Consider the following 144,179-nt stretch of genomic DNA (forward strand, 5'->3'; position numbering starts at 1 on the left):
TTTTTATTAGTTTCAATTATAACTAATATAACGTAAAACCTACATTTAGTTCTGATATAAATATGATTATGTTACAATATAATTGTATAAAATAATACAAATACATTTAAAAAAATTATAGCAGTTAATTTAAATAAATTATGTAAATATTTATAATTAATTATGAAATATGATTTGAATCATTATAATAATAAATACGATTATATGTTCAAAAATATTTATAGTATTACTCGTAGTAATCAATCAAATTTACGGTACATGAGTAACTACGATAAATATAAAATTGTATGTGTATTATACAGGGTTAATGGCAGTATTGTGAAATAACAACAAATAACATTTGATATTGGTCAAACATTTTTTAACTTTAATTATTTATCTATTGTTTAATGAACTACCATTTACCAATAAATTTTATTTTAAAATTATTGTCAAAAGTTAACTACAAATTTAATTTAAACTATTGAATATGAACTTAAATAATATATTATACAAACTTTAGAAGTTTTGATAAAAATTATTTAAATTGTTTTAAAAAATAATTTATACTGATTTCTTTTAATTTCGGACATTCATAAAAACTTCAATCATAATAAAAGTGATTTTTTTCTGATTAATATTTTTAAATAATGCCATAAAACATATTACTAGTAAAAAGTAGTTTAATATACTAAGTATATATTCTATAGTAGTACCTACTCATCAAGGTAAAATTTGGTGATTGTTATGTTAAATAGGTAATTGTATTGTGGATACATTTTAAAATTTTGATTGAGTTTTACTAGTAAAATATTTTATTATCTTGGCCAGAATTCAAGTATTATGAAAACTTGTTAAGTACGTATTGAGTATTAAAATTCTATTTTAAGGATTACACTTTAAACCATGATTTAAACATATTATGTTTCACAACAAATACCTTGACATGTGTTAGTACAGCATAAATATTATTAATACAATTTTCATAAGAAAAGTATAATTTTTTTATTGATAGTAGCAGAATACTTTTGGGATATAATTTTTTAAAGTTATATGTATAATTGTGATTATTAGTATGTATTATTGTAATATTCTCGATACTTTGTTATAATATATTTTATAATAATGTGACAAACTAGATAGCCAGATAGGTATATACATTTTTAAAAAAACTAAAATAAAATAAAAGTAGTTAACTCCAATAGATTTGGTTCAATGATCCTGAATGGAGGCCTGTCATCTTGAGAATATTTTATATTATATCCAATTGATGAAATATATTTGTTACCTATGTCCTATAAATGTTGTTTCATGAAACAAAAAGATTAATAATTAATTATACTATATTGTTAGTTATTATAATATATACATAATAAGTATGTTAAATAATAATAATATAAACATTAATAAAAAGATTCCCTAGGAAAGTAGGAACAATATTTTTGAGTTACAACAAAATAGTTTATTATAACTAAAATCACTAAAAGATATTTAAAATTCTAATTTTTGTATATTTGAACTTTAAATAGGTATCTATAAAAAATATGTTGATTCCAATATGAACTATATAATATTTATGATTATTCTTGTTTTAAATAATTGTCAAGTCATACTTAGGAAAGTTGAACATTTTATACATGATTACCTACCTACTATTAATTACAAAATAATTTGTAAACTTTCTTTAAAATTCTAGAAATGTTTTTAATCGAATAATTGCCTTGTGAAAAATTTTCTATAATATTTACTCATTTCCAAATAATTATTCAATGTCACTATAACATTCTGACAGAATTGTGGACACAAAAATAGTGTTATTTCATATTGGAATTTAGTAGGTAGTTAACGTACCTAATAAGAGAACTGATAAAAGTGTTAAGAAGAATTTATCATTAGTTGTAGTTGTTAAAAGTGGTAGTGTATGTTACTCCCTCGAACAAAATGTTGATGTCAGTTAACACCTTTATCCATTGACCCATTCAATGTTCTTGTAACATTACTTTTTAATTTTTATAATTTCCGACTTCCGTAAAATAAAGCTTATAAATTCTAATAATAAAATAAATTAGGTACTTTTTGACTCACAAATTTGTCAATCGACTTTATCATATTTTTTAGTGACTGGTTTCTAGATTCTAGATATCCAATAGGCAATAACCACTGCCCACTGCCCAGGTATTGATTTGTACTGGTTGAAGACTGATAGCTATTAGCAAGCTAGGCACTCTGTAATTACCGTTTTCGGTATGCAATCAGTCTTTTTTAATTCAAAAAGTACCGGGCAAGCGTCAAAACAAACTTTTACATCGAATGATAGGTAACTGTTAACTGATAAGTCATAGAAAAACGTATAGGATTAAGGACTTCTAGGAATTCGCATGTTTTTCAATAATCATGAAGAACTTAGAACATAGCTAAGTAAAATATATAAATTTGTTTCATAGCCATACTAGTAAATATTTAAAATTTATAATTGCTTATTTTGCAAAATTGAAATTTTACCATTTTTAATTTATTAGTACATATTTGACAATTATTTATAAAAATATATAATTTTATGAAAAAAAAACTTAAATTTAAATAGATTTTCTGGAGCTGAGATATTATTGTGATGATATTATTGACAAAATAAATATTTTAAAATTAGTGTTTGTGTTTTTCTCGCCGATCACTTGTATTTATCGATACACCGCAAGCGTGATTCAAAGAAAACAAATAGGAAAACAAAAATAATATCTAATAAACAATTTATAATTTTGACCATTTTGTTAATATTATCTAGATATTAAAATAAAAAAATTTTATTCAATACTATGATTTTTTTTTTTTTTTTTTTAATGCGTATTTTAATAATATTACATCGTTAGAGCATAAATGCATGCATATTATAAGGTTTTTTAGGGCATGAAGTCCCTAGCGCTGCTTGTAACTCACAAACCGATGAAATACGATTGCGTACGATTTGTATATGCAACTTTGAAGCAATTAAACTCATTGAAGCACTGTTGCCATTTGATTTGAACTAATAAAACGTACAGTTTAAAATTAATCCGAAAGTTTTCATCGAAGTTATAACGCTCAATTTCTAGCTCCTCCCATTTTTCTGGAAACATGTACGAAAATGCAATCAGTATTTAAAAGTTGGATTAAACAATGGAAAATACTGATTTAATTCGTATAAAAGAAACCATGAAAGAATATAATAAGTACAAAATTCATAAAAATATTATAACATTTGTCAAAAATTAGTTATTTAAGCGTTACCAATAAGGTATACAATTTTAAATCGAATATACTTTTACAATTCATTATTTTAACCTTCGATTATTTTTAAATACTTTGACTTATGTATTTGACTTAAGTGATTTTTTAAAATTTGAATTTTACTGATCACAATTAAAAACTTAAATGTGGCAACAGTGCACAGCAAATCATACGCAAACGTGTTACCAAAAAGGTGCACCGTACGCAATCGTGAGTACCCTCACAAACATGGTATTCGACTTTATTACATTTTTTAATGACCGATTTCTAGACAACCGATTACCATTCACTATCGAATTTCCGGTGAAACGATTTTCGCTCGACCACCTTGAAGGCGGCTTCGGGTTTCTATACACCGAAATCGAGTACACGCCACACGGGCAGCTATTATTATTAACAATAAATAATAATACATTAAAATATAATAGCTAGTTAAATAACATAACAAAAACGTTTGTACTTTGTTCACATAAAACACAATTTTCAGTAGCTATCTCTATCTTAATATAAGTATACTCTGTTTTAATAATCGTATAGTCGCGTTACAGAGTGATTCTTTATAAATACTGAAGAAAACATATCGCAAACAATATGCAAATTAGTTTTTACCTATGGAAGAATGATTTTGAAAAAATATTTTTGGTAGGTGTAAGAAATATTTCAATTTGAATTGATTACAAGTTACAACATAACATTTCTTGGATTATAATCAATTATAAATTTTAAAGTACGATAATTTATTGAGCACCAGACTTTAATTATTCAAGAAAAAACGTGATACATGCACGAATAGAAAAAAAACAGTTTTGATAATGCATATTAATACTAATCACGCATGATTTGAAAATCACATTGCATACTATTGTAAATAGATGGCGGAGGAAGAGGGTAACATATTAAGAAAAATAAATATTATTTATACTTAAATATTTTTTATTATAACCACTAATAGTGCTATCAAAATTGAGATAGCAGTTCTTAAAAAATACACTTATTTTAAAGCTATTATTTACTTATTTTATTTTATTATTTTTAGTCCGATAATATCAAAATAAATAAAATATTACATATACATAATATTTATTTATTAATTTGACAAGGATATTTCGATTTGTACGTGGATTAAAAAAAGACAAAGTGACGTGCGAATTCCGGGTCTAGTCGTGCAAATTCATGCTAATGACGTGCTAAATATTGGTACAGGAATTAGTTTGGTTTGCCTTTAATTATGTTTGGTGGGCTGGTAAAATATTTCTCCAGCTCTCCATGGATATTTTGCGCATATTCTAAAACCGTGCAAGTTACAAAAATAATCATGCAAATTTATGCTAATAGCATGCTAAATATAATTATATAAAAAAATTGTAATATTTTTTAACTGGGGGTGGAGAGAGGGCTAGGGAAACGTACGTTGTCGGATATCACTGACGGGCACACTTGGTGATGAAATTGTTCATAGTATAATATTTCTAGGGCAGGATATTATTTTGATTTTTCACGGTTAGGTATTACTTATTACTTATTAGTTATTACTTATTAGTAATTATATTAGTAAAACAACATTTATACCTATCAATATATTTATTGTATTTTCCTTAATAAAATATAACAAAATTTAAAATAAATAAAAAATTTACCTTTAATAGTTATACAATTAAAGACGTGACCCGCAATTGGTAGCATATCCATTACTCAGAAACAAACTGTGTTAAAAATAATAGTAAATAATAAATAATTATATCGATGTATATTGTATATTATTAATCATGAAGTAATGTTTGATCAGAAAAAAAAACCAACAAAAATAGTTATTTATAAATGGATTGCCTAACCTAATTGGTGTCGAGATTTCATGAATCCTGACTCATATTAATTTTAAAAAAAAATTTCTCCTCCCCAAGTCTGAGAATTTCCACACCGGTCGGTCACCCTCCTCACGTAGTTATATCAAGTTGTTATTAAGTTAAACGCTACCAAATTTACTTATTGCATGTAATAATATTACAGATTGTAAATATAACTTTGCTAATAATAATCAAAAAAAAAGAATCACTAGTAAAATATACTAACTACACACAAGTAAATACTATTGATACTTGTTGGGCTACATTCTATTGCGGTCATCCTATTCGTATACCAGCTATTATATTATTATAAGTACCCATATTAGTTTTTAATAAATTAAGTTGAACTTAAACATTTACAATTTTTAAATTAATTTTATATGATATATAGAATAAATAATAATAAAATAGGTATAAGACATAATATATATAAAAAAGACAATAGAATAAATTCAACAAAATTATTTGTTTTTTTGATTTTGCGAATAAAACCACCACACACGGTTGACGTAGATGATCGACGGTCATATAGATCATAGCTAGAGCATTAGATACAGTAAACGTATGCGTATCATATTTTAAGACTAAATTTATATTTTTACAAACAAATTTATTTTAATTAATAAAATAATTTAATATAAATAAATATAATATCTACCAATTTTATTCCGTCATTCAAGTTAGTGTTTGATCAAACTAACGTATGACAGTAGTCAGAATCCTATGAAAATGGACGCGGTTTCACGGACAAAATATAATCGACGAAACGATGCGTTTTATCATTGAAACCTTTAAATACCGGACACTTTCGGTCGACGAAAGTTTGTCTGCTATTTGTAGATGTTTGCTATTTAGTCCCCATCTAAAGGAAGATAATTGAAAAAGTGAACAATTTCAAATATTTTAGAACATAATACACGCATGTATTATATATATTTATAAATTATATAAAGCTATATGGAGATACTTATATATATTATTATTTAAAACAAAATCAGTTATAGAACGATATGGCCATTTCTTATAGGCTATGAAGGATATTAAGATCATCTATAATAGTATAATAATGTTTAAAATAAACTGTATAATACGAGCAACATTATCCTTAAATAATAGGTAATTACGATAAATTATCAAAATCTAGTTATAAAAGTGTCCGTTATTTAAAATGTCCTGTATTTAGAGGTTTTCCTTTAGATAAGCAATGCTAATGTTCCTGTTCCTGAAAAAATGTCCACTATTTTGAGGTGTCAGTTAAGGGAGGTTTAACTGTATTATTTTATTTATATTTATTTTGCTGTCGAAAATAAACATTCTAGAATTTATCAGTCTACGGACAGGGGTTTGCGATTGCTATTCGCCCCCCTTTAGATCCAAACCTGATCTTTAAATATAAAATAATGTACAAATATTCATAATTTTTTAAACTATTGTCAAACATTGAAATTTTAACGCTTATAAAAAAATGTGTCTTTGTATTTATTTTTAGATATTTATCAATTGTTACTTAAGAACATTTTATGAGGAACATTTAGCTATATTTTAAAACTTTTTTTTATCAAACGTAAACTTATTTTTATGAAACAAATTTATTATGAACATTTTAAAAATGTTTAAACTGACTAAAATTAGTTCAAATATTTTGATTATGTTTTATGATTAGAAAAATATAATTGTTCAATGGAAGTTTCTATGATAATATTTTTTTGAATTATATTAAAATAAACTATTTTGTTTTAGAATATGACATTAAAAACTTTATTTTGAAGAAAATTTAAAAATTTAAAAAGTGTAACGATACAGATAGTAGAAAATATAAATAAATATACATAAATATTATTTTACAGTGACTTCATATTGTTCAGAAAACAATATTTTTGAAAATATATATATACTTACGAGAATTCGAGATAATGCGTGTGTGTGTAGTATTTTTTTTTTAATTATTGGTGACTAATTATTACTAAATATAAGTAGGTTGTAGGTAGATATAGTGCGTATTGAACACAATATAACAATGTACATAATAATAGTTCATTCACAAAATTGAAATATTATCATAATTATTGTCATGACTATTAATAATAAATAATAATTACAGAGTTCCTGCAAGAATGTTTACGTATAGTATAAGGTCAGATATACTGATAATGCTATTACAAATTGCAATTAATATTTTATCGAGTAATTTATTGAATTAACCCTTTTGGTTACTGTTAAATTCTGGTTTATAACATATTATTACAAAAGTGAAACTTTCATAAAGGTTTGAGTAGTTTATGGATACTTTACTATAAACCGCTATTAAAATCTAGGTTTTAGTAATTTCACATTTAAATTTTATGAGTGATCAAAGATGTTTTCAATTAACTATATTTAATCTAACGTGTAGATCTTACGTGTATTTACATTGTATAAAACCGTATTTTATATTTTGTTTTTAGGTATAATTTTAATTAAGTTAGATGAATATTATGATTTATTATTATTATAATTGAAATAACTGAACAATTTATAAAGAAATTAAAGTATGATATTATAAAAAGTTTAACGTTTATACATTTATAATATATATTATATTATGAGCGTAGGACGAATAGTATACGCTGCAGATTTTCGCAAAATAACTTCGTTTTCATAGATTTTTTTTATTTTTGAATGATTAACTAGATATTTTAATATATAAAAGAAAAAAGAAAATCGTTTTATTTTTGTATAGCTTAAAGTAGTTTAATACTCACAGTTGCAAGATTTTAATCTGCGTAAATCTACTGACATATTGTAAAAATGTGCTATAAATAATAAATACAATGAGTGATAAAATATTATATAATTATATTTAAAAAAAAAAGTATGAGAGAAGAAAGAGAACCATTTGTTCACTTTACTCGATGAATACTTATTTATTTATTTTTTCTTGGGATGGAGAACGAATTTATTTTAAAATATCTCAATACTATTGATGTTTTAGACGTCTATTTAATACATTAAGATTGTTTTGAGATGAGAGAGCTATAACTAATGGCTTTGAGTGCGGGAGGGATTTTGCGTGGTATTTTAAGTATGCGTGTTCACTAGTTTCTTTAAATGTTTGTATTTTAAGATCACTATGCATTTGAGACTTAAAATGGAACTTTATGTAAAATATTTAGATAATTTTATATGCAAAAAAAGTTTGGTTTAATTTGGTTCAGTTTGTATAGTTTGTAATTGAACCTACTCAATATTAAATGAATTCCGTTGTTCAATGGTTATTTAAAGAAAAATTAAAGGAGTTATATCTTGGATTAATAAAACATACAATAATAAATAAATTTACAATATAATATAATAGGTACTCGATAATCGTGTATGATCGGTGTACCGTCTGAAAGAGCACTTGTTGTATCAATATGTAAATCTTATCGGTAAGCGATAAATTTAATCACAACAAAATCCATCTATTAAAATTATTTTTTTGAATATTATACAAATTTTCTTAAAAACCTAAAATTTGAGAAAAATGCCCCCACATTGTACAAAAACTACAAAAAATGACCAAAAATATGAAAAAATGAATAATAAATAATATACTTGTTAAAATATTTGATATACTTTATGTTTTTTATGTTTTACTTTTAAAGTAATTTTCCTAAAATTATATTTTGTTGAATAATATTTAAGGTTAGTTTAGGTTTATATTTAAAAATCTGTTGTAAATTACCTATGTTCGAAGTGATAAATGTATTTCTATTAAAGTTATGTTTTTTGTGTTTGTCATCACCATATGCCATTTGGAATTTTAAAACATGCTTGGATTTTGAACAATAAGGGCCGTTTCTGGTGAAACATTGTTTTTATTTTTTTTTCGGTGGGACAGGGGGAGACCGTTTTTTTTACTATTTTCGATCAGTTGACTGTGACGAAAACTTCAAAGAAAAATACGGTGATTTCGTGATGTGTTATAATTAATATCATAAATATTTTAACGAAATATTGTATATAAATATATACTATTTGGACGATTAAGTTATTTTTTTAGAAATATTATATTACTTCGTAATATACTATGAGTTATACGTGTGACAGTTCGAGTTATGATGGAGAACAATAATTACGCTCAGGTCGAGCGTGAAAAGTTGGCGATAATTTTCGCTGTAATATAGAAATGTTATAAATATTAATTTGTAATGTAAATTAATTTTATTTACTGATCGTTTGCCATTAAAGTCAATTTTTCATTTGTAAAAAATATATGTCATTATATCATCTAGATTACAAAGATGGACGGTTATATTGTCTAGTTATCAGTAAGAGATTCGAGATAAAAATGTAGTGGATATAGGTAACACAGATGCATTATCAAGACTTAAAAAATGTTACGAAACTAATGAAAATTGTAGTTAGATATATTCTGTCATTTGAAAATTTACCAGTAAAATACACAGAAGTTAGTAAAAAGACACGTTTAGATGAAATGTGATTAAAGATAAATCAGTAAGCAAAATGTGGTTGGTCGGAAAATCTATTAAATTTGGAAATTAAACAATACTACGAGAGATCTGAAGAATTATGGTAGCTAGGTTAAGGTTAATGATTGTTTGGTTTAAGTCGTTTCAGGTAATCGCATGGCAATTCCAGTGATTACGAAAGGATGTATCTAATATTCTAACCTAACCCAGTGTTGTTACATAACAATTAACAATCATGTAAATATTGTTAGTTCAAAAGTGCTTGAAAAGTCGTAAATATGGTGGCCAAATATTAGTGGAGACATAGAACAGTTTATTAAGACCTGTATAGAATGTCAATGTAATCAAAATTATAATAATAAGAATATAAAAGAAAGATTATATAACATACATATATTATATATATAATTGAAAAATGCATTAGATTCTTGAAAAAGAATATGTATGGATTTTTTTGTTGATAAAATAAGTTAAAGTATTAATAACTACTATTTACCATTTTAGTAAATGAATTGAATATTCTACAATGGGAAGTACAACAGTGACAAAGGCATCAATATTTTTGACGACTGATTTAGCTGTTTTGGTGCTCCAGAGACTATCGCAATTGATAATGGGTAGACCATAGGAGAAAATAAATTTGAATAATTTTGTGGAAAAATTAGTATACCTAAAATTTACGTGAAAAATAACATTGGTAAATTTACCAAAAAGTGGTAAACGTGGTAAAATAGCTAAATCGTAGAGCTATCGTTTTGTTAGTAATTATGAATTTTATTTCTATTTTTGAATACTTGTCAAATTTAGTTCTTTCTTATAATAACAGTAAAGAACTAAAAGTTATTCTGTATTAGTACAAATAGCACATATTTTCAAAATTAACACAACATTTTTTTTATTTTTTTTTTTATTAAAATAACAAATGATAACAATAAGTCAATAACAGCCATATAAATTATAGCAAGTATAAGACAAATAATAATATTACAATAAGTTTTTTTTGCGGTTTACCTACAATTAATAGAAAATATGATTAGTACAACAGTCAACAGTTATTGTATTTTTATTATTTTTATTAGTTGATAAAAAATATATTTCTTTACAAATTCGGAAAACTGTTTTTGATTGAATTTGATTAGAGGTATCACAAAACTTATTTTTTTGTAAAAATTAATTTACCAGTAAAAAGAAATTTACGATACATTTTTTACCGATAAAAAGTTACCTGATAAATTTACAGCACTCACATCTCTAAATTAGAATTAATGCAAATAAAATATAATCTGGAGTAAAACGAGTAAGCAGATCGTGATATGGTCAACAAAATTAGTTATAAAGAAATTGTGTGTTGAAAGAGATGTGAAAAAGATTAAATTAAAAATAAATAATATTTTGTAATCATATCGAAATACACCTGCAACAGTTAGTACAGATTATAGACTATAGTCTGTCTAAATAAAAATAACCAAAAAACTATTTGTCCGTATTAAAATCACCAAGTATTGGAGAAATCGTTAAGTTCGAGAAAAATAACCAGTAACATCATTAATTACGAAATCATTGATAAGGCCGGTGTTCAAACTTCAAAATAATTCAAAAGGGCAAATATGGTTTGCTAGTCATATTATTAAAAAAAAAAAAAGGAACATGTATAATTACTTGGTTCAAGTTGATGTAAAATTATGTTTATGCACACGAATAAAATCTCAAAATAATAAAATAATAGCACAACATAGTTATTATCGAATTGGTGTGTTTTAAATGTTATGTGTAGTAACTATGGAATATTTTAAAACTATTTAAATTAAATTACATTGTGAATAATTTCGTTATGTACCTATGCCAAAAAAATATCGTAGTAGGAAAAGATGTAATTTATTAATGTGTTATCGGTTGTTCTGTAATATTTATCAGTAGTTGTTAGGTCGGTTATCTGTGTTGTGTGTATATATATATATATATATGCACACATACACACACACACATATATATTATATTATGATATTATGCTGCTCACCGCCGTCGTACTTTATTAAATAAATGAACCAGTTGTTTATCGTCTGTGCTTGTGAGTGTACACTCTCTCTTCACAGTCGAAGATTTAACAGTGACCACGTTGTTATGCGAAAATCATTTACTTGTTCGTCGTGCACATAAAAAAATACAATCATCAGACGTTGTTGAATCCAATAATAATAATAATAATAATAAGGTCTAACCGTTTTTTTTTTTTATTCAACAGAACCCGATAAGACACTCGCGAAGACGGAGACGTATAAAACCGTAAGCGCGTATAATAACATCACTAAAATGGACCATTCAGCTACCAGTCAAACTGAGAGTGTGAGCGAAAAAAATTATCAGTGCACCGTGTGCGTTAAGTCTTTTTCCAAAAGTAGAAGTCTGTCGGCACACGGACGTGTGCACACCGTTCAGAAACGCTACCAGTGCGACTTGTGCAAGAGGTTGTTCGGCGACAGGTGGCATTTGATGATACACTGTCGTGCGCACTTGACCAAAAAGCAGCACCAATGCGACAAGTGCGACAAATCGTACTCTCAAAACAACGCACTGATTGCACACCAGCGGACGCACACCGGCGAGAGACCGTACCACTGTAGTGCGTGCGGCAAGTCGTTCAACCAGATCAGCACGCTGGCCGTACACCGGCGGATACACACCGGCGAGAAACCGTACCAGTGTGACCGGTGCTACAGGTCGTTTTCTCAGAGCAGCGCGCTGGCGACACACCAGCGGACGCACACGGGTGAGAAACCGTATCAGTGCGACGTGTGCTTCAAGTCGTTCAACCAAAGCGGCTCACTGATGTCACACCAGCGGACGCACACGGGCGAGAGACCGTACCAATGCGACGCGTGCTACAAGTCGTTCAGTCAAATCGGCGCGTTGATGACGCACCAGAGGACGCACACGGGCGAGAGACCGTACCAATGCGACGCGTGCTACAAGTCGTTCAATCAAAACGGTTCACTGATGGCTCACCGGCGGACGCACGCGGGCCGGATATGAGATCTTACGGATCTACGAGTGGGAAATAGTTAAATTTAGCCTATCGCAATACACGATATAATATCGCTGTTCGCGTGATCGTTTTGAGTAGCATTTAGATTTTTTAATGGAAAATTGTAATTAAACGTCTCTGAAGAAAACACCGTGTCTTTGTTTTTTATTTTCCATTTAAACTATTGAATAAAGGGTACTTATAACACTACGCATTTTAAAAATATTGTCAAAATGTCTAGAAACAAGTCATGCGACGGTGTCGTTCGAAATCATTTTAACAAAATATTCATTTGATGACTCGTGTCATCGATGAACATGTTATGTTATTTTGGATTATTGTATTCAGGAGTTTTCATTCTATTTAATTACATTTTACCTGCACCGGTATTCCTATGCATTATAAACAAATAATTTAATGATATGTATAGGACATAGGTTATATACAGGGCTCGGAAGTTCTAGCAAATGCATATTTTTCTTGGTTCGTCCTAGAACATCCAAAGTAAGATACAAATATGTTTGACACTTCTCTGATGTCATACACGAAATTTTATTTTGCTATTTTTTGCATATTTACGGTTTTTACAGCTATTTTGCTAATTTAAGGTTTTTAGTGCTATTTTTGGGTATATTTTCACATAAATACATATTATAGGAACTATATTGCTAATTTAGAGTTGTAAATGCTGTTTATGGGCATATTTAAAAAAAACTAAATTTAGTTAACCTACCAAACAGCCGCCTACAAGTATGTGAACGAAAAATTTTTATCGTCGATTAAATCGGACAATTCCGTTCGTTTCTGATAACGATAACCTAACCTTAACCTATCGATACCTACCATCATTTTCTATGAAAAACATTAAAAATCTGTAAAATTAAATATATCTTAAATATCATGTTTAAAAAAATTTGTTGAAAATTTTATTTTGCATATTTTCCAATTTTTAGTGCTATTTATAGCGCTGATATTAATGTTTTTATGTGCATATTTAAGCGCTAAAAATTAATTTAAAAATGTATATAGAAATGTGTGGGTAAAACTTATTAAACTTCAATGATCTTAATTATAATTTTATTTGTATAAGGTATACATGTAAAAATATTATTTTAGTTGTGGAATTTGATAACTTCATCATAGATACATATTATTGGAAATCTCTCATACATAATGTATACTTACAGTAAAAAAAATACTTATACAATTATCTACCCTAAACTTTTTTTTAACTACGCAAATATTTCATATTATTATATATTATAATTTATTATTTATAAATTGACAATTATCATAATTATAAAACTGTTTAGTTATTTTTATTTATTGATAAGTGATAATTGTTAACTCTACCATTCGTATAGCTGTTAACTAAGAGGTGACCAACTTCATAATTTTATGATAACTATAAAATAGTTTTAATCGCTATAATGTTATTTATTTTAATCAGAAACTCAATAAATGAATAACTTTAGTAACTTCAGTTAAAATTAGTACAGTAAAGCGTATTTATAGTGGACAAGATAAGAAAATTAAAATATATCCGTTAATAAGGTGTAGCCACTATTAAGATGATTATTTTTCCTCTTATATTATTTATGCCGGGAAATTCTGAACTGCCCCCTATTTAAGGGATGTTTAAAAAAGTTAAGATTATATATTTTTTTAAATTTTTATGTTGCTTCAATCCAATATTATAAATATAACTGGGTATTTATTAACAAATTTAATTTATATATTTTTATAATTATATCTTATGTATTCTAAATTAATAATATAGTATAGGTAAAGTAGCTGCTATTATTTTTATTGTTTAAAATTGGGAATATAAAATTATATTTATAAATTATGTATACATAGTTTTTACAAAAAAATTGATTTATAATATGGTAAATTTAATTAATTCTATGAAATATAGTTGATGTAAGCATTAAAATATTATAAAGTTCACTATGTAAGTAACTTTTGATAGAATTTATAAAATAATTGTTGGTTATCAAAAATATTTAAATAAATAAAGTAACAATACTCTGTTAATCATTATTTTTATTTTAACAATAATTCCTAAATTAATATTTTAAAGCTATTACCGTTTTAAAGTTAAGTAAAATTTCTTTTCTCCTCATTATAATCTAAAATACAATTTTTAATATTGTAAATATTTTCGTAAATAATATTGTGTTTAAATTGAACATATTTTGTATATATCGAGCCATCGAGGTAATAAAATATACGATTAGGTAGGTAGTATTGACGGTAATTAAAATTAGAATTTTTTACATTCATAATAAATTTTTGCTATAGATACTTTACCTAATTAAATTAAATATTATTTAAAAATAAGATCTCATAAAATAATTGAAAAAAAAATTTAGGCTAAAAACTAAAATGTATAAGAAATTAAGAATACATTTTCAAAAATATTGTTTCATTAACTTTGTATATTATTATTTAATTTATATGAATGTATTAATGTAGTAAAACTTAAAAGGATACCCAATTCAATATCTATACATTGAATCTTTAAATTTTTAAAGTTATCATTACCTGTTTATTATACATAATTATATGCATTGCTAATACTTATTTAAGTAAAACTTATCTAATATATAATATATAATATAAAGATTAAAAATAGATTATATATTATAGTAGGTACATCAATATATACAGACTATAGAATTATTATTAAATTATTTGACCAGTTGTGTGCAGTGGTTTATGTAAATTGAAGTTTTGACAGTAAAAAGGTTGTACATTATTGTAAAGTTATTGCCAATTGTTATTGGTAATTTAATAGGAACGTGAATATAGCATATAATAATATATATGTATATATAATATGCATATAGGTATAACATATTATGTAGTCATATACTAACAGCATATATTTAACTATTATTATTTTTTAAATTGTTTGTGAGTTTATTAAGAGAAAATAGAAATCATCTTTCTATTTTATGAGGCTGCTAATAACATTTGTTTTCTCTGTCTATCTTCCACATACATAGGAACAAAGAGATTCCATATTTCCACGATTATAGCTGTCTGGTTTAGTTTACGGCAAAGGTACCTGTTATATATTTTATAAAGAAGAATAAACCCTGTGCTGTGCATAGACCGGATTGATTTTTAATATTTAAATTTTTGAATAAGTTATTAGTGGCTAAAAAATGATTAAAATTATTTAAAATTAAAAAATATTTATATAAATATTAAAAATCTATCCAGTGATAATATCTGTTTAAAATATAAGATAATAAGATACCATAGCTTCAAAAAGATTTAATAATTTATTATAATAACAAATAGCTATTTTAGAAACTACGCTTCTATACCTTTAAGAGATAACCATAGTCCGTAGGGCGTAAACTTAATGCTCATCTGCAGGTACTTGAGCTTTGAGGCATTCATTACATAGTTTTGATGTATCGTCGATCATTGTCACGTGCAGCTGTGAGCAGATGACTGGTATATTATATCTATGTACTTAATATGAAATTTATTTATTATTTTTTTTTTGAATTGCATAACGAAAATTTAAAGTTATTTTTACAACCTGCTTTTAGTAAACTTAGCTCTCAGTTTAAAAAAAATTATTTTTATTGAAATATATATTAGTATTATAGGTACTCGAAAAGCTATGCAGGTAGTATGTAATAACTTAAGCGTTGAGCTTTTTTAGTTGATATTTGACAATTAATAAGTTAAATTCATGTTAATAATATACCTTTAACGATAATAGTTAAGACTAATTAATTGATTATTTTTTGTAAATTTAAATAAAAATAACAAATTAATTGATTTTCTTAATTTTTATTTACTAAAAACTCTGTATTTTATTGCTTATAAATTTACAATACTCTACAACTAGTGTGTATTAAAAAAAAAATAGGTAGTTAATAGGTTGAATTTTTAATTAATTGTTTAGTTATTTAAAAAAATGGCTATATCACTATTTATGATAGTAACAATAAGTATAAGTTGTATTTAGAGCATGGCCAATTATTATCTTCCTAATTTTTAATTTTTCGAAACGTCTCTAAATCCTATATTAAATTTATAACTATAGTTATTAAATATAGTTTAAATTTCTAGCCTTTATACTTATGTTAGGCTTACATGTCATTATTATAATATTCTGTACTGTATTATACACGTCCTTGATTTTTCGTATAGATTACAGTTCACTGTATGAAATTTTTGATGCAAAAATATGATAATATGGTGAATAAAAGTCACTTGGAAAAAGACTTTAATTATTAATAATAATAAAATGCATAAAGAGATTTTATATTACGACCTAATTATTTGAGCTATACAGTTTGAAATGTCTGTTACTAAAAAATGTCAGTAAAACGTTGGGATTCTATATTTTTAAACTTGAATTTTTGTAATGTCTTGTTTTTATTTCTTATACTCAAGTTCTTTAACATTACCGGATGTCATGTCAATATATTTGTATAATTTAAAATGAGCAATTAGTATTCACAAAATTAAATATTTTGTCAATGATTTGAAAAAATTATTTCAAAATGTTTTTCATAATAATATTATATACTAAGATTAGTGTAAAATCACATACTGAGTAGTGAGATTTTATCTTTACTTTTATTTAATATTGGAAGGTACTTCTGCAGCTATTAGTAAATATTAATTCACACAGTACTAATAATATAATAGATAAATATTAAATATAAATTATATTAGATACTGTACAAAACGGTTAATGTATTGATTTTACGAGTATTATGATGTATTTTTTTTTTAAACATTTTTAATATTCATAGGTATACTTATAAAGTTTTGAAAATGTAACTCGTGATTTTATATAATTTTTTTTTTATAATAATAATAGAAAACTAGTTCCACAAATATTTTTTATTTGAGTCTGAAGTTTAAATGTTGACTAAATTGTATATTTTTTAAGTATTTGTAAAATAACAATTCAAACTATTTTAAGATTTTCGTTAAGTATAATACATAAAATATTAACTATAAAAACTTGAAACATTTAATTGTTATATAATTAGGGCTGGGATTTTTATGTAAATATATATTTTTACTAAAACATGATACATTAAGTATTGAAAATGATAAATTCATTTCACGTGATTTACTTTATAATAAAACATATTTTAACATTATTTGTAAAATGTCTGCATTGTTTTTATATATTTCATAAATTTTGACCATTTCGGTGGTTTAGTAGTATTTTACATTTATACTTCGATAATAGTACTCGTAAAAATTGAAAGTGTATAATGTATATAGAAAATAAGTGTATGAAAATATTAGTTAAATTTAATAACTAGATTATAGCTAGTTTATCTTATTTGTTTCTGTTCGATAACTATACATTAATGATCTTAGATTAAACTTTATATTCAACAATTATTAGACAAAATATATTTACGAATTTTCAACAGTGTCAGTACTTGGGTTCGCGTGGTTGTGAAAATATCTTTATATTTTATAATTTTTAAATTAAATTGATTAGAAATTATATATATATATTTATAACTAATTTTATACTTTTATGCAGTGTCGGATTATTTAAAGTAATTGTTTCATATTTAAATTTTTTGGTGGGTAGGTGGCTGGGTCCGGGTTGATGTCTAATCGTAAAACCTCACCACAAATATTAAAGTTAATAATCTAATATTCTACCAAGTTACTATTTTCACATTCGTGCGTGGTCGTAGTTATTTTAGTTCTGTTTTATCTTATAATTACCTATATTATATTCAGAGGTTTGTAATTTGCGGGAGGGGGGTGTGGAAGTAAAACTCTTTGCTGCTAATTTATTTTGGTTCAATGAAGAGGTGGTGGTAAAAATATTTAAAATTTACAATATGCTTCAAAGACTTAAGAAGTTCACGCCGCCACTGCTTTTATGGGAGATACCCGTGGGATGGTTTGTGATGTTAATATTTAAAAATCTTTAATTTTTACTGACTTTTATCCGGGTATTTTTATATTAAAACTTTTAATATGCCAAAATCCAATAGTTTCATAATTAGTTTGTGTTTTTATATAATATGTAACATAAATAAAAAAGTTATGAAAATGCTGGTACCTATCTATAGAAAGTAGGGTATATACTAATGTTACTAATATTTCAGAAGAATAAGTTAACACGTAGGTATGGATCTAATTCAACGTCGTTATCAAATAAGTTGTAAGTTTGAATTAAAAATTAGACGTGACGTGCGTGATTGACCTTTTTGACCCGAAGAGGGGGATATGGCGGTCATCGATGGGCGATGATCCATCGTGCGCTTCCTTCCCAACGAGTTACTTGACAGACACGTTTTTACGTATACGCGTATTATTTCGTCTGGGATTCTGTATGTCATGTTGTACCTACTTATGTCGTACAACTCGTACCTATATATAACCCATATAGTACAGTACAAATCAAAATAACTTCATAATGGTACGGCTGTACACGTTGAAAATAAATTCATATGTGTTGGAAATGTGAGCTTTAATTACGTATTTTATTTATCAAGCAAAAATGTTTGTTCTTATATTTTATCAACAACAAAATCTAAAACAGATTGCCCGTACATTTGTTCATCGCATAGGAAAGTACTAGAGTGGTATTTGTAAATTACATCAAACTATAATATTATAATATATTATAAGTGTACACTTTTTAATGTATAATAGTCTGCCGTATAACTGATTCTTTTTATATTTTAATATTATAATAAAATTAATGTATTATATAATAATGGAATCATATATCTATATAATATAATATTATATTCTTATATTATATACATTATACATATGCATTATATAATATTATATAATATGTATAATATTGTTATATATGTATACTGCTGTACATACAATAATTAAATGAAATATAACAACAAATTCCTGTCGTATAAAACAACATATAAATAGGCAGTGTAGCGCATTGTGCATATAATCGACGAACCAACCAAATCACTGTATACATATACCTATTGTTTCACAAGTATAATGTATAGTGAATTTATGAGCTGGATAATTAGAAGTACATACATTAAACATTTCGTTTATGCCTATCACTTAATACTATACACAGTGCCGCAGCCAAGAGGAGGCTAAAACAGGCTTAAGCCCACCTCTCCCCCTAATGGCAGAGGACCATTAACTTTTTCAAATAGTGAATTGAATAAACATTTTTTTTCTGGCCATTGAATATTGAAGCCCTTTTCAAAAAAAAAAATCTTGGTCACGGAACTATGTACAATATGTATATAACCACTGCTATAACTATTAACAATTATATTTAAATAACTTAATAATATTTTAAAACAAAGTTCGCTAAACAATTATTACCTTAGTCTTTAGATTATAATAATTTAATTTAACGTTAGGTACAACATTTTTTTTTCAACAAAATTATATAATATATAATAGTATTAAACATTAGGTATACAATATTAGCAAAATCTAATCTATTTTATATTTATATTCACTGTAATCATTATAAAAATTATAATCCTAAAACTGACTAAATAAAATTAATTTATTGGTAACTGCGATGATAACAAGTTTAAAGTAAATTTAGACCTTTCTGTAATAATAGTTACATTGCTCAAAGAGATATTGTTCAAACTTAGATCACGTATAAGTAATTACAAACCTCTTGCTTGTAAATTCCATTGAAAATGTTGTAAATGACATATGAACTTGGAAATTTTTGCTCAAACCAAAAATATAAGATTCTACAGTTTTTTCTTTTTTAATATCGATACAATTTGAATATTGTAGACTATTCGTCGATATTAAAACATATTTTGATGTTTATATTTTTCGTATTTATCCGTTTACCATCTTTATATTTATATTATAATAGATTATTGTTGATATATTTTTACACAATTATTGTTCGTATATCTACATAAAATCCATTTACTGTTTTTGTTAGTAGGTATGTTTGACATATAATGCTTGTGACCGTCACGCCAATGGCGTTGTTATGTTTCATAGCATGTTTAATGTGTATAGAATATAACTGAAGTTGACTAAAGCCTCGAGTTAATTACTCAAATTTTCCAAAAAGAAGTGGCGTCAGAATTGAGGTCTACCCATATACAGACTACCTATTAATTAAATTCAACATTATGACAGGTTTTCGATAAAATGTGTTTAAGAACAAGTTGTAGAATACGTTCGTGACAAATTATGTTATTAAAGGATAAGAAAATAAATATTGAAATCTTCAAGATAAAATTTTATGATTGCAATAAAAAATAAGATTAAAAGTTTAAAATTAAATGGAAAGAAAATCACTGGATTATTAAGATTGGGGGTAGACATATAAAATTAATTAATTTTTTAAACTGTAGAGGCGGTAATGACATTTTTATACACGTATGAAAGATATGAGTGAAGAGGTACAATAATTAAAATGACTATTTTATAATCATACATCCCGAATTACGATATACTTGATATACTACGATATAGTTGTATAATTATAAAGCAAGGCTAATTATTGTAATCAAACACTACCGATTTTTAAAAACAAATAACAGTTATTAGTAAAAATGATTAAGTAACTTATTTTTAAGTACACATAGTTAATGCTGTGTAATTTCCAAAGAAAGTACAATGCTTATGAATTCAGTTGAATTATTGCTTGTGTATTTTAAATTATTTACATTGATTGCTTTTGAATAGAAAATGGAATGAAAATTATTATAGTACTATCAGTGCCGGATTTACGTATAAGCTACACAAGCTATAGCTTGAGACCCCAAAACAATTGCTTAAATGAGCATTTGTCATATTCTATATGACATATTATATAATCGTTAAATATGGGGCCCCGGAAAACACCAAAAAAAAAAAAAAAATTATTGACACTAAATGGATAAACACGGAGAAATTTTCGTGAATTGAATATTATTATTTTAATGTAGTAACTATTTTTTAGTTTGTTATAAATAAAAATAATATTAAGTTAAAGATTTATTATTTCAATTATCTATATACTTCTTAACAGTATTTAAGTTTATTCCTCTGTATTATCCCCGAAAATCATATTTGGCACCGACATATAGGTGGAGTTAAAATACAATTTTTTTTTTTGGGGGGTGGGGGGCTAAAATATTAATTTGTTTGATTTAGCCTCCCTAATGGTATAAATCGTATACAATGTATAAAAAAATCTAGGAGGGCTCTGAATGATTTTTTTGTTTGGAGGGGGAGCCCTCCCCAAAGACCGCCTATTTCCGTCTATGCATATAATATCTGTACTTATAAAGGGCCCCATATCTCAAATAGTTTAGTCCGCTTAGGGCTTTATTAAGTCTAAATCCGGCCTCAGTACTATAGTATTAGAATTTGGTAACTTAGTAAAATTACTCTAACAAGGATCTTAATTTTTAAAATTGTTCATCACATTTTCAGTTTAAAATCAATTATTTATGGTATATTCGTATATTTAATAATAAAAAAAAAATAAAAATAAAAATCAATTCGAACTTATAATAATTTGGCATTAGTGTGGGACAATTTAAAAGTGTTAAAAAGGACATTATATAACTATTAAATGTATCTATAAAATATCTATGTATTGACAATAATATTTTATACACGTGTTAATAGGTATCCTTTTGGGCTCAACATACTAAAATATAGTATGTAGTTATAGAGTTTTAATATGGTAAGTACCTACTTAGGTCTAGGTGGTACCTCGAAAAACAATATTAAACTGCTTGATTATAACCATTTTTCCCAATTTATATCTTAGCTATAACAGATTATAATATGTAGGTATATATGAATATTACTGTAGTTCCTAGTTTGATAAAGTAGATATTATAATACAAGGCAAATGAGAACCATCTTGATTATGGTAATATTACTTGGAATGAAAAATAGTTTTGTTTGAGCCATGGCATTATTTAGGTCTTCTTGATTATTCTGCACAGAATAATGCATAATCTATAACGCAATATCATTATATAATTTATAATGGACGTTGTTCAAAGCCATAAATGTACGCTAGAAGAGTGTATCTTCGAGCAAATTTATACAGTTCACCAATCCGTATAGATAACTGCCCACGAATGTCAAATTACCTAATTATTAGTTCAGGAAGACATCGGTATCACTGTCAAAAAATAACGTGCTATTTTTCAATGAAATAACATGTTTGAATTGAGCATGGATCTCAATTTGTTTTTCCATTTAAAATTGTTTCATTAAACTATATGAGGATAACTATAAGATTACATTGTATACTATTTAAATTTAAATTGTGATTTGAGCGGAAGGATTGCATGTTAAAATTATTTCCCTACAATGTATTCTATAAATATAATAAATTACTTAATATTTTTAACTGTTATTATTTTTTTCGTATGAGTAGACAAAAATAGTTGACATATTTGAGTCATAAGAAACAATATTTTTAAATTTAGTATAACAAAGTATGGTAAAATTAGATTTTACATAAAGTATTTAATATTATTTAAAATCTATTGTGCATATGGGAACAATGATCATAAACGAATAAATGAGAATTTTAAAGAGTTTAACATTTAGACAAAATAATGAAACCCAAAACAGCGAAATAAATTAGTGAAAAACAAAACAATAGTGATTTTTATTAAAAAATAATATATTCCTATTTATTTTACAGTTGTACATACCATTCATAACTGACGTTCGTTGGTAAATTTATAAATAACTAGTACATAAATAACATTTTTTACTCTCTCAAATATTTTCAAGAAATAAATTTAATTTTTTTTTTTAAGGGAGAATTTTAAGCATGATGTGAATTTATCATAGAAAATATAGAGACCGTAATGCAAATATTCTGAACAATTGTAAATATAGAGCATTAATACAGAAGTGTACACAACTAATGAATTACACACAGATTCTTCTGACAAACATTCCAATGTACCCGAGATAACAAATTTCGAATAAAAAGAATGAATTGAACAAACGAAACAGTAAGTTCACAAGATAATCCAGTTAAAATTATATAAAATCCAACAATTACGTTGAATGGTATGTTTGCTTCTATTTTATAAATTCTTTAGATATTTTTGTCCATCTACTATTATATTTTGACATCTTAAAAAATAAAAATAAATAAAATACAATTTTAAATATCGTTCTTAAGTAAAACGTAGCTTTAAGTAAACACATCACTTACCTCATATTTTAGCCTATAGAAACAATATCATGACTCATGACTATGACTTACGAAAGTAATAATAATTATTATTTAATACAAATCGCGATTATTTACGTATTTTATATATTATAGTTTATTCATCTATTTTGGTTTCACTATTTTGGTATTCCTATTTTCATCTTGTCATTTTATCGTTTATCAATTAAAAATACTTTTAGGAATCAAAATTATATTCTGCATCTTCCCAGACAAAATCACCATTTAAAAATGAAAAACAAACCTGAGACACAGGGTGTTTTTGACATTAAAAATAATCTTTCTAATTTCATGGTACTAAAATTGCAAATTGGTTATTGAACACAATGATCTAATTTTTATCACTTTTGTTACGTGAAATTTGGAAAACTGCATAGCCTTTTTTTTGAAAGGATACAAAATAACAAACAGTATACAACTTCTGTTTTCAAAAATAAGGCTTCTGTACAGATCGCAGCAATAACAATTATATTATATTGTAATATATTGTATTTAATATTAATAATAATAATAATAATAATAATCCTTAATAGTAATAATAATAATTATCATAAAAATAATACATACTAATAATAAAAAAAATACTTATCATCATAATAATAATATAAACAATAATATTAATAATAATAATAATAATGGTATACGCATTAACGACGTTTAGTTCGTTCGTAAATGTCGGAAAAGATAATTTTTTATATAAAATGCGAAGTACGCAATATGGGAATACTTCTATATAATGTTTCATCTAAACAAATGAAAAACCCTAAGCTGAACTGTCTTTTAAAAAGGACACTGACAGCCTGTATGTCGGTATCGAAAATAGTACCTCGGGTTAGACGTTTAGCCAAACGTTTTTATTCTTGTTTTTTTCCTAACAAATAAAACTTATATGACTTGGTAAATGTGTAATGTATAATATATAATATGTGTGTATGTGTATTATTTTTATGTGTATACGTATAATAATATGTATGTTGGCAGTCACGATGGCGGTTAGTAATAAAAAAAAAAAACATATTACCGGATACACATGAAACGAAACCGCGACATCGCGTGTCTAAGGTATGGTGCGGTGGCGAACCGACTCGCGACAAGTAACACGAAAATTTTGTTTGAAGCTCAACAGGCACAATATTATAAAATAATAATAATATTATACACCATTTAGGCACACATAACATTATTATCATCATCACGTAGCATTATGGATTATCGTAGTACCTATTTATGGCCGGTTCGGCGACGGGAGTATTACGAATAATAACAATTATAATAATAATAATAATAATAATAATAATAATAATAACAATATAATAAATATTAATAATAGTCAAACGTCGATTGGAACTATAAAAAAACAAATAATAATTTTTTGTTACAATATTTTTCCCGTGGTTTTCAAAACATTAACCTCGTGGAGGTCAAACAAACAACAACCGTGAATGTACTACGCACATACTAGGTATACACCGTGTGTGTGTGTGTGTGTGTGTGTGTGTGTGCGTGTGTGTATGTGTGTGTGTTGTGTGTGTGTGCATAGACGACATGCATGAGTAGGCATGTGAGGGTTCAATAATAGCCCCTAAAAATGAGAAACGATACCTTTGCCCCTGTCACCACCAGAAAAACAAGAGTTGAGGTACTGAGGTCACAAAAGAAAAATTCACTATGTCTGTTAGTATACATTTTTACCATTTCAATGCAATTTATTCTTATCGATGGCAGTTTGATTAATTTAAATTCTTATATTTAAAATATATTTTGATTTCTGCACCTGTTATAGTTTGTATTGGTTATCAAGTGCCGCCTATGTGTGTGTGTGTGTGTGTGGTGTGTGTGTGTGTGTGTGTGTGTGTGTGTGTGTGTGTGTGTGTGTGCGTGTAACAACGTGTGCTTATATTATAATAAAGTATTTAAATGTTAACCTCTTCGTCGGCGCGACGTCTGTGCAGGCGGTCTTCTCTACCGGCTCCACTGCCACCTGCCGCCGCAGCAGACGCGCCTCCGCCGTCCTCGTCCTCGTCCAGCGCTTCCTCGTCGTCCTCGTTGGGCAGCTCCTCGTCGTTCTGCCGGTACCCCGGATGTTCGGATATGCCGTAATAGTTGCCGTTGTATATGATGCCGTACTCCTGAAGAACGTCGCCCCTGATGGTCGCCTTGATGGTCCAGTTGTAGCAGTCGGTTGCCTCGTAGTCGCGGTCCAACCGCTCGACGTCCACGATTTTCGAGTTGAGCCGCTCCAGTATGATGCCGATGTCCTTGACGGTCAGGTGCCTGTCCTGCTTGTCGACCAGTTGGTCGATGAGCAACAGAAACTTCTCGCTGGTCATAGAGTCGTCCTCGATGACGGTGGTCTCGGTCTCGGAATCGGAGCTGTCGGACCGGTGTTGCAGCTGGGGCGGCGGCGGCTGAGGCTGAGGCTGGGCCGGTTGCTGGCGACGCGCTGGCGACGCGGGCGGCGACGGCGGCAGTAGCGGTGGCGGAGGCAGCGGCGGCGACCCGGCCGCGTCCAGGAATCGGACGTGGCCCTTGGGCGACGCGCGGCGCGTGCCGTCCGACAGCGACGACGAAGCGGGCTGGCCAACGGACGACGGCGTTTGCTGCACCGGCTGCTGTAGCGGCGGCGGCGGCGCGTGGTGGCACTCCTGTATCGGCGACGTGGCCACCGACTTGTGCACGGCAATCCGGCGGCCCTCCTCGTGCAGCGCGCAACAGTGAAAGTCGCACTCGAACCCGTGATGGTCGGCGGCGGACGACTGCTGCTGCATCGGTATGCTGTGCAGCGGCGGCGGCGGCATCATCCGGTCGGCGGTTGACGGTCCGCGAGACGGACTGTTTGACCGCGACGAGCCGACGCCACCGCCGTTGCCGGTCGAGTGGTGCGACGGCGGCGGCGGTATGAAGTGCGCGCACTCGGACGTGTGGACGTGTATGGCCGCCGCGTCCATGGAACTGCTGCCCTGCTTGGACAGCCGGCGCCCCTGCGGCTGCTGCAGCTGCTGATAGTGCTGACCTGTTAGACACGTGACAAAGTGACGGGTGCGTTATTTTTTTCCTCGTCATAATACTGTCGCAGTTAGTGAGAATAATAATCTTTTACACGGGGAGGAGATACGTTTAGGAGAACGTTGCACTAGTACGACATACACAAAACGCGTTTACGCAATCTGAGGTATAATTCGCTCAATTTTGATAACAGAGTAAAACATATACTTATTAAAAAATTAAAAGATGAAAAATTTAATATTATTTTGGAGGGCAAAACGATGAGTTTTTTTGAAAAATTTAAAATTTTGAAAAATTAAAGGTTATTTAAAAATTTAAAAATGTTTGCTATTTCTAAGCGATATATAAATAAATGTTATATTGGGAATAATGGAAAAACTCATCGTTTGGCCCTCCAAAATATCGTCATGTTTTAATTTTATAATAGGTATATATTTTACTCTTGAACTGAAATTGAGCGAGTTCTACTCAGACTGCGTAAACGGGTTTGTCCATGTTGTATGTGTGTAAGATGGAAACAAATCATGCGGGTGCGACGTCCTCTTAACGTACGGTACTCGTTGTTTCAGAAGACGTCAGTGACGTTTATGATGTTAAGTTTTTTTACTTCGATTTAAGTCATTATAAAAAAGTAATTCAGAAAAATAACGATATTTTTTTTTATATTTTATTGTTATAATTTTTTAAGTTATAGACATTTTAAATTTATTATTTCGAAACACTATATTATTAGGAGTACCTATTTAAATCCATAAAAATAAATTTTGATCAATTAGTTTATAACATACTTATTACATTTAACTTATAATGCATAAGTATTTAAAATTTAAATGAGTCTAGTAATAGTGGACCAATATTTTAAGGGGTGTATAAATGTATATCATTCCACTTAACTCATCTAAACTTGAAATACTTATAACTCATTAATTATAATATCCGTCCAAAATTTTTATAATGTATCGAAGTATTTCAAATAATATTCTTTATGATTAAGAAATTAAATATGCATTAAAATAAAAAACAATAACAGTAAAAACGATAAAAACATCTTTTTTTTAAAAATATTTTTTTTATTTTAGAAAAAAATTGTTTTCAAATAAATTGAAATTATTTAAACAAGTATTTTTTAAACCGTTAATATATATTTTTTTATATAATAAGTATTTTACGTTTAATAGAAAACTTCTACCTCTTATTATAATATTATTTTAAAATGTACCTCTGTAACCTGTGTAGTGTTCGAATTGGAATAATTAAAAAATGGATCACTATTAGACTTGCAGGAAAATAATTAGCATCCTCAATTCACATTGGAATGAATAAATTTAATCTGACTTATGACGGTAAAACCTCTTAGCTCCCCCTGATTTTCAACTAAAAATTAATTATGAGTGATTTAAACAGAATACATTTTTATAACAATAGTCATATTAAAAAAAATATTAAATGTACCTATTAATTTATATATATATTTTTAAATTACATCATTTCACATATTCCACAGCTATAATGCATTTTAATAATAATTTTAAGTATTTATAGTATAGGTGTTTATCAAATCGAATTCGAATATCTTATTAAATACAATTTTTTAGAAATTACAAAAGTTATGAATGTTAAAAAAAAATGTTTGAAAACAGAACTGTATATATAATTATGATCCCTGAGATCGTGTTAGATTTTATAGTGATGTAATACTTCGAAAGTCATAAATATAAGATTGAAAAAATCTATTTATAAAAATGTATTTTAATCATGCTGCTTTATACCGAATACTGGTTAGTAATATATAATTACGCTGAATATAGATTTATGAATAATAATATTTCATATTTTCGTGTTTTTTCGACTGGTAATATTGTGACAGCTGCAAAACTAATTTTAAAACTATTTAATCGGGTTGAATCATTTTTTGAGAATAAATTCTGAAAACTAAATTAGGAAACAGTTAACTTGAAAATTAAATTGTCAAATGTACATTTTCATTTTTTTTGCCGTCAAAATATTGAACTCAAAATAATAATTGGCTGCAGAAATATTAGACTTATCCGTGAAATATTGGTAAAGTAGACTGTATTAAACATGTATTTATATATTTACATATTATACAGTAGTAAATACCTACTTTATTACTTCTACTTATTATAATTATAGTTTAAATATTAAATTTACTGTCTAAGATTTTTATTCTTTGTATTATAAAAAAAATAGTAATTTTATTAAAACTATTGTGTTGAAGGTATTCCTTTGACAAAATAGTTTCTATGCTAGAAAAATTAAAAGCATATTATTCACAAAATGAAACATTTTCTAGTTCAAAAGGAATCGCGTTGCAATCACTGAGTTCACGCAAGTAGTATGTAAATAAAACTTTGTTTGAATACTGGTTATAAACTAAATATGGGTAAAAAATAAAACATAACCTAACCCTCTTCGTTTGGTCTATGAATTAACTTGAAACAATGAATATACAAAAAATCTATTTCATTTTACCACCACAAAAAATTCGTAGGGGTCCACATAAGATAATGTAATAGATATATTTTCGTGTCTTTATAATATTATACTCTTATACATTTTATGAACATAAATAGTGATAATTAGAGTAATTTATTGGATTTATAATTTCAGTTTTATATTTAGTAATAAAAAAAACTATTGAACACCACTGCTAATAACTTAACGTAAACCAATTATTTTAATTGGGATCATAAATTAGTTTACTGAATTTTTAAAGATTATGGTAATTTATTAAGTAATGAATCTAAATCTATGATTCAATCGCCATAATTATTTGAAAAACCAAAATGACCAACGGGCCAACATTATCAATAAATAGCCGTTAGCATTTAAAAAAGATAGTTTAAACACTTTAAACGTGAATAAAATGGGCCTTTGTGAATAGTGAATATAATATGAAATTTTAAAGGCCGACAACCATAGAATTATCTGATTTATGGTATCATGTTGATCAAAATTATAATACAGTATTTTAAATTTTCAAGTAATTTTTTTATATACACACCAATGCCATAGAACTAGTATTTGTAAATTAAAAATTAAAAATGTTTGTAGTTTCTTTATTTATTTATTTTTATAATTTTAATAAAATAATTTATTTTTAAATTTAATTGTATAAAACGACTGTTTTTACGTATTTGAACATAATGTTATGTGCTATTACCACTGCTACCTGCTACCAGCGTATACTACAACACTATTTATTAAATGTCAGAAAAGAAGTGTTTCTTTTAACTTTCAACTTCCAATACACTTTAAACCCCGAGAGCTATTTTAGATTATTTTACTGATATTTCGAAGGCAAAATAATAATTATTATTTCGATGGTAAAAACTTCTAAGTTAGTAATATTATTTTATTTCATTATTTTTTGAAGGTAACAACTTATGGCTAAGTTAATAATCTTTTATTTCTTTATATTTTTGAATTAATATTAGTTAAAGAATAACTCATTTTAATATATATATAAAAAAAAAATGTTAGTCTATTATAGCTAAAAAAAGAATCAATCGTTTGAGTAGAAAATAAGATCTAGTTGGTACTTTGGTGAGTAAAAAGTGAAACATATTTATTGCTTAGTAATTTTCAAAATAATCTACGGAAAAAATATGATGAAACCGAAATATTTATACAACTTTAATTTATGACAAAATTGATTTTATAGTAATTTGATTTTGCTTAAATATTCATTGTTTATTAATGATAACATTGATGACGTTTTTTTTTGTAAGTTAAAATGCTATACAAAATTTTCTTACATTTTTTAGTATTTTGTTTTCATAATGAGATTTTTAATTCTAAATAAAAGTCAAAATTTGATATTATATGTAAACAAAAATAACAATTTTTCTTTTATAACTAGTTATAATATTTTTATAATTTATTCCAAAAATATTTATCATTGATACTTCACCATAACGTAAATAATTGATTTTTATACATCCATGAATTTAAAATATTGAGACTAATTTCAAGTTATTTTTATCATGAACCTATTCCATTGTACTTATTGACTTGAAAGTGAATTACTTTCGTATTATTTTGTATTAAAATAATTGTTATATAATAAATCCGATTCTTCGGTAAAATTTAGTTCAATTTATTAGTATAATAATATAAAATAAATAAATTATAGCATATTATTAGTGGTTGATGCCGAGCGAGATTTCTATAAAATGATTTATCATTGAGTTCAAATTTATTTCACACATTACAGTGATGTACTCATTGACACATTCTAAACAACAGAGTGACGTTGCCAATATTTAAATGAGAATTTAATCATTTTATATTTAAATTTTTATTTTGTGCAATAAATTTCCTTAGATTTTAGAAAAAGAAAAATTTATCAAATATAAAATAAATATTTTTTTTTATTTTTCATTGTAAATTTTCAAAAAAAAAAAAATACTTGTTAATTTTTAGTGCATTTAATAAAAAAACGAATTGAAGTACTAATAAACACTAAATAATTTTAGTAAATTCAGTTAATTGGAATAATGTATTTGAAATCTTTACTAAAAACTTCATTAGATATGCGTTTATTTTTGTATATACGAATTCTTCTATTAACCTCAGGACTTGGGGTCTGATGTTTAAACCTGTAAGTATACTCAACACTGTGAATGTGTCTGGATTATAATGTATGAATTAAACATTATTTAACTTTGATTAAATTAAAATTTTGATTTAGTGGTATACTTATCAAAATAATTATGTATAAAATAAATTGACACGAATAAGTACCTATAATAGATCATGATTAGGGTAAGAGGTTACATAATTTTTATTAATTGTTTATTATATTATGCATATTATATAAAATATGTATACATTTTTCCACTCATAAAATTCATGTTCTATTTTATATTTATACATTTTTATGGAAGTTTTGTAGTTAATAGTTGGTTCAACAATCGACAGTATCTATTTTTAAATGAATAATTTTTTTATCCGTCATATTTAGTATTTTAACTACTTATACCTACATACTACGATAAAGTATTAAGTAATTAGATGCGGTAATTGGTGTATTAAATTTTATTTTAATGATAAACAATTAAATTAAGCTTTCAATTCAGTCCATCGTCCATCTGCCTATTTTTCTAAGAATATTTTAGAATAAATTAATATTGCTACTATAACTGATTCCTTTATTAGAAATATGGTAGGTTGAACTAACTTTTGCATAAAATACATCTCTTTTATTAAATAATACTTAAATATTAAAATATTATTTCTTATTTCATACAATAGCACTAGTCATAATCAACTTTTAAGTCAATACTAATGTACCGTTAGTCTATAGAGAACAGTATGAATAGGTTCGTAGTATAAATTGCTTTCCTTTAAATGAATATAGATGTTTAAAAAATTACATCTTGTGCTATAAATAATAATACGTATAGACAATGGCGAAAACTTTCGAGTTCCATCGAATAATATACTTTTAACTACAGCAAAATAACTAAAATATAGGTATTTAGCTATATTTAAATATTCTAATTTCATCAAAATTTTCATCATTGAATTATCCACGAAAAAAAGAAATGTTGCTTGTATATTTATCATGTTTTTAAGTTGTTATAAAATAAACTTAAAAGAAATTTTTTTATATTTTCATGTGTGAATTTTTAAAATTTAATATTTAATTGAATTGCAAGTAAAAAATATTTTGTACATTTTAATAGTTTTTGAAACAATTGTCGAATTTTAAAACTAGAACATTTATAAAAAAAAAGTTGTGCTAATGCATTTTATTTTATTGAAAATTGTTATAAAAATAATTAATATAGGATATTGTATAACATTTAATACTTTGTAGCCAATTAGTAATATTTTGAAAATTTTATGAACAATTATAATAGTGTCTACATTTAATATTTTTGGAATAACAAGAAAAAAATCAAAATTGTCTCGATAAATCGTTGTTATATTATTATGTGTGAGAAATTCAATATTATTACAGAAAATCAATAAAAATGTTTTGGCTTTACGTAAACAAATTTGTTTTAAATTTCATTAAAAAAAGATTTTAAAAACCTTTGCATTAAATTTTAAGTATTTTCACTAATATTAACTGAAAAAACTAAAATAAAATCTAAAAATTTTGAATGCTTAAAAATAGCTAGAATATAGTCAAGACACTTTAAAAATGATTGCATGTTTAAATAATTTTAATACCTATAAATATTTGTCGAATATTTCAAGTATCCACGGTAATTCATTTTTGAATTACAATAAAATAACAGAATTGAGTATGACAAAAACTGATTTTGTATACAAATTTCCGTTTTCCCCGATTTTTTTTTGTTTTTCTAAATTATTAAGATATGTACTGAAATTATTTTACTTTTGATCCTTTAAAGTAGCTAGATTTTTTGTTACCGAAAAATAAACTAACGTTGAAGATTAAAGCTTTTTTAACGCTTTGAAAGGTGACGACAGATACAAAAAAATAAAAATAATAAAAACACATTTATTCTGAAACTAATAGAAATACCACTCAGAATTAAAATTATTATTGTTTATGGAACATTTTTTTGATTTAACAATTTTTTAATTCTTTAAGTATAATTTAAAAATTATTTCCAATAATTTGATAAGATCTATTATTTTACTTTACTTTGAAACTTTTGTAAAATTTATTTAAATGAACGCACATCTCCACATGAATATATACTAAATTTATATTTATTTCATTTTATTGATCTATCATTCATCAAAAAAATTTCTTTAAATATATAAATTATTAGTATATATACTTTAAAATACAATTGTATTAAATTAACACAATTAGTAATGAATTTTATTGATTTTTGGTTAAATTATTTAATGTCTTTTTTTAGTCAACAGCTAAGAATAATATCAATTTATAAAATATATTAATAAGCGTTAATACATAAACGTTTATATATATATTTTTAGCGTGTCTTTGTCTTTAAATAATATGGAAAAAAAATCAATTCTTATAAAGGTAGGTAGATAAATTAATAATATTTAATTAAACAGATTTGTTTAAACTATTATACACCAGTTATTATGTTTTAAAGTAATAAAATTAGTAAAATTATCTATTGCTTAATTATGTATTCTTATACTGTTGTTTATAAAAGATGTTCTAAAACTTCGTTAGAAATGATAATAACTTCGGCTTTCGTGATCAAAGAATAACTTTTTAATCAAAAGAGATGTTAATATTTTTGTAAAATGATAAAAAGTAATTATAAAGGAAAGAAAATGTCAAATATGCGTACAACAGTGAAAATTCCAAGAAAATTATTTCGGATTTCTAGAATTCTTCATGTTCCTAAACAAATTAATTCCAAGATATTATTAAACAGCAGCAAGTTTTGTAATTTATAATAACTAGGTAATGAAAAACCACGCACATGACTTAAAAATATTATTAGAACGAAACGCTATAATTTAGCCAAGTCATAAACGCCATTTAAACGTATATATGTATACGTCCTAAGTGTAGATATAATAATAATCATAATAGGCAGGTAATAATGAAATAATATTATAACACTACTCTTATATTATTATTATTACATTTTAAAGATTTCAAATAAATTATCATAAATTAAATTATATAATATTATATTTACTCGAACCATCGTGCATTGATGGCGGTATGGCATCGTGGTGGATAACCGTGATCTGAGGCGTGGTACCGTGTCGATAAATGGTCGGCACGGAATGTTGCTGTTGTTGGAACGCTTGGACAGGTTCCCTCTTTAGCGGACCGTTGTTGTTCTCCATCAGCAGACCACCGACGCCGTTTTGTTGGTGCGCCATCGTCTTCTTGGACGGCGACGTGTCCATGCCACCGCTGTTACCGCTAGTACCGCGATAGGTTTGATTGCGATGGTCCCAGTGCAACACAACGGTGACTCGACCTTTGTTGTCCATTATTTTCCACGATGGTGTCTCGTCTTGCAATTCCAGTGCATGAATCGTTTCGCAGACGATTTTTGGGATTGCGGCAATCGCTGTAACATTTTTGTTCGTCCGGTTTACTAATATATAGGTAACTAAATACGATAAGGTTAATCACAAAGCATTTTGTTCGAATCCAGATTTTCAAAATTTTCAACTAAACGGTTTAAGGACAATATAATTTACAAATGTATAGATTTGTATACCATTTAAGCCTCGTTATGTGACTATAATATACAAGTTAAATTTATTCAAACGTATCAATTTTTTTTTTTAACTGTAAATTGACAAGTAGACGTTTTTAAGAGGTAGTTTCTGAGCTCAGAGTTACTAAAATTTACCAAGGATTTTACAAAATATTATAAAATAGGTTTAATATTGGATGTAGTAATAAACATTCTCGTAAAATGTTTAAAATTAATGAAATATTAAAAGATTGATATCAATTACTACAGTTTTTAAATCTTTATTATAAAATTCTATGTAAGTAATTGTTTGAATTTTGATTTATGTATATCAACATTTTGAAAAGTTATCTAACTAACAATTTATAGGAAAATAATAAGTTATAGGTAAATTTAAATGATTGAAACTATGGTTTTCAGGTAAACTTGTAAATTTAAAAAATCAGAATTTGAATAAATCCATTATCAAAATAAAAACGTGCATGCTTGGGGAATCATCCAGTATGACAGTCATGTGTGTCGCAATATTGGCGCGCCCGTTAAACCACGAAGAATGAGTTTTTTTTATCTGAATATTATCTGTGCGCGTGTTTTGGGCGGTGGTACATTTATTTTATTTCACTGTAACATGCGAACGTGCGAATGTATAGAAATGATGGCGTGAAACATTTATAACTTAAAAAAATATATACATCAGAGTTTGGAACGTTTAGAAACCCCTTTGAAACTGTCTACGTAATCATTTACGCACCAAAAACTGCTGTACGGTAGCTACAAAGGGTTTCAAATTTGATTTGACAGACGAATTTCCTGGTCTCTCTCTATATATCTTAAGCGATTATAACGGTGGTATCAACACAAAAGTTGTTTATATAAATATAAATAGTTTATTATAGTTGCGTTTTCCATTTATATGTGTAAAGTGTATAATGTATTTCAAAATCAGTATTTAGAATATATACCTAATATACCTAATGTCAATTTTAGTTTCCGAGCACAGCAATAAATGTATTATTGTTTACATTGATAGATTTTATGTTTTAATCATTTTAAGTTTTATTTGCAATTTTTTTTTTTGTTGTTAACAGAAGGGGTCTAAGTAGTTTTATTTTAAACAGCGTTTGAATATATCTAGTCGTTTTTGTTTTCAGAACGCAGTTAAATAAACTAAAAAAAGAACTGGTGATTAAAATAATCGATTTTTCGGTTACTTTGCTGCGTTATTTAAGAAAAAAACAAATTCTATAAATTTAAAAATTCCCCTGTGATTTATTATTAAGCTATATTGACTGCAGTAAATTATTTTTTAAGATAAATATAAAACATAGTATCCAACGTATCTTTAAAATCTTGATTTATACATTATTTTTAATGTATAGTGGCTGTTTACGTTCTGAAATAATTATTAGAGACTAAGCTGAGTTCATAATCGTTTTTGAATGCGATGATTAATTATTATTTTTAAATTAAAAATAATAATACTCCGTGTATAATAATATATACGCTAGTCCCGCGTGAAGGGTTTTAAATAAATATTATATAATGTCTATGATAACATAATATGTTGGACCTCCGACCTACGTGTTGCCAGTATAATACACTAATTACCTATTTATATTGATTTGTTTAGTGATTTCGATTATTACACATCGTAATTAATTTATTACAAATCAAAATAAGTTTATTTTTCAATAACCCGATAATCCACTACTTTATACAAGTTATACGTTTTTTTCGCAAAGGAAATGATTAGTAATATTTTCGAAAACGAAATTCTTTGGGCTTAGAACTCAACTATTGTACATCCTAGTACCTAGGTACAAAATATAATGCTAAATATTATTTATACATAGTCTTTATAAATAATGCATTCACGTTTAAATTTTTCGAATAACAATAAGTGAACGCCAACGAAAATGTTCATACTTTACTTTTATTTTTATACTTAATCGGTTTATAGTTATATTTAAATGAAATTCATTTTTAATATTATTATTTACTTATGATTTTATTGTATCAACATTTCATTTATATAGTTGTAGTATTTGCAAATTCATATTATATTTATAATATTGAATATTGTTTTTAAAATGTTTATAATTTTGTACTCGCAATTCAATATGGAAGAATGATTATAAAATTGTTGATTAAAAACTCTGGTTTTATTTATTAAAAAATATAAATAAAAAGTGATATTATATTTATCAATTAGTATTTTTAATTTTCTATTAGTTAGATCTTATAGATAGATCGAACAATATTTTAAGACTCTGGCACATACTTTTTCGGATGGGGCCCTAGTAGTTTGGCTATGTGAATAGGTGAAAAATTCTGATCGAATAATATCACCATAACCTCCAGTAACCTCGGGATAAAATTGAATAGAATTTATATCAATGTTTGGTATAAGGTTCGGTAGGTTATCTGTGACCCGTTCAGCCGTTTAGGTTATCGGTGTGATTGCAGCCGGTTTGCCGGTTTTTAACGATTGTTTTCGTAGCCATACAATATTAAAAGATAATATATTACTATATTAGTTATTGTAGTTAAATTGTTATAAACTGTCCTTGTGTGTATCATTCGGTCCAGTTCATACCTACTTTGCCTAATTCCAATTATAAGACATTCCAGTTTGTTGTTAAGTAGTTATATTAGTTTTTAAAATTTTTAAAACATTCCAATTTTCCAACATCCTAATATTTCGACATCTTATTTACAGAAACATCTTTCCCTCAGTTTTAATATAAATTTTTAAATCGTTATAATTCTTTAACTACAGGTTAAAATAAACTGATCATGATAATGATATCATTAATGTTGAGCTCAATGACGTGTTTATAATTTTTTAGGTTTTATTTCGTTTTTCAAATTTCAAAATTTTTAGTTTTTAAAAGAATGAGTTAATTAAACTAATTAATTCGTTTTAGTTAGAAAAATATTAATCAATAAAACTTGAATTATTTTTTCATTTTTAAAGTAATATTTTTTCTATTACATTGATATTTTCAAAAATTAAGACTAAATTTCATCTATATAAAAGGTATTATTCAAAATTATCTATTTTTAGTATTTTTTTGTTTTATAATAATAATAATAATAAAAATTGTTTTGCTGTTAAAAAATTTAAAAATGTAATACACGATTCCCCATAAACTGAACTGACCTATAAAAATTGAAAAATATTATACATGTTAGAAGCTTTTGACCATTACTTATATTATTATATTTTATTTATTATATAATTGTTTTAAAAATATTTAGACGAATTGGAATCTACTTTTAGGGAGTTATTTGAAAATTGTTTCATGGTTCAAGGTTAGCCAATTTGACACAATGTTTTTCATAAGTTGTTTTTACAGTAATTTAAAAATATTGAAAATATATGTCATCAGTGTTACACGTATATGATATTATGATAAGCGTTTGTAGTTAGATAGTCCCTTCATTAGGAATCATTTTTTCGCATTAATTTATTATTGATATGGCATACCTACTATACAACAGAAAAATCGCTTTCTTAAATTAATATGGGTTTAGACGAGCCAAATGAATCATTTCATTTAATTTAAAATAATATAATTTATCCACAAAACATTTAGCCCACACATTATGATTTATGAATGGTCATTATTGATTTAAATATAAATCTAAGATATTTATCTAATAAATGGTCTGGAAATTAGAAATACTCTTTTGTTAAATACATTAATTTTCATTAATTTAAAATATTTATTAAAAAATCTCTTACTTAGCTCATTGACTAATGCTAAAAATGATATAACAAAAATGTATTTTAAAACTGCTGAATTTTAGATTTCAGATTTATTTTTTTTTTTTTGTAAGCAACTAATATAGTTGTAATATTGTTAAAACAAATGCGTGGGATGAGAGCATAGACTTAGGTTCTGAGTTCAGTTATATATTTTTTTTTTTATTAAATGTATGTTTTTCGTAAAAAATAGGCATTATTTAGAAATATAATTATAATGTTATTATTTTTAGGGCAAGGAAAAAACTTGTCATACCATGGTATGTAAAAAAATGTAAGTACATGTATTTATTTGTGCTATAAAACTCGGGCACACACTTTGATGGTTCGGGTCTTAGTAATTTAGTTGCGTGAATCGGTCATAAATTGTATTTAAACCGTAACCCGAGTAACCTCAGTTGGAGAATGGGTTATCTGCGCGACTGCAGCCGGTCCACATGTTTTAATGATTTTATTCATAGACTTATGATATAATATTAAAATTATATGGATTAATTCTAAAAAAATACTGTGAAAATACATGTATAATTAGCAGGAATAATCACTCAACCCGGAAAATCGTATACCATCATTAACAAAAAATATATATATCTATACATACACATAACACATAAATATATTGGATATTAGTTTTTCATTAAAATAAAAATGACTAAAAAAAATTGAAAATTTTAAATAGCCATACATAGATCAAAATGTTAAGATATTTTTAAAAATTATACCATGACCAGAAAATTGTATTATAAATATTTATAACAATTTCAAACATCATTTTTTTTTAATTAGTATTTTAATTACAATAAAATAACAAAATTTGTTTTGTTAAAAATAAGTGTGTACCTACATTTTTCTATTTTTCCATATTTTTTTCGGTTTATCTTGATTTTAAGCAACATACGTAAATTTTTTACTTTTAAACCTCTAAAAGTGGAAAATTGAAGTAAGTTTTTTTACAATAATATATATATATTATATATATACATGATGAGTGATATATATATATATACTCATAATTTTAAAACCAATGTATTAAGCTTAATTTAAAATCTAATAGTTAGTAGTTACTATATATACAAATACCACAGACTATTTATAGTACGAGTATAATTTTTATTTCAATTAATAATAATTGATAAAAAAAAATGTATTAACATGCTCCAAGAGTACTTTAATTATAACAACAATTGTGGCTTTAGAAAAAAAAATCCCCATACTTTTCATGATTATATATTTTTTTTAAATTCACTCAGTTCGTAAAAGTTATTTTATTATTACAATTGCTTATTTTAAAGAATAAATACCTGTATTCATAATAACATTAAAATTTAAAAAATAACACAGTTACACAATTATTTAGATTCATACAATACTGGTTAAAATCCACTTATTTAATTGTGTTGAATGTAATTTGTTCATAATTTAAATAATTTAATATAATAATTATACTTATTTACATCTACGAGTGGCAGTTTTATTATGGAACTTAAAAACGTATAAATGCAATAAATAATAATTTTGTATAAAGAAGATCTTTTGGAATTGGATTTGTTCATTTAATCTTTGCACTTTTATTGATGCTATTCATTTAATATAAATTATAGTTTTGAACTTAAACTTCAGTCTTAAATGTATTGTTTGTATTTTTTTTATTTTATTATTATTTATTTTATTATGTATTTGTATGAGAAAATATTATACTACATTGTTTATTAGTCATCGCACATACAAACAAATAAAGCATCGTAGTTTCATCTTTTGCATTATTCAGGCTATTCAGATAATATGCGAGTGCGCCATGGGAGAACTGAGTTAAAGTTTATTAAACTGATTTGTAGACCGTATAATTTATCCCGTGTACCGGTAAATTCCATTTTAGACGAATATTACTTATACGATGTATTTTCTTGATTAGTATAACTTAATATTACACTCGGCTGTATCAGATTTAATTTAAGTTTTTATACTCTAGAGTCAATGGAGCTCTGTTAATTTTTTTTTTTCAAATGAAAAATTGATTTTTATTATTTTCATAATGATTACAAATAAATATAATACAACACTTTCTTTGTGACGTGGTGGTCGAAAGGTCCATGCACTATATCCTGAAGTCTCTACGCACATATTGTACTTAATTGGTTGTAATAATGGTGTTTATATTGGTTGAGTCATTTGAGTTTGGATTATGCGATTTTCAATAGTTATGCAAATTATTGACGAATAGTAATAATGATTATATAAGTTATAAAATTCATAATTACCTGTTTTAATGGCATCAACTTCAGCTGGGTACCAGTACTCGTCATTCCTGAGCAATAACACAGTAGTATTGTTTGGCAGTGTTTTGAAGTATTCGGGATCTTCGATTTGTGTACCGTCAGTTTCGAGTACCAATCTAACGGACTCGTTCGGCGCGATATTCAGTTTCTCTTTGCCTATCAAAATATACACCGTTATTGAAAGATTTTAAAAAAGTGAATAAAAATTATTAACTTGTGTCAAACTATCTATAATATGATATATTTTCATAAGTCATAACTATTGCGTGTGAAGATTATTATATTATTATATTATATTATATTAATAATAATATAATATGCATAATTTATAATGTAAAATGTATTAATACGCTACTAAATGATAAAAATATATTTTTAAAATTCAAGAAAACTTAAATTAGTACTTTTTAACAGAACACTTATGTTTGCAATTAGATTTCGATATTAAGTGAATTGCGTTGAAAATAATACAATCAATTGGATGTTAATATTATAATGGATTATTATACTCATATGTATAATAATTATGGCGATATTTAAATTTAAATATTACATTTGTCACTTAAACAAAACTTGTATTCAATAGATAGACACTTGAGTTTAAAGAAACACTATTTTAAGTAGGTAAAAATATTTTTTTATTAGTAAGTACAGTACGATAATAGAGATGTTTTACAAAGTAAATGTTAGTGAGTGCATTTATGGTGGATTGGTAGGTATATGTAAATGTTTGTTAAAAATTCAAGTAAATTTACGACATTTACGTAATCTTTATTTTCTAAAATATACTGACCAAATTTATTATAAAATACCAATCATGTTAAAATATTCACTGTATACTTTATGTTTTATAAAATGAATTTTAGTTTAAATAATATACATTAATTATATTCCATTTTATGATTGATTATTTTAAGGTAAATATGAAAAGAATCTCAAATATATTCACGATAAAAGTATTCAGGAATAAAATATACGTCAACAAAATAACTTGTTGCAAATGAAATGTGTAAGCCAATTTTGTAACCTTAATTTAATTCAAATTATTTTAAAATGTTTAAATGAAATATTCTTGTTCAAATCGTAGTTATAAGTAGGTATGTGTAATTTTCGTATTAATTTTAAATTACTTCTTCATAAGGAATTATATATATATATATATATATATATATAAGATAATAAATTATGTATACTATTTATATATATCTAAAAATAATAATTATTTGAATTCTCTTTGATTTTTTTTAAATATTAAAACACTTTGACATTTTATTTTTATAATTTTTTTCTTAGAGTCGATAATAGTCCAATGCCGTCATTGCTAATATAAAAACACCAGTATCGTAAAAGAAGAAAATAAAATCTCTACCAACCTGTCATCATACTTATTATATTTCTTGTTAACTTTGAAATGATCAATGTTTTATTTTTTCCAACGAATTTTGAATTACAGAGGGTTGACTATATTACATACAGCATTTGGCAGAGATGTATTTTACAGAGGCTTATAATTTTTATTTTTTTATCGAAATTTTCAATTCCATCAAACGATCGAAATTGTTATTTTCAGGAGAGTACTTTCGTTTAAAACTATTCCCAAGAATTTTTTTTTCTGTTTATTTTATTTAAAATATATACACCATAACACAGACAAATAGTAATACAACCTCTAGTCTAGTTACTATAATATATTATGTAATACTGCAGTGTATAATATGAGTAATTTATTTAATATAATATATCTATTCTGTTCTATTTTTCATTGTTTTTTTCTTACATCAGATTGTTTACTGCAATGAATTTCTTTAAAAACTGTAACTAAAACTACTGTACAATATGATCTTTGATCTGGTTTAGTGTGAATTAGTGAATAATTTAAAAGTTTATGTCACTTCTGCGATTGAAACGTCTTCTTTTTTAAGATTTTTAATCAATTGCCATCTCATATCAATATGTAAAAATTAAATATTTATATTTTATAATAGTTGGTTAATAATGTAAGCCAGATACAATTGTAAGTAGTAAGCGTATTGATCTACGCATAAGAAACTTTAATTTGGTCTTATTGTTAGTATTAAAATAAGAAATTCATATTTGTGATCAACATTTTTAATTTTGGCTTTGAACAAAAAATTACATTTTTCATTTACATTCAATTAATTTTTTTGATTTTCTTTATTCTTTAGATATAGAATAATGTTTTGAAAACTATATAACATGTACATAGTTATAAAATGTAGGAATTAGTTTATTATTGATCGGCATTAAATTAGAAGTTAAGAGAAGTGTGTATATTGTTAAATGTTTATTAATATTCAATTGTATAACCTTCCTATTATCTTAACCTATCAAACTTTTCTAATTGTTTAGCAATCGAAATTTAAATATTTGTCTCTGTAAATAAATTAAAAATAAAAATAATAGTATAGTTTTACAATTAGATAAATACTAAAAAATATCATTATAATATAGTGTCGTAACTTTAAATTATTTTGAATTCCAAAAGGATAATGAAAAATATTATAATTATTACAAAAATATATTTTTCAATATGATATTATCTTAAAGGTTCCTCTGAAATATACAATTTTAATTTTCAGCACTGACCATGCTTTAAAAACTATTTTTTTCAAATTCTATTTGATTTAAGTTTTTTCCATAATAATTATTTTAGATAATATAATGATAATTTTTAAATATTTTAAATACAAGTGAAAAATGCTAATCGAAAATAATTTATACGAGAAAATGATGATATATATATAGTCTTAAAAGGAATTTGAATACAGCTTAGTGGAAGAATTTAAGTAATTCTATTTTTGATTTCGAGTGAAGCGAGAAATGTATATTTGTTTGATAATTTTATATTTTATTTGTCTATTATTTTTCTGATATTTTGTTAAAAACCTTTAAAATTAAGCACTAAAATGTAATCGTTTTATTAAATATTATACATTTTGAACCATGTAACTAATTTTTAATAAAAACTCATGAAAGTTGTTATTCTATGATTTTAAAATAATAATATAAAATACATTAATATTATATCAAATTATTTAATTAGATAAGTATTATTTTATACAAGGGAATTAAATTATTGAATAACTTATTGAACAATATTTAGAAATTAAAAAAAAATAATAATTAATAAATAAATGGATAATAATATAATAAACCAGTATCAGTAAAGAATTAATTTAAATGTGATGAATCAATTTTCGTTGGTTGAACATTTATAATAATAGTATTATTTTTGCATTCTATTTGGGAGTATTTTCGTAACTAAATTTGTTGCCCGGCGCATTGTATAGGCAAAATAGGTACATTATTGCATTGAATGACATAATATTATTATTATCTATTATGATTTATAATAATATTATTATTTATTATAAAAACGTATAAAACGTAATATTTTCCAATTTTCCTTGAACTATGTTACATTTTTGTGATATATGTATCGTGAAATTACATAAAAATTTTAAATCTTTGAAAAATAGATGCATTGTTTTTTTTTTTTAGTGTGATGTATTGATATTATGATTTAATAACTAATATAATTTAAACACAAAATTTAATTTGACCATATTTAAAAAGTTCCTAATTAAACACTTTTTTTTAAAGTCTATGTTATGTTTATAACTTATTGAATATCATTAAATGTTTATATGATTTTTTTTGTATTACATTTTATATTGTTGCTAATAGATTTTAATAATATGTTATTTAAAAATATTTCAAATTAGTTAAATTGTTTATGTTAGTAGACTATTTATATTCTAAGTTTCAAAATATATAAATACATTTAGGAATTTTAGCTATTATTTTCATTATTATTACAATACATATTATATTTATATTTATAATATAGTTTTGAGCACCAAAATCCAAAATTTACAAATCATAGGTCATTTTGATTACAGGTTTTTTTTATTTAGTGTACATTGTGTACGGTATTTTAAATATGAAACATCCTATTATGTTCGCATAATGGCATAAACAGGTATTTTAATTAAATAATCTGAATATTGTAAATATATATAATTAATTGAACATTTAAATTTTGTTCAAAGAAGAACATTTAAGTATACCTATTTAGTTTATTGATAAAAACCACGTATATATGTTATTACAAATATAATGCAGATGTATATATAAATGTGACACTAAATTATATGGGTAGAACAGTTGAAATACTCTAAATATTTAATGTTTCTGAATTGCAACTTTTGCAAAAATATTCATCTTTAAACATAACTATTATTTATTAATATAAAATATCTATTGAATACCTTGTTTCAATTTATTTTATATACATATTATAACTATTTATTTGTTATTATATCACAAAAACCTGAAAATATTTAATTTACATTCAAATAATGCTTATAATAGTTAAACGAAAAATGATCACAATTTTATGAATATTTTGTGCTATAATTTTAAAAATAGCTTTATAGCGGTATTTTATTCCCAGAAATAATCTTTGAAAAAGTAAAAGTTCCTCAAAATTTGTTTATAACCATCTAGTTAATGGATCATAATATTGTATACTTGAATAATAAAAAAAAAATAGTTCAACATGTTTGTTAAGTTATTGAGAATTTTTAATTTAAGAACATAATATTCTCTTGTAATTCTAAGGTAACTCATATAGATGCATGCTGCTGATGTAAATTAATAATTTATATTAATACTTACCACGTATTTCTAAGTCTTTTAAGCTGGAGGCCAACAAGCTTTTCCTTATGTTTCTAAAACCATCCCATATTTTAAATGGCCTTTTTCCTCGAGATTCCTAAAAAATATAAATTTCATATACTTTAATATTGGTTAATTTTTTATTTATTATTATTATTATTGTATAAAAAAATTATTAAAACAACTTTTTTCTATAAAATTCTGTTTTGGATAGAGATTTGATAATTATTCCTAAACAAAATCTGAATAGAAAAATTTCTTAAATTTAAAGAATTTATATAATTTATATACTTTTATACTTATTACAATACTAAAATACAATGTACGTATTAACTTATATTATAGTATGAATACAAGGACTATTTATATCTTAAAAAACAAGTGTTATTTTTAAATTTAGTCTATAAATGATAATATGTATATACATTATACGTATATACAATTTTATTAATGCATTTAAATGTTTCATATTGGTATTTAAAATTCTGGATTTTTTTTTACGATGGTTTCAATTATAAATTGATTTTTTCATTACCTTGGATATATCTTTAAGTTATTTATATCATAATATATTACACAAAAATATAAATTTAATAAAGTTTGAAAATATTTAATTACAAACAACTTGATAACTAATACACATATTTTCAAAACGTCTTATAAACATTTGTAAACCAAGCTCAAATCAAAATTATTATCCAAAATCTTTGTTCTTTTATTCCTTTAAAATTTAATATTAAAGAACACCATTATCTTAGTCCCAGGTGAGCGAAACAAGACGAATCTTATAATACCCTTGTATTCTATCCTGTTTGGCTTTTTAATAAGTGATGATATTTTTGAGAGATATATGGATAAAAAAATAATGTGGATTTTTTTATTATTCCACCCAAATTGATAGAACAAAAGCAATAAGTGCGTTTTTATGTTAATATTACAAAACCAGATTGTTCTAAGTACGATCTAAAGTTTTTCAATTTCACATAGCTCAATCGATAATTTCATTCTTTTGAACTTTTGTTGAAAAAATGTTAAAAACAACACTCTTTATAATAATTTCAAAGTGATGGTGAATTGCTAGTATATATACGTGTTTAAATTCAACCGTCTATGAAATTTTTTTTACGTAAAAGTTAATTTTCTATTTTTTCCCATTTGGTTTGACCTAATTATTTTTATTTTCTTCTTATTTTCTTCCGGTTTTGGTTGTAGATATAATAATTTGAATAGTAAGAAAACTTTTAATATTTTTTCTACAGTCGTTCATTCAATTTTTAAGGTCTCCGGATTAGAGTATTGTTATATAAGGTTTGATTTATGTTTCTTTTCGCCAGTCTTAAGTTTTATCAAATTTAAATAAATAAAGCATTTTTAAAAACAATATGCTATGAATATTATAATTAAATATGACAATGTCCTATCTATTTATTATATTATTTTTTAATTACACTGATGTTTTTTTTTTTTGGAAAATTATGTTTACTTAAGCTGCTGTTTTACTTTAATTTTTTTTCATATTAGTTAATTAAATACGATATTTAAATTTATAATAAATTGATAAAATATACATTATTTTAATTCATTTTTATTATTATTTATTCTTAAATTTACTTATTAATGTTTGGAAACTTCTAATATTATTTGATTTAATTATACTGTAATCGAATAATAGTTATTTATTTAAAAACAAAATGTAAAATGATATTCAAAATAATAGTTCTATTTCTTATCTCCATTAGAACTTATTGTTTTGTGTGGATACTAGTATGTGTAAGATATTATATTGAAATTCACTTTCCAGTTTAATTTTTACCACTTTAAATTACTTATATTAATTTACTTTATGAAACTTTTTATTAAAACTTAAAAAAATATAATATGATTAAAAAAGTACAAACGATCTAATTATAATTATATTGAAAAATGAATTGGTGTATAATATTTTATAATGTTAAATATAAATATTAAATATTGAATTTTTTTAAGTCTACGTAATTCAGATTTTTTTTTTTATGAAAAATACTGTGAAAATTATAAATTCAAAATAATGTACCCACATAATGAATTCATTGTAATTCTAATGTTATCTCATTGTTTCTAATTTTCTACTAAAATACGTCGATTATGTATTCTTTTTTTAAATTCAAAAACAGTATAATTTGCCTTATTAAGGGTGATTTTTGGCAAAATGAACATTGAACTCGATGTATCACAAATTTTTATACGATGTCATTATAATTTAAATCAGTTTTTTGAGAAGTGAAAAACATAAAAGATAAACCCTCGCACCACATCGATGATAGACACAGCTATTAAGTACGTTATTTAATGTGTATTATAATTAAATTATCAGTTATCGATAAATTGTATATAAATTAAATGTTTTCCAGAAAAAAAAAACGAATTTTAAGTTAACATTTAAACTGTATAATATAACTGATGAGCAATTGGTCAAGTTTTTAATATATCCTTGATCTATTTGGACGAAATATCCCGAATTAGAATATTTGTTCAAAAAATATTCTATTTAACCTTTTTTACGATTTTAAAAGTTTACTTGTATTACAATAATCATTTGTTTTCATTATGTGTTAGTATTTTCTAATTGATTTATCTGATCGTAAAAGTATAAAATATTCGTGTAGAATAATGTATTGCTTTTTCAAACATTATTTAACGGGAGAATATTGCTTTCGCAGATACATTTTCGTTATCAGTAAATGGCATTTATACATTTTAAAGATAAACTTTGTGATATCACTTATTATTCTCAATATAGTTAAACAACAATAACCGTGTTATTTTTTAATACATTTTTTAATTTTAAAAGTAATAAGTATATAAATTAATATTAATATTTTGAAAAAAATAAATAAATATGATTTAATTTTGTTTTTCTGAGGATAGCAAAAGTATATCATATTTGATTAAAACGTTTAAACTTAATACCTAATTTATAATAATTATAAAAATGTAGAATCTTGAGCTGTATACAGCACTATTGGTAATTTTCAAGCCCGATAAACCAAAGTGACATTTTTGCTCATTTCCGATCGAGTGACATAATAATACTGTTATAATATCGCTATGACACTTTTATCACTTTTATAATGTATATATATTATATATATATATAATATTAAATCTACTTTGTTCAACACTCAATCAATTTAAGAATATTTTCCATTTAATCGATCAATATTATACAGATTTTATAAAAAAATAAATATAAAAACCGGTGACCCATATAGCCATATTATCAAATCCTATTTATATTTATACAAAATAAATATAAACACAGTTCCATTATTGTTGTTTGTATACTTTTTACTCGGTCAGATTACTACAGTGGCGGGTGGGCAATGAGTATCGATTTGCTAGCAGTTTATTTAGTTTTAAATTTTATGGTTCGTAATAATAATTAATATAATATACCTAAAATATGTACAGACGTATATTATTAACATTTTCTAATAACATGTGCGGCATATTTAATTTTATAGAAATTCATAAGCATCCTTATTCTTTTGAATAGGTACAGCAAGACTCTGAGTAGGTATCGTTTTCATATTCACTTTTGTGTACAAGTTGTCAAACAAGTTTTAAGCATATCGTGCCACAAAGCGTAAGTCTCCGTTTACCTCGAAGGCAAACAAACTGTTAAAATGTGTCTGGGTACGATCTTCGTCAGATAAGATCACTATACGAGATTGTTATTTTGTTTATTCATTGATTTTCCTTTTAACGTTTATATATTGGTTACGTGTTCTCGGAAAATGTTTTACATAAGTGTTTAAATATAGAATATATTTTAATTCATGTATTTCAAATTCCAACAGAAATATTATGTTATTTGTTGTTTGTACTATACGATGATATTATTATAAATTATTCTGTTAGGTATGACTGATTATACAATATAAGCTGGATATAGGCACATGTCATGGATATGGATGTGGGTACAGAAAATGAAAACAAATATTATTCATGGCTTAAAATTAGGGTAATATGAAAAAAAAGTTAAGTTTAAAATAATCTTTTCAAAACTTAAGACATTAAAAAGACACATTTAAAAATCTTAAAACTATCGATGTCACTCTAATTGGACAATATTTTTATTTAATAACTTGTTTTGAATAATTTTTACTTATTTTGTAAATATATTTTTTATAAAACTAAAAAAAAATTATTCTTACACTTATCGCGTTATCAATAATCACTTATCTATATTGTCAAATGTATGATTATAATATATTAAAACTATTAATTTGTCGAAAACTCATTTAGATTAATTTAAATTCAATAAATTGGAGAAATGTTTGTTCATCGATTAAAATTAATAATGAATTACGAATCTGAGTAAAAAGGATGGTATTTGTTTTACAGTGTGTATTTTATATAAAAAAAATATATATATTTATTCCAATAAACAGATTTTGAATATAATTTAGTAGGTATGCATAATACTATAGTTATAGTAAAAAAATCATATGTGACTTTGATAATACAATTTCAATTTCTGTATTTGTGTATTTGATTGAAGCCTAAATTACATTTTTATTTTATTATTATTATTGATTTCAAAATTGATTTGTAGAATTCATTGCTTATTTAAACTACATATAATGCTAAAGATAGTTTTAAACTCCCATTTAAAATATAAGAAAAAATATTATTTGTTGACAAAAATATATTTTATATATATTATTCCTATGAACTATGTTTTTTTTATATAGGTATATTATGTTATATAGGTACTGTTTACAATAATGTGAGTTTTTTTTGCGTGTCTAGTTCTTATATCTCATATTATGACTAATTTTTTGGGTAAAAATAGGGCTCGAAAGTTTCATATACTTAACGGGTTATTGAATAAAAATTCGATTAAGATAGCGCTTTAAATGTGTTATTTTCAGTAGTTTTATCAACTATAAGAAAAAACTATCCAACAATTGCAAACTAGTGAAATTTAACGGTGTAGAAATCCTTATCAAAATTGACTTTAGTTATTAAGTTGTCATTTTTCAAATCTAATGACTTGAAATATTCACCAATCGCTTTGTTTATTTGAGAAATAATATTTTGCTTTTACCATGATAACTTTAATTTCATTATTTTATAAACCATCTAAACATCTGCTGAAAATATTTTATTATTTTTTTTTACAAAACAATATATTTTACCATTTTATTTCATCTAAGATACAATAAGATTATATTTAATATCTAGTAAAATATCAGTACTTATAACAAATTTTTAAACTAAATCAAAAATTAGTTTGTGGTGAGTAAATGGCCCAGTCAACTATTTAGTCACTGTTTGTTCTGTTTACAATAAAAAGTTGAACTGAAATTGTAAAATTGCTATGAGTTTATTATTTAACGTAATTTAAATTGAATTATATTATATGGAAACACAATGTCAATACGCAATACCATTCTTGTCATCTTCTTTTATTATATTTTCAATTGGAAAAAAATATGTCAAACTAAAGCATCTTTAAGAATAAATGTTTGAAATTCTATGATTAGCATACTATTTAAATATTATTTAATAACATAACAAAATGTATAGGTCGGTATAACAATTCTTATAATGCAAAAATAATGTGTATTGTGTACCCGGTGTATGGGATGTTCAGATTTTATATAATATTTAACATTATTTGAATGTTATTATAATTTTATGAAAGGGAACAAATATAAATAGTACATTATACATAATATATGCTTAGTTGTTATACCTTTAAGTTATTAAACTGTGTTTATACATTTATTTACATAATATTGTATACAATGAACATTTATAGTTTCATTGAATAAACCAACCGACAAAAATGCACGTTTATTATAATTAGTTAATAATATTATAAAAAGTACAACTTCAACGATGTATAATAAAGTTATATCTATTAAATTAGTATTTTAATTCTTAGAAATGAGTTCGTAATCTCTTGTTAAATTATTAAATCAAGTTAAATATTATTCTCTTAAGCCATCAATATAGTACCCATGATAAAAATAATATTTATTAAATATTTACAATTATAACGAAAGAAAATTCACATGAGAAAATTTAATCGTGTATACATTTTAGTAAAAAACGTGTTACTTTTTACTCTTTATATTTTTTAATTAAAAACACTAATATAACTTTCAAAACTTCGATTTTATAAATTATCAAAGGAAAATTACAGACATAATTAAAAGGGATAAATAGTTTTTGAAAACTATAGTCTTACAAAAAGCCACATACTTCATAATTTAAATATTTTAATCCATCGTATTAATTAAAATATGAATTTTCAATTTTATTTGTTAACTTACTATATTTTTTATTTATACGAACTTGATACTTTTGTAATCTTTGTAATGTATTAACTTTAATAAAAAATATAATATTTACTATAAAAATTAATGTATATAAATTATTATAGTTGTAGTTTAAAAAAAACTTATGGATGTTTCATACTTTTATCCTAGTATACTTGGAAGTCATTTTAATTTTGTATTTTCTTTCATGATACGTACCCGGAAATATAATAAAGAGGGAGGAGTGTCCAATTCTCAATAATTACTTCTTTTTTATTTTTGATCGGCACATACAATATGCATACCTATAGTTTATGTCTTTTATGCTATAAAACACATGCTTGAGTAAGTAGACAACAAACAAGCAAATGCATGTGATATATTCCAACATGATAATGTGAGAGAAATATTATCTATTACCATACTAATATTTCATAATCTTTACTAGGAGCTAGATGATAGATTTAAAAATATAATTATATTTATTTATAAATAGAATATAATACCCGCATGTGTAAGTTATCGTTGTCTCATCACCGCATGACATAGCAAAGTGTACGTTTAGAATGATCCATTTTACTCTGTAATTTTAAATTATTACAGATATAAAGGCAAATTTAACTTGTTATTATCAAGTGTAAAGATAAAACAAAAAGAATCTACCTAGGAGTCCCCCTCCTTTTTAATATTTTAATTCAATCAAGTTATGATCATTCTAAATTTGTTAACTTTTGTTATTAAAATATTTTATACATAAAACTTTTATTTATTAGAAAAAATTGCAATGGTATTAAAAAATGCTTTTAAGTTGAAATTTAAATTAAGGTAGGAGGGAGGATGGTGTACACCCGAACTCTCTTGGTACTCGTGCATTATTTAAAATAACGTGTGCAGTTATATTGTAGTTTGCGTCAAGATTGCGTATGTCATGGCTTTATATATTGTATCAAATCGTTATGAATTTAAATTTTCACAAATAATAATTAAAGTAAACTTAATATGTATAATAATATAAAAACATAATATAATGGTTGAATTGCGTAATGAACAATCATATAATAATCATTTTACTACTTAGTATTTTTTACTGTTTATGTACAGCATCATATTGCTGAAATTTAAAATTGCTCTTTTACTAAATAGATGTATTTAATAATATGACTTATTTTAAATAGTTCCTATAATAAACATTTTTATTTAAACAATGAAATAAAAATTGAACTTTAAACATTTCTGATTCATAATATTTAATAGAATAATCTTGACATTATTTTTACTGACAAAAAAAAAAAAATCTTTATTCATTAATCATATTATCATAACCATAATAATATAGTAACCTGTGGCAGGTATTTAATGATATATATTGTTTTATGAACATTTCTAAACTATATTTCAGATGATTTATGTAGAAATATGTCATGTTATTACATTTAATTCCAATATCTTCATGGAGGGTTGGTTTTAAATAACTTTTAATTTTCATAAATATAAAACTATTTTAAACTCCGTAAGAAATACATTTTATACTATCTATTCTATACCAAACGTTAGGTTTATAAAATATACATCTTATTCTCCTAATATTATTCAAAATTAATTTTTAAGCATATAGTTTTAATTAGAAGTAGTCTTCTGTGTATGACATGTATGTAATTGGTTATGGGTGGTTTTGTGTCGTCATTTGAATGATTTATTCGGAATATGCATATGCAATATATACAAAATATATAGCACGTTTAGTCGACAGCCTGTCAAACAACCACATAGATCAAAAACTTAATTATCATATTGGTAGTTGAATATTACTCATAGTGAAATAGTATACGAATTTTTTTGTCACATCAAGAACCACCCAGTTTAAAATAACTTTGAAGACCCTTTTTTCACAAAAAATTTAAATTTCAATCAATTAAACTTTGTATTAAATTCTCTACGTATAAATTTATACACAAAACTCTGGTCTAAAATACGACCATTAGGAAGTTTAAAAAGCAAATCTGAGACATAGTTATTTCTGAGTATTCTGCGAATTCATCAAGTTATTTCAGAAGATAGGTGTCTAAAGTTTCGATTTTCAGAAGAAAATCTTAAGTGCAAATTATTTCGTAGAAACTTTTGAAAACTTTGTTTTCCATTTATATACTAGTAGTTAACCTGAAGCATACATCAACTTGACTCTGACAGAGTTTTAAAAATTCATTATAGTAATTTTTAAATTATGGATGATGGGTGCTCGCATTTGAACGCTCGTTAGTTATTTTCACAATATTTGTTTACCTTTGTAGAGCATACATTTATACAGACATATTAAATAAATTTCAACATTTTAATTACCAATGGTTATTATTAAGGATATTTTATATGTATATGCGTTTAAGTTTAAAATTAACTACACTTTTAATGAATAAGTCATGGCCAATTATTTTTTTCCAAGACGCGCGTGTGATTTAAGTTGACACATTAAAAGAGCAATCTGTGTGGTTTGCGACTGGACGTCAAGCACATAGCGTCGTCCATCTCATCAAGTTTGAGACGACCTGTTTGAAATAGGAAATAGTCACTATATTCAACGGCGAACGAGATAAGTATGAGTATAGATAATTATATACGTACGAGAAAATATAGTATATTATATAGAAACAGAGGCAGAGCCGTGGAAAAAGTGAGCAGCGGGTAAGAAAAATAAATACACGCGCCCACATATATATACACACAAACATACAAACATACATACATACATATATACAAACATACAAACATACATGCATACATACATACATACATACATACATACATACATACATACATACATACATACATACATACATACATACATACATACATACATACATACATACATACATACATACATATATTTATATATATGAACAAAAATAAAAAAGGGAAATTATCGATTAACCGATGGAATACATTTGCAGTTTGGAGTGTTTGCGAACGAGACGAGAAGAGCGGCGTGTCGGCGAGTCATAGGATACTTATAAGTAGAAAGACAGAGTACCCGAGGTGTAGCGTGTAACGTATTATTACCATTATTATTGGACACGTTGAAGCAAACGGGCAAAACTTTATGGGACAGATTTGGTAGATAAAGCGTGGTCGGCGGGATCGAGAGGATCCTAGCGCGGCGGTGTGTGGCTGAGGGGGTGGGTGGAAGATGGCAAACCAAACCGTGTCAGTTGGGATAAACATCGAGACTAAAGGTGCTTGGGATGATAGCACGGGGTGAGGCAGCGGGGAAGAAGATGAGAACTATTGAGGTTAGGGTGGTCTCTACCAATGCATTCCCAGTTTGTATAGTGCGTGCGCGCGCAGAACCGCTGCGCTCGTGTGTGTGTGTGAGAGAGAGTGATGCTGTGGTGTGCGTTCGAAAGGGTGAGTGGGTGAGTGGAGGAAGCGAAGGGGACGCCTTGTCCTTTTGACCTACATTAAAACGGCTCCCACCCACTACTACCCCTTACCCGACCCAGCGTTGACTACCCTTTCTCGTCCGCCACCATTCCTTGACACCAATCCGACCAGTCGTCTCCTCCACATGTACCATTGCTGCTGCTGCTGCTACTGCTACTGCTACTGCTGCAGCTCTCCAGAACCGCCCCCCACCCCCAACCCCACCACTACAGCAGTCATCATCCCCGTCCTCCGCACTTCCGTGCGAAATTATGTTACTGGATCACACACCATTCCACAATCGCGGGACCGCACAAATCGTTCGACGCTTGCGACTTTGGCGGGCCCCATGCCATGCCACCGTTGACATCACAAGCGGCGTAACGCTCCTCATTTTTCCCATATTATCCGACATCAAAGAGACGACGAATGGCCATTATTTTATATTTATAAACACATTAGTAGCGGGGCCCACCCGTCACAAAATATACGCACGTCGTGAACTAATAAACGTGTTTCGCAATATTTCGTTTGCGAAAAGAAAAACAAACACTCGGAACTATACAAATAATAACGTTTTGCCGTTTTCTTTCATTTTTAAGTAAATATTTAGCTTGTAATCACGAAACGTTGTACTAACCGCGATGTGTTGATTCAAATAACGCTGAAATATTCTTGTCGAATAGAAAATGCATGTATTGTGGGACGTATAATAATATGTAATCTACGTAAACGTGTAGTATTTTATTACATTTACTCGTTCGCCGAACCTATAAAAATTAATCGTTTCACGAGTTGTTTGAATTAAATTTCAGTGTTGTTTCAATAATTTATTTTTATAGAACACATTTCATACTCGATGCCATTCGATACTTCGCACAGTAACATTTTTTAAATGTTAGTGTAACATATAGGAACGTATTTATTTCGTTGTTCTGTGGATAATGTTATATATAAAACATAAATTGTAGTTTAAAAAAAATTAACTATGAGTTGATCGTTTCATGAAGATTTATTAATTTACATTTGGGAAACAACTAATGGAAATAATTTTCACCAGCACATCAATTTAAATAAGTAAATACTTTTAGGTCACTATAATATGTGTCTGGGTATATTATTTTTAATTCTAAAATATATTTATTCATTACATAGGCAACACTGGAAACCCATTTAACTAACTTTTAACAACATAATATATAATATGATACACCTAATGTGTTTATAAAACCAATTTCAAATTATTCTTATATGTTCTATAGGTATACTTTTTATATAATTATTAGAGCTATGGACTTCTAGGAATTTCCATGGTTTTCAATAATTATTAAAAACATACCTAAGTAAAATTTAAAATTATGTATGTGTATATTTTGCATATTTGACAACTTTTAATATGAAGATGTAAGTTTTAAAATTGTATAAAGAAACACTTAATTTTAAACAGATTTTATAGACCTGAGATATTTTTATGATGGTTTTATTCATATAAAATAATTATTTTAAAATTAATGCTTGTGTTTTTCTCGTCAATCACTATTGGATTGTTACTGCAAGCGTGATTCAAAGATAATACATTGGAAAAGAAAAATATTAATAAACAATTTATAATTTTGTCTATTTTGCAAATATTATTTAGATAATAAAATAAAAAGATTTTATTCAATACTATAATTTTTTTGTTTTTTTTTTAATGCATATTTTAATAGCATATATTTTAGTAGTTCTTTAGGGCATAAATGAATGCATATTTTAAGGTTTCTTAGGGCATGAAGTCCGTATCCCTAATAATTATTATACATTGTAAGCCTCTATATAAATGTTTATATTGTTTTTTTTGTTCAAAGTTTACTCTTACTTTGGTTCAGAGCAGTTCTATATTATTTTTATTTTAAGATTTTTAAAGATGAGTCTCTATAGCCAAACAAAATATTACTGAAATTCTACATTATAAATGACATAATTTAAATTTGTTTTGTTAAATAAATATTTAAATATAATAACTATTTATTGATTATATCGTTATATTAGAGGTATTATCAATCAATTCGCTGAACATTTCAGTGTAAAATACATCATTATTATCTGATAACTGCAAAACATTTCTGGACCACAAAAGCAAATAGAAAACAATACATTTAACTGAATTTTTTTTATATTCATAAAAACTGTTTCGTAAAATGACTAAAGATATTATTAAGAATAAAAATTGTAAATAGTAATTTCATTTTTAAATTTGTAACATCCCGTGTACATAATAATATTAAAATAGTATTAAATATTTTAAAAAATCAATGAAGAAAAAATAAGTTTTCAAAATCACATGTACAAAACAATAAATGACAATAATGGTTAAGAATGTTTAATATATGATATAATATAAAATATATAAGATGTAATATAAGATGTGATAAGAATATTTTTTGAATTGGAGCAGTGCAGTGTATACCATAAATTCTATCATTTAATATTGCTATAACTGACACACAAATTATTAACGTTTACCGCATTCAATATTTATTCAGCCTCATCTTATCACCACTTATTTTAAGCTCCCTCTAACTATTTTATTTATATTTTACATCTCAAAAAACACAAGAAATACGCAATGTTTGTGGTAGCAGGAATCATATTTTATAATTATTCTAGAATAATTAATTAGTCGAAACAACCAAAAATTATAAAAAAAATATATATATAATTATAGAACACTTAAACGCTTTCATTTCTACCGTCATCCCTTTTATTAAACATGCGAACCTCACTTTTCTCATCCCACGATTTTCCACTCAACGGTTGTTCAATATTGTAGCTCCACTCAGAATCTAAGAGCAGGTATATTTAATTTTAAAAACAATATTTTTTGGCTGTCTTATTGACATTATATAATTGTATGCGCCCATACCATAAAATTCGACATTTTTGATATTTATATTTTCTTATTGATGTAAGAGAAGTTAATATTATCAATAAAATCTAGTGAAAATGGATTGAATTAAACTATATATCATATATCCGTTGTAATAAGAACAATGTCGTATGATAAACTGGTGATTTCGAGTTACACTTTGATCTCATCACCTAGCCTATTTAATTTGTTGTCGTTTATGTAGTTTAATCGTTAAACTTTAATGGGATACACGTAGTTTATGACAATATAACAGTAGGTACGTACTTTAATTTAATAGTTTAGATTACAATACATATCATTATTTAAAAATAAATACGCACATTTTGCTTAAATTCAATTATATCATTATTAACTCGTGAATTTCTTAAACTGTACTTAAATCGTTTAACGTATATGGATATATTATTTTGATAAGAAATATATAGTAAATGTCATCTTGTACTGACCCAGTTTTGTATACTTTTGCCATATCCCTAGATTTTTTAAAGGAAGTATTTAGAAAATAATCTTTAAAAATGTAGGTCAAATATGCAGTTTGAAATTTTTATGCATCAAAATTCTATTAGTTTTATAATGATTACTTATGATTATATATTATTTTTAATAAAGTAACATAATACTCCGTATTAGATAAATAGATTTTTTTTATTATTATTAAGAATTTCACTTGATTGTTTATATTTATTTCTTTTTTAAGGATTTTAATTCCAATTGTTATTTTAATAATATATTAAATTGTATATTATCGTGCCCAAGGGCACAGATGTATATTTTTTATTAAAAAAAAAAAATAATAAAATTTATATAAATAATATTTTTTTTTATTCTAGTTTGTACATCCTACATATATTATATAATTTGTGATTAATCAAGCATGCTAATTTCATTTTTTTTTTTTTGTTTATTAACTAATACTAATTTATTCAATACTAGTTTTGAAATTTTCAAGTTTATTTAAGGACAATATTTTAAATTATTTAAATTTTTATACCATTTTAGAAGTGTGGTGATACAAACTTCTATTTTTCAAATTAGAACCAATTTTGTTTATTGTAAATTTTGAAGCAGACAAATTATTTTTTTTTTAATTGTTTTTAAATCATTATTTTTACGAGTAGTCTCTAAGTTATTAGAATAATATATGTATGTAGTTATTAAAATAGTCTTTAAAATGGTTTTACGAAAATATAAAATATATTGTGTAATATCGAATCTAGTATTTATTATACTTAGAAAATGTTGAGAGATATTAATACCTACATACTAACAATTCAATTCATCATTCTCCCTTATATCCTCCAAATTAATTTTAATGAACCTATATTATTCGTAAATAAAATTAAATAACTCAAAAACTGTTGTTTGAATTTTGATTTAGATACCCACATCAACATTTTCAAAAAAAGTGACCCAATTAACAGTTAAAACAAAAAAATACATTAGTATCGTCACAGCTAGAAAACTTCTTAAGTAGCATAACATTTCTAATTATTTGGAAATATATTATGGCTCTTGAGTATATTATAAAGTTTTGAAACAATTCATTTTTAAAGTAAAAAGGGGAAGAGCATGCTTGATGAACCGTGTATTCCTACTAAATACGTAAACATATATTATCACAAATATTATAAAACTTTAATCAAGGTTATCGTAATAACGCATACGATTAAAATAAACACAGTTAAAGTTTATTATTTATATTTGCGTTAGTATATAGTTATTAAATTATTGTTACATCGTTTTTAGAAAGGTTATTTGAAAATAATAAAAATGAAATAAAAATTTATCTAAAAATAAATAGATTGACAGTAAAAATAAGATATATAAAATATCCCTTAAAAATAAATTATAACAAATATTATTTATCTCATAATTTATTAAATCAACTATATAATATTATAATATCTATATTTTTACATCAATATTGAAATAGGGAATAAGAATATATATATACAAAAAATAGATGACAACGTATTCGATTTGTTTACCTGATTTCAGGATGTGGTTGAATAATTATTTGTATCTTAATGATAAATAAATATATTTAAAAATTAATTCATAAAGAATTTACTTGAACTAATGTGTTTTGTAACTTAGAAATAAAATGGTCTTAAAAATGTTCAATATAATAAAAAGCTTATATACTATATTGGATTCAAATATATAATGATTAGCAATCTATTCAAATTTTAAAGTATAAATAATACACATTGAATAAATGTTTAAAATATTTTAAAAATATCATCACAGCATAATATTTCATCAGAGTTAAAACTATAATAATATGTATTTGATTTAATAATATGAGAATTATAAAACAATGATCACAATTTAACATTAAATTTAGTTTCATAAGATTATTTTCTTCGTAAATAATAAACATGCATTTTAATAAATATGAATATTTATAAATACAATTATATTTAAGTAATTCTTCATATTATTTAACTGTTTATTAAAATATTATGCTAAATATTTTGAAAATCATTTTTGACGTTCTTTATAATAGTTATTTTAAATTTTAATGTATATACAGAATATTTATTGAATATTTTAGAATTTTCTATTAAAAAAAAGAACTGAGGAAAGTGAAAAACAATATAATATGTCCATTTTAAATTCTAACCGGAGTTTTACAATTAGTTTTTTTAAGTGTGTGTGTGTGTGTGTGTGTGTATTAGAAGATATTTATAAACCAGAAAAATATTTCAACTTTTAATATAGTTCAGAGGTTGGTTTATGGTAGTGAATTGGATTTAATTTGTACAATATCCGGTCAAAAGTAAAATAATTCTAGTAATCATTAGGAAAAAAATTAAACAAAATTACGAAAATCTTTAAAATATTTATTAGTTGGAAATTTATTGATACTTTAATTTCATATCTTTAACATTCGTCTTCAAGCAGTTTTATTACTTTTCAAAAAATGTTAATCATAGAAACTTGAAACTCTAAAATATTACTTTTGCTATAATATCCTATAGACAATACAATTTTGAAAACACTGATTAATTTTAAGCAATTTACAGGAATTGGAAATGTTCTGATTTATTTTAGTTTCTTTTCCTTGAAAAAAAAAAAATGTTTTACTCTATAAAAAAAAAAGCTTGAAAATGTATATCAAAGTACCCCATAAAATGTACTGATTGATATTCAAAAATACATTATAGGCATTTATTTTGTTTTTTATAGACATTTAAAGTCTTAATATTTACGATTTTAATTATATTGTTATTCAAAATATATAAATCATAGAAAATTTTGAATTATTTAGATTCATTTTAAGGTATAAAATAAATAATAATACATTAAACATAATATTCAGTCGTCAGGTCTATGCTGTTTAGTATTGACGTTTAGTTAATAGAAAATATATGATTTTTAGAATTTTTAAATTTACTTAAAATACTATCTTCTTAAATAGGTATTTGGTAATAAACTAAAACGATAAAATTGGAATGATTAGCTTTTGAATTATTTAACTTTTTTTTTAATAAGGACAGCAATAATGAGTTTGGAAAATTTTATTATTTTTAGGTACACCTTTTTTTATATTTTTGTACAATCATTCTTAAAAAATATTGACCTTTGATATACATTTTAATAATTAAAAACTACTTGTTTAAATTTTGGTTTGTATAGATACTTACACCAAAATTCTTAATAAAATTATATCTGCTCAGAAATTTACAATACAAATTATAACTAGTTATTTTTCAGAACCATATTCGTTTATAAAAAGATTTATCATTGAATTCAAATTTATAACTTTTTCATTACAATAAACAACTCAATGATGAGTTAAACTTGAAACATACTTATTTTAAATTATTGAGACTTATCTCTATTTTTTTTTAATTGTTATGAAATAATCTATATAAATACTTGAAATACTTTCAGTATCTCTAATAAACAAGAAACCTATACACATCATATTATTAACCCAGAAATTAAATATTTTTTATTATTTATTCATATTTGTTATCAAAATAATAATTTAAATATTGAAAAAAATAAATTTAAAATTTGAATTATTTATTATTAAATAAAATAAACACAATTTATTCAAAAAAGGTTTCTTATTTTCATTGTGCCTTTATTCTTATATTTGTATATACTTGCTTTTAAGAAATTATTCAAAATGGTTGAATATTTTTTTGTACACATTAAATTATTCTATTTATTTATTTATTTCATTGGTGTTTTAAACAAAATAATACATTGATAGTTGTTTTTGTTATTAACTATATTATTGAAAGGTGCGTTCAAAATAATGAAAATATTTAAACTGAAATGGTAAACACAATTATTGCCAATTTCATGAATGTACATTAAAATTGGTTGTTTATAGAAAAAAAATATGTATTAATTTATTATCATTGTATAGGTATGATATTAATAGAATTTAATGTTGACCAAGATAGTCATCTCGTCAATATTACTTCAGCGAGTAATTAATATTTTTTTGTGACTCAATTCAAAAGGCTTACGTGTGAACTTGAAAATATATTTAAGGTAAAATTAATTTATTTTGAAAGTTGAACAAAATTATTTAACATCGAAATGTTTGTGACACAGGCATAGTTCCATAACCACTCTCCTCCATTCGTTTTTGTGCCATTGTTGCAATTACTGTCACTCATTTTAATATTTAGCAGTGTATAATACTTCATATTAACGTGACATCTACTAGTATAAATACACTGTAGACGAAATGTCAACACTCAACACAATTATGAACTACTCTTCAAAGGTAAAATATATGTGTGTTTAACACTGACATAAAGCATAATAATATAAACAATATCAGTATAGGTACTGGTAAATATAAGGTATAAATGATTAACTGATGGAACTCGGATTATTATCAACTTGACAATTCGCTTTATGATTATTGCATTTTCCCACGTATACAATTTTGACGTTTGAACATAATACTATTATAAAATAATAATTTTAGCATAATTAGCATAAATTAAATGTATTTCGAGACCTACATTTTTAAATACGAATAAACAGACAATTTTCTGTAGACGATACAATATTTAAATTTAACTATAAACATAATACATTTTAGGATAGTTAATGAATGTCAAACTTTTTCAAGATATAGGAAATGTGTGAATACCGAAACATTGAAATATTTATTTTAATTTTGACAACTGAAATTTATACAATTATTTTTTGGAATTTTGTAGTATTTATTTGAGAAAATTGTAAACGAAATTGAAATATACAAATATCTGTTTCGATTTTAATTACAAAATTTAATTTACAAGGAGTCCATTAGCGCAATTATTAAGTAGTACTTACTGGTGTTTATTACCGATAAATTAATAAATTAATAACCAACAACAGAAAAATGAATTGCTAATAATAGAATATATTATAAAAACAAATATAAATTAGAAAAAAATTACATTTAAAAAATATATTATCATGAAATAAACATTGATTTTATTAAATTATATAAATATATACTTTATTTAATTTAAATAAGGCGTTGTCATTATTTATTTTATAAAAGCTCGACAATTATTCCAAGTTTATAACAATTGTATGCAAATGTACATTAAATTATTTATTTATTTTGTTTTATTATTTGTGATCGTGAGCGATGTACCTATAAAAATACAGCTGGATGTTAAAAAAAAAATAATAGATTTGTTTAGTTATAACAGTAGATGGATTTATTTTGAATAAATTATTAATAATACAATAATAACTTAAGCTTCGTTTTTATTGAATATTTGTTTTATAATATTATCGATAAAATAAAATGTAAAGAGTCTTAACAACTACCCCCGCATTTTATTCTACTCTTTAGATATTTTAATTATACTGCCCTCTGGTCAGGAATCTTATAAAACAATCCCTTATTAATAATGAATTATTATTTTAAAATGTTACTTATTAAATTGTTATAAATTATAATTATGTACAAGCTAAAACTCTATATTAATTTCATAACTTATTTTTGAATTGTTGATGATTTATAATTTGTCATGTTATGTGAGCAGAGATGTTTTATTATGTATCTATAAACATTTTGTGTTAATTTGTGGTATTATATCCATAGTACTCTGATATTATTAATACGAATTGATTTTAAGATTTAATACAATAAAATTATACAATTATAGGTACAACAAATATTGATATGCTTACCAAATACCAACTACCTATATTTTAAATGTATTTAATGAATTTAAAAACAAATCATTACTCACATTTTTTTTTTAGAACATTTCCAATTTTGAAAACGACGTGAACACTATTGTAAACAGAGTTTTCTACAAAATTGCTTTTCGAAAACGAAGATTTATCATTTCTCTTAAATTAAAAATAATACTATAACACTGTCTTACGTTAAGGTGAAAGAATAGAACTTCCCCTCGCTCTTTGTATTCTACACGCGTTTTTTAGTTTTCACGTGTGAAAAGTGTTATTGTGACGCTTAATACAAGACACATAAAACAAACAATTTTGTTTTAATACTATAATAAAATAATACGTATCTATATAATACTAAGTATTATATACTAAGAATGCATTTCATTTACAAAGTGATTCTTTTAACAAGGAAAAGTGAACACATCGGAAATTATTCATTTTTTTCTATAGTTTATTCATAAAACAATGTTAAATACACAACAATTCTTATTCGTAAGCACCTTTATGTATGTCGCGAAACCACATTTATTTTTGTTTTTTTAAACGGTTGTAAACTTTTTTAATATCAAAATATATGAAACTGAATATTTTTTTTTAATGTTTATGCAAAAATACTGAATATTGAACAAATAGTTTTTTTTATTATTATTAATTAAATTCTAAAAGCATTTTGAAATGCAGTTTAGAATAAATAATACATATTACCATACCATGCTTAGCAATCTTGCAACCTGTGTACGACATTTATAAATACGATTAAATTTAATTCAAATTTACATAAAATATATTTTAAATCATTTTTACTTTTAATGTAGGTGTTTATTATCTAATAAATATAACCAACAAAATAAATTGCTAACTCTTATATAAATGTATATATATATACATTATAATACAATAAATAAATAAATATATATACTACTGCAAATTCCAATTTACATAAAAATACAGAAAAAATACGACTACTATACACAATTATCTAATAATTTATTTAAATTAAAATATTCCAAAATTTAACAAGTATATAATATTTAATAATGAGTAATTGTGTTTAAATTTATATAAATTGTACGTTTATAATACATTTAATATAAAATGATTACCTCTATTAAATTGAATTATAAATCTTGCTTAATAAATATTTATATTAAATTATTAGTTAATAAATTTAATTTCAATAGTGACCCATTTTTTTTCAAAATATATTTTATATATATACAGTGTATTATGGATAGGTATATGATAATTTTAAATTAAAATTACATTTGAATGTATCAGATCATTGTAATACACCCTGACATTTATATGAATATAACAAAAAAAAAATATATATTTGTGAACAATTTTGTAATAAAAGTAAAAATAGTTATTTACGGAGTATACAATTATGAAAGAAAAAGCTGATTTTCAAATACTAATTATAGTTACGTATAAAAAATATATCAGTTTATCAAATACTAATATAATTATTAATTTAAATTGTATACATTTTATATATTTTTAATATTATTATTTGAACACAGGTTAAAACTACATTTCATAATATAATGTACAAGTGCAAATTAATATATATATAATGCATTATAGGTGTATAAAACAATTTTAGTTCGTTCTACTATCGATTATCAATCAAATTATATGCTATATAAATGTTTTGTAGTACATTAATCTCTTCAAAGTATTAATTACAATTTCAAAGTTTAACTATTTTGTGTAATATATATCAAAAATATCATTATTTCTATAGGTTTTCGAATTTTTTCAAGAACTACAGGAAATCGACTGGCTTATTGAATTGTCTACAGTACAAGCTGTGTTCACTTTCGAATCAATCAAGGGGTTGTATAAAAACTTTTAGAGCACTTAAACTACTCCAAAAAGTATTTTTGAAACAAAAAAAAAACAAACAAAACATGTTTGTAAAATCAATATTTTCCATATTAACCTATACTCTTCAAAAATAACGTTTTTATTTATATTGTGATATACGAACTCGATATGTAAAACAGTATTATGTTAATTAAATTAGTTGAAAGTTATAGGTTATAGGTGTATATAATTCAATCAATCAACTGTTCAATCATATAATTAATTTAACGTGTATTTGATTGGGTTCGTGTAGAATGATACTGCAAAAGTTATTATCATTTATAATAACTTTTGTAGTTATAATCGTGTCATCTTAGAAAAAAAACCATCTTTGTCCAATTTGAATTTTTGTTTATTGAATATTACAAAACACATATTATAACAGATGATAAATGTATGTGATCTGATTAATATTGATTAAAATATAATTTTTAGACCTCAAAAATGTTATGGTTTTAGTTTGTAGTTTTTCCATGTTTTTATTTTTAACATTTTCTTTTCTCTTCTACACAAATACAACTTTTATAATTAAAATAGCGGCCGTATTTTTTTTTGTCTATATCAAAAACTAATCCAATACGACAGTTTTGAATTATTGCAATGTAAGAGCTGGTAACACGCTTTCATAAGACTAATGATTAAAGAAAGTTATTTTTATGAAAACTGTTGAAGTAAGTATTCAACTTTGATTCTGCTATTCTTAGGATATATTAATAAAATACTATTATATAAATATATATATATATCTGCGAAGAGTAATCATTGTACCTACTGTATTATACGTTTATTTCAAAATACAATACTTCTTTTTTTTTTACTTCTAAACTTTGACTCAGACACAAAAAAATGTCTGGAATTGTAAATAGGTATTATGTTTGTATATCAAAAATACGTATTCCAGAATATTACGTACACTCATTATATTAATATTTATTTTGTATTTACAAAATGAAATACGTATAACTAATAAATCGCAGACTGTCAACATTGTTTGCATTAAAAATAATTCATATATAAATCTAAATCTAAAAATAAAAACTATTTTAGTAGTTTCAAATTTTAGAGAAACATATTAAATAAATATACGTATATAATATATAATATGTATTTAAGTATATTAATATCCACACATCAATATGGACATAATCTTTTATTAAAATGTATATTTAAATATTTCTGTCGAAATTCTTTACAGTAAGAATCACTACTAATTATATAGTAAAACAATTAATATTTAAATTCTTCCATCTCATAATAAATAATTATTTAATTAAATACATTTATTAATACGTTAATTTGGTAATTTTTCCTATCAATGTATCATATTTAAAACTAGTAGGAACATATTTGTACAATGCAAAGACATTTAAAAAAAAATCAATACGGTTTTCCAGCCAACGCAAAAGGACCAGGTCAGTATTTAATAAAAATTATTTTCTTTACGCTGCATTCGTTCAGTTTTTAAATAGATTGTGTTAATGGTTAAATAAAATTGAATATGCAGATACTACTTTTTTTTTTATATGCATAATACAATTTTATATCAATATGAAATTATTAATTAGTTTAGCGTAATGCGATATCATAATATAATATTTAGAAATATACCGAGGATATTGACATAAGAATTGTTCCAACCAAGATTCACGGTTTAATTTAAAAGTACTTAATACTATATTATTATAAACTATAAATTGTGTATTCTTTAATGCTTACGAATTTAAAATCGACCATTAAAATCTAAACTGTATAATATGTGTAAAAGGGGTGTTACATTTTTTTAAATCAATATCGTATTATATTTATTCAAAATGTTTTCAGAGCTAAATTTTTTTCTTAAAATTCTGATTTATTATTTTTTGGAATTTTAAAAATAGCAGATGAATTACATAATTTTAAGTTATTTCACCATCAATATAATATATTCAGCTTGTATAAATTTTTAATTATTATTAAATGTGATATACAATATTTAAAAAAAATGATTAGGTATTGACTATCGACACCTACGTTAATATATTCTAAATTGTGATCTGTACTGAAATTTCAAAAAAAAAAAATTGAAAATGCATACTATGTAATTACGTATAATAATTGTATTAATTATTAATTATACTATTTTATTATTTATATAATTTAAAACCGTATTCTATGAGGTTTTTATCTATTTGTTTAAAAAATATTTTTGTTATGTTTTATTTACAGAACTTCTACTATGGTATAATTTGTGATAAAATTAATGAAAAAATCAATAATACTTTATTCTTAGCCATATTATAATTTACTAATCGACATTATTCTAAAAAAACAATAAGAAATATTTATGAACACTAAATGTTCACTTAACTAAACATCTTTTGATTAAAAAGTAAAAATATATTATGAAAAATATTTACGTATTACTAAAATTGTAATACATTTTTACAAAAAAAATAATATTTTATAATAATTTATTTCTGAACTTGATTATTTTAAGCTTTTCATGAAAAATGTATTTTAAATTTTGATTATTATAACGATCTAAATATTATGGATATCATCATATTTCATCGATTAATAATAATAATAATTTTTGAATTTATAATGTATTATATTACTATTATTATATTACTCAACAATGAATTACGTTTTAACTGTAATTATCTTATTATTTAATGATTAATGCGAACAGTTTTCAGACAATATATAATATATTAATTGGTCAAAAAATAACATGACAACCGCAGGGTCAAATTTTGAGAAACGTAAAAATCTATCGAATGTTCAATAATACTATTATCTATACTAGATAGCCACATACTAAATAAACAGTTTGTGAACTTGTTTTTAATAAACACGATTCTATTTATTTGAAATAATGAAATTCAGAAAATCCTATCAAAAAAAAAGTAATTTAAAACGATGTTAAGCGAATTCCAGTTTCCGGAGTCCTACCATACGTCTTAATGGAATTGCATGTATGGCGAATCGATTATCCTCGGGTATTTGTTTGCAACCTTCATATGCAAAACCAAAACCAATACCAACAAACTAAGACATTTCACAAATAACAGCTGTATTGTAATATACGTGAATAACATTTTCAGGAACAACTATTGCTCACTTTGAACCATTTATGTTTAATCAATATTAATATATATATGTATATCGTTATACCGTCTATTACTTACTTAACATAGTTTACAGTTCAATATACTGTTTATATTGCTTATATATGTATATTTATAATACCTGTGTTTATATTTCAATTGATATCTACATTTGCAATCAGTTAATTAGTATTAAAGTGTTGTTACGTAAAATAGTATTAACATTAAAATATTGCACTTTTATTGTAGGTATAGACACTAACGAAATGCACCATTCTTACACGTTCCCTTACCACAGTATTATTGTCCCGATTAATTTAGGTAAATAATAACATATATACATATATTACGATAGATGTATTATCCTTTGGAGTTAATTTTTTTAAGTGTCGTTGTTGCTAATATTATACTGTCAAAATCAAATTCCCTACATCTCACGTAGTGGATATAATTAAGTTATCTGTCAGAAAAAATGAATAATTATTGGACATTTCAACCCCTCTATCTTGGGCAATTTGCTATAGTTCCTCTTATAGAAGTTTCACTGTACCAAACAGGACCTCATTAAAAATCATAAAATTCTTTTATATTTTAGAGTGAATTTATTTACAAAAAAAAAAAATGTATTAAAAAATACGACAACTCGTGATTGTTGTCAAGTGAATAACATAAATTGAACATATTTATTAAAAAAATGATTACAAAATATTCAGCGAATACAAATGAATGTTATGTAGATATTAAATATATTGCAGTTATTACTGTATTAAATAATTCAGCACTATTGTATAGTTATCAAATTAATTTATTTTTAAATAAAGTTTTTTTTTTTTTTTTTAAAAAAAGACATAAAGTCACTAAATTTTCGTAGAAATATATTCAGATCAATAATTTCCATTAATTTTATATTGTTGTGGACATTGATATTTGTATAACCTATTTTAGATATAATATTGTTATTTTTCTTTTGTATCTGTTATTATTTAATTATATATATACCCCTAATAGGAACTATGCGAGTATTTTATAATTTACATGTATGTTCTTTAATAACGAATACTTAAGAATATAGGTTAGGTAATTTTACTCTGTCTAACCTAGCTATCTATTACTTATTTTATTAATTTGTTTTCATCTTAAATTGTAATGGGATGAAAATATAAATTACAATTTATAAACCCATGCCGTCAATTACAAATAAATTAATGTAATAAACATTACGATTAAGTAAAGTAGTTAACATTATTTTTCCATTATTAACCATACACTTTTTATATTGAAACAGTATATATAAATTAAATAAAGGGATCGAAAACGGTGGTTTGTTGTATTTTTCTATATCACACGTGCGTTATAGCGACTTAGACAATTCATTATATTATATCTAGGGTTTTAAAATTTCATGAAATTTATTTTCTTGAAATATTTCACGAAATATTTCATGACATTTTCATGAAAAATGCAATGAAAAATAAAATATAAATTATTTTATCTTAAACTTTATAATCACGTTAACTTGCAAGTGAACATTTTCAAAAGTTGGTTTATTGTGTGAAATAAAAAAAAATTGTATAATAAATAATAATAATAATAACCAATAAGGACCCAATTAATAATACAAGTCGTAAATATCAAAAATTTATAGTGCATATTTTTGCATATTTACTATCAATATTTTCTGTATATAATCAATATATTATTTCTAATCAATTATAACCGAATACATTTAAAAATAGAAAAAATATTTTTCAATTGTATTTCATTGAAATATTTCAAATTTAGAACTCTAATTATATCCAACGCGTCAATAGGTCTATCAATTATTTATATTATATTGCCATGAAATCTACTTGAGATTAAATTATCAGATTACCACATAAAATTGCCTTATTTTTTTTTATCTTAATTCAAGCTCTGATAAAAATAAAATAATACTTTACGTGGTTATTATTTTCAAATGATACCTATTTTATATATATAATTTGATCAGTATTTCGAAATATACCAAATTAAAATGATATAGAACAATAAACATAAATAAGCAAAATTAGTATATTTCACATGTATTTGAATTTGTATTGAATTTTATTAAATGAAAAAAATATTATAAGGAAACAGACTTGACTTATTTTGAAATTAGTTTTATAGATAGATTGCATGAAAAATAACCTTATTTAATTAGAATTCATAATAATATTATATACATAGCGAATTATACTATTATAAACAAATAAGAGTGTTCATGTTTGTAATCATTTTCTCTTACCCAAACAGTTTTTACAGTAAAATCGATTTTTATTTTTAGAGTCCAAAGATTGTACCTTATTAAATACTTTAAAAAGAATAAAAGTCATAAACTTATAATCGAAAGTGGTTTTTTTCATCTCAAATGGTGTATAGTCTTCGGGATCACATGGCATTATAATATTAAACGTATGCGTTATAAATTGATTCACTTATTTTACTTTAAAATAAATATATTAAGGACTGGAGAACACTCATAGCTATAGTTAAAAAAGTTCTCTCATTCCATTTTGGCAGGACAATAAATGAATGTACTTTACTTTAGTCACAAGCACATCACTGTTGTGGTAGTGGTGTAGAAAAAATGGAACAATATTTATTTTTTCATACTACCCATCGGAGTGACGGAATCAGAAATGGTGTCATAATAACGTAGTCCTATATTATATCATATATCTCATCCTCCCTTAGGTATCCACATGAAGGTTAATATATTTATATATATGTATAATACAGCACTATAACAGGTGTGTATATGTACAGACAATAAAGAAGAAAAGACAAAATCCGCAACAGTTTTATTTTTTCAAAACATTTGTTGAATGATTGTTGTAAATAAATATTCGTGAGGCCTTGAAACGAATATTCGTATCGAGCTTAGTTAAAAATCGGGTACGCGGAAAAAAAACTTTCAAATCCCATAAGACTTCCATACGCTTCAAGTGCTGATCCAAGTGCCGAGCCCCATAGTTATCAAGTTATCATATTGAACTTAAGTCCGATTATTATAAGATTCTGTTAATAGTTTAAATTTCAGAAAAAACATTGTTGAACTTCCTCAATTATTTTTTTTTAAACGTGTAAAAATGTAAAATGGATACGTAATATGCCTAATCAATTTAATTTAAAATCTGTATAAAATATTTTTATTTTATTTTAATTAAAAAATCGCAATAATAATAAACTCTATAAAGCAACAAAGTTATGAATTTATTAATGATAATTTGCACTGAAATGCTAAATATTATAAAATGTTTAGTCATTTTTAGTTTTCGTAAAAAAAATATAATCAACCGAAATGGATAAAATTCTAAATCCTCCAACACTATCTTTTTAATAATTTCCAATTAAATATACAATAAAATATTTTACGTTTACATTTTGTATATTTTAAATATAAATGTGAGACAAAATATACAACAAATATATGTTATAATTTAGGTAGGTGATACAAAATATTTGATTTCAGTATAATTTTGTCCATATATGAATTCACATAGTACCAACTTATCATTAGAAAAGGACTCAGAGCATTTTATTATTTATATTTAATCAGAAAAAAACAAAAAAGATATTTAATTCTGTATCTAAAAACGTTTAGAAATCTACATATTTTAAAAAACAATGGCATTCTAGAATATATAAAAATAAATTGAATAATTCGGAGATTTTTAAAATAAAACTATTATTTTGGAATATGTAGTTATGTATACTGTATAGGTATATACATTAAAGTTACAATAACATTATGGCGTTTTAAAGGAAAATTTGATTTTTTTGTATCGTTAAATTTGCTCAACACATTTATAAAAATTAAATTATTTTTTTTTCATATTTATAATATTATTGATATTTGAACTCCAAAATAGTGAGTCTTGATTATCTATAGTCCTACTTCTTTCATTAAAATATGATCTTATAAATGTGAATAAAATGTAAATTATAAAAAAAATATATATATAATATTTACAATAGATAAAATGTGAACAAACTTTTTTTTTATAATAGTATAATATAAAATAATTTTCAATTAAAATTAAAATCTCATTTATTGTTGACCATTTTAATGCAAGCAAATTCACGAATAAAAACCAGACAAGATAAATCCCTTTTGAAGTTTGTGGGTGAAATGGAATAGAAAAACTAAATAAGGCCTTATCCTGGGATAATCCTTTTTGAACGAGACGCATGGTCTAGCTCAGTTTTAATGTAGGTAGTAAAAAAAAAAGTAAAAAGATTATAATTTTTAATGAATTTATTCATTTTGATTATGAATAATAAATAATAGAGACAAAATGTGTATCATTTTATTTAGTTGAATAATTTATTTGCTTATAACTTATAACTTATAAACAAGGTTAAATAATTTATCTAATATATACGTTTCCCTTTGTAGTTTGTAATAGTTATGATACCTTAATACGTTTTATAATTTTAAAGTATTTATTATGTTAATTAAATTGTTGTAATTTATAAACAATGTTTTATAATAATAAGTTCAGTTTAAACCGCCTTAAATAAGGAAAAAGATTGTATTAATTTAACTTTTTGACATCTAAATTCAAAATATAACAAGAAATCTACAAATATCAAAACCTATAAAATTTAACTTAATTCTTAATAATAGATTTTTTATTTTTGAATAATTCAATTTAATTTAAGAGTCAATTTTAATCATATTCAAAAATAAATGTTTTATTATACTCGAATATAAACCATTCCAAAACAGTAAATAATTATTAGTAATTTTAGAACTAGTAAATATTTTATAAGTACCTATATATAAATAAAATTTTAATGGTAGTGGTAGGTATTTTAATTTTTATAAAAATATAAAAAGATATAGGTTTTTATAGACGACCAAAGAAAATAAGTTTGAAATTTGTTTTCGATCGAGTATTACATACCTACATCGAATTGTCGTTTATGTTATTGTATCATACATATTTATATTATTGGCGTTAAAACTATACCAGTTACAAGCGCAATTGTTTTGTATATTTACTGATAACAGTGAATGTAAAACATTATTACGTATGACTTCCAAGTTATTAAGATATAATATGATATGTTATGTATATATTATCATATTATCATATGCTGGATATGGTATTGCCATTCGTGGTAGGTATAAAATTAGTTTATACGAGGTTTAGAATATGGACCTCGACGTTGTATAGACGCTCAGCCACTGGATATGGGTTACCTTACATACTAATTCGACTAAACATATTATGTTAATAATTTATTAATACTTAACTTGACTTAACGCTATCTAAACTATTCTTCACTGCAAGACTAGATCTCCTTTATAGTCCCCGACTGCTGCCATCGACACTCGACCAGCGTTCTCCGACTATCTCTGCTTGTCTACTTCTATCACTACAGTCTGATTATCCGAAAAAATCGTTGAACTAATTTTCCTTAATTACTACGTAATCGTTCAACTATACTGTCACGACAGTTTTATTAAACGCATATACGTGCACACACGTGTATATTCGTCTTGAAATTCTTAAAAATTAAATACAATTTGTAAACATAAAGTTACAATTATACTACCCATGGCATTTTTAAATAGTATCCAATCTATAGTGACCATGTTTGGCGTGTATTGACTGCTTAATATATTGTGTGAAAAATACTCACATACGAGTTTCGTTTTGGAATACGCCTGTTTATTTTTAATCTCAACTCCAATGAAGTATTATTATTATTGTTTATTTATTTCGTAACTATAAATATTACAGTATGAATTGTATACTATTTTTTACATGAATGCATATTTTTAATGTCCAAGGTGTCATACTGTATAAAAAGGTCGACGGTCGAATAATGCAACACGTAAAAATTATCACCAAACTAAATTGTCCAAGAAGAATATACATAAAAAGCGAACCGAATACAAAGAATAGGCATTTCTGGGAACTCGTCTCGCTTCGTTCACATAGAAGTAAGACATTGTAATATTGTTATTATGAAATTGAAAGCAATGATAAATCATCTCATTCAAAGAAGATTCCGCGCGGGGAATAGTGGATTACCACTGGGTTGGTGTAGTTTTCCAAATTTTAAACATTCGCGTGATTAAAATCGTAATTTGAGTTTTTCGAGAATATCAAATATTACTGTGGAAAAAATGGTACGCTGAATACGAATCGATTGGCATAAACTGAGCATAAGAAAGTTTTTAAGACCGTGAAATTTCAACAACACAAAAAAAAAAATCTGTTTAAAGCACAATCCGAGTCATGCAGTTTTCAATGACTTATGTAGATGAGACTGTATATACAATCTTTCGAGCTCTCCTCTCGTCTGAAAACAAGTCTACCGATAATGATAAGCGTACACAATATGAACCTAAATATTATTGCAACAACACTCACCATGCGCCAGTGAATATTTCACTATAAAATATATCAAATTAATGCAATTTGCGAGGTACATGGTTAAAATACTCTATTAGCCATATTGTACAATACTTGCCATTCATATAATATAATGTATGATGTTGTTTTCCTGGATGCATGCACCATTAACTTTATGTAAGTATTTAAAAAAATTACTTTTTGAAAAACATTTCAAAAACGTTGATATAATTATTTAAATAAATGACGTATTGTCTATTACCTAAATGGTTACGAAAGTATTTTGTATTTTTAAGAACTAAATAAATATATCCTTTACCGATTTGTTTAATCTCGTGGAATTCAATTTGGAGATCGCAGAAAATCATTTTAATCCCTTTTATCCGTGATTTTAATTTAAACAAACAAAATGAGCAAATGTACATATATATCTATATAGGCTAGAATTGTTTTATTAGTTAATCTGAAGTATCAACAACCGATAAAGACGTACGTATAATATTATATATATATAGATAGATATAAAATTTAAAGTAAAAAAATATAATTTAATATAATATTATATATTAATATTTTTTTTTTTTAGTTTACTTTACTTCATATCTCAATTGAAAATTTGAGAGAAAAAATAATCTTATGTACCAAAACTATAAGGCTCTAATAATGGAAAACCACGTACGTGACCTTTCGAAGTTTGCCAACAAAGTGGCTGGATAATTACTGAGATAGGAAAATATAATATGCACTACTGCTGATTATTACAGCGATCTTACCGGGTGGGGTGTTAAGAGATATACCTTCCTATTGCTTTATGCTCTGACTAGTTTACGTATTATTAGATTAAACGTAAAATAGGTAGGTAGTCGAACTGCAGTACCCACCTACGTAGCTATATATACAAGATTATAAACATATTACCTACATTTGCCCTATTCCATTTCAAATTTCTTTGAATGCAGCTCATTAGTTAGATTAAGTTGCTTTAATTAAATAATAAAAACCTAGTTATTACTGCTTACGGGTGCAGTTTTGTCGAGTTCCAGTCCCGTTTATTGTTTAGAATTAAAATTCTTAATACTACATTATAGCCGTGCAATTGGTAGATAAAAAAAAGCAAAAATACAGTTTAAATTAATAAATAAATGTACTTCTATAATATGTATTTAGGTTTTTATATTATGCCAATTAACATTTCTATCACAACATTCACAATTTAATAAAATTAAGATATTTTATAAATAGAATTTCGTTTAATTTGTTTTTATGGATGTGATAAAAAAAATTAGGATTTTCGTTCAATCAATTGACCCGGTTTTTAATGTATCGTTTAAATGTTTTTTCTACCACTTTTTTTTAACCATTTTTTATTTTGATTAATGACATGTTCAAAGTTGAGATTTTTCAAGTATCAAAAAGTTTACTTAATAGTTTATACATTAATTATTAATTAGTTATTATTGATTTTTTAATACATTATTATTTTGTTTTTCATAATAATACAATGTTTTATCGTTCGTCAACCTTAAATATTTTGAGATAAAATATAAAATACCGAAAAGAAAATAATAATTTGTATTAAGTATAATTATATATGTTAATCGCTAATTCGTGTTAAAATGATATATTATTAAGTTAAAATTTACTACCACCATTACTTAAATCCTTTAACACCTCTAAAGTTATAAACCATCACCTAATCGCGAATATTTCTCACATTGCTACCTATTTGAAACATTAATTTAACGTCCCATTAGTCTTTCTACATAATCATAAGTACTCATTGACGAGCAACATCGTTTCTGTTTGGGTAGATTTATGACTACGTGTATATTTTATTTCTTATGTTTAGGTCATAAATGATTTTTATCAACACTCATTAAGTCATAAGTACATATAATCTAAACCAATTACTCAAAAGCTATCGATCGTGTTAAACACATCATGTACTTTCTTATTTACAACTAAGTTTAGCTTTGAAGTATTTATTTTTTCATTGTTTTTTTTCTTATTTATAGTTAATCGTCATCAATGGGTAAAATTACATGGTTAATGGTTATAACTTAAATATTGTAACTCCGTCTTCTGATGTGCCTACCACAAGAAGCTTATTTCCCCCCCTCTATTTCCCCCTTTGTAAATCGAAGTAATACAATCTGACTACATGCTAATCTTCTTATATTTGCTGATGATACAAATGTCTTCTTGCTTAGATCTTCTAATCCTACCTTAATAGACTTTTTAGTTGAATTGAGTGCTTAGTTATCTATTTCAATATAGATAAATGCAAATTAATGACATTTTCCCGAATTTAATTTCCGTTGGCCGCAAATTACATCATCCATAATATACTATAGCTTTTGCTGGAAGTTCTGTTTAGATCTTGCAGGTTTTCTACTCTCTTTGACATAATTTCCTAGAGCATATATTGTAAACATTTAATGCAAAGCCTTTAAAACATCAGTGTTTATCCAATTAATCGCTTACGAATTTAACTGAAATTTTCCCCGAAAACTCCTCTCTTCTACTCATATAATTCACACTTTACTGTTCAATGGGGGTTATTTTATTGCTGTCAAGCCAATCATTGTTGAACGAATAAAATGTAGATATTTATACCTTGTTTCTTATAGGCCAGTTATATACCTTACCCCCAAATACCTTCACTCTTCCTCAACATTCTCTACATATAATAAACCTTAGCTAACAGGAGAAGAACTGCCAATCTTACATTCCTCACTAAACTTATAAATGGCTTCATTGATTCGCCCACATTGTTATCTTAAATTAATTTCAGAGTTCTGTCACGTCGCGACCAAATCTACTTTCCCATTTTACATTCTGTTTACTTCTTCTAAGTTCTAACTACTAATACAGTGCTACTTTATCCATTTGAAGCTCACGGCAAATTAAATCTACTTAGGAATTTTAATTTATTTACTTTCTATCGAGCATTCATGTTTATATCATTCTAATTATTCTCTTAACATTTTGTCTTATAACTTTATTATTTATATTTTTATTATTGTTCTGTATTTTATATTATTTTTTTTCTCCAATAAGTTCACGATTTTGTTGTATTTTATGGGGAGGAGGGCTTGAACTAAAATACTAATAAAAAAATAACCAAAAAATGTATATGCTTTGTCGAGAGTCCTATGTAGTTCTGATTAGCCTGAACCGACCCGATATTAACCAGACTAAATTAAGGTTGACAATTTTAAGTTATCGGATCAAATTGGTTCGGTTTGATACGTAAAAATAAAAATAAAAATCAATTATTTAAAAATATCTTAATTACATTTTTTTTTTTTTTTTTTTTTTTTATAATTATGTAAAAATAATAAGGAACCTACAGTTTGGCTTCAGTAAACTGGCCTTAAAGAGTAAGTGTGGTGATTATTGTAATTGAAAAATACATCAAGTTGTGAAATTATTTTCTAAATATCATTTAAACCTATTTAAAAAGATAAATATAATAATTATATAAAGATCTATAATTACAATTTGGCCGGCATCTTCATTCTAAAAATATTAAATCTATATTATATTAAAATGTCAATTTAGGTATTATATAAATATGTGTTATCTAAAAACGTAGAATTTTACGGCATAATGTATTTACATTTACCCAAATCAATCGTATGTCGTTAGTTTCAATATAAGAGTAAACCAATCTATCAAATTAATAAAAAAATCTAAATAAATTTATTTATATTCTAAACAAAAATATTATCTTTAATTTTTACATAATTTTCCATAATATTTTGATTTTTAAGCGCATTTTAAATGTGTTATGAGCATTTATAAACAGTAATATTTAACTTGGCAAGATAAAATCAATGTCGGTGACCGCGAATTTGCTGTTGTACGTTCTAGAACGGAGACAATTTATGCATGTAGGTAAAGCTTCCACTTAATGTAAAATATATTTTTCCGTAATATTCCGCTGACGCTTCAGGTCAGTTTATACTTCGTAACTTTACTTGCTATCAAGTTTGGTCGTATTTTGCCAGTTAAATTTAGTTACGAGTTGGGTTAAATCGGATTGTATTTAATATGTCTCGGGTTAGATCATTGGGTCAGATACAGTTTTTATAAGGTTTTAGTGAGTTCTTTCGAGCACTTAAACATATTATAATATTATGGGTTAGGCTGGGAGTTATATTATCTAAATTTAGTTACAGTTAAACCAAGCTGTGTATATGATACTATAATATGTTTTGGTCCTCATCGGATCAGTTCAAATTTCTATGATAATGTTTCTGATCGGGTCAGGCTGTTTTAGGTAGCGCATCCAAACCACTGCCAACCGCGCGTATGCTTTAAGCTATTATAAATTATTATCATCACCGCTTTTAGTTTACTTAAAAACGATAAGAACCTACAAACATAAACCACTTGCATAACTATCTAAATTAGAAAATCGAAAAGTTAAATTATATCTATACAAATGATGTATATTCATAGCATACAAAATATGTCCGATACGAAGTAGTCATTGCCTCGTGCCATTATGAAAATAATACCCTTTGGAGAATATTCAACTCCTCCCCTTCTAACCATTAAACATAGTTATTAATTATAAACATTAATGTTCGAAACAAATACATACAATTTAATAATGTTTGCTACATACAGTGCATCCCTAGTGATTGTTATATTTATTCATAGACATTATACTATTATAATAATATGAGGACTGGTTATAGATTTATTGAATAAACATACACACATAAAGAGGGTAGCCAGTATATGCATATTATAGTAATTGAATTACGCAATTTCATTTCATTCGCAGTTAAATACGGTTTATAAACTATTTTATTATAATGTATATATACTACAAAATCACAATCATACACTTTACACCTTGATTCGATAATTTTATTAATATGTTAAAAATAAACACAACAATGTAGTGTTTTTCTGTTAGTAGGTATCAGAGTTCTAAAAATATGGTGTCCCCTCCGTTAATTTAGTATACCTGCTCTTTTTTAAGGACATATAGATAAAAGATAGGTAAATAATATATAATATGTATTCTACACAAGATCTACCGTTTTCAGTTATATCTGAACAAATTTTAAGAATGATAAGTAAAAATACCACTGTCAAAAAGTTGGTTTCAAAATTTTAATATTAATTGTAAATATTATATAAATTTGATTAAATCATACAACATAATGTTAGTATGATGTTAGTATGACGTTAGATGATGCCAAATTTGTAAAAATCATATGACATACGATATTAGAGTAGAATTTGCCAATGTTTTTAAATGGAATTATAAGTCTTACTGATGCTTTTATTTTTTTTTTATCATTAATTCTAAGTTTTGATTTATTACGACAAAATCATAAAAATTAGTTTTTCCTTTGTAAAATGAAAATGAAATAGATAAATGATTTAACGAATTTTCTTCATTTTTAATCTCATTAAATTTCTACCCATTGCTAAACAATTTTGGTAAGTAATTCCAAAACACATCTCAGATTCTGGCTACAGTAAAAAAGTATGGATACCCCTGTTATATACGCATCACACGATACTTTAATGTGAAAAATATAATATTAGTGCGTGTTAGATACATTAAAAACCCACCGGGATAGACATTCATACACGTTTCGGACTTGACAAAAAAAACTAATTTTCAACATACCAATTTTATATAGTTTAGCGAAATTGATTCTGAAAACTAATTTAAATTTGTCACTATAAAGTGACAAGTTGACGAAAAAGGTTTAGGTACACGAGGTCAAATCTTTTACATTTTAATTGTATCTGTTTTATGTTCTCTAAACAGTTGCAGTTAATTATTAAAATTTTTAAAATTGTATTTTTTGTTTGCAACTGATGTTCACAGAATTCAGGAATTTTCATGTTGAAAAATAGTTTTCATATGCATTATAATGTTGACCCGATTTCGTGGCAGTGGTAATTATTAATTATTTTAAAAACTAGTTCTGTTGTGACCAAAAAACTGTACACTGTGAGTAACATAAAAAAGTAACCTATATATTCTCATTAAAAGACTGGGTTTAGTGTAAATATCATTATGGAAAGACTAATATATGACAATTATCGTGTTCAAATATCACCAATAGGGAGAAATACGTAAAACTTGTGCAACATTATAATACCTACTACATATAATGCAATTTGATTTTCAAAATTATTGTTGGTAACTAACTAATGGTATTATTATTTTTTAAATTTATTATTTTTATAAACTGATAACATAACATTTTATGCATTCGTAATTCAATTAAATGATATAGTAATTTTTTATACAATATTACTGAATTATTATTTATTATTGGCTACTGGAGTGAATATTATATATAATATTACCATAATATAAACCGGTACACAAATTATACACAAATATTTACGATTAATACAATTTGGTTAATCCAAAGCCGTTGAATGAATATGAAATACGGCCAAATGGGGTATAAAAAATGTCAAGGCACCAACCGTAATTTTATTGATTCTTATTCTGCTGAATTTCTGAGGAGACAATTATTATACAACAACGACCTTTTTGAGAGAACCACGAGAGACTTTTCGGGATTTTGGCCACCAGTACAATATGATTGTCTTTGATGCAATAATATTTAACCATTAGCTATAATATTATACCGATTAATATTAGTTATGATCCACGCATTATGCGTAAATATTATTTATTGAAATAATAAAAACAAAAACTCTTTATTACCAACTACATATATCTATTAGATTTCCTACCTACTGCCTACAATCTACTATAATCATTATACCTACGATGCATATAATATTATAGTACAAGAAATGCGCAAGTACTGGCAACTGACGGGGGTATAACGGATAAGTAACTTTTAATTAAACTGTTTTTATTTCCAGGTTTGTAAATACGACGAAATGTTTCGAGTTCACAAACGTGTAGGAGGTTCACTCGCCATCCTGTTAATGTGCCCCGAGTCCCCACTGATCTAATATTATCACTAACAATATTGTCATACCATCAAAATTAGTTTTTGAACTTAAATATTTTTAGTGATGTTATTTAGTTACGTTATATAAAAATATATTTTTACAAATTACATGATGTACATATTGTAACGTGTATTGAGTTACACAAACAGCAAATAAAAATAATAAGTTAGTATTATAGGTAAATACGTTTAATATTTTTCAAATGCATCCAGAGGCAATGGTGTAGAATATTTAATTATTGCTATATGGGCATATAATCGTAACCGTATATACAGTTCTACTCTCATAGAACAATATCAATGTTTGTTAGAAAATTAAATTTATATGTATACATATATGCACACGATATAGTATACAGGGTACCCCCGATTCGTAAACCGTATATTTTAACTTATAAGTATACCTAAATGTTTATGTACATATATCATAATAATAAATAAGGTTATTGTACATTATATACTTACACTATACCAAAATGCATTAATTTGACTTTTTATTTTTGTTTTTGTTAATAAAATAATGAAACTTTTAATCAAACAACTTTTCGATGTTATTAATAAAAAACAATTAAAAACTTGTTTATTCTAATGTATTCTAAAATATCAACTTTATCAATTTATACTAAACAACTTACAACATTAAGTAATAAGTATTGTTTGAAATAAAATAGAATAATTTTTCAAAATTAACGTTTTGACCCTTTTAACTTGTCTTTGTGTAGTCCTATATAATATCACGTGTGTTATAATAATCCGATTTAATTGTTTTAAGTAAATATGATGTATACGGATACAAGTTAAAAACTAAATTGTGTAAGACTGCCATCGTAGTTTTCATAGTAATTTTAAATTTATTATATTAGGCAAGTACGTACTATCACTTAATATATTATTATCGCGTGCCAAAGTTTCAAATTACTATTTATATTGTATACATCCCAATACAAGTCAATATAAATGTTAATTTATTGTCCTACGTCAACATAAGTAAAACGAAAAGTTCATATAAAATAAATTAATGATAAATCATATATTGTATCCGTAAATGTATGACATCGAAAAATGTCGACAAGGTATATGAGCAATGATATTTCCAGGAATGGACATTCCGAATCCGAACACATTATTTTCTAACTGATGACATGTTTGTTTTATATATTATGTATGCATCAAGTAACACAATAAAAAGTGTGATGTTTATATTTTGTTTATTTTTGGACTTAACCTTCTTACTTAATAGGTACTTCAAAAACATTTAAAGTATTAATGTTTACATAAAGCATGTTATTTTTTTATACTGTGATAAAAAGGTTATAATAATAACACATTAAATGTATGTGTTTTAAAATTTGATAAAAACGATATCAATATTTACTATATATCGTATTTTATCGAAGAAGATAAAACGTATAGGTCACAAATTATTTAAATATTTACATATAAAACAATTGCAATACAATTAAACGAAAACATTAGGTATCATATATCCACCCCAAATAATTTTCTTTTTTTTCTTTTGATAAATAAAATACTTGATACATAAATATGATTTTTCGCATTTTTAAAGTTACTATCTACAACTTACGTGACTTTTATTTTATATCATTCAATTTTTAAAAAACGAAAAAGATACAAGATACACTTAAAAATATTAATTTTATAATAATTTTAATAAGTATATTCGTAATAAAATTAGTATTTAATTGGATATTAATATTTATTTGTAAGCTGGTTTTTTTTTTATTGTTATTTGTTACACTTACACGCATGTTAGAATGGTAACAATACCCATCATATAAGATTGTTGCTCGCCTTAATGAACGTGGTATTAATTGATATTAATTGTCTAATAGTAAATTGTATTTAAATAACTTTTGAATAAGCTTCTATTTGTATTTTCGTGGTTGATTTTTAGGTAAAATATTACGTACAGTCGAATGATAAATAATTATTAAAATGTATTTCATTATTAATATGCTAAAAGTTTACAATTTTATATTTTAAAAGTTTAAAATTCAAATTGTAAATAAAAAACGTAAAATTAAAAAAACTAAAATTTTCAATTTTTTTATACTTAAAAAACATCTAAATTTAATACAAGGTTCGGTTCTGTATACATTTTTCCATGGCAGATAACAAAATATATTGAAAATACATATAGGTTCATGATTTTTCTTTTTATAAAGTTAACTAATAACTAAAAATGTATTAACTAAATTTGGATATGTGTATTTTTAAATAAAAAATAATCGTATGTTTCCTTTAACAGTTTTAGTTATTTTTTTTTAAATTAAAAAGAAATGTATTAATTGTAAAACATTGAAAAAAACATGATTTTTGATTTTAAATTATAATAATTTTTAACATTATACTGATTTAGTACACAATTAAATTTGTAAAGTAATCAGATTAATTAGTTTAAGCTAAAACTAACCACAAGCCTATTATTCATATTATTCTACTATATATGTCAGTATTGATTTTATAAACTAAATCATAAGTACCTACACTAGCTATGTTTTTGTCAAAAATGTATTCGAAATAAGAAATTCATAGTACTGTAAATAATATAAAATAAATAACCTTTTTATCCTTAGATATATAGATTCCGACCTAACCATCTCCATCACTTGGATGGTCGTTTGCGTAATGGGAATTTAAATTCAACACATTCATCACAGTTACCTACCGAACTATTATAGTTACACACCAAACATACTATACAGTAAAAGTGAGTCTGTCTGTCTGTCTGTCTGTCTGTCTCTCTCTCTTTTTTTTTTTTTTTTATAATATATAATCGAATGCTAATTATTATTAAACAAACACTCCACTAGTCCACTATTTCAATAATTTATTCGAATTATTCTATTTCAATAATAAATTGTAATCGTGTAATTACTATTCACTGTAATCAATTATTCATCATTCGCACAGCGTCTGTTACGCTAATGTCCGGTTGCTTATACATTCAAAAACAGAACACTTTTTTATATCTATGCCATGAAATGTAATCGGTTTTACTGACGCCTATAAAATAGATAACAATAAGTACCTATATTATATACAGTATTAATAATTTTATAAATTAAAACATGGCTGTATGTTTATAAATACATAATAAATAAATAAATATATACTATGTATATTCATAATATTGTATATTAACATTTCTTACACATATTTAATCTCGTCCATTAAAATTATAATATTGTTATTGATTTCTCATCATAAATTAATATAAAATTAACCTAATACCATTTTACACTATGAAAAACGAACTATGTATAATACAATATATTATATTCTTAAATATATGCCGACTGTAATACAAATATGACAATAAGTCTAAAACTAAGAGTGTAAGTGCAACAGTATTTATAATATTAAAATATTCTATAGTAGATACTTTTTTATGAACCGTTTAATCATTCTGTATACAAACTGATTTATTTATTAATATTTACCATTTACCGACCCGACGAATTTATTCAAGTTACATTTTTAATGAAATAAAATAAATTATTAATTACTTTTGAGGTACAATTATTGCTCTTTATTAAAATAAGTACCTAAATCAACAGAAATTCGTGATATTGTACAATATTATATTTCAATTGTAATACTCGTTTAAATGTATATACATAATAATAATAATAATAATAATAATAATAATATGCTTCCATTAATAATTAATTTGTTTAACGATGTACACGTGTGAATACACTAAGTTTATCGGTTTATGAAGTTTTACATAAAATATAAACAATTATACACGTTTGAATATTATTCAATCCATATTTAAGTACCTACATACGTATATGTACGTATATAGTGATTAATTATTTCATAAAATAGATATTTAAAATATTGTTTTTAATTTGTTTAGCGTTTATTTGTATCCGCGTTCGATTTCAAAGAATACGATAACTTACAATAATTGTTTAGACATCATAGTATGTACGTATAGTATGTATTAAATATGTTATTAAAGCGTAATGATTATTCTATACGTCAGGGATGGGAAACTGAAAGTTATTAGAGGTTCAATTTTTAGAAAATTAAAATTTAGTAGGCCAGAGTATAGAGAGCAGAAAAAAAGTCATTCGAGATATGCATTTTAATTTAGCATAGACGTAACATAGAATATAGACGATTGACATTGAAATTATATGATATAATTTGAAAATGTAGAGCGGGATGGATAGTATACGTGATTAAATCAATTTAAATAATGTTTAAGCATCATATTTTTTTTTTTTTAAGTGGGAAAAAGTATGTAAGTAACCACTCTCCTATAGGTACAGTAGGTATCGAGTATGTCTCGTACTCTCGTCATTGAGTAAGTCATTAAAATGTATTGTAATTTGAATTAAATGATAAATTATTCCATACAAAAAAACAATTCTGAGCAAAGAAGGGCTAACAGTAAAATAATACTAAGTATATTATATTACATGATATAATTTATTGATATTGCAGCTATTTAAGTTATTTTATTTTATTATTAGTATTACGGTAGGTTGATTAATTGTATTATTAATTTTAAATAATTATACTAGTATTCATTGTTCAAGTATATAAAATATCATAATAAACATAGAAGTTGTTTAAACTGGATTCAATTTTTAAATAACAATACAAATTATTTAAAATCGTTATTCTTTGTTTAAATATCTAATTTTGTCCTAACTTAAATTTCAAATATCTATAAAATATTGTGTTTATATATTATTTAAATTGTTTACTTTCAGAATTAATAATATAATATGAGGAACCTTGTATTAAATTTGCATCATTTAGCTATAAGAGTTTCACATTTTATACATTTTTAACTACAAAATTATTTGCAAAATTGTTCGTGATTTTGTCAAAAATTAACTTATACGTATATATTTTTAAAATATTAAAATAGTTAAAAATAAATAGTTAAATAGTTAAATATTTTTACTTATGAATAAACTTGTATTGCATTTTTGACCGAGCGAAAATTTGTTTATCAATATTTATAAAATAAAAAAGTTAATGTCAAAATGTTTAAGCTATAAAAGAAAATTATTTAATCACACATTGTACATAGAAGGCCAATTTAAAAATTTGGCCAATAATATTTTAATTATAAACGGTTTTTTTGCTTTTAAATTACAATAGAATATGAAAATCGATTTTATCAAGAATGATTTTGCATAAAAATGCCCGTTGTTCTATATTTTTTTTTTCTAATGGAATATTTTCTACCGGGAATTTTTGTTGCTGACTTCCAAAGTACAAATTAAATTCGAAAAAAAAATATTGAAGTTAAGTACTAAAAAAGTTTATCAGACACAAAAATGAAAGTTAAGAACTTCAAAATAACACATGTTATTATTAAATCAAGCAATCATCATTCTACTAAGAAATCTAAAATATATTGTAGAAAATGATTAATAGAGTACAATTTTAATCAGTGTCGGAAGTGTTGAAACGTGCGTTCTAAAACAGTTAAATTGTATTTTTATATATATATATATAGTAATTTATCGTTACCTACTGACAACAGCGTAACGAATGTGAAATATAAAAACCAATCAACCGTTTCATATTCTTCATAATAAATCATGATAATTATAACGCATACGCGAATTTACAGAAATGCCGGTCGGGTTCACTAGTGAATGGATGAAAACCGTTGAATTTGCGTAAATGACACTTGATTATCTAAGAGAAACTCGTAAAAGTGCAAATGGTCATGATAAAAGTGCGTACTTGTGTACGTCAAGAGCTGTATTCTTGTGCGTCCATGTCATTCATGTCATTCAACACAATAGTTATTAGTACACGTCACTCTATCTGTTTAATATTACCCCTTGTGTTTTGATTACCATCCACAGCTGGTTTGACACGTTCGATTTTCCTGAATTACAGCTCAAGAAAAGTCAATATAAAGCTCGACGAGGTACTGTTTTGTACGTATTTTTTTTTTTCAATGAAATCATACGGTTGATATTATCGTCATGCAAATATATGTAATATATAGTTTAATATATTTGTATGATAAAAATCCATATATGCGCCATATGAACAAATCTACAACGTGTGTAATAAACATTTCTTTCCCTAAGATTTTTTGCATACATTTCAATAACATGTATTGTGGTTGTTAGAGTAATTTTTAAAGCATACTCACTAGCTCATTCCTTTTTTCATCTTCGACATATTTTTTAAATTTTTGAACATATATAACTTTATGAGGCAATTTTTTTAAATTTTAGAAATCTTTGCAATACTGAATGTGTTACCTGTGGAGATATATATAATGTGGAGACAAATAAATTCCAGATAATAAATACTAGATCTGATATTTCATCTATTTTATATTTTTGTGAATATTTTTAAGGACTATTGTCTTTGATATAAACATTTTAACAACTAAAAATTACTCGTTTCAATTTTGAATTAGGTACATATAAATTCATTAAAAAACTGCAGTTAAAAAGGGAAATTATCTCTTAAAGTTAATGTAGACACAAAAAAATCTTTAAGTTGTACGCTTTTATTTGCTTAAATTTGCTTATTATGCCTTATTGTAGCATAGATTGTAAATATTCTAATATAATAAAATAAATAAAAAGTTGTACGCAAATAATTTAAAAATATAATGTTACAAAAATTTAAATTTAAATAAATTCATTATTACATGCAAAATTTGAGGGTGAAAATGCATATTTTATACATATACAATATACACATTATGTTTTATATATTATGACAAAGGTATTCTTACCTAATAATATATTATTTTATATATTTTCTAACTATTTCAGAGAATAAAACACTTAGGCTTATAATTTTAAGTTAAACCAATACCTAGAATACTCGTATTAATCTTAAAATATATATAGGTATTACAGAAGACGTGTATGCAGAAACATAATATTTTATTCTAAATGCTACTCCCTCGACGTTGGCAAAAGATCTTTGTTCGAAAAAAAATATGTTAGAAATGTCATGAGTTCGAGAATGTATTATTATTATTATTATTATTATTATTATTATTATTACTCCAAACGTTCTGACTATATTTGTTGTATGCGTTAAATCAGTCTCTACGTGCCACTATAGACCATAATTTATTCCCGGTGAAAAGTGGGTTTTTTTTTCTTTAAGACATCGTGGGGTCCTGTAGGTCGTAAAAGGTTTATATATTTTTTCTGATAATGTAAGTATTTTCTAAATATTTTGAAAATGTCTGTGTTTTTATTATTGAAAAACAGTATTTTTTCCCTGTCTCCACCGACCTAAAATGTTTATTTAATTTTTTTCGTTTCGTTGAATATTATTAAAAGAAACAATATAAATTATCTCTGTTAAAAGAAGAGACGTTATAGTGCTTTCAGATGGTGACAAAACAAATTAAATTCTTTATTTTCAAACACTTAGCACCTACATAAACCTTCTGTTTTTTAATGTGATTTGTAATATATTTTGAAAAAAAAACTTAGACGTACAAAGAAACAAAATTAGTCATTGGTATCATAGTTGAGTGATTTTTTGTAAAATTAATTTATTTGGTTCGAAATTAATATTGCATATTATATCCCTACAAATTTTTTACATACCTTCTGAAAATATTTTTAACACAAACCTGACCTACAACGATCTTATACTTTTTATATAAGCAAAATTCTAACAGATGCGTTAAAATCCAACACACCACATTATTAATCGTTATTGTAATTATTTCACATGACAATTTTTACCACAATAAGTTATTAGACGTACGGCTAGTATAATGTTTCAGGTGATATTAAAGAAAAAAGAAAAATCTCGTACCAAGCAAACCGATCTCAATTGTAGTTTCATGACTATAATACCTTTAATAGTATTATATTGTCCTCTTTCATTCAATATTTACCTTTTTATAAAGCTAATCTTGACAATTTTTTTATTTTTAACTTTTTAAGTTAAGCTAGTATAGAAAAAAGTGAGCAAGTGGGTACCACTCTGCTACATTGTAAGTTTCGAGACGATCATTGTAATGGATGTGTTAAATTGTAATTCAATGATATATTATTGTATACGTAAACGATTTTGAGCGGAGACGATCTGTCAGCTTGTATGGCTAAGTACATTTCATGATATGTTTTTCATTATCACCATTAGTCATTTATTTTACTTTTACTAATACGGCAGGTTGATTAAATTTTTTTTTTAAAACATTGTATATAACTTATATAATATTAAATTATTGTCATTAACATTCAAATCAATAATATACTACCTTAAAAACAGTTCAAATATATGTTTATAATATAAATACTAAACAAATAATATCTTGCAGTTAATCTAACTATTATTTTAACAATTTCATTGCGTGAAGTAAAATTCATAAATCATAATATACGTAAAAATTTTAAGTCTTCATAAATATTTTTTTATATTATAAAATTATAGCAAAAATAATGAATCTTATTATTCATCATTTAAATATATAATTTCGTTCAAATTTTAATATCAAATTTCTATAAAAATAATAGTCGTGTTTATAGATATTTTAGGTATTTTGATTTCAGCAAGAACTATTATAATGAATTTTTTAATACATTTTCAAATGTTAAGTATAAGAATTGAAGATTTTATAAACTTTTTACTACAAAATACTTTTAGTAAATTTTGTGATTGTAAAGGTTTCGTAATTTTGTTATAATTCAAATACACTATTCGTGGAGACTTAAAACATTTACGTGTATAATACATTTTACTATACCCAATGAAATTTTCAAATTATATGAATTCATTTTAATCTAATTTTCATAAAGTTTTATTTTTCCCATTTATTTAAATAAAAGAATATTTATAATCTGAAATATTTATATATAAAATAAGTAAATTTAATGTAACACCAGCAAAATAAAGCCAAAAAATTATAACAAACCAGTGTCTTTTTAATCGACGTGAGGGATGATTTTGGACGAATTCAACCGTTAATTTAGATAATAGGGGATTTTTTTGGTTGATTGATTTAGTGTAGACATTTTTTATAATATCACTTTTTAGCTGTAATAAAGACTGTTTCAATTTTTAGATCTTTGTGTAGTGAGGAGTTTGAGATGTACCATGGCGAAGTTGTTATTTGCCGAAGAGAAATTGCGACTGGAAGGCCCGGATGATACATTTAAAGTTTGTCACGCCCACAAATTTGAATGCCAACCATAATTTATTCATACTTTATAGGTACATGGTATTTACAGAAAGATATTATTTACTCCAAAGCAAATAACAATATTTTAATACATGATATATGCAAATATTATTTTAATAATTAAATACTAATAATATTATAATAAGTACAATGTTTTCTGAAAAAATTCAATCAACCTACCATAACACTAAAATTAAAATAATAGACAAATAGCAATATCAAAAAACATATTATCATGAAATGTAGTTAGTGATATAATCTGACAGACCGTCCCCGCTCAGAATCGTTTTTCGTATATAATGCATATAATAAATCATGGATCTCGAATTTAACACATCCATTACAGTGACTCACACGAAACCTACTGTGCAGCAGAGTAGTACTCACTTGCCAACTTTTTTTTTATATTATATATGATACTATATTCTAAAAAACTTTTCAAAACACTCGTATATTAGAATATTTTTTAACTAAAAACACGCATCTTTTTTAAGTAGATTTGTATAATTACCTCGGTGAGATCAATTACACTCTAAGTATCACGTCTCATATTAACGTTTTGTTTGTTTTTTTCTAGATACAGTGTTTTGAGTAATATATAGTTGTTAATATTATCATACGGGGAATATTTAAATTTTTTATTTTACGCTTTTGTATAACTTAATCAGTGCAATCTCTTTTTTTTTTTGGTATTAATAAGTCTACATTATTACAATCAAAAATTAAAATATTTATTTTTTTATTATTATAGTTTTATTTTTATTTATAAAAAAAAAGATCATAGTATTTTTAATCACTTGTTTTTTTCTTATCAAAGAATACATAATAATTAATAACACTTATAATAATTTCAAAAACTGTTTAAGTTTCTAAATATGTTTTTTGTATTATAATTTAATCGTTAAATTCGTAATTTATTATTAAAGGAATATCCACATATATGTGAAACTTGTGGAGTAGTATGAAGTTATTAACTAACGGATAGCAACGGATCATATAACTTACAGACGGAGTGTCACAAATGTAAAAAGGAGCTCGAAGAATGTAAAACAATCAAGACACTTTATTATTCCTAAGAAAAATCAAATCATACGATATAATTAAAAACGGTAAAAAAATGTGTGCGATTGGATACCATTCAGTTTTACGATAGGTACCTAATTGGGCACTGTAATTGAAATTTTTATTTTAAATTCAATAATATATCACCATATACGAAAAACGATTCTGAATGGGGATAGTCTGTCAGCTTATATTACTATAAGCTATATATTACTATATAAATAAATTTCATGATATGTTTTTGGTATTGCTATTAAAATTATTTATTTTATTTTAATATTATAGTTGGTTGATTTAATTTTTTCAGAAAACATTGAATTTATTAAAATATCATTAATATTAAATTATTTTAATAAAATCTGATATTATATAACTGTTAGTAACTTTTGAGTCAATACTACCTTACTGTAAAACACTGTTAATAAGTTTATATTATAAATATGTAATATACTAAAATTAATATAAACATTTGAAAATATTATTATGTATAGTAAAATTTAATCTAGTTCTAAAATTTTTATTGATGTTTTTAGGGCAAAAAATTAAAAACATTGAACATTTTAAATGTTTATAAATAACTCGAAAAGAGTCAAAATAGTTTTGAAAATTTTATCGTGTTATAAAATGACATTATAAATATTTGGCAAAAATTTCAAGTATCAATGGTAATTTTTTTGAATTACAAAATCAAAATTACTTTTGTCGAGTATTAGTATTACTTAAAATGCCCATTATTGTTTTATTTTTTCCAAGAATTTTTTCATTTTTATCACTATTCTTCCATCATACAAAATATTAGAAAGATCCGATTTTCTACCAGAAATCACCATTAATGTTAAAATTGAAGCATTTTTATTGCCTCTGAAAGTGGTGACAAATAAAAAAAAAACATCATTGTAAAATCAATACATTCTTCACTCCGCTCAGAATCTAAAAAAAACATACATCATTGTAAAATCAATACATTCGTCGTTTTGTTAAGAATCGAAAATAATTAGTTTAATCAAAAGCGTATATAACTAATGCTCTATGTACCCAAAGTTTATTTTAGATCAATAAAAAAAAAGAAAATGTTAAGCTTTTACTTTCTAATGACAACATACATTTTTAATTCTTTATTCCAAAGCAGAATATTTTTTGGAGTACTTCGATACATAAGAATCGAATTTTGTAAGAATAGTTTATGAGTACAGGTAAGGCTTGGAATGTAAATTACACTATGTAATGGCCAAAAAGAAATATGTTTTTATCTAAAATAAATAAAATATCGCACCTATAAAATTCACTTAATTATTTTTATTTTTAACATATTTGGAGCCAAAAAATATTTTTTATTGAATTTAAAAAAAAGTTTTTCGAAATTACATAATTTCAAGTCTTATTTGTGGATTCTTAATTTGAAAAAACTAAAAAAAAAATAATTCTCATTTATTTTTCCGTTGTCAACTATAGATAATCTCGATTTTTACGTCGTACGGATTCGTTTGATACGATTAATGTTATGTAATAATCGATGAGGTAAAAACCTCGATAGCATGTTACAAAGTCACATTTTTAAGTAAAAATCTAAAAATTTAAAAATTGGTAAGTGCATCGAAATTCTAGCCCAAGAACCTAGTTATAAGAATTTAAAGTTTATGAAAGTTATAGACCACTTTGCAGCCCCTCTGTAGTATACTCCTTGTATATCTTATAAAATATTTTAACTAGTATATAATAACATTAATAACTATTTATACTATTCTGCTCAACAAAAACTTAAAATACTAATAAATATTCGTCCAAAGTTATTAATTTTTATACTTCAAAATATTCCGAATGATATTCTACTTTAGAATATAAAATTAAAAACGCATCTTTTCGTTTATAGCTTATGATAAAAAATAGGATTTTATTATATTACCATTTAATATTTTAATATGTATATGAAAATAAACTAACTAAGCAAGAAGTAGTTTACATACTTAAATGGTCGATCTATTATTACTATTAAACTGGAAATAAAGGATTTTTATCAATAGAAGGAATGGCCTTGGCTGTAAATAATATTATGCAATTATCCATCAATTACCCCACACAAACAATATCAACAACCTGCGTATATGGATAACATGTGCTGGTATTATAAACATGTATAGATTACCTAGATTGATGCCGTGTAGATATGAAAATATTTTGTAAGTTTCAAATAAAAGTACAAGTAGACAATAGACAATGAAATATTTCACAGTTATTTGATAAAAAAAATTATAAATACATTTAAAATTAACCCCTAATGTAAAATACTTAAAATCAATTTGACACTTAATTATATAAGTTATATTTACTAAGAATTAAAAAAAATATATAAATTGAAAATGTCCGTGGCACGCTATAGACTGCCTTCTTCTATTTTCAAATTATCTCATTTTATAAATATTATATCGTAAAATTTTAGAATTTAATAGTATTTAAGTAAATTAAACTGTACAATAGTTTTAATGTGATTTAAATGTAAAAGTAATAATATACATGTAATGAAATAATCAAAATTAATTTAAATATTTAAGTATTTAAAAATTATTAATCATGTTAAAGGTAATCGTAATTCTATATATATTCACCCAATTACTTTGTATACATTTAAATTTAAATGAATAAAATTATGATATTTCATTTTCAATCAAAATAAGTAATGAATCATTCGTAAACTCGATTATTTATCAATAATAAACTAGATAGCTTTTATAAATTATAATTGTGTTAAATTCATTACAATACCAATATTACGATTAACAATACTTATTATTTGTACAAAAATTATTACAATGTCGAACCATGTTCAATCGTTGTAAATCATGTCTATAATTATCGGATTTGCAATAATCGGTAGGATTATAAGAGACATAATTTTTAATGTTTTTACCGCAGTGATTTCAAATTATGCAATACACACAACATAATTGAACTGTTAAGATACTTACCTGTATTATTTATTTGTTATAAGTTATAACTAATAATATATTTTGCACGGATAATCATTAAACAAAACTAATAAATTTAAGTTAACCGTAATTTACCTACGTTTATGAAATATAATTAGGAGGTTTAAGTGCACAGTTAATTAAAATGCAAATATCATCCTTTGGAATCAATTTACCGCGTGCCCTTTAATCACACCAGTCATCAGTTATTTATTGAATCTATATTTACATACTTAAAAAGAACAGTCATATATATATATTAGATACAGCGCGTAGCTTACGTTTCAGAAATGTACTGTGCCTTCCCTAAATATTTCCTCGGCAAATGAATAATAAATATTTTGAACATGATTTTTTTTTTTTATCGTACTGCTACACAATCAAAAAATATACTCACCGCCGTTAAAATGGAAAAATAAATCGTTCCAACATCATCACTGTTTTTGGGGAATTATATAATCTGAGGCGATTGCAGCGTCGCTATTCTATTTCTAATTAGTTTCAAAAATAAATATATAAAGTGGAGTGTTAAAATATTATTGTACCAGAATTATGATTTATTTTTTTTATCGTCTGTGCAGTTTAATATTATATATAGTGCTCATGATGTACATACACTACACGTACGGACGATGTATATGATATTATTATAGAGGGCGCAATGAAGTATACTATAACATTTTATTACATTTATTTATCTTGGTGAGAAATAAAACCCGATATCTTGATACGCAAGATGCTTTTTAATATAATTTTGGGAAACGGCTTTTAGGCGGTAGAGAATTAAAATTTAATCGCATGATATTATTTTGATTTTGTTTATATTGTGTATATACAATATTAATAAAATTGGTAGTAAAAATTATTTACAAACCTGCATTTATTTATTATTTCATCTTATTTCGAGTTATCGGCTGCTATTATGAATTAGAAATTATGTTTGAAATTACAGTATTATAAAGTGCAACTCTCGGGATTACGCGTAACTGTAATTTACAGGACTGATTTAAAATTATATTTTCTCTGAACAAACGTGTAAATAATAAGTAATAATACTGAATAACTGACACTTCTTTACAGGTTACAAAGTATTATAAGGTATACATATAATATGCAAAGATGAGTATTAACTTCAAGTTTACAAGTTTAAGTAAAGTTATTTTTTTTTTTTTATTATTTTGCCTTAACTAGTTTAATTAACTGTTGAAATAACTTAGCTTTTTTTGGTTAACTTAAAAATAACCCATCAAGTAAATAAAAAAAAAATTTAATTGTTGGTTTTAATGGTCTTTTAAGGTACATTAAATATCGGTATACAAGGTTTAAAAAAAATGTAATTCTACGTATAATTTCTGTTGTTTCTTGATAAAATAATGATATAGATAGTTATAGGTACAACATTTTTATGAGTTCCACACACTAATTGCAAAAATAAATACATTTTTCAACTTAGTATTTTATTTCTATATTGAACTTAGCAAGTTAAATTTATTATTTGTTAACTATTTTAACTTCTGACTTAACGATCTTGCATTCACTTATAACTTAATTTGAACTAATTATTTTCATTAATTTATCACATTTACATGAACTTAGAAGTGATAACAAATAATTTAGGGGCTATATTATTGTCTATACTAAAATGAAAAATGGAGAGAAAGAACATTTGAAAATATATATGTTTTGAAAATTATCGTATAGAAAATATATTTTTGTATGAGACTGTAATACCGTATTTGGTATCTACGCGTATTAAATCGTATTTAAATGAAGTTTTGACGATTTGATACGATTACGTCACGACCGTGTTACTACTTCCACTACTTGTGTCCAGACTCCAGAGTATAAATGTATAATATTATATGTGAATAAAAATAATTATTCATCACGTAAACTTGTATAATAATTTGGAATCATCCAAGTACGTAGGACAAAAATTTAAGCGGAATTTACAACAAGTCATGTAGTGTAAAATACTATTTTCTGTTTGGCATATCAGAACGCGGTCATAAAAATGTAATCATATTTATACTAACGATGTGCCGAGTTTACCACGAAATCGAATATATTCAAATTGTTATCGTGTGATTACATTCTAGTTAGGCTGCTGTTCACTGTTAGAATTCAGTAGTGTTTTCAATGAATTTTTTTTAATTTTATAGTTTTGTTTTTTATTTAGTCTCGTACTCTCAAAAGTTGAAGACCAAAAGTTTTGAAAAAATGAAATTCAGTTGCAGATATTGTCCGATTTGAAGTCTTAAAAAGATTTGAATTCAGCGGAAGAATGTTTTTATAGATTGTACGGAAAACTTTGAAAACATTTTTTCTTATCTATTATTACTTTTAAACTGTAATTGAAATCTTGATTTGTGGATAATCATAATTGTAATGAAACTAAAAACTAAAAATGGAAAGTGTCCTGTGCGGCCGTACGTAGGTAGGTATAGTCATTTTTCTGTTGAATAATTCAAATCAGACAACGTTAACTGACTTTAAATTTATAAAAACAATATACAAGAAGACGTAAGTCGCCATAAAATTAGTGTAGTGAATTTTATAATGGTATAGTTGTCGAACCGTCGCGACCGGCGCCACGTGCGTACAAAGTGGCATTAGTCGGCATTAGAAATCGCCTAATCTTTGTCGCTTAAGTCATAGTCCGCGGTGGTTCTAAGACCAAAGCGTCCGGATCTATCAAAAGTTTTTCGAATGATTCGCCGCGGTGGTGACCAGTTGTACTGCGACAGTACACCATACGATAACGATAATTTTAAAATTACGTACACTGCTGTATTTTATTATTCGTAATTATTATGGATTAAAACATTATGTCCAACAGGCACGGATCCAGAGCAAAGATCTGGGGGGGGGGGGGGCAACAATATTTTAAATAGGTACTTTATTCATAATTTAAAAATTTAGATCTGTAGAATTATGAAAAAAAAATTGAGAAATAACAATGTCTGGGGGGGGGGCTGGGCCCCTAGACTCCCCCTGGATCCGTCCCTGATGTCGGAATACCTCCGCGACGACGACGGTTACGCGTCGTTCGGGTGCGCCGCAGGTCTTAATCGCCCGAGTGCGGTTACCGCGGTACAATATCACATCATAACGCTGTCGACTGTCGCAAAAGCCGGCAACGTAAATATTATTATAATTCGCGGGTATGTGATAATATATGCGACAATAATATTATGACGGTTATTACAATAAGTATGTGTGTCGCGCGAAATACCATTAGTACCCACCCGATAGCGACAACACAACTGCCCCACCCCCCACACACAACGACTAGGTACGTATATTATATATATTTATAACGATATAACTACGATGCGATAATATATTATAGCGAAGGCGACGACGCGTCCTCCGTCGGAAGAACAGGTCGGCGACGACTGCAACCGCCGAATGGCGCGTGACATTGTACATAACAATAATATGGCGGGCGGGCGATTATAACGATAATAATAATGATAAAATATAATATAATGTGTGTTATGATAATTTCAGTGTCGCGGAATACTCACTTCCCTCGCCATCACTCCATAGTATCTCGAGCCACGCGGTTATATCAGGGCCCGGCCACTCTGCGGCGTGATGTTTGTCCGAGGTCGCGGTCGACGGCGGTACCCATCACACCGATGACGGTCGCCGTGTTGACGGTGGTCACGGTGGTAGCGGCGGTTGCGGCGTGGAAGTAGAAATGGGTGGGTGGTGGTGGTGGTGGCGGTCGTCGTCACGATGGTGTAGCTGTTTTCACCGCCGTCGCCGTCTCTCCGCGGAACCACCGCCGCTTGTGCGCGCGTGTATAGGGCGTCGCGAGTGCACCGTCTGCAAACGAGCGTCAAGAAATTGTTCGTTACATCGGGGCATGACGATACAAAAATATCATAATAATAATAATAATATTGTAATATTATATATTATAAGAATTCACGGCGTTGACGGTTGTTTCGGTACATTTCCGTTTAATATCGGTGCGCCCCGTCGGGCGTCGGTGATTGCTCACGCGCGTTCACCACTTGAACGGTTACGCCGCCGTAAAATACCGAAATACAATAAATTGAAATAAAAATAATATTAATAGTGTTAAAAAAAAATATGACTTGATTTGAAAAAAAAAAACATAAATGTTAACTATTTTGTATTTGAAGACCACCATAATATACGCGCGCTTTTTAAAAGTTTTTGGTTTTCATCAAATTTTAACATTGTATAACAATATAATAGCATTGTAGATACCTATTCGTATTTTATTATAATATTATGTTATTATCAATACCAGCGAACCGGTATGATATGATATTGTATTTCGGTATATATACCATCATTAACATCGTTATTATAATATTATGATATTATTATTTTATTTTATATTGATAGTACAATGTATAGTTATTGGTATTACGGTATTCCGAAGTGTATCGGTTTTACTGTTTTCTGGAACGTAATTATTGATACACTGTGTGTTGTGTGTACTATTATGTAGCATATAAAGTAACAATAATTAAAAACTTATTATACCTATAATACTTTCACAACATTAAATAAATCAATTATTTTAAGGTGGGCCATTTGGAATTAGCCATTCAAAAACGATTGGTCGTGTAGCAATGTAAATATAGTATATTTTATGCGTTTAGAGAGTGTGTAACTGTACATCCTTATTAAGCTAAAACGTTCGAATTGCACTAAAGCTGCAAAACGCTTAAAAAGGTAATATTCGAATTGCCTCGGTCTATAATCAGGTAATGTTCGTCTTACGCTCAATCCGCTTATTTCGTAGAACTTATAAATATTAATTGTAGTTGACAATCGCATGTATAGGCAGGGCTGGATTTATTTTTGGGGAGGGGAAACCAGGTAGCCCCGGGCCACGACAAAATGAGAGCCTCCATATAAAGTGATTTTTTTTTACATCCAATTATTCAAATATAACAGAACTCTAATACAAATTGGAATTCGTAATACAAATTAAAATTACAACTTCAAAAAAAATATTCAATCAATGATATTTTAGCAAATTAATAAATACCTAGTGAAATAAATGCATAAAAGTGAGAAAACAAATAAGAATTTATATTCGTTAGTTAGGAACTTTTATAACGATCATTTTCAAAAATAAAATAAGTAAATAACAGAATTCGAACTTTGATGACACAAGTTTACCTCAGTCCTTGTTTTTTTAAGTATTGAAAGCATTGAAAGCGACATACTTATTAGATCATTAGATTTTTCTCAAGTAGTTGAAAAATAAGTGTATTAATATAATTTAAATATAAAATTATATAATTAACTATTTTTATTATATTATTTATTTGTTGTGTTAATTATTTTAATGAAATTAAAGTTTTTTACCATACTTTTGATTAAAATATTTTTTGCAGTACAATTTTAATATATTATTATTACACGAAATTTAAAAATAATAGCCATTATTAAAGGTCTAGGTTAGAAGCTTCCAAAATCCAGTCCTGCGAATAGTTCGAACGATTTAATATTACTTCAATAACGCTATTACACAACCTAAATAATTAATACGAGTACATAACATTTCCATGTTATTATTTATACACTTTAATTGAGTACATTATATTATGTAATATGTCAATAGTATAGCTCTTTATTATTTTTTTATTTTTTTTTAAAACTCTTTTTGTATAATTTTTTATTAGTTTTGGAAGTAAACATATTTATTTGTGTGTTTTCATTTTTAAATTACAGATATATGTCATAATTATAAAATATACAATATGAGTAGACTTTAGCAGTTTAGCTATTAAAAATACGAACTATTATTATCCCGACCGTCAATATTCGTTACTAATTATATGTAATGATCGGAACGAGCGCAATTCATACATTACCTTTTTTAAACTGAGTGAAAATCGAACATAACCGTTTTTGAACCCGAGTTCAATACGAACATTACCTTTTTCTGTCTCGAGTGCAGCTCGACATAAATAAGTGCAATTCGACCCGTCATCCGTTACATAGTGGTACTGATTCTGATACTGTGATACCGATATCAAATTTAAATACTATTAACCATACAAAAAGTGTTTAAACTCGGCTAATATAGCTGATATATAAAATATTTATATTGGAATTGTAGTAACTAGCAACTATCTTATAGAGTTTAGTAAAGTATTTAGGGATACCGAGAGTATAATATTGTAGATGCTCTAGATGGAAATTTTCTTAAAAATGTAGAAGTGGCAGTATTATTATATATACCTACAACCTATAAGAATCGCTGTTCATCGTTATTCGTCAATCAAGAAACACAAGCATTTGTAACCATCAATTCTGTTTTATGTAAAAATCAAATTTATTTTGGGTATGAAGTTTAAAATTAAATTTTTTTATCATGCTTGGTAAAATATTGTTGATACTGTCATAGATAATATAAAATTATTAGGTTGTTACTATATAGGCTGAAAATCAAAACTATCTATTTGATTTTAAAAATCGAATTTATTACTAGTTAGATAAGGTATACATAATATATATATATATACCTACTAATTAGTTATTTTAAATTTATTTAAGATATTTAAAGTAGGTATCTAATCAGATAGTTATATTATGACAAAAACATCTGAAGATTTGGCATGCTTGTATCTAAGTTAAATATTTGCAAATTCTTGGAAACTGTTTTCATTCAAATAGTAGCCAGTGAGCCATTTTTTTTTAAGTGAGATTAGGAGGTCATCAAAACTTTAATTAGATGAGCGTCTAAACTCTAAATATGTCTCTCCATTACCCCACCTAACATAGGTTTAGCCCCTTCTTCCATTTTTTCCCCAAAATTTTAATGCTTGCTAGGGTATTTTTTGTATGAAATATACAGTCTATCATTAAATCGTTTACATATATTTTTTTGTTCGGACTTTAGCCAAATTACTCTACCTTCCCTAAAGAATATCCTATCTTGTTTCATCTACGTCTACCGTTCGACTACCTACAATCTGTAGATGATATTTGTAAATACAATGTAAAGTATATTGTAACAAAATAGTTTGTTTTTTTGTTTCAAATCCTATTATATTTTATGACCCAACACCGTAACACACCCCACGTACCGACTTAACCAACCTCAGTAGGTACCTATATAAATTATTATATAATATTATGTTAATTTCTTGTTATAGGATGATGCGGATTGCCTACACCCGACAAGGACCCGTCCTTTTGGTCGTACTTATAATAATAAACTTGATTCTAAACAATATTATGTTAATCTAATAATATTTGTCATTGCTCGAACCTAATTTTGGCATACATGCCTACCGAACCATGATCACTACAAAACCGTATACACAATAGCACGTTGTGTACGACTATTATGACATTCGGACGTTATCATTACATTCTATAGATATTATCGAATCGTTTGTCATGTGTTTACTACTTGCAAAGCACCCAGAGCAGGTATTTTCGAAAAAAAAAAATTTATAATACGTGTATCACAGTCAGATACCATCACAGGACGCGCAAGCGAGTGCATCGCGGATGGTCAAGCGCCAGTCGTGAAGGTCACACAGTCGGTGGTACAATGTTTATATATATATATATATATATATATATAAACATAATAGATAATAATAATAATAATATATATATATAGATAAGGCTCGTACGCGGACGGATAACCATAATAAATTTAATAATATATAATATAATACAAAATAATATAATATATTATTATATTAATAATAATAACAATAATAATAATACCAACTCGGAATAATGTGCTTACGTGCGCGTGAGTCGGTCACGGCGGTGGTGACATGTGTACGACGGAGCACCAGCGGCAGTAGCGGCGGCCCAGTAGCAGCAGCAGCGGCGGCAGCCCGAGCAGCACCCGTACAGCAGCCGATTTGTTGGCCGGCCGACGGGATAGCGTGTACTGCGGGGCCGCGGGCCGTGGCCGCCGCGTGTCGAGCGCTCGTCACGGCCGGCGGCGGCGGGGCGGCGCGCGCAAGCTTGGGGGCGCGGTGGTGCCGCAGTGCGGTCACAGGTGACGAGCCAAAAGTTCTCTCTCGGGTCGACCGCTCTCCAAGAGCGCCCGCCGCGCGCCGCCCCTCGGTCGTCTAGATTGTTGTAACCCTACCGCCAACTACCCCCTCAACCACCCGCCCGACCCACACCCCACCCATTATCTTTCACGTCCACCCGAAGACTGCTGACGAAGATTTTCCTCATTTTTTCGTTTTTGTTCTTTTGCAGTTTTTTTTTTCGTATGAGTTTTTACCTTTTATAAATGATAATAATAATATAATAATTACGTAAAATAATATCGTTATTATCGTGACTATATTAATACCGTCGAGTTAACTACAAAGTTATAATAATATAACCTAATGGATTGAAAAAGTTATGTGCGTAGATATTAAATTGTGCACATTGTGTACACAAAGGTGGGCAAGCAAGTCGACGAAAAAAAATAACTCGAGTTAAGTCAACTACGATAAGAACGTTAGGTTATAAGTCAATTTAGTTAACAAACAATATAGGTATTATTTGAATTTAAAAGTTTAAAGTTAATTTCGAGAAAAATAACACAACTCGGTTGTTAGAGAAGTGGTAGTATAATCATTTTTATTATTACACGCATAGCAGTGATCGTACAACTTTCAAATGTTTTAAATTACAACTAAAGACGTTGTGAACAATGCATCTTATTCTTCTTGTTGCAAATTAGCCGTAGTGATTTGGACAATTACAGTATGTTTGTGTCAACCGTATTATTAAATTAAAGAACATTTATTTGTTAATTTTCATTTAAAATCGTTGTGAATAGCGATCACAACATGATTAAAAAAAAACAGTTATTTATTAATTTGTTTTAATCAGGTATAGTTGCCAGACATAAATATAAATAAACATGATTTTTAATTATTTACGTATTATTTTCTTCAAAATTACGGGAAAAGCCAAGTTATCACAACGGAGAATACTTAAGCTAGTTTAAGTTATTAAGTATTGATATTACATTATTACAGAATTAACTAATTAAGTTATGTTTAAAGAAAATGAACTTTTTAACTCAGCTTTCACTTTACAATTAGTTAATGCTACCCCTCCTACCTTTTTATTAATATTTAAGTAGAGGCGCAGACAATGCGGTCGAGGATCGTTCACTATCGTGATTTTTGAGTTTGCAATAATATTTTTATTTTTATTTATTACAACCCGTTAAGATATACACGATATGTGAATAATAAAATGTAAATAACGTGTTATTTGGGGATACGTTTTATAGAACAACTCCTTCACAAATAATATTATGTAAATGTTCATATAACCTACAACGATTTATTGACAATAACGAGTAACGACAGTGAAGAACAGTATAATATATTAATATGTAATCACAGACGTATGTGTAATGGTGAACGCTGTTCATGCCGTTATTCGAATCAACGTGTCACCACGGGACCGGGACAGATGACGAACTGACATCGCGGTGGGGTGTATAAAATATGTGAATAAAACATTCAGTATTTTATCACTATATCATACGATATACACGGAGTGTATCTGTACATTTTACAACTCAAACGACAATTTTAAATGAGCAATATTGTCAAATCCACCAATGATATAGATTGGCACAGGTACAGGCCTTATACAATATTATAATAAACTACCGGGGGCATTATATTTATATCGATACGCCCCTCCACCCCTTACGATATTGGCCTGTAGTCATTCATCGTAGCATGGGGTCGTGGGAACACGTGAATTCGTAGTCAAACGACACAAATTTGGGTTATCTATATAATATATTATATAATAATATACATAATATATTGTATTAATGTCAAGTACATATTCAGTCATATTATTCTTTATTATAACATACCCAAATTAAGGGGAGGGAGTGTAACGAGCAGGATGCGGCTTTACAGAAACCCCCGCAATCTTGTAATTACTTAACAGCAATACGGAAAAACCTATCGTAAAAATATTATCGAATGCGTTGCTAAATATATTTTCACGTGGGTCAGGAATTATACGTTAAAAATTGTGGCAAAATAACGGTCAACGATGACTTCTTAGTCAAAAACAATTAAATTACACTAATCAGTTAATTATTGTATTATTGTTTTTAAGTTCAGACGTATGCAGTTCAATGACAAATTAATTTTTACAAAGTTAAAAGTACACAAGTTTCTTATCAGAGACTACCTATTTATAGTTGTTGCTTGTTATTATTTAGGGAATAGTGTTGTAAATTATATTTTTTACAAATATAAAAATGTAAGAAGACCTTCATAAATTAAAACAATGTAGAACGTGACACAAAGAAAAGTAAAATATCAAAAGAAAAATAGAAAATCAATACCAAAATTATTTCAAAAACTAAGAGAATGACAACGTTTTTAATAACACTTGATAATATTATATTTTATATGCATATAATAATTAAAAAATGTATTATCTTGTTTAACTTTTTGAGCCCCTATAATATAATACTCCACACAAGGGTCATTACTCGCTACGTTTCAAAATCTAGCAGGACATCGTGGTTATTGTCATATTAAATTTAGGTACATCGGTAAAAATATTTTATAAATATATTCTATTATAAATTGAATGATATGCGAAGGCGTTACGTTCTGATACTGCTTCTGGTAATTATGAGGTATCTAAGACAATCTATAGAAAAAAAATATAATTTACAGCCAATATTTAAAGGTTAAAGTCGGATACTATAGGTTAAAACTGTTAGCCTAGGTACACAGCCTTAGCGTTGGATTAAAAAACCTATGCCTTTGAAATTGTGTCATAAGCATAGATTTATACCACACAAAACGGATTATGTGTAGAACTACAGATCGCCTAATTACATGATCGAACGGATAGCGATTTGAGAACGATTTCGGTGAACACCAGTGGCGCACACAAATTGATACAGAATTGTGAGTCGTTATAAATACCCTCATCAAATTCGGTGGTGGGTGGCTGGGCGATTGGTAAATTTTCTGATGGATATTATTTCATTATAATATAAATTAATAACTATTATGAATGAAATTGTTATTATTATTATTAATATTTTTTTTTTTTTTTTTTTTAATATTTAATAGGTGGTGTAGGGTAGTATGTTGTAATAAATATTCTGCAAAAACCCTTTACAGAAAATAAGTGTACGTTACTGGTAAACACGTTGAGTGAGCGCACAAAACCGGAGAAAAGGTTTCAAAGTCAAAAATGTAGTAAATAAAATAATGTATAAATATTTAGCGAAATTTCATGGATATACTCAAAGCTAACGGTTTACTAACTGTTTACTTATGTAGTTATGTACGGCATAGTTTAGACATCGTACTTTGTTCGTTGCCAAAATTAGGTCAATTTCAACAGCCCTCGTTTGATAGTTGCTGTACGTTAGAATTTAGCGACAAACAATGACATGATTACAATTTATAAAATAGAAAAACACTCGGGAGTAACTAAAACTATAAAGAAACTTAAAGCCCAGTCTAATTGGAAAGGATTGGACTGTTATTTAGACATTTAAAAATCGAGTGTATTCACAAAAAGTATGGATTGGTATAAGTTGATGTTAATATTATAATACTCGTTTATTTTAATTGACTTTGGAGTTCGGATTAATCATAAATGATCAAAATTAACCAACTATCATAATTAAACACTCAGTATGAATAATTAAAAATCGCAAAAAACGCTCTACCATAATATGAGTCGTCAACAGATCACGGCTAATGCAAGTGTTAAATTCAATGATAAATCATTTTTACGAAAAACAATTCTGAGGGGCATCGGTCAGTTGGCCTATATTTCTAAGGATGTTTCATTATACACTAATAATATAGTGTATACTGTATAATATACACGATTATGCTCTATTATTCTATTGTGCTCTTTAAAATTTTCAAAATATTTTGACTCTTTTGATTTTGAGCTATTTCTAATTAATTTTAGTTTTTTTTTAATAATTAAAAAAAAATGTTTCACTCGATCAAAAACCTTGGAAGTTTAAAACAAGATTATTTATAAGTTGTTACTTGTTATTAATATAAACTAAAATGAAAATATATCAGCGTAAATTTTTTTTTTCCTTTTTGAAGTTGTGAATTTTGTAAAAATCGCGAAAATTAGCAAATTATTTTGTAGTATACTTAAGATTTTAAAATTTAATACAAGGTTCTTTATAAGTTTTTCAACTTTTATAAAAAAAAATTTTTTAGCGGATAGTCATATTTATTTTTTATGAAGTTTTAAGTTCAAGTTTTTACAACATTGCATATTCACTGGTTAAATAACTATTTCTCCTCCAACAATCTTTGTTATTTTCGAGGTTATTTTGTTGTATTTTAAAAAAGAATAACTTAAAATTTTCACCAAATTGTTATACATAATTTTCCGTATAGTCGTATTGTATAACTTTCAAAATATATAAATTAGTACAATATTCCTCATAAGTACAGGAACTAAAAAAATATTATCATAATTATTTATTATGAATATTTGAAGTTCAAATTAAGACGGAACTACATGTTTAAACGATGAATAACGATGTTCATTACTTATAATAATTTAAAAACATCACTGTCTGTGGTGAATTATTAAAACTTTTACGTATATGCATATTATGAATTTTACTTAATCTAATGTTATTTTCAAAATATGTAGATTAATTTTAAAATATTAACTATATTTTTACTATGAACCAATTCACAATGTTATACGGCAAGGTAGTATTGACACAATAACACAATAACTAATAACAATAATAAATATGGTAAAAATTGTATTTATAAATATTAATAATATAATAAATACAATGTTTTCGACAGAATTTAAACAAAAAATAATACCATAATACAAATAATAAAATAAACTATTTTAATAGCAATATCAAAAAATATATCATAAAATGTATTTAATGATACAAGTTGTTAGACATATGACATACCTGGAGTCTTCATTCAAAATCATTTTTCGTATATAATGATGTATCGATGAATTCAAATATAACTCATCTATTAGAGAGATCAACTCTCCACTCCACCAGGTTAGATTAGGTATTTGTAGTATTTTGAATAGAATTCAGAATTTTTTACTTATGACTCCCGAAAATATAATAACTATTATAGGATTTACTGTCAAAAAATTACAAATAAAGTTAAAGACTGATTGGACTTATCAGTTATTATTGAATCTAGATGTGACGAGCTATTTTAATTAAGAAATTGATTAAACAGTCATTTTGAATCTGACTTGAAGAGACGGAAATAACGTTACAATTGTATATGGCTTTATTTCTAAAGATATTTGGTAATTTAATTTTATGTTATCATATATTAGTAATTTATTTCTATATTATAGTAATACGATAGGCTTAACTAATTTTCCAAAAAACAAATTGCACATTATACATGATTATACATTAGAAAAGTACTATAAGTTAATACTCTAGTATACTTTATTATACTTAGTACCATAAAATGGTGTGAATGGATTCGTGGTGTAGCTATAAATAACATAAAATTAATGTAAATTAATTTTAAATTTAATTGCGTATATAAAATAATAATAAATGTAATGGTGAAAAGCATCAAATCCCTATAAGATTAATATTTTTATATTTTAACAAATTATTATAATTAATTAATTCAGGGCTCGGGACTTATAGCACTTAAAATCTTTAAAATAAGCGCTCAAAAACATCATTATAAGCACTCAAATAAGCATTTGAAAAACTTAAACTTGAGCAAAAATATTGAATCAAAAAAAAAAATCTTTCTTTAATATCTTTCTTTGATGAAGTAGGTACTAGATATAATTTGTAACTGCGCTAAAAATAATATAATTAAAGATTACAAAAAATATTGAAACAAAATGATTAGGAAATGTTTCTAACTAAAAAATCAAAATAAATCTTTATATTATAAAAAAATCAAATTTCACTTTTCGAGACATTTTGCCTTATTGTTTATAGATTTTCCGAGGGATTTTCTGAAAAAAACCATAAAAAGTAGAAACACTTGAACAAAAAAGCAAAAATAATCAAAAAAACTGGAAATAAGCATATTTTTAAAAAATCGTTGAAAAAAGCAAAAAAAAGCACATTCAAATTTCATAATTGAACATGTTTTCATGACATACACTTCCATAGCACTCTACTACATTTTAAGTGAATCCATAAAAATAAGTAAATGCTTTAAGTCTCGAACCTTGTTTATTATTATAACAAAATAACAACAATTGGTTTAGCTTCATCAACATTTGACATTTAAAATTCGTAAAAATACGCTAAACTTATTTTTTAATTTCAGTATGAATAAATTATAAGGAACTATTAAAAAAAATCTATAACGAAAAGAGAACACATCAGTTATCTATAATAAGTTATCTATATAGTTTAAAATATCCAAAATGTCAACATTTCAAATCAACATGGTTATTCCTTTTTGAATCACAAAATAAAACCAAAATTGATTTTGTCAAAACTTTTTCTGTAAATGTTCCTGAAAATTAGTTGGATTCTAATAAAGTACAAACTAAATCCAACAATTTTCTATTAGAAACCATACACAATAGGTTAAAGATTAGAGCATTACTTTTACTCTAAAACATGACGACAGGCACAATATCAGATACGCGTATATAAGACATAAGTAAAACTAAACTATTATATACATTGTTCAATATAAAATTTAAAATATATTAATATCTTAAAATTTAAATGTTTTTTTTGGTATTAGTACAATAAAATATATTGTGTAGATATTTAATATATGAATGTAATTTAATAATTCTAGTGATAATATAACTTCTTAATAATTTGTATGTATAAATAAAAAATGTCAGTATAAACTTAAAGTTAAATAAAATAATTAATTACAAAACAATAGCTTTATTATAATGTAAAACACATTGGAGTAATGGAGTAACCGTACACAAAATACAAATAATATGAATTCACAAGATTTCTGTTAAGAACAGAAATCTTTTTTTTTTGGGGGGGGGGGATTTATAACGTAAATATGCGTATTTTTTTTGGGAAAGAATAAATATATGACGAACCGACCCATGAGGGGTAAAACATTCCAAAGTCCTGCACTTCAACTAACCGTTAACATTTAATCTATGCCGTTCACCACTTTAAAAATGTTTACATTTTACAAAAATTGTACGCGGCGTTTTATTGATATATTGTTATTATTACTCTTCAGCCCAGTCAGCCCTATCCCACGTGTGGATTGTCGCCCACACATATACAACAAAATAGAATACAATTCCAAATAACGAAACGATAAGAAAATAGTACTAAGTATAAAGTCAAAAAGAAAATATCCGTTAATGGATGATACCACAAATTAAGACTAATAAAATAATAAGACGTCACGCAGCATACTATATTTTGTTTTCTCTCTCTGACCAATGTACAATAATAAAACATTGTACATTTTCTTGAACCAATTTTTGTTGTTATTTTTGATATGAGAGTGAAAAAGAATGAACTTATCAATAATTAAATTTTAAAGTAAAAATTGTATCTTTATACGATAGATTTTTTTACGGTATTTCAATTATTCTATGATATATTGAGCATTTTTTAAATTTTAATATCATAAATAAGTATTTATAGCTTGTATTGGAATTTAAATACCTTAAAAATATTAGCTTAATAATGATAGATCAATGCGCTCTTATACTAAATATAATACACGGTTCTGTTGAACGCGAATATTTTATGTTGCACATGATTTAGTAGAAAGAAAACAAATAATACACAAACATCCTATCGTAAATACTAAAAAAAATTTAAAAAAATATAAATAATTATTAGTTAACATATATCCACGGTAAGTTTAGTTTACATATAGAGGGCCACTGTTGGTTAGATTTTAATGATGTAATAAAACGAAAAGAAAGCACAACACTTATTAATTATTATCATATGGCCAAATATTCTTCTAGACAGAAATATATAACAGGATTTTTTTCGATAGATATCGCTAGACAATTTTCAGCCATTAAATTGATTTTCAGACAACCGTTTGCTCATATACATCCACGGGAATACGCTAAAAAATAAATACGGGTATTCAATTTTGCTCTATAAGAATTACCGTACCTATCTAATTACCACAACAACAAGTCAACAACAACAACAACAACACAATATTACTAACTATAATATATTAACTCATTAATACGTCATAAATTATTAACATTTAATAAGAAGTATAGCTAATGCGTTTGATTAGTTTGAGATTTAGTATTATATTAAAAAGGCTCGGATTTCAATTCGCATTTTTATATATTTTATTTATTATTTTGTTTTTTAATAGTAATAACTTACTATCTTTCACTTATAACTTATAAACAAGGCCATATTCAGACATTTTAGCCTCAAGGAAGGGACTTTCCTCACCTTTTAAGTATAAATATGAAAATAAAATTAGAATTTACAATAAACATACCTAAGTATACAAAAATATATGCTGAATATCTAAATGTACTAAAATATGTTAGATACAAAATAATTACTGTAGTAATATTCAATAATAATAGGTAAAATAATAAAAATGCAATAACGTTATTGCTGAAATGCTGAATAAATTTCAAACAATTCATGTTAATAAAATATATTATTCTGGTACAGTAAATAAAATACTTATGGTGTATATCAGTGATTTATAATAGAATAATGTATAAACTATACAATGTAATGTTATAGCAGTAATATTATAAAATTATACACACTTTTAAAAACCTTACACCCGGAGGCAGGTGCACCCTCTGCTACTCGTTAATCCAACTCAGCTTATAAATTATTTTCAGTAAATATTTAGATGATGCTTCGTTTAAATATTTTTCAGTTTGCATACGCCGGCAGCGCTTAATCGAGGCAATAATAAAATCATATATTTCATAAATTTTAATTTATTATCTATAAATTATTTAAAACTTCTAAAATCGTTTGTGCATAAAGTCCGGTCGTTTGTGAACAACTATTTTCGGAGATATTGTAATAACACATTCTGTTAAGGGAGAAAAAATCCATTTCTCAACTTCAGCTTGGAATTTCCAATTTTTTTTAAACAGATTGTCTGAAAACTTTAAATATTGAAAAGTACATAAAAAAAATAGTAACATACATTCAAGATGTAAAACTTATATTGTTATTAAGATTTTTAAGCTGTTTTAAGACTTAAAGCGTACACGATCTATTTCCAAAGTATCGTGATTCGTGGCTATTACTAACTAAAAATCTATCTAAAAATTGAACGACATTTGTCTTAAACTAAATTATAAAATATGGGATTTTTTTGTAATTGTTGTGCTATAACACGTGGAAATCTTATACAACACGAGTCATGTCTCATAGATTTACCCTAATAACTGGATCGCTACATCCGACCACAAGTTGATTAAATACAGATGATAATAATAGTTTTATTTATTAATTCTATTGTATTGAACTTATTAACAAAAATCAAAAATACGATTTCAAAACGTCTCTTCTGGAACTTGAGGGATTTTTTATAAAATAAAATAAATGCGGTTTTCAAAAATGTTTATGTTTGTCTAAATCAGAGCCCCAGCAGATACAGTATTAACATTATAGGCGCGTCCTGCTCGTCGCGTTTAAAAATTCCAATTTCCGAAACAATTATAATTGTATTATACTGGCACACGAGTTATAATATTATCATTATTACAACTATTATTATTATGCTAAACGGTTTTTATCGTTTGCATTATGATAATGGCTCGTGGCACGTTTCCGCAACAATCACGCGGTGATATTAAATTATTTATACGTGCGTCGCCCGTGTATTTTAATATTCGGCGGCGCCTTAAATCTAATCTGCGGACGCGCCGCCATGGCGCGGATGATGAATGGATCGATGACGCCGCCGCCGCCGCAGCCGCCGCTGCACTATACGTTACGTATATAATACATATTATTATATATTATACCTATATATAATTGAATATTATTTATATACGCATATAATATACAATATACATAATATCAACGTGTATGTGTATATAAATCATATAGGTATATATTATGTATATAATAAATGCACGCGTGTGCGCGCAGTCTAATATATGTATATAATATAATATGTATATTGTGTGTGTGCATATATATATATATATATACACTGCATATTATAGCATTATAGTGCTCGCGTAAAGTGCTGGCGCCACCGGGACTTGAGCGTTATACACTGCGGGACACGGTCATGTGACGTGCTAGCTACCGTATAATATATAAAAGAATTATTGTTGTTGTTACACCGCGCGCATTTATTAATATTATATTATATACCAGTGTATATGTAGTAATAGGCACATATTATCTGGGTGGACGCGTTTCGACCGAACCCGATTATAACGCTTTAATAATATACTAATAGTAATAACACAATATCATGTCAGCTGTGTATAATAATATATTGTCCGTGTCCACGTACATTATAGTGTTTTGGTGAAGTCAGCCGCCAAAATCCAAAACGTTTGTTCCCAGTTTTCATGGTAATTTGTATAAGCACGTATCGGTGATTTTTTAGTTCAACCCGTTCGCACTCGCCAGCCAAAGTTTCTATACATCGCGGCTAATGTTTTCAAAACAACCGCAAGCCGTTTGGTCATTTCTGAGTGCTTTATGTCAAAACGTTATACACGGTTTGAAAATATATTGGCAAGCTCTAAATCAAAAGAGTTCAGTGATGAATCATAACTTCATAGGTGGAAATTGGGGGGGAGCTTGAGAAGCCCCCCCCCCAGAAGTACAGGTCTTAGCATTATATAGGTGTAATGAGCATATATTGCTCAGACCCCCCCCCCGTAATTTCACCAAATTTCCGCTTATTCATGCTCACTCATTTTTATAAGAGTATTATAGTATTCTACGTGCAATGTTCAATCCCTGATATGTGACATATTGATCCTGTTGAGTTATGAGAAGTTGTATTTATGTACTAAATGACTATCGAAAGATATATATCTGGACGTGTAATGGCCAGTCTCGCGAAGTTACTATACATGCGATGTCGCAAAACTAGTGATTTAGATATTTTGAATTTGTACTTAATAATATTTTTAATAGCACACAACATTTGGCACGATGGCTAAAGTTCGAAAAGTTCTGTGAGGCCCGCTTAACTTAATTTTTTTGAGATAAACTAAGGAAGGTTCTTCTTATAAATTTTAAATTTTTACTTAGAAATTACTTTCCATTATTAAGGAAATTTTGATTGTACATTTTTAATTTAACCGATTAACTTTACGGGCGGGCATAATATTATTATATGTATACATTGCATATTATTATAAATGCATAATATAATCTATAAATATAAATATATTATATCCACGCACGGTCGGTCGTCGTACTACAGCTGCATCATTAATGTATGTTATACGGTATTATATTATGGTATTTTTGCCATCATTCCCATTGACGTTCACGCGTTGATGTGACAAATTCGTAGGACGGGCTTAAACGTAACGCGTTAGTGTGCTACACGTGTGCCGCTAAGTTCACGTACGTGATGCGTATATAGTGTAATACGTATCCATATTACCTATGTTATACACACATACATGTATATATATATATATATATATATATATAGATTCAACAGAATTTCAGATTTTACCGATAGCGGAGCGGGACACATATTGATTTTATGTACCATTTATTATATTTTGGCAAAGGGCTGTAATATATTATTATATATATGCGAATACACGCAGTGAGAAATCTCAAAAAGCCTCGTTCAGCGACCCTCCAGATTGGAAATTGAACGCGGGTGGTACTCGAGGTCGTTTTCCGAATTTCCTAGTGGTTGAACCGTTGAACGCGGATATCAAACAAAGCTGCTGCCGACGAAACAAAAAAAGGATTAATATAAACGATTGCTTGTTTTCTGACAAAATGTTGACCGTTTCCGCGTAAACCTAATCGTTTTTCAAATATAATGATAAATCATCGCTTTAAGAGGAGAAAAAAATCAGCACTGTCTCTGGCCCCCCCTAAAATCCAGTATGGACACTTTTTAAAATGATGTTCTCATCATATTATAATAATAAGTTTACGCTGGTTTATAACGATTTATACGAATAAAGTTCATTTTTATTAATACTGTAGTGCTGCCGTTGCCGTATATCTTTCTATGTACCTATACGTACAATTACAATTTATGAAACTAACAACGTTCAAGATGATTAGGTATTTATAATGACCTGCTGACTACATATACATTATGTTTGAATATTGTTGGTGTAATATTATAATGTACTGTACACTTATAGACTACAAGTACAAGTTACATTACTAGTATTGTATATTTTAGTATATAAATAAAATTCTGACGATCTATATGCACCTCGTTAGTCAAACACATACGTAATATTGTTACAGTCGATTATACGTAAATATTTTAAATTAAAAATCGTAAATAAAATTTTTAGAATGTTATTAATAATGTTCGCAAGCATATTTTCAGCCGATATTATGGAAATAGAAATACGTTAAAAACCAGTGAGAGCCAGTGGTTATGTCGTTCTAAGATCTAAGACGCAGTAACTCAAAAAAAGTTGGAGAAAATGATATTATTAATAAAATGTCGTCGTAGGTACGTAATATGTTTGATGAGTAATAAGTTATTACTAATAACGTTCCGATTTTACAGGGGGTTATATTTACAATAAGTATTATCATTTTAAAATAAATTCTGCTATGACACAAGACAACAAGATTCTAATGAATTAGTCAACTATTGTTAAACTGACTTATGTAAAGGAGGAAGTATACTAAACACCACAACTAAATATGAACAATAGAGAATATCCGTTGTATTTCCCTAAATTAAGTTACATACAACTAACTTACAACCAAACTGAAGGATCATCGATTCCCTAAATTAATTAATCTGTCTCATCCAGCAGTTTGCTGTTTGTTTATTGAAAAATGTGCTTCGAGTTAGGAGTAACTTAGAGTAAGTTGAACTTTATCAAAGGAATATTCAGAGACTTCCTCCTACTCCACAAAAAAGATAAATTTTGAATTGCAAAAAAAATCCAAAAATATACTGCTTAAATAGATAAACAATGTGTGTATAATAATTAATAAGATAAGAAATAATAATATTAGATAGTACAATAAATAGATATCATATTATTACCATGAATTTAAGGTATACCTATACATTTAATTGTAAAATATGATAATATGGTGTTTTATTTATATATTTTTCAAAATATGGTGTGACATATCAATTCATAGTAGCATGTTTCAACAGAGTTTTCGGTTGAGGTAATTTTTACTTATCATCCAAACTTGTTCAGTTATAATCAAAACACTTCAATTTTAATTGAAAAAAAAATACCCTCATATTAGATGAAGTACACTTAAGAGGTCGTTCTGGTAACAAAATTCGACCGTAAAAACATTTCGTACTTCCCATTTTTCTCAGCATTCGTTAGTCGTAGAAATATGAAAAAAAACTTAAAAAGTTGTTCTTCAAGACAACTACGTTCCAGATTTTCGAATTTTTTTCAAACTGATTATATTTTTAAATTTTTTTAATAAATTGTGTAAAAATAAAATAAACAAAAAAATATATCAAGAATCTGGAATACAGTTGTTAAGAAAAACTCCTCTGGTGTCTAGGAATAACGAAGCCTGAAGAAAATAGGAAGTACAAAAACATGTTTTTGGTAAGAAAACCTAGAAATACCTAAAAGACAATAATGTTGTTTTCAACCTATAAATAGTGTATTATATATACATAATTATGTATTATACATAGGTATTGTTTTATATCACGAAACATTATGTTTTTTTTTTTTTAATTAAAACCCTTTCAGCCCCAATGAATGAAATTCGTTAAAATGAAATTTTTTTTTATATTACTATATAGGACTCAAATAAAAGATATAACATTTTTTTTTCCATTTGCATGACAAACTTAGTTTTTCTAGACCTGATGCCATATGGCATCATTGGTACTATAAGTATATATATTATACACTTTAAAATTTAACCAAAGGATTTATTTAAAATAAAACATAATATAATTATCAACTTTTAAAAATTATTAAATTAATATGCAAAAAACATAATAATAAATATAAAAATAATTGACAAGCTTTTGTATCATATTGATTATTATAGGAAAAAAGTTCAAAAAATCCAAACTTTTGTGTTGAGTAAAAATTAGTTTGATATGTTATATTTTTTATCATATCAGAATCAATACATTTTTTGAAATATTCAAGAGGAAAAAATGGTAATGTAGCTGGTGGTGATATAAACTGAATATCGCAAAAATAATTTTGATTTTTCCATGTATTCAGGCACGTTTACAGAGATAAAATTGTTTTATTATGTTGCAGCACAATTTGTATTGCTAAGTTATGAACCTTCCCCCCCTGAAATTTTTTTTGTATACGTGCCTGTATGTACCAATTATCCAATTAGGTCCCATTGGAGTATATAATTGTCTATACCATAATCAAGTATATATTCATGGAGATCATCAGAAAAATTGACATTATTTTGATTAACCTGATAATTTGCAATGAGTGATAAATTTTCTCCGTTCAATGGAATATCAGAAAATATTTGTTCTTAAATCAATTATAATTTATAAATAATAATTAAAATTAATATTAAATTTACTAAATTAATTAAATCAAAATCATTTTGATACATAAGAAAGCGTTCAAGAAATCAATATCTTCTTCATTATTATCAGGCTCCTTAAATTCTTTAATATCTGATAAATCTCCACGCAGTAAGTATGTAATTTGATCATCATTCAGAACCATAATAACACTGAATAACAATAATTATTATTATATTAATAATAAGTTGTTGAATAAAAAAAATATTCAATAATAAATGTAAACAAGATACACGCATTTTGTAATCATTACAATATAAATATATATTCTACAGATTCATCCCAAAGATGCCAAATGGAATCATCAGATATTTGAAATTATGATATCTATATATGTGATATATTATAAAATGAAATAAGTATTTACGTAGATGAATATATCTTGTTTCATAAATAATTTGCTAAATAACAATAATTATAAATTTACTTACCTAAATTAAATACAATTTAACACGAATGATGTGAATAGTGGAGAGTCGTAATTTATGTAAACATAATCAATATGATAACTCGATGACTAATTAATTTGACGCGAAAATTCATAAATATGATAGGAATAAACACATGCTTTTCAATAAAATGTGAAATTAATTATTAACGATCAACAACAATTACGTAAAATGGAAGAATGATAAAAACTATAATGTCATATGACATCACGGGGGCTGAAAGGGTTCTCTACTATACTTAATAACATTTAAAAAATATTTAGACTATTTTTGAGTTATTTATAAACATTTGAAATTTTCCGTTTTTTTTGCAAATGCCCTTAAATCTTACACCTAGTCAAAATGTTTGGAAATTTAGTACAATGTTTTTCATTATGTTGTTCATTTACTAATTAATATTAAAAATACATAGGCACAATATTTTTTTAAAAACGTTTTAAACTAAAATTTTGAAAATTTTGAAATTATTTAATAGTAAGAAATTTATGAATATTTTATTTTATTATTATTAGATTTGAAAATGCATTACAAGATTTTTAAAATGTTTTCTATTTATAATTTTAAAAAAAAAAGTTTATAGGAAAGGTACATTAGTTTTTTATGAACGTTTGAACTTTTGAAATTAAATTTGTACGATATTGAATATTTACTCATATAATAACTTACTATTTCTGCTCAAACAATTTTTGATATTTTGTTAGGTATAGGTATAGTTGTCTATACACAATAAAAATGTTTAAATAATATGAGACTGTTTAAGCTATTTAAAAGCATTAGAAACATTTAATAGTAATTGTTCTAACAAAATATTGTTCGCCACATAAAAAATATTAAAAATGTAATACAAGATGCTTTGTAAGTTGTTAAAATATAATCTTTTAAAAAAATACATATGCACATTTTTTTTATAAATATTCAAAGTTTAAATTTAAAAAAAATTACATGTTCAAACAAAGAATGTTAGTTATTTTGTAATAATTATTTAAAACCATTATTCGTCAAGACTTCACATGTTTACGTATATTATACATTTTATTAAACGTAATAACCTTTTTCAAAATATGTAGATTAATTTTAAGCTCTTATCTATTTATACCATGAACCTATTCACACTATTTCATGGTAAGATGGTGTTGACTCAAAATGTAATAACAATTATATAGTAAGATTGGTTTAAAAAATAGGTTAGGTTAGGTAATAAAAAATGCAATATGATTCAGGCAAAAACTAATTCAATTCATTATAATATACTTTTAATTAAATAGATTGCTTAATAACAATATCAATAAAACATAATTTCATGAAATATACTTCATGTATAAGGCAAATAACCGTCTCCACTGGACGTTCAGAAAAAATTGTCATATACAATGATATATTATTAAATTCCAATCAAATGCATTACAGTGACCCATTCGATATAAACTATTACAGTAGAGCGGTATCCACTTGTCTATCTTTTTTATTTTTTAAATTGAAAACAATTATTTTTAATTTCATATTTTAACAGAAATTTTTTCAATATATTTTGATTTATGAAGATCAAATTTTGAACGATTTTAACCTAATAGTTAATTATTTAATTATTTATACTACCATTTAAAACTTAAATGATTTTCGAGTAGCACTATATAAGTGAGTAATCTTCAAAATGTTTGCACATTACAACACTCATCTAAACTTTAAGTAGATAAACTTATATTGCTATCATAACAATATAAATATATATACACAAAATGTTAATTTCATTTTTGTCGAAAAAATTGCATTTATTATAATAGCAAATTATTATATAATTATTATAATTTATTATTTTTATTAACTTTTAAAATAATATTGTCATACTGTAGAAAGATAAAAAATGTTAATTAAAATAGGCAATGCTTTTAAATTCTTCCATTTAATCTAAATGTTCTGAAAATACCATTATGTATATAGAATATAATGATATACGTACGACTTTCAAGTTCCTACGAATAGTATTATTTAACAGAATAATTAAAATTATTATTCTTCTAATTATTTATTATTATTTATTATTTATTTCTATTATTTATCTAAACTTATCTAAATATGAACTTAATATATTAAAACTTAAAATGAAACTTGTATTATATTTTTAAATATTTAGTTTAAGTATTGATAATTTTAAGAATTTAATTAAAATATAAATTATAATTTTAAGAGCAACAAAATAGTTTTAAAAATTTTTCCGTTTTGACAAAATTCTTCAAATCTCTAACTAGATTAACTCTCCAATAAAAAAAGTTATTAATGTTTAACATTTAAGCATTTATCATTACTGTTCTAAAAAGTAATGACAAATAAATGAAAAAAAAAATACACATAATTGATAAATCAATACATTTAATACTCCACCCAAAATCAAAAAATATATAACCTGCAATCATTCGAAATTCAATATTTGTACTATTATAAAAATATTTTGCTTCGGGAAATTGAAAAAAAAATTATGTTGTCAATTAAAAATACAAAAAAAACTTATTACGATAATAATAATAATAATAAATGTCGTTTTGTATTGAATTCGAGTTGCATAAAAAAAAAATATTTATAATTCCACAATCGTTAATGCTTTTGAAAATATGAATTTTTACTTTTAATAAAATTATTTTACGTTTTACTGTTTTTGTTTATTTTAGTTATATTATGGTATACATTTTTGCTATTACCTAAGCATCATAATTTTGTCTTAAATAAATATTTTGATTTTTACCTGTTTTTCCGATTTCACATTTTACATTATTTTATTTTAGATGTATTAAAAACGTAAAATCATAAAATATCTTTAAAAACATTAATAATTTTCCAGGTAATATATTGAATCTTCGCTGTACAAAGAATCATACAGTATATATTATTATAATGATGGTTATAAACATGAAAACATATTCTTTTTACTTTCTAGATATACCTATATATTAATATATTATGTATCATTTTTTTTTACTTTTTCCTCATTTGTTTTTTTTACCTAAATTTCATACGCGTATATAAAATTAATTTATTATGGCGTAGAACATTCATTTTTTTTTTCATACAACTTTATTATAATTATTGTCGTATAATAGCCTTTTCGTGTATGTCATTCATTAAGTAAAATCAATACTTTTACATCGTGAAACCTATAAATACAAATATATAATAGATAAGGTTATTATTAGAATATCTCATTAATTGAATATGAGTACGTTAGTATTAACATTTAGTATGGTTAATTAATATTTAATTTAATTTCTCGTTAACTTCCACGAAACTAGGAGATTATTGATTGTACTCGTATTGTGTAATTTATCTCGTCATTATACGAACATAGGTACATTGATGCATTGTTATAATAATATCGTATTATGCTTTATATCGTATGACGTGACCGTATACAAGGGGTGTGCGCCCGGACGAGGGTTCAATAGTTTGTTTATTATTGCATGACGTCAAAAAACAAAAATTATCAATGCTCGCCGATTTCTCGTAAGTTGATAAATGTATATTTGTAGTATTTGTACTGAAATGGAAACTATAATTACTGATCAATAACATTGTATACGTCTCTATGTAACATTGGTGTCTTAATACTCTTAAGCCCAGGGTCTATACAGAGACAACATGTTTACAGAGGCAACATGAATATCGCCAAACTGCCGTTCCACTCGGATGCGCATGTTTGTGAAAAGTCGCGCTGCACTTATGTGTGCACACAATCCGTAGTACTACAGTAGTAAATTACATTAATTATAAATAATTGCTGTTTAATAATACCTCTATTTAACAAAATTGATGGTTTAAAAAATAAAATTTAGTTAAATAGAAATTTTTCAAAAGATAAAATAACATTTTTTTCTCATGAATAAAACTAGATTCTAAGCGTAAAAATGATTAAAAATTAAATACAAAGCTCCTTATAATTTTTAATTTGTCTACTAAAAATTATCAAAAATCAATAGCCACAATATTTTTTTTAAAGTGTTTAAAGTTAGAATTTTGAAAAAAAATCATAAAAAGCATAACATTTTTATAGTTCAAAATTCATAAACATTTTTTTGACTTAAAAGACTTAAAAATTTAATATAAACAAACTGTATAAATAATTCTACCAAAGAGTCAAATACATTTTTATAAGCATCTTAAATTCAATTTTTACGGCATTCTAATTCATCCGTAAAATAAGTATGTATTTCCTCAAACACTTTTTAATATTTTGTTGTTTTCAAAAAATAAAAAAATAAAAACAGTAGATACTTACTTTAAATTTTAACCAAATATTTAAATTATCATTTTTATAACATAATATAATTTTTAAATTTTTAAACTCTTTTTGAGCTATATAGGCATGAACAATTTTCTTTGTTTTTTTTTTTTTATAAATGTCGATAAAAAATTATTTGCTGATTTAAAATTCTTGAAAATTTAATTTAATACAAGATTCTGCAAAAAAAGTTCTTATACTTGTATAAAATTATTAAAAATTTAAAAATATATAGAAATTATTTCTTTTTATATTCATTTAAAGTTGGAATTTCGACAAAATTTGTCAAAATCGTAAATAAAAGCGATCTATATTTTGTTGTTAGAATTTCATAAATTGTTGTAGAATTATAACAATCCAGAGTCATTTCATTGAATATAACATTTTTCATCGAATTAAAATGTTTTTGAATAACAATTTTATGGTTGCGTAAAAATATTTGTCACCTATAAAGAGTATATAAAGAATTTTGTTAAATAAAGGTTTCACTGTATTTTTAATATTTTCGCTCAACGCTGCTGCAAACGTTCACATTTAAGTGTTACATATTGCCAAGCTGTAAGTCCGGGGTGCTTTTTCTTCGACCTAGACAGGTCACCAGGCCAATTTGAAATCTTAACACGTGGTATCCGAAAAAGCCGCAGGAAACGAATTGTTGACGAAACACGATACTATTGCCATGTGTACGTGCTGATGAATTTTTTAAACCATTTGCTCCTTTCTACTCCCCTTTCATCCCGTAGTATGAAGTGGCTGAGGTAAATATACGCTTTAGTTATATGATATTATTTAATACGTGCTGTGGTGGGAGAATCAAATCTCAAATGTATGACTGATATCATCTACAGAACCCACCAAACGTAATTCCCGTAATGGCGGCACAGAAACGTAAGTACCATTGTGTCTATTACCAATATTAACTTAAATCGATGTAAATCCGTCCTGAGAACTAGTATACATCATAATTATAGGAATAATTTGAACGTCTTGTAAAAATAATTATTTTAATCGAGAGATAAATCATTAAAAATATAATGGCTACAGTTAAAGCCACCTTTTTGGTCTTTTCCATAAGTTTTGTCTTATTGAAAATAGAATAATAATAATGAATTAAAGATAGTACCTATATAAATAGGTATTGAGTATAGTTTTAAAAATAGTAATACAAGGCTACAATTTAAAGGCACTAGGAAAAGCACTTACTTATATCAAACTTTCTCATTTAGCTTTTTTAATGTTTTCTAGAAGTTGTTCCAACTTCAAAGTATACTTTTGTGCGTTGTTTGATGAAATTAAAATTATTACTTTTTAGTTTTTACCACATCTTGCTCAATAAATTATGAATATTTGATATTATTATAAAATTTTTAATTAGAACAGCATTTTTAATTAAGCTAACAGCTGATAATACCTTATTAGTAATCAGTATTCGGTAAAAATATAATATTAAAATATTATCGTACCTATATACAGGGTGATTCAAAATGTATAACTCATCCATTTCATTATATAAATACTCAAAATGATAAAAAAAATATAACTCAAAAGTTTTTTTTTATTTAAAAACATATAAAATAATTTGTAAAATTTGTATTTTTTAATTTAATTTTAGAAGGGGTTGTTAAGTACTTTATAAATTGAAATAAAATCATATAATTTTTTTTGCAAACTTAATGTGAAAACGTTATCAAGTAGCTTATACTGACGTCACTCATCACACGTGTGATAAAAATTTTAAACTTCAAATCGTTCTTAAGTACTTATAGAGTTTCGCATTAATTATTGTTATTCAATCGATATAATTTATTAAAATAAAACTTCACATTATACTCACAAAAAAGTATACATTTCCATTTCTCCCTCTAAAATATTATAAAAAATATATGAAATTTATAAATTACTTTAAATAAGAAAACATTCGTATTACATATCTTTCTCTGTTTTGAATGGTTTATATTATAAAATGGCTGTAACATAAATTTTAAATTTCCCCGTATACTATTGTACATAATAATATACAGTTTGATATATTCCAACTGATATCTATATTTTACAAATATTAATTAAAAATAAAGTACTTACATTTTTTACATTCTATCATAATATAATATAATTTATTGATATTTTTTTCTTATTTAACTCCACTCTTTCAAACCCGCAATGAAAAAAAAACAAATCGAAGATCGGTTACTAGTTAATTTTTTTATAGTATTAAGTAATTATATGATTATAGTTTTAAAATTAAAATTAAAAATGTTATTCATTAATTATTATAGTTAATCTGTTCGAACACTGAATTTATTCGTGAAATAAGTTTACAGCATTAATTCAGTCAAATCATAATATTAAAAAATATATTCACACACCATCACACCATAAAATACATATTTGGAAAAATCAACACAACCTCTGAGGTTATAAATCAAACTTCTTACGATATTAACTAATTACCTTCTATCACTAAATTCGTGTAAATATTGTAAACTTATAATGTGTTAATTTAATGTTTACATTTCGAATTCATAATTCACGTCAAAAATAAATATATTATATATATTTGTAACAATAGAATGCACATTATTATGGTGTGTAAATTTATACAACATCATTAATTTTAATTTACTTAGCTAATATATTTTAAGCCGATAAGATTATAAAAGTTAATGTGTGACGGTGCATAAATATATACCTACATCATTATACTTAAGATTAAATTTAAAAGAAAAACATTTAATAGATTTTTTTATAGTGATAGTTTAAGCTCAATCGTATAAAAACAAAGTATTTGATAAAAAAATAAAAATTAATAATGATGCAATAAGTAAATTTTTTATTATATTATTGGCAGAGAAAAAAAGTGAATTTAAAAACCCGTGGACCTTAATCTACGGTATAGTAAATTTCGAGTTTACATAGTCGTCGAATAGATCATTTTAATTAAAGTATTAATTTTAAATAATTGATAAAGTATAAAAATCGTTGTGTATAAAAACAGTTCTGAATTACTGCGAAAGTAATTTATTGTTCTATTGGTTTAAGATAGATTAAACTTCAACTAAATTTTTTTTTTTTTTTTTAGTAACACATCACATACATATTCTATTAATAATTCGATTATATCATATCTCATTTTTACATTAACTTAAAATTTAATAAAATATTAAAGTCAATATACAGAAATAATGGAGGTTGGAAAAACTTTAAAGGTCGAACATCTTTTTTTCATAGTAATATCATGTCAAGAAAGTCCCCAATATGATTATTTTTTAAATTGCAATAAAATCAATATTGTTGAAAACTGCTGTTGCGTAAATATTTCCGATTTCCACCATTTTTTTTAGTTTTTCCGATAAACTACCCCTTCCTTCACGAAAACCACATTCAAACATTAAGATTAAAACATTTTTCTGATTAAAATCGTGAATAAAAAAGCACATTATTGTAAGATAAATACATTTATCAACTCACTAAGAATCTAAAATATAAACAAGTATTGTTATTTTTAATATTCGAATCCAAGCATTATATAGCATTTTTCTATTGCGAAAAGTGCATTCAAACACAAAAAACACATATATGCACACCTATAATTGTAAAACCTATACTTTCATCACTTCACTCTGAATCTAATAATATCATAGGTGTCAAATTAATAAAAAATATTTTCAAACATATTTTACAATAAATATAAGTCTAAATAAGCAAAAGTAAACCAAATAACCTATACAGATGTATTAAAAATATATATATATTCCTATATAAATGTCGTCTAAAGTCTTACGATATTTTTAAAACTATTGAGAATTCATAGAAAACGGTTCAAAGAAACTACATTTAATAAACCATGTGTAAACTATAATATATATAGATAAATACAAAAAAACGGCTGAGTGCGATTTTTTTAAAACTTTTTCAACTAAAGAAGTATTACCTATATAAAAATAATAATAATACAAATCATTTAAAAATCAATAACAACTTTACAGATTTCAGCTATTTAATATCTAATAATCAAAAATAAAACTATCTATCAGGATGACAATAATATTGTATATACCTATATTACCTAAAGTAATACGCTTTTTTTTTACTAATTTGATTAATAACGTATAGTCAAAGTAAAAAACTATAAACTAAATATAATTGTTATTTAATTTTGTGTAGTATAGATTTTTGGAAAAAAAATAGGATGTAAAGTATAACTTACCTATTGCTTATAAAACAGCTATTTTTCAATCAGGTCACTGATCGTTTACGAAATCCTGATATGGTATCTCGATACGGTAATTCTATAGGCTCAGCAACCATATCTTATATACCTACCAACAAACTCTTGTCTCTGTTTTACAATCAGGCATACATATTTATGACAGAAAATTGATTTAAATCTGATAATACAATACATACAATGTACGTGTTATATCGAATACGAAAAAAATGTAATAACGAATAATCTATTAATTGTCAAGACATCATTATAATAAAAACTAATGTTCAACGTTGATCTCTATATTTTCTATTTAGCATTGATGCTTGATGAATACAGTGATAGCTACCATTCTCATTTTATGAATGGAATAGGTATTAATCTAATAAAAAAATATTTTAAAATAGTATATTTTATGAAACGGCAAAATATATTGCATTACATTTTTTTATATTATTAATTATTTCTATATAGTAGTTATATTATATTATATACTTACGCTTCAAAGGTGGCTTTGTATTGGTCATTGGCTTGGATAAGTAAAGTTAATGTTCTAAAAATGAAATCATATACATTAATGAGCTTGAAATATTATGCTCTATAAACATATATAAACTTTAAAAACATACACAAATATTTCTTTCGCTAATACATTGTTGCTAGTTTAAGCGCAAAAAGTTATTATAACAACTTTAATTAGAAAAAATATGTTTTAATTAAGTTAATTATTTTAATCTTTGCTATTCGTTACATTTTCTATAAAATAAACATTTTTATTCAACTTTATATTTATTTTACAGTCAGTCACTATATTTTTAACAATAAATGAGTTTGTACATTCATTAATTATATGAAAGCTTGATTTCCATCAAAAATATAAGTGAAATAAGAAAGTGTTAATTTTCAATTATAATTATTATAAAAAAACAATAATACTGTTTTTAATTACTAATTTAAATCTAGATATTTACCGTGTAATTTAGTTCCAATCCATTTTAATGTCTCTTAAAAATTCTCCACAACGGTATGATGTATTTTTTTCGCCATTTAACCTTTTTTTTAATCGTATTTAGTATTTATATACTATGTTAAGTTGTTATTTTTTAGTTTAATGTATTCAAATGGTTGAAGAAATCAAAAACATTTATTTTCCATAACCATTAAAACATAATAATAAATAATATGTAAATCAGAAGTTCAAATTTTCCCACAAACATTTTCATGAAAATTGAAAAATGTCAAACAAATATAAAAGAAAATACTCGTTATTGATAAAAAAAACTTCATTATTTTTTTTAAACCTAGCTTCACTTATCAGTTAATGTCGAATTTTTAAAACAATGTTTTACGTTAGCTTTTAATATAAAGACACAACAGTACGAATATAATGGAACAACAAACTAAGTAACTGCACTTATTTATTTATATTTATTTTTAGAATTTATAGTTTATGGTACAATCGCTAAAATATCTTTTACAGTGTGTTACAAAAAGTTTCTCAAAATTCTTTACAAATCATAATTTTTTAAACGTTGGAAATTCATCAACTGTATTATAAAATATACTTCACTCGAATGTTACAATGTAATATTATTTTTCTTATCAATTTATTTCACAAAATATTGATTAAATAAGAATAAATGCTTCACTACTTTTAAGTTCGTTAAAAATATTGTTAGTTTTAATAGTATTATTATATTTTATCAAAGTAAAAATATTTTAAACACGGCGATCTGTATAGGCATTTCTTCTACACTTACGGAATTTTTAAATACTTATTTCTTTAGTATTTTCCACAAATATTAATTATTTTTTTTTTTTTTTATCCATTCTAGTGTTTGATATCCGAGTGTATTTCAGTTCATTATCTATAACTAAAACTTTAAAGAAGCTCATAATTCTGAATATTAAAAATAAAAATAATTATTATTATAATAATGTCCCTACAAATCCTCTTTATATACCCAAAAATATATATTATATTATTTATTGAGAGCTTTTTTTTTAATGAATTGATAATTGATAGAGAAAATAACACTCCTGAAAAATATTAAAATAGTAGCATATAAATTATCTACATAATATTCAGCTAGATTTTAAAAGAATTATTTATAATACTTTAATATTATGTAAATTATAAACATAAACCTTTGTATACACAAATGTATTATTTGTGTATATGAAATGAGGTCGGAATATGAATTCTCTAATGAACCACTTTTCGTTTAATATTTAATTTTAAACGTAATTCGTATTATGTTTGATACATGGTATTTTCTGTTGTAGACATTAATACCGTGTATTTGAGTATTCCATAAGGATTATTAAATCCGTCGCTTTTAAACTTTAAACATTAATCTAATTGACCCCATAAACTGGAAAAATGTTCACATGTATTAACGATGAAAACAAAATATAGACATACTTATCAGCATTCAACAATAATAAAAGCTGAGCATTTTGCAATTTTATACGTAATTATTATTAAAGCTTATATTTTTTACTTAAAAATTTGACTGTGCATGAATTAAGTATAATTAAAATTTAAAATACTTTAACCATACATATCGTATATTCATAATAATTATTTAATGCGGTCAACATCGGATTATAAATGTAAAATAGAACATATATCGTTATACTTGTATGTTTAAACAGTTGTTATAACTTATAAGTTATATAACCAGTAGTATAATACCTAAATATATTATAGGTACTATTATGATGAGTGCGTACTATAATACACCTATTACAGTATACTACAATAGTGTGTAATATTAATTATTCTTTTGAAATGAGTAGACGGTGTTTGGACAAACGATATTTTGAGAATATTATATTGCATTAAATAACTCAATTATTCAAATTATTATTACCATTGAAAAGTTAAATTTTAATAAATTTAGTGTTATACTGTTATCTAATAAATTAAATAATAGAATTATATAATAAATTAGTTTAATGAAATTTTTATAATATTAAAATTATTGCTGAACATTAATATTGTTAAAACCAAAAAATGTTTTTAAATTCATCTACAAATATAAAACAAGAAAACATCGTATTTGCACATAATAACATATTTGTTGATCAAGATAATAGGTTCCTGCCTATGTTAAACTGTCCAATATGAAAGAAATTGTTTCAAATTTATAATATTAATTAAGTTAATTATAAAACAACGACGATCATACAAAAACATTAACTTAGAAATTCTCTTAAAAACTAGCTATCTTGACCAGCTGATTTAAAATTAAGTGTTACTACTCATAGTTACTATTAAGAGGGCGTCGTTTCCTCGCGTGTTGTCTTCATCTTACTAATTTAGTTATAGCAAATTTACATTCAACAGAATCCATTTTATGCTTTTAGCTTTAATACTAGAATAAATTTACTTATAATTAAACTTAAAGGTAAAAATATTATTTTGGGCATAACATAATCTTTAATTGATACTTTGATTTTTAAGTAATTTATAGCTATGTAAAATATAAAACCTTTAAAATAAAAATATCAATAAAAGTCTACGTGATGCTCGAGATAATATTCTCATTTTAAAGTTTAATATTAAGTAAATTGATTCTATATTAAAGCTAGCATCAAAAAACGCATTCCGCTAAAAACAAATTTGGTATGTTTTACATTAGAATATTAGATAGACACAACACATACGGGTAAGACGACCTCTTAATACATTTCACATAATCATCATTATGGTAATTTTCTTTTTGTATTATTAATTATGTTAACATCAATTTAAGTATGAATTAGTTTACATGACTGGTGTAGCAATTACTCGCAGTTACTTTGTACCTATAACGCTTGATATTTTAAGCTAGTGGCTAAAGCTAGAAAAACGGCCTCGCCAAATGCTCCACTAAATCGCATACCACGAATTCCAATCACAAAAATCAATAAGATATTTTCTTATTACTGGAAAGTCCCGTGTTTTGTGTAATGACAAACACAGTGTCGGAAATCGGAACTGTGTCGTGTATGTTCCATACCAACGTGGTTTGTGAAAACTCGTGAAATAATCCCGTCTATATAATTAATAGCAAAACTTTGAGAGAAAAAACACGGTCGACATTTTGCGAGATGTTCTTCGCATTGACAATATTACTAATACGGGGAGCGGTAGGAGCACGCATCCATAAACTGCCTATGGGATCGAAAACCTACATTAAAATCATCGTGGGTCAGATTAGATTTTTCATTTTAAGTCAGTCATAATTGGTCATTTGTCTTATGTCATCATTGTATTTTAGTAGATATTAGCCAAATTAACAACTTTTCAATAATTTGTAATTTTTATCTGTACGTTAAATAAAATGTTATAGTGAGTATAATGCTATCTAGAGTACCGAGTACCTGACAACTACACATATTTGGTCGGTATTTAGAAATTTGTTGTTGAAACCACATTCTCACACATATTATAACAGTCATTTAGATTTGTTCTGGACTCTTTGCACAAAATAATATAATATTATGCTTATGTTTTTTTGAAGAATGAGTTACGAAAACCTGTTTAGAAAATCATTCTTTTCAAAAATAATATAGATAAGTATTAAAATGTGTATATTTTAATAATAACAGTATGTATAAGCGTATGTTATTCAATTCATTCAGAAAAGTAGTCAATACTATCACGAATATTTCACCTATACAAACATTTAAACATTAATATATATTATTTGAATTTAAACTATTAATTATAGTTAGTACCCAGTAAAATTTCGGTCCATTACTCCACTCATAAGAAATTTAAATATATATAACCTAATCAATTACTAGTTTGAAATTCGCTTTTTGTGTGTTGTAATTCTCAAAAAATAATCTAGTTCAGAATATGAAACAAAAATGTTTAATACCATAAAAAATAAATATATCATATAAAAAAAAATAAAGATCATTATTCAAAAATGTTCGTTTCTAATGACTTGGAGTTACTGGAAAAAAATATTTTTAAAAACTAAAACAATTTTTGATATAATGAGTGTTTATAGTAGTGTTTAATTCACCTTTATCTAGTTATTACCTGAAACACTAAATGTAAAATTATTCACACTTTTATTGTTTTAACTGTATTATAATGTTTTTGTTATTACTTGGACAACTTTTTCTCTGTGTAGAACATGTTTTAGCTTGCACTTTTTTTTACCGAAAGTCACATTTTAACCAACAGAGATTCATTAAAAACGTAAAATCATAACATTTTAGTAAAATATAGGTTCATTGCTGATTTTAATTTAATTTTGAATTAAATATAAGGTTAATAACTTTGAAACTTGATTATTAAATTGAAAATTAGTTTTGAAATTGTATACCTACATAGATATATTAAAACAAAATCAATCGTTTTCCTGCAAAAGACTTTTATAATTTTCACCAGAGGTTATACAAGTTATATCCTAAAATGTTATCAAACAATTTAGAAATTCGAAACTCTATAATATATATTTAGTTTTCTTATAAAGTTTTTAACATAAAAATATGATTTATTCGCTAACATATGAGCCTCATTTAATATTATTTTTTTATTCAATGATGAATCATGGCTTTCAAATTTAAAAAGATGGCATATACATCATTCACACCTGCTCAATAAGTGGCTTATTAGTTATAATTTCAAGATACAAAAATATAATTCACTTAAAAGTTAAATGTATTACCTATATATGGACTATAAGTAATTTATGTATATTATTAGTTATTGTAGTTACTAGTTGTTCGAGTTTTGATGATTCACCATAATTATTGTTAAGTACTAAGTACTTATATATAAATTTAATACTTTAATTTTAACTTAGTATAACTTTTGTAAGCTCCGGCTGTACCAAATTCAATTCATAATATGAGCTATGATTTTGAAAATTAAATTCCAAAAAAAGTAGTGCAAATTCGTGCTAATAATTTGTAAAGGAACTAAAAATAAAAAAATAAAAATCAATTAGGGAGGTAACGGTATTTTAACATAATGAAACGAACTGATATATTAATATCCTGTACGAACCACAATCATACATACTATTTTTTTAACATACCTCTGTCGGCTCCAAAACACTTCAATCAATATTATGCTACCCAATCCAACAGTTTTTGTTATTCTCGATATCTTAGACCTCCAAACTATTTCATATAGAACAGTGCGAGAGTATTTGATATAATAAAAATAAAAATTGGATACATTAATGTATGTATAATTATCTAATTTGGACAGTACCCTTTTTTCCATTGCGGAGATTTCCACATTTCCAACCGTTTTTTCCATGTAACAAAATTCCCATTTTATCAATCAGTAATCGGATAAAAATATTTACTGTCCGCAGAATAGAAAATAACCGTTTACCGCTTCAACCAACATCGAAAATTAAATTGTCTTTGCAATTGTGACGAAAAAAAATACAATTTTAAGTATCTATTTAAAAATAACGTTGTTTATAAACTTTTTAATTTAGTTATAAGTTATGAAGTACAATATATATATTGTTATAAGTTATAACTATAAAAAGTATTTTATTTTCGTACATTCTATTATTGTTCATTTTATCTAATAAAACATAAAATATTCTAATAAATATACATTAATCACCGGTTGGGTTCAGATGAATCGGTGGTCAAGCGATAAAAAGGCCCTCTTTTGTGTAAATATTGTCAAAAACATTTTTATCAGTATAAAAACATATTGTATATTTTCTAGAAATACAATATTGAATACTTGAATAATAAATACAAATAATCAAAAAACTTGTCCCTTTTAATTTATTCATTCGTTTCGTTTAGTGAATTCTTTAAAACCATGAAATAGTACATTGTAACATAATTTATATATTATCAAACGTATCTAATTGTTTTAAACATTTTAAATGTTTTTCGTTACTATACTAAAAATAATCTAATAATACAAGCAATTCGTTTTTCCAAATTGAAAGAAATTGATTTTGATCCCAAACTAATATAGACTATATTAAATTTGGTATAATAGGATCAGACACGTAGGAAAAATGTCATTCGTGTATAAATGTATAATGTTTAACACTTTGCATCCTTAAACTTTAGAGTTTAGAGTGAAAAGTTTCTTATTTTATTTTATTTTATTTTTTTGCAACTGACTTCTTTATAGTCATTATAAATTATACAAGATGCATCTTTTAAGTTTAAAATAAGTTAAATTCGTTTAATAATGAACGTGACACACAAAGTAAAACGTTCCGAGTATATCCTTAAAATGTAAAATTTAACAATTTTTATTTATTTCAAATACAACTTCTTTAACCCTAAAATTCAGTTTAAAATAAAAAGGTTCATGAATAAATTACATGAACAGTTTATTTAAAGTAAAAAATGTTATCCGGATTGTGGAAAATGTATGTACTTATTTAGGTATTATAACGCAGATAACGTATGACGTGAAAGACTATAATTATTTAAATTAAATATTAATGTTTCATTTTGTATGAAAATTATATAATAAATAGCACGTAAAATATATTTTATTGATAAAGCTATCAAATAATTTAATTTTTAAATAAATTTACCTACGGTTATTTTATATTTTGATATATTGATAGAAAATGTGTGAACATATTTATTTTTGAATAACATTTTTGTATGTATTATTGTATTAGTCATGTAATTACTTAGAAGGTAAAGATTAACATTCAACATAGTTGTTAATATATTTGTAGAAACTTTTGATACTAATTGTTTTTATTAGTTTTTAGCTTATTCTTCATATAATTCATAAATAATTAGTCTGGGAATTTATAATTAAGAGGCATTCACGCCCAACAGTTATACTACGTGTCTGCGCACATTTCACACCTCACACTTTTCCAAATCATATTTAATTAAATATAATTACATAAACTTTGATATTCATGACAATTTACTTAAAACCTATACTTTCCATGAATATCATTGTTAATTTTTTTATTTTATTTTAAGTGTAAATTTAAAGTGTTTTTTTTTAATTTTTTTCGTAATTTACTTAAAACAATAACATCGATTTATAACTATCCCAGATTTTTAACTAGATTACCAGACATATAATAATTAATACAATATATTATACGGTACATGGTTATGATATGCATTTATTGTACAATAGCCTGTGTAGTTTTAATCTCTTTAGCTTACAATATTTTTTTTCCAATCGAGTTATTTCAAACATCTACCGGTATACCTTTTTAAATATTTCACGGTACACAATGCATGCACACGTTAGGTATCTAAAATAAAATGAAATACACCATGATAACTATACACCACTGAACATGGCGAGAGGGTTGTTTTTTATAATATGCATAATAAAATAGTAGTGTCGGTATATTATTGTTAGTATTTATAAAATTGTATACCTATCTGATACTTATTTAGTACATGATCAGAAATCATTAAAAATGTATAATAAATAAATAAATAATTTAATTATTATATGTATAAATTTAGAATATTTATAAACTCACTGTGAAATCAAAAAAATAATCCATAGCGATTTTAAAAAGGGGGCAAGTGGAAACCGCTCTTTAATGTACACTATTAGTTGAGTGGGTCACTGTAATATATGTGTTAAATTTGAATTCTGCAATAATACATCATTACATAAATGTATACAAAAAATGATTCTGAACGGAAACAGACCATTAGCATACATCACTATATTTATATCCAAATTTTTTTTTCTATCTTTTAGTAATATTGTAGGTAATTTTAATTTTCTAGAAAACATTGCAGTTATTATATTATTAGTATTTAATTATTATAATCATTATATATATTATACCAAATTATATTATTGTTATTAATTTTTAAGTCAATACTACCTTACCGTAAAACATTGTGAATAGGTTTATGGTATAAATACGTGATATATTAAAATTAATCTAAATATTTTGAAAATGTCATTGCGTATAGTAAAATTCGTAATACGTAAAAGTTTTAAATCCCTCGTGAATGATGTTTTTAAACTATAACAAAGTACCTAATTAACATCGTTATTCATCGTTTGGTAATATATAATTTCGTACGAGTTTGAAATTAAAATATCTGTAGGTAATAAAAAAAATGTGCTTATATATTTTTTAGATTTTTCAGTTTCAGTATGAATTACTTATGAGTTATAACTTATATGCAACCATGAATTTAGTTTTCAAATATTGGCTATCAATTCATTATTTTATAAATTGTTAACACTTTTCCGTGATTTTAATAAACTTAGTCCTTAATATTTTAAAAAAAATTATGTATTTTTAATATTTTTAAATTACTCGATTAAAATATAGTACTTTATAAATATCTCAAAAAAATTCAATATGTTTTGAAAATAATACCATTTAGGTATATAAAATGATAATATAAACACTTGGTGAAAATTTCAAGTTTCTACAGTTATTTAGTTATCGATTATAATAAAATAAAGAAACCAATTTTGTCCAAAACTGGTTTAGCGTGAAAATTCTTGTTTTTCTTTAATTTGTTTTTCCAGTTATTTTGAAAATAACTGGGAATTTTCCCTAAAGTGTAAACTAAATCCAATTTACTATCAAAATCCAACCAGATTTTTATCCACCACAGAGGACAATGAAAAAACCCGAAAAACATATATTATAATAAAATCAATACATTCAACATTCATGGCTCATCTCTGAATCTAAAAATATATGATGGAAACATATCATAAACAATTAACTAATATAATTAAATCTTTCATTTCTCCGTGAAATCACTTTTTTTCTTTCCATAAACGCTCTCAAATAATCACCCCAAATTCCGAATCGGTCAAACTAACTTAACACACAAACACCTCACGGAGGTCAGCCTTTCTGTGACACACGCTTCATTCCTGTCACAGTTAATCATATTCTCACTGAGTGTTATAAATTGAACAAGAGACAAGCTCAACATCCCACATAACATCTGTGAATTTCTTTCGTCGAATTCCAAAAATCACCACTTTGCACAATGCTCATTATTATATATCTCCATTTATCATAACTACATTACATATTACAATACTTAGCTATCATGTAACTACTACATATTCATATAAAATAATAATTATGCTCTTTATTTTATACTCGCCACTTTTAGTTATCAATATTTGTATTTATTTAAACCTAGATAACCCTATAATAACCATGATATTTATGCGCATTATAATTGTAGATACGTAATATTACAGATGCTACATATAAATAATTCATCGAAGTGTATTGATCACTCGATCGGTTGTCACCATATATAATATATTAGATGCTAATAATATAGACGAGACTTCGGAGACATAATGTGTTTATGTATTATGTCCTGAACAAACAATTAAACAACCGTATATATTGTAACATAATGCCGTAACTCTTGATTTGAATAAATATTTATTTTTACCTAGGTGTACCCGACTGCAGTAAGACATAAAAAATGTATTATTATATGGATATATTGGATATATTTATGGAACAATTGATTGGATAACATTGTCTTTTTCTGCAAGAAATTTAGAATTATAATATAAAATTAATATGTCATTATTTATTAATAAAATATTAAAATGAATACACAAACGATCTTAAAATTATATATTATTTAACCAATAATTTCTAATACATAAGATACAAAGAGGCCTTTTATATTTTATGAAAATCTCCCAAATAAATGTGTTAAAAATATATGTTTTTTGTATGTAACGCAGTTTAAGACAGGGTAAATCCACTAGCAATAAATTAAATATTATTATAGTGACACCATGCAAGATTAACCAAAATTAATAAGTATATATCTATACAATATAAAATCAAAGGCCTAAAACGGATAACCCTTCGGCAAATCCACAGGTTTCAGTAAGATCTATTTTATAGAAATTTAACTACTTCAAAAAATGACAAAGATGTAAAAAAAATAATCATCGTAAAACCAAAACATACATTGATCCGCTCAGAATTTAAAAAATCTAGTATTTACTTTTGTATTTAAATACATGCCGGGTATTTGTATTTGTATATCAATTAATTAATACAACTAAAAGATCTTTTCACAGGATAGCCTTTAATAAAAGTCCTCGATGACCAAAATATTATAATATATTAATATTATAACTTATAAGACAGGCCCGATGAGTGAGTCGCACGATGTCCATAGTATTTTTCATAATAATTATATAGTTTAGTACGATTGTTACACAGCACCGCGATTATTTTCAATACTATTGTTACAGTTACTATTTATCTATGGAACTACCAAGAATAAACTCCTTGTTAATGCTTGTCTATGAAACTACTAAGGATAAACTCCTTGTTACTATTAAATTGAATATTATTATTATAATGTAATCACTGAAAAAAGTAAAACAGGAAACCCATTTAATTTGTAATTATTAATATTAGCCTTTAGGCCATTAGGGCAAACAATTTTAAATTAAAATATCGTTTTTAAAAGAAAATGTCATTTTATTTCTATTAACCTCGTGATTTTTATTAGTTTTTTAGTTTCTAGAAAAATTGTAAAAATCCAATTTTGTCCTGCTTATAATTCCCCCCCCCCCCCACTACGAGTAATATTTTGGTGATAAAAAATCTATTTTCATAATTTATGACTACTGGACTTACGGGGTTTTACTTAGTAACAAGATTACTAGAGTTTAAGATAACATTTAAAAATGTATGATTATACTTTATACTTGAATACAAAAAATATAAAAGTCTTTTTTAACTTTTTAATACAAAACAATCGGTATCAGTACTGTATATGATATGTTATGTGCAGCTAAGAAATTAATTTATAAACAATAATACGTAACTTGGTGGTAGTTGGTTAAAGACCCCCTGTTACATTCTAGCACATGGACCCCGAATAATATGTAGTTGTATCACTGAAGTACATAATAATTTGTTTAAAAATTAAAACGTTCATTTGAATTTTAAATTTTAAAAGCATGAAACAATATACACAATATGTATACAATACCATATAATATACAAATCTAAGAATATAAATGTCATCAATATTATTACATGCAGATTGCAGACATGCAGTTGTGCGAACGCACCTGCACTGCATCGTGGCACCTGCTTCACCTGCTTAGCTGTGTATACATTGTGTATATTATAATATAGCTATATAAAGTTATTCAGTAAACATGTTCACCCCAATTTTTTCCTTTAATAATAAATTTATTCAAATTTTTATTTTTGGAAATTTTTGGTGCCTATATAAAATAAGTATTATAATACTATAAACTAATAATTGAACAATTCTTACAAATAACAAAAATTTTCAAACCATCATAGTCCCATATAATATTTAAAAATAAATATCTACGCTAAAATACCTTAAAATACGCTATTACCATTGATTATAGTATCCTTCTTCCTTAATGTACATAATAAAATAATTAATATTAATACAATTACAACTTTAAACACGTTTGAAAAAAACTATCAGACTAACAACATACGATAAAAAAGTGGATAACATTAAACTTAGTAAAATGGTATCTATCCCCAAAAAATTAATATTATTATTATTATTTGGAAATATGGTGTTTATGTATAGCTACTTAAAAGTTAGAAATCTGTATTTGAATAAATTCGTTTTATTAAAAATTAAAAATTATAGGCAAGTGGATACCGCTCTGCTGTATATTATTTGGTGTCGAATGGGTCACTGTTATTAATGTGTTAAATTTGAATTCTAAGCGGAGACGGTCTATATAAACGGTCACTCGATATATTTTATGATATAGCTATTAAAGTCATTTATTTTACTTTTAGTATTACAGTAGGTTGATAAAATTCTTTCCGAAAATATCACATTTATTATATTTATATCATGTTATATCAACTTATATAACTCAAAATGTAATATCATCTTTTTGCAAATACCGTAAAACAATAAAAATAGATTCATAGTATAAATAAATAACAATATCTTAAAATAAATAAAAATGTCATAGCATATAGTAAAATTCATAAAAAATGTAATATACATAAAAGTTTTTAGTTCTAATAGTGTTTAAATTATAACAAAATCATTCATATTATATTTATCTTTAAATAAGTGATTTTGGTCCAAATTTGAACTTAAAATATCTATAAAAATAATTTCTTTATATATTTATTATATTTTATGGAATCAGTATAAACTACTCTTAATCATGCATTATTATTATTTCTAACTACAAAATAATTGGCCAATTTTCATAATCGTTATGAATTTTGTCAACATTTTAACTTTAAACGCTTTTATAGGTAATATTATTGTGACTATAGATTTTCGATATTTTCTAGTTAAAAAATCAAACAAAACCACCACTGGACTTAAAAACTTGACATTTATTGTATGTTATATATCTCTAAAGGTAGATAAAGTAGGGGTAAAATAAGAAAGTAATTTAAAAAAAAGAACTTACCCAGGGCTATTGTTTCAACAAACAAAAATTGAATATTTTTTTGTTTGTGTAGGTCAATGATTACAAAAAATAAAACAGTGTTATAACAATTATATATAATTTTAGACCTGTATTTAAATTTTCCCAAAACCTCCTAAGTAAATGTATTAATAAAATAATACACATGAATTTTACTACACGTGAAATAGAAACCTCTATCCGAGACTCGAAAAAATGTGAAAACACGAAGAAATCCGATTCAGCTACATAATATAATACCAGCTACGTAATATAATTATATTATGTCAAGTGTATGTCAGAAATAGTACACCTACGGTACGCAGCAGCCGGATATGACGATGGTTCCACGATGCCGATATTTGAAAATGTATAAAAAACCCATTGACGCTGATCGATCACTCAGGCGATCGGCCAGTGATTTTGGCGGGTGCATCGTTTTTCATTATTATGTCACATAATAATAATATTACCTGCCTTGCCTATACCAGTACGCAATATATTATATATTTTATACCAAAAAATGCTACTCGAAAATCTTGTTACGTCACGTTTACGCGCGAGTAGGTACAACAGGTGTGTCACCGTGGTTTTAAATCCATTTCCCATATTATCACGGCTAGTGATTATTGTGATCGATCTATGAGAACGTTTTTTTTACGAAGCTATTATATTATTATCTAAATAATAACGCAACTAAAAATGTCATAAGTATACAATTTTCAACACTACATAAAAGTTTATATTTCAATATTTTCATATGGGTAAAATTTTTATTACTTATTAGTTATTATTATATACTATGTTAATATATATTTTGTTAATAACCTGAGCTGCTTTTAAAATATTATCTTCAAGACTATTGCCGATAACCTTTGAATTATTGTATTTTAATTACCATAAAACAACAAAATTAAATATAAAAAATCTTAAATTGTAGAGCCGTATAGGAATAATAATATATTGTAATAAATTATAAAGTATTAAACTATTAACTAATATTAACATACTTACATACTACGTAAATAGTTATTTTTACTTGAGTAATAAAAAAAAAAAACCAAACAATATTTATTTCATCGAAAACTGAAAAACTGGAACACATACCTACTGTTATATATGTTTAACAATTAGAACTTGTAAGTTCTACTTAATTAGTTCTAAGATTATCCAGTTATAAATTATGAATCCGCGAAATATATTGGACGATAACAAAATTAATAAACAAAATATTTTTGAAATATATTTTAATAATTGAAAAAGAGTGAAATTTTAAAGTGAAATATTTCATACTCATAATCCTAATATTATAACAATATTATTATGGATACAGAATAGTCGTTGTCGTTATCACGATAATGTTATTTTACGTAATAATACGTAAAATAATATTATATAAATGTTATGGAATCATCATTGTAGCGCCATCTATTGAACGTACACGGGTCGTCTGGTCTACTACGCACTTCGCGTATTGTCCGCTAGACTAGCGGTTCTCAAACTGTGGTACGCGTACCACTAGTGGTACGCGAAAGACTTCATGGTGGTACGCGGAGGGCCGTTTTTGGATAATAAACCCATTCAATTATTTCTTCCAATTCATATCTTATTTTAAAAAACTAATAAATAAAAAATAATTATACTGCAGTTGTAGTATTTTACTGATTTATTATTTAAAATAAATGTATTTAACTATACAATTTGGAATTTGGATCGTTCTATTTTTAATCATTAGTGGTACGCGACTGATTGATAATATAGTTAAGTGGTACGTAAAAAAAAAAGTTTGAGAACCGCTGCGCTAGACCATACTACACTACTGACCGACGATACGCATCTATAATATTATATTACCTATTATTTCTTGACGTCAGCGCATTATAATACCGATACTCAATGGTTGGGAGGAGGTGACATTTAAAGTAATTTTTTTCATTTTTTCATTTACCTAATTATTTAACTATGTAGTTAAAGTATCCATTACACAAAACGTATCTATAGTAATTGTAGTTAAATACTTAAATAGGTATTATAATCATTGTAAAATAATTATAGTTAAAACAAATATTTTTTTTTCGTATCAGGTAGTATATTGTATGTATGATAGTATGGTTTAAAATTTAAATAAATAAATAAAAAATTTTGATTTAATAACATAGTTGATACGTACTTGCATCTAATTTCCTAATTCACTACAATTGTAAGTGTATACAACAACTAACAATAGAGTGCAATATGAAGGAGTAGTAACCTTTACTAATAGGTTGCATTTTTAATAAAATATTATAATTTAAAAATAAAATTGAGTTTTATAATTACTATAGTAAATTGATGTGTCTGTAATTAAAAAAATAATCTTTAAAAGAAATATTTTCTCCGTAATATTACAAAAAACATTCATGGTTAAATGAGATAATAATATGATATTGCAAGCATTAATTTGTAAAATATAAACTAATATTTTAATACTTTTATTTTTTAACGTTCACTGTCTCACTAAACTACCTAATATGGGCATTGTTCTGCTGTACAGTAGATGAATAAATTCGGTATAATATTTCATAATGGATATGATGATTTTGAATTAAATGATTTACCATAGTATATGAAAAAAATATCCTAATCGGAGACGGTCTGCCAATAGGCCTAGCGCCCTAGCACCTAGAATATATGAGTATAATGTATTATCTATATATTATATTGATTTCATCGATCAAACAAATGTACACAATACTTAAAACTACTAAAAAAAAACTTAAATTATATTATATTATAAATTATTATTATTAAAAATAATAATATATTAATTTATAAGTTAATTAACTTACGAATAAAGTAAATAAGTTCGTGATAAGCAGGGCCAGGATTTATTGCATATAAAATCTTTAAAAGAAGTACCTACTGAAAAAATATTTAAAAACATCATTATAAGCACTCAAATAATAGCATTTAAAAAACTTAAATTTGAGCAAAAACATTTAATCAAAAAAAAAACTTTCTTTTTAAATGATAAAGCAGGTACTTACTGGACATGATTTGTAACTGTGCTAATAATAATATAATTAAATACTACAAAAACTATTGAAACAAAATGATTAAGAAAAGTTTCTAACTAAAAAATAAAAAAAAATCTTTATATGTATTGTTAAAAAATCAAA

General features: G+C 25.4%; 2 protein-coding genes across 4 annotated transcripts; one reads left to right on the forward strand and one right to left on the reverse strand.

Moving 5' to 3' along the window:
- The first annotated feature begins 11,553 nt into the window (after nucleotides 1-11,553).
- LOC132926544 (zinc finger protein 436-like) lies at nucleotides 11,554-12,741 on the forward strand. The gene has a single exon (XM_060990905.1). The coding sequence runs from the start codon at nucleotides 11,849-11,851 to the stop codon at nucleotides 12,566-12,568; it is 720 nt and encodes a 239-aa protein (XP_060846888.1). The 5' UTR covers nucleotides 11,554-11,848; the 3' UTR covers nucleotides 12,569-12,741.
- A 6,303-nt stretch (nucleotides 12,742-19,044) lies between these two features.
- LOC132924598 (uncharacterized) lies at nucleotides 19,045-103,901 on the reverse strand. Of its 3 annotated transcripts, none has more exons than XM_060989004.1 (6): nucleotides 103,762-103,901; nucleotides 99,527-99,830; nucleotides 45,660-45,756; nucleotides 40,941-41,114; nucleotides 34,404-34,781; nucleotides 19,045-26,770 (listed from the first exon to the last, which is right to left on the reverse strand). In XM_060989004.1, the coding sequence occupies exons 2-6, from the start codon at nucleotides 99,536-99,538 to the stop codon at nucleotides 25,671-25,673; spliced, it is 1,761 nt and encodes a 586-aa protein (XP_060844987.1). In that variant the 5' UTR covers nucleotides 99,539-99,830; nucleotides 103,762-103,901; the 3' UTR covers nucleotides 19,045-25,670. The 3 variants fall into 3 exon arrangements, with proteins under 3 accessions (XP_060844987.1, XP_060844984.1, XP_060844985.1); XM_060989001.1 differs by having other exon boundaries at nucleotides 34,398-34,781; XM_060989002.1 differs by having other exon boundaries at nucleotides 34,398-34,781; nucleotides 103,744-103,901.
- Between the last annotated feature and the right edge of the window lie 40,278 nt (nucleotides 103,902-144,179).

This window comes from Rhopalosiphum padi, chromosome 3 (genome assembly GCF_020882245.1).
Source record: "Rhopalosiphum padi isolate XX-2018 chromosome 3, ASM2088224v1, whole genome shotgun sequence".
Classification (NCBI taxonomy): domain Eukaryota; kingdom Metazoa; phylum Arthropoda; class Insecta; order Hemiptera; family Aphididae; genus Rhopalosiphum; species Rhopalosiphum padi.

What these genes read in the sequence shown, in the direction of transcription:
- LOC132924598 (XM_060989001.1), bottom strand. An exon ending in AAAAGACTTAGAAATACGTG is followed by an intron (nt 41,115 to 45,659) that starts GTAAGTATTAAT and finishes ATATTTTGATAG; the next exon opens with GCAAAGAGAAACTGAATATC. An exon ending in AGTTGATGCCATTAAAACAG is followed by an intron (nt 34,782 to 40,940) that starts GTAATTATGAAT and finishes AAAATGTTACAG; the next exon opens with CGATTGCCGCAATCCCAAAA.
- LOC132926544 (XM_060990905.1), top strand. Translation starts at nt 11,849, where the DNA reads ATGGACCATTCAGCTACCAGTCAAACTGAGAGTGTGAGCGAAAAAAAT.